The sequence below is a fragment of the Pecten maximus genome, chromosome 14 (genome assembly GCF_902652985.1).
Source record: "Pecten maximus chromosome 14, xPecMax1.1, whole genome shotgun sequence".
NCBI lineage: Eukaryota > Metazoa > Mollusca > Bivalvia > Pectinida > Pectinidae > Pecten > Pecten maximus.
The window spans coordinates 13330758-13474936 of NC_047028.1; the positions used below are offsets into that span (position 1 = coordinate 13330758).

General features: G+C 36.4%; 3 protein-coding genes across 8 annotated transcripts; all 3 read right to left on the reverse strand.

The window, feature by feature from the left end:
• Positions 1–21261: 21261 nt before the first annotated feature.
• Positions 21262–90795, reverse strand: LOC117342180 (metalloreductase STEAP4-like). 4 transcript variants are annotated; one of them, XM_033904211.1, is made up of 2 exons: positions 90597–90795; positions 21262–23365 (listed from the first exon to the last, which is right to left on the reverse strand). In XM_033904211.1, exons 1-2 carry the CDS (start codon positions 90692–90694, stop codon positions 21853–21855), a joined length of 1611 nt encoding a protein of 536 aa, XP_033760102.1. In that variant the 5' UTR covers positions 90695–90795; the 3' UTR covers positions 21262–21852. The 4 variants fall into 4 exon arrangements, with proteins under 4 accessions (XP_033760102.1, XP_033760105.1, XP_033760103.1 ...); XM_033904214.1 differs by lacking the exon at positions 90597–90795 and adding an exon at positions 60790–60848; XM_033904212.1 differs by lacking the exon at positions 90597–90795 and adding an exon at positions 55015–55189.
• A 19822-nt stretch (positions 90796–110617) lies between these two features.
• LOC117342338 (GRB10-interacting GYF protein 2-like) lies at positions 110618–124897 on the reverse strand. 2 transcript variants are annotated; one of them, XM_033904477.1, is made up of 6 exons: positions 124656–124897; positions 120008–120189; positions 119396–119641; positions 118980–119107; positions 117580–117649; positions 110618–116936 (listed from the first exon to the last, which is right to left on the reverse strand). In XM_033904477.1, exons 1-6 carry the CDS (start codon positions 124810–124812, stop codon positions 116760–116762), a joined length of 960 nt encoding a protein of 319 aa, XP_033760368.1. In that variant the 5' UTR covers positions 124813–124897; the 3' UTR covers positions 110618–116759. The 2 variants fall into 2 exon arrangements, with proteins under 2 accessions (XP_033760368.1, XP_033760369.1); XM_033904478.1 differs by lacking the exon at positions 124656–124897 and adding an exon at positions 121296–122518.
• Positions 124898–126375: 1478 nt separating this feature from the next.
• On the reverse strand, positions 126376–134218 carry LOC117342782. 2 transcript variants are annotated; one of them, XM_033905040.1, is made up of 5 exons: positions 134111–134218; positions 130266–131219; positions 129686–130051; positions 128334–128382; positions 126376–127313 (listed from the first exon to the last, which is right to left on the reverse strand). In XM_033905040.1, exons 1-5 carry the CDS (start codon positions 134124–134126, stop codon positions 126728–126730), a joined length of 1971 nt encoding a protein of 656 aa, XP_033760931.1. In that variant the 5' UTR covers positions 134127–134218; the 3' UTR covers positions 126376–126727. The 2 variants fall into 2 exon arrangements, with proteins under 2 accessions (XP_033760931.1, XP_033760932.1); XM_033905041.1 differs by having other exon boundaries at positions 134089–134214.
• Positions 134219–144179: the final 9961 nt, after the last annotated feature.

Sequence of the window (144179 nt, forward strand, 5' to 3'; positions counted from 1 at the left end):
TACATGCTGTTTTGCAAATTTAAGACAGTGAATGCGCCTCTGAACATATTTAGTTCAAAGTTACTCAATAACACCACATCCCACCCGATTAGATTCCGGTAATCAACAGTGAAGGCTAAAGGTCAACGGTAAAAGGTCGCACTTCACCAATTATAAAAATGTATTGGATTATTCATGACACCCACACCATTCATTTAGCATTTATTCTTTTCTCAGTACTTTTTTAATGTAGTGGTCCGTATCATCTTAATACAACAGTTGTCCTAGTCGTAAAAGTAGAGGATTACACGTACCACGTGAAGAAATAAAGCCAAGCTACATAATCAAAGCTTGCCTCGCCGCATGACGGCCTACGTAGTGAACCAATAGACTCCGCCAATTCAGAAAAGAAATAATCAACAGTAACACGAAATAAGGCTATATATAGTAAGTTGATACATAACACTAACAATCTCATCAGGACTAATCGTCAGTGGTCCTAAAGATGAAAGGAGGCAAATCAATTGGTGGGGGTCAAGTGTTCCATGACAAATCTAGATTTACAGGATTATAAGGAGTTGCTAATGAAGAAATCTTTTTTTATAAATTGTAACTTTAGCGTATTGTGATTTTTCCATCACCGGGTAATTGATTATAAAACTCGTATCACTTGTATACCTATTCGGAATAAGTTTCGAATACAGTCGAGGTTCAGTCGTTCATCAGCAGTGTCGGATACGTGATACAGGAACTGTTATTTTACTTCACTTATGGCAAAAAAGAAAAATTCTAACTGTTCAAACTGTATATGTTCATTTCAAAGATTAAATACCTGAACAAAAGCTGATATAGAATCAAGTACTGACATGCATAGCTTTTCTCATCAAATCAAGTGCAATACTTTATTGCCAATACATGTGTAACCCTTACGGCGCAAACACTGTGGTACAATAGTATGTATTACCACTATTCCTGCAGCAAACATAAATATAAATTCCAGTCACTATCTTTGACAATAGATAGTCATCATCAGTCGGGTACAATCTGATGCTTACATTCTATAGCAGTTACAATCTCGACCACAACCAAATTGTTGAGATAAATTTACATTGTATTATCACTAGAAATAGAGAAACGGAGTAACGAAGAGCATACCTGATTATTCCGCCTTTCCTCTGACTGTCCTGCCAGCAAATGGGTTGACGGCTGGGTAGAGTCTAAAGGACGACGACTCGTTGACCAGAACTAAGCTGGCACTTCTGAAATTGATTTCCGAAATGAAATAATCTGTAGCGATGACTAACCTGTGCAGATCAATAGACAGTTTTATTATTTCTGTCCATTTGGTTTAATGTATTATTGTTAAACGTCCTACCAAAGCTTAGGTCATTTAAGGACGACCTCACATGCTTGCGTATGCATGCCAGTTTGAGTAAGATTATGTGTTTTGGAGACTGCGGTATATTCGTTTTAAGTATCCTTCTAGAAGTCTGAAACTTTTTTAATGCTACGTCACTGAAACATACCGCCAAAGACACCCATCAGGATAGTCCGCCTGTTCACATTATACTGACATCGGGCGAACAAGTCGTCCCACTTCTAAAAGTAGGAGTAGCAAGTAAAAAAAATTAAAGACTCTGGTAAGTCTCGGTCAGGGAACAGAACCCAAAGTCTTCTTCACAGGGGTGAACGCTCAACTTTAGGTCAAATTTGAGGCATTGTCAAGAAAGTTGCTAAGAAAGAAGGGATCCTAGTCCTATTAAGAAAATCTTGAATACTAACGCAATTTCCAAAACTTACGGCTGAAATTTTACTTTATTATATACTCTTTGTGAAGGTTAGGAGGAATATGTTCGTTCTTTTAACAGATAGCTAATTCAAAGATAACATTGATGAAAATATTCATCGTAACAAGGGCCGAAAGTAAACCGCTGTTAGATACATAGAACTTTCGGATGAATACCTGGTATCCAGATATGCGCACATTGTAATGTACAATTAATTATCAGTGTCTTCAGACGTAAGGTGAGGTGTATTTTTTATCTATATTTTACTAAGTTACATGTACGTTGCATTCGGATATATAATACCAAGGATGATGTATTACAATGGAAAATATGATTATTCTAATCTTGAAATCGAAATTCTACGATAAACGTTCGATAGTCTTTAATATTTCTTTAAAAGTCCGTATGTCGCCAGTACCTTGTTGATGTATAGCATTATGTATACCACACCTGTGTCGTTATATGCATATTTACGCGTTGTAACTTTAATTGGCAAATATAAAACGCATTAAATGAGTGAAAATATGATGATTGTCAGCCTATATCTACTCGTACTGACGGCAATCGTTTATCATTCAAAATGATCACTTCGTCGAACATATATGTCAAAAAGAAATTATCATAATTAGATTGATTCATACTTAGTACACCGTACAGTATACTTATGTTATTGCAGCAAAGAAATCATGCCATTTTACAATTCGAATGAATTACGAAAATTCATGTAGTGCTCTAAAAGTTTAATATTATGATAACAACGCTAGGGGGGAAATCCTCTGAAACAATAACTTAGTGTTCATTTCCTCCTTAACGTCAAGAAAAACACGACACCTGCTTCATTGAACAGAATCAATACCTTACGATTCGCCCGGGAAAAAGGTTAGTATACTGCAATCTAGACAAAAATAGACAAAAAGTAGGCAAAAAGGTCACCAAACACGCATTTCGAAATCTCATGACATCATTGTTGAACCGAAACAGTATATTGAGCTTAAATGGCAGTCCGAAGGAACGGAGCATGTTACTAATTGTGTTTAAGTCTACAAACGAAATTATACCAAATAATGTTGATGTTTGATTACTTCTAGATGCATCTAACTACAAACATCTTTACTTCTGAATAAGAAGAAACCACTGTCCTTTTTAGAACATATCTACAGCTATTCTCAATGGTGAGGCTATCTAAGAAATGTATACTCTGCAGTTGAAAATAGCAACACTATAGGGTACATTGTGTGAATGGGTTACCAAAGCTACACCACAAGAGATTGTAGAAAAGGCACAATATATTAACACCTCTCCATAAATCACACTACCGAAAAAAAAAGTAGTCATGTATAGAATAAAACAAGACGTATAAAGGTTTTACATCTGGGCACAGAAGTCACACTTAAGTCTTTAAGATTGATGTATTTTCTCTAGATGCCACTAGTATATATTTACCTTCGCCCTCGAAAATAGAAAATTCTTTTGACTGGTTTTGCATTTCAGGCGTTCATTTGAACCTTGGTATAAAATTGTCCGTCAGCGGCAGATGAAAACATTGTACTTGTTTTATTTGTACAATGTATTTAGGTATTTGTGTTATATCTTACTGTGGCCAATAGAATATTTTTAATTGTTATCAACCAGGACTGTTTTTACGTGTCCATGTGTTGTTGATAACTTAAATTTGATGAAACTTTGTATGTAGCCATATATCGAGATTTCGGAAGAGTTCGAAAATGGAAATTATTCGATAGTAACTTTTAAGGATTGAACTGCTTTCATTTGGAAGTTATGGGCTGATGAGTGCCAACTGGACAAAGGCAAATTTAATGAAGCGCGCTACTGACCGCCTCTTAGAAAAAAGCTCAATATTTGTAGAGGAAAATGTTTGCTGAAAGGCCTTTCCAACAATTGGAAAAATACAGTTAGTCACTACAAAAAACAAAGCAAAACAAATGTTATGGGCGTTAAAGTGTTTACCATTTTATAGCATAACTAATCAAATATCTTGTGAACCCCTTAGTTTTTATTCATATTTAAACCACGGTATATCATACACGTACAGACTTTATCATCATTTTTTTTAACGCATATTATTATACTGCATTCTGATTCATCTTTTTTTTCATTCGTAGCGAGAACATCAATTAATTGATATAAACAATTTAAAACATAGAACGTGAAAAAACCGGTAACTTTATGACGAGTGACGCGTGGGTATCGTCGCTTTCTTATTAGAAACATGTAAGCGTCACACTTACTTTGAGTACAAAAGACACCAAGCCGATTGTGCTTATCAGAAAAAAGGTAATATACAGCAGGTTGGTAATCAAGACGAAGTTATGATTGGTTGTCTACGTTGCTAAGCAAGATATACGGGTTCATTGTCGAATCGGCTGTTTATTGCACTTTTGAAATCATGCGACCTAAATGAGTGTTCTAATCTCTCCAGTCATGGAGAAGACGAAACCAAAAGCAGGATAGGAAACCCGTATCCCCGCATAGCAAGCTATATTACTTTGAAAACCGGTGAAGAGTATGCCAAATAGGATATTTTATTTTGTTTTGAAATTTCAATATTTAAAAGGAACAATGTTCAAATTGTCATCAAATAGAAAATAATTATGGATTTTCCCAATACTTAAACAAAACAAAAAACATGTATACTGAAGTTTTCATTTTAAGATATATTGCAAATCTGACCAGAACAGGCGAAAGGGATTTTTGCTTTTTTGGCTAAATGGTTCCTAAATTCGTTTCAAGAAGATGTTTCTTAATAAATTGTTCATTTTAACACTGACGTCGTCTTGATCTTCGGACAGTCTTCGGTTTTGTTACTTACATCCGGTAAACAAAATTGTGAGCCGATATGTCAGATTGCCACTCGTCTTTATAGTTCACTATCATTTCCTTTCTTTTTCTCATTCTTTGTTTCCTTCTACTGTACTTCCCTTTTATCACCAGGCTAATCATCAAGTGGATTGAGACCGAGTTCAAATACAAGATGTATAATCATCATCGCTAGGCAATCATTTGTTTCTTTTCAAGGTATTCATCCTTGGAGAACTTACATTTGTTCTTAAAGCTTTCAAATCATCGTTTCCTGGTTTGTTATGCTTTCTAAAGGTACTAGCCTTATCTTTCAATATATCCAATGCATAATCAAGGCTAGTAACTCCGTCGTCTTGATTGTTTCGTTTAATGTAACACGGGTTCAAACATAGCGAAGTTTGACAAAGGATTTTCAATCAGCGATTACGATGGGCAAGGGCGAGCAACATGGTAATGTATTTATATGAACTATTATTCAAGTTCAGACACATGCAAGATTCATCTTCAAAAGATGAAGTGTTGACATGTATTTTTAAAGCTACCTGCTTGAGACTGTTACTTGTTTGCCAAGTGAGTGGTCAGATGTTTCCTGAAGCCTAGCGACAGTTCTTCCTCACGATGTATCTATGAATCATATACAGTAAAAAAAAAATGAAACCATTCCCGGCGATACGTCTTGATCGTAATTGACAGACGACGCTTGTACCTGGGCGGCTAATGAAATTGCGTCTTACATACGGGTTGGGAGTCAATGTAATTACATGGACGTAGCACGATTTTCCAACCCATTGTCCATATACAATATTAACCGTACGTATGGTAAAGTTCCTCAACCAAATTAAAAATTAGACTTGTGATTACACTTCAATATAATCTAAATAAAATTCCTTTTATTGCAGTATCACAGAGGGGCGGAAATAATAAGTCTAATTTTAATTTTAATGTAAAAAGAATGGCAGCGCCAAGTTCCTAGTCGCCTTGTGCTATGTATTTTGTCAAAAACAAAGGACGGCAATTTATGGGCAAGGCAAGTGCTTGGATAGTTTTAGTTTTTAGTTTCGTTAGAAAAGGTCCATAACTCATTGTCTCCGCTAGGTAGTAGTGGAAGGAAGTATGAATACCGTGATGTAAAACACCTTGCAAAATGGAGAAAGTTTATAATGGCAATAATAGATAAATAAGGAGAAATATAATAGGGAGAATAGTAACAGGGAGAATGATAATAGGGAACAATAGCATCTATGTGGCTATACAGTCCGAAATCACACGAGCAGAGAGAAATCATGGAAAAACAACACAATTTGATTGTTCGAATTACTTGTGGAAAAAAGGTTGTGGTAAAAAATGTTTACCAATTCTTCTCGCCCTTAATGTTTCTGACAATTCTGGAGCAAGTGTAAGTTTCTGATCTGTTACTACGGTGGAAGATTACTTCTCAGACATCCTATGGCACAATTTCGGTTAATTATGTGATTTTTTTTCCCGCTGTTCCAAGGAAAAAACATTTAAGAATATATATTACTAAAATTGGACCGCTGACACTCTCTCGGGGTACCAAGGGTCCGATTATGTTGTTGTTCCCTCTTGAACTTGTGTACTTGAACCTCTGAACTTGAACTTGTGAACTTTAACAGTTGAGCTTGTGAACTTGAACCTGTGTCATCGAACGTTAACTTTGTTTTAGGGATGGCAATATACTAAATAGTCGTGAAAAAATCGCCAAATAATAGAATACTAATAATTGATAATTATTTCATTGAATTTATACTTTACAGTTGTTTTATCGTCTTGTCTTCGACAATAGGGAAAATTGTGATAGGGAAAGTGCAAAAGAGAGGATAATGATAGGAAGAATAATAGTACCGAGAACAACAATAGGGAGAATAACAATAAGGAGAAAATAATAGGGAAAATTATAATGGGGAATAACCATAGGGAGGATGATGGTAAGGAGAATAATAATAAGGAGAATAACAATAGGGAAGGTGATAATAGGGAGAATGATAATAAGGAAAATATAATGTGATAATGATAATAGGGATAATTACAATAGGGAGAATAGCAAAAGAGATTTTTAATGAAGATAATCATGATAGGGAGAACTATGATAAGGATATAATAAGGAGAATTATGATACAAGAAAATAACAATGGGAAGAATAATAACAGATAAAATGATATGGATAGAATGACAATGGTGATAATAACAATAGGGAGAATGTTAACATAAGGTGAACAATAAAAGCGAGAATGAAAATAGACCTGGAAAATAAATTGTAATATGGAATGTAATATCAGCGACAATATTAAGGAGAATAAAAATACAAAGAGATCGGGACTGAGTCTAGCAAGTAGCAGGAAGAGCCGATCTATTGTATTGTCTGTCTGACCAGCGCATTTATTCGCTTTGTCGAACGGGTAAGGAAAACAAACATCCAAAGAAACGTTTTGGTATTTTGTAACTCAAAATATACATATTTAAACAAATAAAAACATCATTATCAAACTGCCAAAACAACCTGCCTTTAATATCGGCATTCTATTTTTATTTTTACTTGATGACATGTAACAGAAATACAATAGTGTTATGTAGGAAAATGGGTAGACCTCCTGTCAAAGCCGACAACATGCTGTGAATGTGTATAAAAGGTGACTGCGTTGACAAATATTAGCTAACGCGCATAAACTGTCTTAGGTTATTGTTACATGACACCTCTATAATTAATGCAAATTTGACAATTATTAGCTAACACGTATAAACTATCTCAGGTTATTGTTAAATAAAACACATATAATTAACACAGATGTCTCTTTTATGGTCACGAATACAAATTTGCATTCAAACATCACTTACGTGTCAGATACAAAAACACAAGCTTCCATTATCCGACATGTTTTTATTGACCCGGTAGCCGCAGAAATGAATTTTATTCCCCTTATTTTACCTTTTTAAAACAAGAAAGAATAGAAGGAGCGCTTACATTATCTCTCTGAACATTACACTTGGTTAGTCGTCACAAAGAACCATCCATAAAGGTCGTTTAGGAATAGTATTTACTGCCCTCGCCTGTTTTTAGGCAGACCGTGACATTTTTAGTTGTCGTTGTAGCTCTCATGATCCAGAATTCTAACAGCATGGAACAGACTTGACTCTTCTTATCTTATGGCATTATGAGATGGCTGTTACGATTGACCCATTATACAAGGTATCATCACTAAAAGAACGAAAAGTGCTGATATGATGCTAAGCATAATCTGTTCTCCGGTTAACATCTCCATTATCCTGTTTTCTCTCCTCAACGTGTTAAAAGGCCCAGATAGGACGTAAAAGCTGTACCCGATGTTCCCACTGCATGATTAGTCAGAGGCGACTAAATTCCTTTCGTACCATTCCTGATACTACTAAAGAACCTTTATTGACCTTATTGTTATAATAGGATGTTTGTAAACCAAACTAAACCAATCTACATTCCATACAAAGTATTCGAATATTCTAAATGTCTTGTTCAGATATTGAGTAAATGTGTTTCGTCTTGGTGAATTACTTATAAAGGTTTTTAATTTCGTTCTAGTTATGGTCAAAGTCATACTGCTATTTTCACACCCTTTATTTAATCAAGACTTTTTTATATATTCATTAGACGATATATAGTTAAGCTCTAAAATAAACCCGATACATCAATAGGAGCTCCCTTTATGTTCTTTCCCACGAATTGTTTTGTATTGTTTTATGGTATAGATTACAAAAACGATAACAAATACAATGTCCTATTGTCGTAAGATTCTCAGCTGACATAAAATCCACAACACGTACATTTTCAGTTAACATCTCAACTTAGATATACACAGCCTCTTTAATCACAATGATTCTTAATTCCAAGGATACTGTAGTGGACATACTACTTGTAAACTGCTGTACAATAATTATTCGAATCCATAAGATGACGGAATATTCCATTTACCTGCAATATCACTAAAGAACATTCGTCAAAATTATGTATCGTTTTATATTTAAGAGTTCATTTTTCAATTCCCTTCAAATAGTTCATATAACGGCGACTCTAGAGTTAAAGACCATGTGGCAACAGCACGTGCTGTTGGTGACATACCTTCATCATACTAACAACCAAATATGGCACCATTTTCACCGGAATCCCTTTTTGCAATCATTCTTGCCGAATAATGCAAATTTCGTTATCGCAAAATATGTTCAACATTATCAACTGAATTATGCAAAATCATCTTTTTTACTGTTACTTGACATGGTTTTAACCTCTAGATACATATAACTACAACAATGCATTCCGAGCAAATATCTTCGTTGCCTATAGGAGACGAAATTAAAAGTAAATTGTGTTTTCCCATAGTTCATCATCAAACCTCTCTGCGTTATAGCGAGGACATGGAACGAAACAAAGCTGAAATCCGTATCAAATCCAAAACTGTACGTTGCACCTCACAAGTCATTGGACGAAAATTACAACCCACAAATTAACATCGTCCCTGCGTCCATCCATCCATCCATACACTTTGTTCTCTGGTTCGTTTGAAACTTTGTATATTTTCACTGATGAACATTTTACATTTTGTTATGTTATGACAGGATGCAAAATTGGTTAAAATTAAACATGGAGTCAAATGTCAAGGTTACATTTTGCATACTGATGAACATGTTTTGAATCATTATGAAACAAACTTCATCGGAATCACCTGACGAAAGGTCACGGTCACTGTGTCGAAGGTATAGGACATTTGGTTCTAAAGGACAATGGGGATCTCTGGCGATGACTCTGGCTTGTAGTGAGGAGATATTTAGGATTAAAATAAAACAAATCAAATCTAACAAACGAATTTTATACTGGTATTGCCATTCCCGTTAGCCCAGTTCATAAGGAGGTGGATATGATGTAAAAACAAATACTCACTTCCTGACCTGTCCTTGTATTATGATTTCTAATTCACGACAAGCTTATATTTCATATGCAAGCCCTGATCTAGAAAGCAAAATGGTTGACAGTGGAAGTTTAGCTTTGCTTGTTTTGAATTCACAGCAAGTTCTTCACAAATATCTCTCTTAGATTTCATATTATATTCTCCTTGCTATCAGATCATTGAAGTAGAGAAAAGATCGTACATAGAACAAATCACGAGCATTCAATAATGGATCCTCTTGGATCTCGTGTTTGTAATGAATTAAAAAATAGCTGACAAATATTTACTTTTTCACAAATACATGTATAGTATATATGTTTGATATACTAGGCCTTCTTTAAGAGATAACCCGTCATAACATTTTTAATGAAGTATTCAATGATTGTCTAAATTGTGTTTTTTATGAATGCCTTTTCCTGCCCTGCTGACTTTTATTAAAAAAACTAAGATATCACAAAATTAAAGTTAAAGCAATACTCTCATCAAAGGCATCAAATTCGAAAATATTAAAAATTAAAACGTAACCATGCTTCCCAAATAGTTTCAAATCCATTTCGACACGATTCGTCGCGTAGACGTCATTTATGACTGTGATGTCCCCTAGTGGGAAATGACATCAGTTTCCTGTTATTCTACTCTAACAATCTCTATGACAACAGGATTTCGCCATAATGATGGTTAAAATTGAAAACTAATCATATCATAATGTGCTTAACGTGAGCTGAAACTCCCACTCTGAGTGTTTGTGTTATACAGCTATAACAATAGTCATGTACGGTGATGCTATGATTGTCACTAACGAAACGTGTGAAAATTATATTCAACTATAACTCACCGGTTTAGTAACACTTAATACTCCTATATGTAAATCAGAAACGTCGAGAGTGACTCTTAGGCAGTCCATTTTATTTTGATAAAAAGCTAAAGCCAAGACAAGCAATATATAGATGTTTGTATATTCACGAACATTGTTTACTACGTAACTTGCACAAGGGAATTATCTTTCATTCCGTAACAAGAGAGGTATCAACACAACAACACACAAATTATAACTCCGATTAGACCACATACCGGAATATCAAAGTAAATCAAATTAAAGTAAATTAGATTAAATTGAACCGCATTTACAATTTTATGTCACCAGTCAAAATTACTCGCACTTGTCTACCTAAATAATAAAAAGATCATTTGAAAAAATATCTTAAGTATATTAAAACTGTACAAAATCGATGTCAGTTACATTATCACCATAGTCGGGGGTATCATCAGGGATCACCGTGTCGCATTGCACAATGATAAGTATTTGGCAACGCCGGTGTATTTGACAGTCAGGGAGCAAATATGAAACGATTTTCAAGCCAGCTGTCGACCATTTCTTACACATTACCTCCCAGACTTCATTATGTTACCGACATGATATCAACTAAACGGGGAATGTTTTTATTACATTAATTCAGAATATTGCATATATTTCGTTCTATCTTTGAAGCTCATCTCTGAACGAGATATCTTTCCTCTTCTTTTCATAATACCTATACGACACAACAGATTGTTGGTGAGCAGTGAGTCCCGATTACCATATACTGAGTCTGGTGCAGTGAATACAGAATCCTGTAACAGAAAATTATCATAAAATATCATTTAATAATATTCTAGCTTACAGCATGTGCACGTTTTTTTATTTGAAAAAATCGCTAATACCAAAACTGATCCATCTTCAGCGAATGTTGGTATTTTATGATTGCTGTTATAAGCGCCATTTCGGTATCGCAGAGAAGAGGGGGAAAAAAAGAAAAAAAAGAAAGAATGAAATGAAATGTAACTAATTAAACAATGACGACTCGAGTGTATTGTATACATGTTTTACGTCAGAAGGGAGACAACCTAAACAACATGTGTATTTAACAATCAATCAATTCATGGAGCCACGCACACTTGTCATTAATCTTCTCGTCAGTAAAGGATACCCGCCTAAGACTGTCCAGTTTTTTTACAAAACAGACAGTTTAAGAATTATATCTTACTTACAAACCACTATGTTTTAAGGTGCTTCAGTACACTTGTGCCGAGTAAGATTTGAAAAAAGACCAATATCAAAGTTTGTGCTGGCGTACTATGGGGAGTAAGTGCCATGATGCACCTTAATATTGACAGTCAAAACATATGTTGCTTAGATAAAATAAAGAAAAGTTGTGTCACACAAATGAACTTTGAGTGTTTTTGATGATCAAGCGCATGCATTTAAGTTGTGTGGAATATGCAAAGTAGAATGTAATCTCTTGTCCGACAGTGAAAGTGTGTTCATAATACATATTTTTACAGTACATTTTGATCACCAGCTATAATTATTCAAATGAATAGAATTTAAATATTGCGATTGCGATTTATAGGAGAATAAAATGTACTAAACCACAATTAAAAAAGTAATGATAAAGCAAGATTTCAACACCACATCAATAGATGACATCCCGACTGTCTTTTAACATTTAACAAACAATTAAATTATATAAAGTATATTATAATTCTTTGAGTATACAAGCAAGGATACTTCCATATGTCACTGACTCTAACTTGGTCGACAGAACTGTTAGATAAGTTATCGCGTTATCTATCTAGTCTATGGATGTTGTGGTATGTTCGTATCAAGAGAATATATAAAGTGAAAGAACAGGGGGAAATCACATCCCTGCCGAGTGCCCGACAGGAATCGAACCCGGGATTGCGGCGTGATCAGCCACGGTTCTACCTCAAGAAAAACCAAGAAGAATTAAATCCAGTAAATGTCATTTTATTAAATGACGAATGATAAAGCAGGCATGGCAACCACAATGTCAGCCATTTTGCATCAATATATTTACAACATAAACAATATTTTGATTATATATATGTAGCAGTTGGTTATTTTGTTTTACTGTAATAAATGTATTATTGTATATGAATTGCCAAAGTGGCATATATATTAAAAGATGGTGTGAGTATTGTATGTGTGAATTTTTATTGTCATTTTAGATATTAGGTATACTTAATGTGCATCAGGTCTGGTTTGTAAAAGTTTTGTATTCCCGCGTCTTGTGCTTACATTTACGTAATGTTCAGTTTCCCGCGTCTTGTACATGTACATGTACCTTGTGTTGCCCGTGTATGTCATGTATATGTTGTCACGTGACTGAGTGTACCCGACCTGTAGGACCGCGCCACCCGTGGACTATCACATCAGCGACACACGGGTGAGGACGTATATACATGCACGGCTTGACTGTTGACTATCTGCCAGATTATTGTTAAAGGATAAAAACGCTTGTGTGCTCGTAATTCATCATACTTTGTCTACTAGTCCCGTAATATTATCGGGAGAGGAACCCCTGTCCAAGGGATAGGGGTTTTTACCTGGAGAATAAAGTGTAAACCAAAGTATGGCTTTTTGGATTCTCTATAACCCGTGGCAGGCATGAGCACCCTGTTACATATATAGCCAAAAAGGTGGAGCACAAAAATACGACAGCACAAAACCACAGAAATGAATTGAATAAAGGGTGCAATGGTGGGATAACGAAATTCCGAGCTGAAGATTTCACCTTGTATTTTTTTCTGTTTTGACATGAGATATGAATCCGACCATCTGATTGGCTGTTAGCATTGTTCCGATTTTTCGGTTGTACTTGGTTCACCTTCTTAGCATTGTTCGGATCTTCCGGGTGTACTTGGTTCACCTTCTACCGCGTGACTGTTACTTTTGGCTCCACATTTCTAAGCATACCGTATTTTCGTTTATACACAAAACAAATATTTCTATCTATAACATAAATGTATTTATTGGAATAAAGTGTATTTATGTTATACATCTTCATGAAGACAAACAGGTCACGACATGAGCTATGTTTTTATATATATATATATATATATATATATCAAGAACAACCAAGAAGAATTAAATCTAGTAAATGCCATTTTATTAAATGACAGACATGGCAATCACAATGTCAGCCATGTTGCATAAACATATTTACAACATAAACAATATTTTGATTATATATATAGCCAAACAGATGGAACACAAAAATACACCACTATATATGACAGCCAATTATTACTTTTTATTGGGATACTCCACTTTCATTGATTAGTTCTGCAAAATGTACCTCCTTCCACAATTTTCTGACTCTGTTTTTTAACTCAACACACATCGTTGATAATCAGGTGTATAATTGGAGTGATCTCTATATCATTTACTTTTAGAATAGTTTCCTTCCTTAGTTCCATCAGGGCTGCGCCCCGTAGTGAGTTACCGTGTTGCTTCTTCATTGGTTAATTTCTACATATGGTGCCATACGTATTGCTAACTTCAGACTCAGAAAACAACAAAAATCACGAAGCGATGGATTTCAGGGTCAAGAGTAAGTATATACCGTTTGGTCGACAAGCAAACGAAGGAGATCGATATACAGTGGAACTTCGTTAACTCGAACTCGGATAACTCGAATACCCCGCTTAACTCGAAGTACCTCGCCGGTCCCGGCCGAATTCTCTCTTTATCTTAATAAAAAAAAACTCGGAAAATTCGAATTCGGATAACTCGAAAAACTCAGATAATACGAAGTAAAAATTTGGCCCCAACAATAAAAATCCTACTTGAAATGTTCGAATAACTCGAAGTATAATTTTCGTCGATCGGTGGCAAACGCCGACATTTTTTAAGAGCTAAATTCCGTTTGTAATACTGAACATATCGGCACTACTAACCTACATGCTATTATAAGTGTTTCATAAATTCATAAAAGAAATTGTCAGTTGAATCTTATAACAACAAGTCTTGGTGATAAAAAGTACTGCTTTACTTACATCAGGTAATTTCCCAAGGCGGTCGTCGATATCAGTACACACAATAGTCAACAACTCATCTACCCCTTCGCTCAAGCGGAACTAATCTCTGACACACCGGTAGATCTACCCGGCTGATGTTTTTACAGGTGTAGAAATGACACAGTCACCGGCGCCTATTAAATCTTTAAACTGCTGAAACAATAGCGTAATTACTGCCGAGGTGTTCAGAGTACAACTGTAACGGTCAGTGCTGTCTATTAAATCGGATAAAACGCCAACTCAGTTACAGTAACATTTTATACGCACATGCGCAGCCCAACTTCCGGTGCTAAGACACATGGAAATGGCGTGGTTATCAATAAAAAGTAAGTAGGCCGATAAAACAGTATTTTATATATGTCCAATAAAAGGTAATGGTTCTGTTACGTTTTGTATGCAATCTGTGTTAAACTTAAACGGTTATTTGTTTTGACATTATTAACTTGTTATTTTGTCGAATTACGTTTTATCGTTTACCTTTTGCAAACATGACTTGCACATCAGATCGTTATTGAAGTGACTAAGTGAAAGAAACTTTATCGTGACTGTATATCGGCAAAACTACACCAAATTACAAGTGACATAACGAAACATTACATATATATTAACATGTATTGACCAGTCTTCACACTAAACTGATGAGCGACAGAGCGAAGTTATAATGATTATATAATGTTGACAAATATTGACCAAACTTTTCACCAAAAATGATAACTCGCTTAATTCGAACACTCGGATAACTCGAAGTTTTTTCGTGGTCCCGTCGACTTCGAGTTAACGAAGTTCCACTGTATTCGCTTTAGTCCGATGTGCTTATGACTATGACACTAGTGACGCTTATAACCTTAGCTGAAGTAACCATCTCAATGATGATATAGCATGCGCAATAAAGATGCGCACACGTTCGAGTATGAATTCCAACTCAAGATGAGAAGAGAGCCAGTCTAAATGTATTGATGACGAGACTGGTCACCCCTTCTGGAATTATAAGGTCTTTGAGTGTCAGACTACCCTGTTGCGACACTAGAAGGACTGGCGTCAACCCTTTGATGACAACAAATACAAATTGTATGTAGAAGCTATATTGCTGGATAAGTTGAAGGCCTTCAACTACCTTCCAAATTGACTGCTGGTGGATTAAAATGTTCATCGGACACACGAAGCGATGGATTTCAGAGTCAAGAGTATATACCGTTTGGTCGACAATCAAACGATGCGCACACTTGGCACTTGATCTTGGCAGTAGTTACTCCAGCACCAGACTCAAGCAGATTAGCCTAATGCTGGTGATTGGGAGCTGCCGAGAGAGGGAGTACCGAGAGGTCAATTGTTAGCCTACTGTTTTGTAACAATTTTATTAATGATATCCCTTTCTATATTGAAAATTATAAATTGTACAATTATACATATCACAATGCCACTTCTTTTGCAGGTAATTATAGTGTCGATCTTTCGAATACACCTTAAAAAAGAGAGTCAGAACTTGATTAATTGGTTTATGTGTAACTGGATCCAGGATATCCCCTAAAATAAATAAATTAAGTTATTCCATTCTTTAACATTGGCCACCACCAAATTAAATGTGAAAGTTCTGTTAAATTATTTGGTGTCTGTATTGGCTCTGATCTGATTTTTGATTTACACATATTAAACATCTGTAGTAAAAACTTTTTTTTTTTTTTTTTTATTTGTTTTTTTTTTTTTCAAACAAACATTTTATTCACTCAGATTTATAGCAATACACATTACAATATTTGACCTCTCACAAGAGGGCTCTCACTCGTCATACTTCATTCACACACTAATTTAATTTACTAGTTTCCATATTGTGTACTGTACCTTATATATCTATTGACTAGGCCTAAAAAAAAATAAAAGTAAAAAATATATTACACGGTTTTTGTGGGTTTTTGTGGGGTTTTTTTGTTTTTGTTTTTTTTTTTTTTTTTTTTTTTAAACTATTTCTTAATCTCTAATGTGTTCAAATTTTAACTTCTGTCCACTAGTATGGCAGTACTGCAGTATGAAGAACACTAGGAAACTAAGGGAGATAGAAGAAAGAGTAGTCAGATTTATAGTCCTTCAAATATTATTGTAATAAGAAATAAATGTCTTCATGTTAAACGTCTACTATCCATGACAATGGGAGATTTTACGATTTTAACCAATATTAGTCCAAAACATCTTAGATTTTGTGAATTTCAAAATATCATTTCACAATTTCAGGCGAGACCTCATAGCTACTGTGTTACAGATAAAAAAACTACGCAGGAATAGCAGGAACTTTATTCGATTCGAGGCGGACAAGATGAAGAATAGTTTACCAGGCTGAACTCCTGTGTTCAGGTAGCTGTTAAACACCAGGGATGGCTCGATATGCAGCTGTAACATGTGTCGTAACTAATAAGCATTGGTACCAGCGAATACTATTCGTTTCTGTCTCACTTTTTCTAGTCCAGGTTCTTTCAGTTGTTGCTGTAGTTGTAGTTAACACTACGGGGTTTTTTTTTTTGTCTTTTGTGTTGGTAAAACTTTTATGCCGCAAATGCCTATTATTATAGCTCATAAATGTTATGTTGTTGCTTTAGAAATGAAATATTAGCATGCATTCTGTCAATTCATTGCCTTATAAAAGAAATGCAATTGGTCAGAGTTTGTCAAAGTTTCTAGCCCTACTAATTGAGTCAATCAGACGCTTGTTTGTAAAATGTCTATATAAATCAATCCATGATATCTTAACGTGTAATAATATGGTTAAAACGGAACCTGATTCTCCGGTACCTAAGTCTAAAAATATATCGAACGAAGTGATTAACTGTGGGAAGTGGTAATTGTAAATCGTTTGGAGAGACAAGGTCAATTAATGATTGTATATCAACAAACATTTGAACAAAAACCTGACCGATGTGATAATTTTCCTCAATTCATATGTACAGCTGTATCCTCTTCGTCTGTATTTTCAATGCATAATAACAATAAGACTATTTTGATGAACAAGTGTAATTTTTCCGTATTGTGAGAAATGTTTATTTTTGCATTCTTGTGCATGTATATATCTACAGTTTGTACAAGTGATGTTGTAGAAAAGGGATGTTTATCTATGATGTTTAATGTTGATTTCATTATCTGATAATGATAATCTATAATGAAGTAGTTAAATGACAAAAAAACCTTATGTTAGTTCTAAGAACTTGTCATGTGAACTATTTCATATTGATTAAAATAATAAATTACAGAAATTAACACCATCTTCTATATTTTCCATTTTTTTTTTCAAACAAGGTGATGCTATAGAATGTTTTTGCCGAAAAATTCTATCATACGTAATGGTATATCGAATAAACGATTTTTTCATCCATTTTTATTAGTTTAAGTCCATTTTGTAATTTGACAGGGCCAATTAGAACCCTTCGTTGTTCTACTTCTTTCAATAAATTTGACAGTTTTTTGCCACAACCCTTATATACGTGGGGACCATACAATTCACAATGACGTTGACCTAAGGCCATATAAGATTTCTGAAAAAAAGGACGATGACGACAAGAGTGGGTTACGATAAGTCACTTAAGACATATGCCATAAAAACATATTGATAAGGTGTAGAACAGAGAGGTTGCAAGTCAAATGGACCTATTGTTCTGATCTGGACCCTAATTTTGTAATTTCGTGAATCATATTCGGTATACTTGATACACAATAATCAGATATATCTCTGTGATTTCCATGCTTTTATTTTCACCATTTAACCATTTAGTTATAGGTCAGGAACTTCTCGTCTTCGGTCTAGACTTGACAAACTTTGAACACTTGTACAACTTAAAATAGAGGACTGTCCTTGTTAATCTTGCAGTTATTAGTTGTTATGGTCATATTGTTATCTATAATTGACCTAGAATAATCATACATTGATACATCACGAAGACAGCGCCCTCATTTTCCTATCTTTAAGTTTTTGTTGTTCCTTATCAGGGGTTATAACTTTATCAGTTCTTGACCTAGAGTTATCACACTTTGAACATATAAATCAGTGACCTCCGTTTCTTTTGAAGGTCATGTCTGCACTTCTACATGTCAAGGATTGTTGTATACTAGTTATATCAGTGCTATCTTTGTCCTTATTTCGGATTTTACTACCTTTTATTTCTTTTTCATAAAAATCTAGACCTTATTCATTTTACAACAATTGCGAAATAAGTTATATATGTATTAACTTATATTAATCAGTTTTGTAAGCCCGGATGAAAGCGCGTTAGGGATCTTACTGTGGGAGGAAGCCGGAGTAAACGGGGGAAACCCAACGTGGTTGGGCAGGTAGCCTCACGCCTGATAGGGAAATTGAACCTTAACGCCTAGGTGAAAGGCAAGTGCGTTACCACTGTGCCACCAGACCAGCCATCTATTATACAAAATTGTATAATGTAAATTTGTAATGATTCATATCAATAGATGCCCTGTTATTTAAATCACTTGGTACAATGGAAACGTAAATCCTATCACATTGCTTAAACCGAATAGCTTAATTATACTCCCGCAACGAAGTAAGGGGGGTATACTGGAATCAGGTTGTCTGTCCGTCCGTCCGTCTGTCCGTAGACGCATTTTGTCCGGACAACTCCTCCTAAACCGATAGGCCAATTCCAATGAAACTTCACACAGATATTAATGATCATGTGTAGATGTGTATGCCACTTTCTTTTTTTTCAAAATTATGCTTGTTATGGAAAGTGGTCACTATAAACAGGTTTTCTGATAAGAACCATACCTTTAAGTTTGTCCGGACAACTCCTCCTAAACCGAAGGGCTAATTTCAATGAAACTTCACACAAATATAGAGGACCATGGGTAGATGTGCATGCCGCTTTATTTTTCACAAAATTATGGTTGCTATGGCAACTGGTCACTATAAACAGGTTTTCTGATAAGAACCATAACTTTATGCTTGTCCGGACAACTCCTCCTAAACCGAAGGGCCAATTTCAATGAAACTTCACACAAATATAGAGGACCATGGGTAGATGTGCATGCCACTTTCTTTTTCTCAAAATTATGGTTGTTATGGCAACTGGTCACTATATTACTGGGTTATCTTAGTTAGCCTCTAATTAACAGTTCCAATTCACCAGTGACTCGTGCAGATTGCGGGGGTATTAGTGAGCCATCCTGGCGACAGTTCTAGTTTGATATGGATTTCTGATTAAAATCAAGACCAACCGTTACTATGGTCTTGGATTTATAGCCAAATATCTCAAGGATTAGATCTGAATATTATGTGTTTTGCGATAAATGTATCTGTCACTGTTCTGCTTAATATGTATACACTATGTGCAGATAATATTCTCCTTGGACAATGTAACCATCACTTGATATCTTCAATCTTTTTTTCTCTCCTCACTGCAGATGTTCTCCGCTTTCTTAGTTTGTTTTTTATACTCTAAGTGTCTCCTTGACACACTTTCCCATATGACCCTGGCTGTTGCGAAGACATTAAAACCCTTTAAAACAAATATAAATATCTTGAGGAATGGTGTAATACAGACTGACATCCCCTCTCCTGTCGGGCTGGATTTGGTATGTTATACGACGTGCTATACAAACAGGCATTTATTGTCGCCTTATGGTTTTGTTCAAGAAGTCCATTCAATCTATTTTTAGTATCCCTTTTTCCAAAGTAATGCGTCGTTATTTTGACGCTCAATGGTTTCAAGCTATTGCTTACGATTTCAGTTCGAAGTGTTGTAATTCTGTGCTAAGGATCGGCGTGTGTCCATTCTTGTCGAAGATGTGTATCTTCCCTGGTTATCACTTTGTTAACGTGACATTATTGAGGCTGTATTATATATATTTGTTCTTCTAGAATTATTCTCTTATGTTTTCAATTGTCTCCAAATAAAAGGTTCAGTACTTCTTTTTCTTTCCTTTTTTCTTTGATCATCAGTTTTGCATTCGGATTATGTTTGTTTTGTTTTGTTTTCTTTACAGAAGTACCTATTTCTTCTACCTGAAACAGATATGTTGATTTGCTGTTTACGAGGTCACCTATCATCTTTAAGTAAACTGATTAATTGATTAGACAGGATATGGGTTTAGTATTGTTTAACATCTTAGCAACACCTTAGGTCATTTGAGAACGGTCTAGCGTGTGTGCGAGATGCATGCTTGTTGTGTGTGTGAATAAATACATTGTATGTGAGAGGTAACAATTTGTGCCTATATCAATCCAATGCCTGCTCCCTTGTGAAATAAGCCTGTTTATATAGAGCAACCATCAATAAGCAATAGGAGGTATTTCTTATTTCAAAATATCTGTAAAATCTATTTGTAAGTCTTTTTAGTATCTTGTATTTATCAAGACAGCGGAGACGTGACTGGGGAGAAAAAGCTGGAACTTTCGGTGATGAAATCGTTTGTATATTTTTACCGGGGACATATACGATATATATATAAAATACAGATGTTAAATAAATCTCCTCCTGTTCGAGGACCAAAAGAATTATTTTAAACCCAAACAAAATGATGTCAGTGCGTTAATTTATCTCGTGCTTGCAATGAAAGGCTAAGGAGGCTTGTCTGTAATCTAATCTATTTTGACTGCACCATTTTATCAATAAAATTGTTGATTTCGTTTGTTTGTTTGTTTGGATTTAACGGCCCATCGACGGCTGTGGTCATTTAGGGTCATGGCGATTCATTTACTTATTATCAACAAACATGTGGGTGGCGAAGACAAATTGAGATTAAAATGCTCATTTTGTAAAGCATTTGTATTGTATTATTAGATCATTATGATAAAAAAGGGTTAAATAATAAGAAAGATAATGAATAGATAAAGTGGATTGCAATATATAACATCAAAGGGAAAACTTGTTGAAAGGAATGAACAACAATTTATTTCTTGTAAGCACTTTACTGGTATTAATAAAAACAATGCAGCACTGAAAACAGAACAATTATCAAACAAAGATAAATAAATATACAAACTCTAGAGACCATTCATATTGCTGTATCCTTCACTAAAGTTCTTTAAACTGAAGTGTAAGTTTTCACACCGTCGACGTGTTCTCGTGTCAGTTTTCACACTGTCGACGTGTTCTCGTGTCAGTTTTCACACCGTCGACGTGTTCTCGTGTCAGTTTTCACACTGTCGACGTGTTCTCGTGTCAGTTTTCACACCGTCGACGTGTTCTCGTGTCAGTTTTCACACTGTCGACGTGTTCTCGTGTCAGTTTTCACACCGTCGACGTGTTCTCGTGTCAGTTTTCACATTGTCGACGTGTTCTCGTGTCAAGTTTTCACACTGTCGACGTGTTCTCGTGTCAGTTTTCACACCGTCGACGTGTTCTCGTGTCAGTTTTCACACCGTCGACGTGTTCTCGTGTCAGTTTTCATACCGTCGACGTGTTCTCGTGTCAGTTTTTACACCGTCGACGTATTCTCATGTTAGTTTTCACACCGTCGACGTGTTCTCGTGTCAGTTGTCACACTGTCGACGTGTTCTCGCATACACAGCCTTGTCTTTCCTCAATGGAAATCATGACTTCGTTCGAATCCTGATCACACCCGTTGTGTCGTGGTACGATAATATACCCGGGTGTAAAGGATTTTCTGGTCTTTTGAGCGCATTCTGCTCTACAATCGGCTGGACATCGCTCCCATCCACGGCGTATTTTCTTAACATAACAACCGATACACGGTAGAGAAAGCACCAGTTTACAAAGGAGTGTCAGAAATGGTAAAATAGAACTTAGAAATGTGATTGATCGAATCATGACCATTGGTCCTTTAGCCCAACCAGGTGCTCCCATTACAACCACGTGAACAAGCGAAAAGAACAAGGTGAAGTGTCCGAGTTTTGATTGAACGAATCTCCACTCCCGCCAATTGAGTGTGTCAGTCACGGATGGTATGGTGGATATGGCGATGATACACATGGAGATAAAGGCGAGGATGCCTGCGAGACAGGCCGCTTCTCCCTTCCATACCATCCACGTCTTGAGAGGCACAGTGACGTCATGGGTGAGATTACCCGGAATCGTAATGGATGTTGATTCATACCACGAACTCAGGTATGTCGGGCTCATGATGAGAACAGACATGATCACGTGTACGACTACCAAGGTGAAGGCCACTAGTCCCAACTGTTTGCGCGTTTTGAGCCAACGGTCAAGCCATGCCGGGAAACGGATGTGTTTAGTTCCGTAATATATCTGGAAAAATGAGGCAACGGAACTAGGGAGATATGCACATGATATCAGGGTTATTGCAGTCATACACAGCGGTTTGTTGAGCACTTTCACAAATATTTGATCCCATCGGTATGCAGTTTTCTCGACAAAGTAAATGAAAATTATATATAAAAGCCATATGTTGAAAACGCCAATGGCAAACGCGATAGGCCCTCTCCAGGCTGGTAAAAGCTTCAGTGGGAATGCTTCGATCTTTCTCGATGATTGGAGGAGTCCCATGTCAACAGGTGCAAAGCCCATATCACGGGCAATCACCGATACTCTTTCCCGTGATTCATTACTGTCGCTGGCGATGAACACTTGCCGGCTACCACCACTGCTGTCAATCTCCATGGCGTAGGCGGAAATGACGTTAAACCCTTTAACCACAATGGCGGCAGGTATAAGCTTGCTTAGATACTCCGCGTTGCTATCGGTTTTACTTGGGTGGTCTCTGTTTGAAACGTCTATGAGAATTTTGCCACGTAAGTTCTCGGAGTGAGCCGACAGGCAATCTTTGTAGTTTGCGGCGTGAACTGCCACGAAGATAATGGCGTTACGCTTCAGACAGTCCTCAATGGATGTGATATTGACGTTACACATACACTCGTCAACGAAGGCCAGCGTCCGATCGTCCGGCTTCCGGCTCCCAATGATGACATTGTACCCAGCATAGTATAAGCGATTTGCCAACGCACGCGCGAAGTTGCCGGTTCCAATAATACCGACGTTCCGTGCGACTGTCTGCTTCGTCATGATGTTAGGCCTGTAAACATAAAACAGTGAATTATATTAATTTAATAGTAGTAACTTCACACAGATCTTTTACATAACAATGTATTTGATCATTAAGTCCACTTAAACAGGTCTTGTATCAACATATTGTAGACACATATTGTCTTTACAAAAAAATCTGAAAAAGTCAGAAAATAGTAATAATTTAAAGCTTAGAATGTCAACACATGACTAACAGTTCGAAAGGGGAATATCTAAAAATATTGATAGAAATACCAGACTGTGTGTCATATGTAATAATTGTGATAAAGAAGACGAGTATCGTTTTGTAATGAAGTGTCCGTTTTATGCAAATATTGGCTTAAAATTTGTCTGATTGTATTTAAAATACAACTCCTTAACGTTGAAAACACCTAATAATTAAATAACCTTTGAAAATATGTATATGATGTTAGCATGTGAGAGGAGAAAGGACAATATTGGGTAAGATAGATTTTGTGGCACACGGAGGATAGTATAAACATAATGATCATGACACTCTCCAGTATATGTATTATGTGTGTATTTTGTAGGTAGTAACATTTATAAACGTAATGTGATACTGTATGTAGGTGCTTTGCCGAGCAGGTAGCTTAGCAAAATAAATGTCAAAAACAAGTCCATGGATAGGCATGATACATACAATAAATTGGTTAAGTCACTTCCGCTCCATTACATCAGTCAAGTGATTTATATACTTAAATATGAACCTCAAGTGTCACGTGCACATATCCCAATTTAACGTGAATAGACCGGTTCGCCTGTTGTGACGTGCCCTGGTATCTAGTGCCATGCCTGCTAACCTGTCCAGGTACAGCACTAGATACGGAATAATTACATACACTCAGACAGTATTGCGTAACAGATAACACCGGTTTTCTTTTCTATATTTAGAATGTACCAACACATTGCTTAACGACGTGTGAAGTACCCGGCCGGAGATTATTAAGAGAAGGAAAGGGTCGCAGATTTCGGAAAAAAACATTGTACAGGTATATAACCAAACTACATCAGATTAATGTAAAGTGCAACTACTAAAAAATAGTGCACATGTATTTTAATCAAGTTATTATCATAATTTAAACTTCCTATCCGGTCATCTTAATTACATTTTAGGTGAGATATGTCTGTTTATGAGTGCATTCAATCACCACCCATTAAATCTTTAATACATTTGTCGTACAGGAAAGTTCAAATCCATTAAAGTTTTGGACATATATTTATTTTCAGAAAACATCACAAATAACATTTACGAATAAAACCTCATACTGCTCCCCGTCACAACCTTGATAATGTATTAATCAATTATCACGTTAGTATTTGTAGTATGTCGCGTAAAACTGGCCTAATACCGTGAGATGTATGTAGTCAACAGGAACTGTATAAAGAGGTCGTCATGTCAGTTCTAAAGCTAGGTCCCCGCCAGAGATAAGGACGTACATACCATGTGCTTTAGAGATGAAGAAATGCGTAAGTCAAGTGTAAACTGATTTGGTTGACATTTGATCTCCCACTTCTACGTGTTTTTACACAACTGCATGTCGACGATAAATGTCTCGCCAAACCGATCAGGAGATCGGCCTTCAACGCTCAGACACACCTAACAGGAAGTAACTTTAAAATTTTGTTTGCTTTACACAAATAATTGTATTTTTGTTGTATTTTTTCTTGAAAAAGAAAATGGAGCGTATAAGCAATTTCACTGCATTAAACACAAACCTATATAGCGGATGTGTTTAAAGAAAATGCCCACAGCTGGTTATGGGTTAGATATTAAGTTGACCATACCGCGATAACCACCTGGGGGATAAGACCACTAGAGGGGCTAACGGCCGCATATATCACAGGATAAAGTCCAGTTTTTATGAAGCACTTTTTCCTGTGTAGTATAACAACACTGTAATCTGTTTATGTCACAAGACTTTGACACAAAATCAACAAGCGTCATTTCACTGCATGAACATTTTTAAAATGTAGTTCAATATGATAAGCAGACATCATTGGTATATCTCATATCTTAAAAACATCTCATATCTTAAAAACCGCGAGTATCTGGCCGTATTCCGGTTTCCGAGTGGTTAAGCACAAGTACTGGCAATAAAGAATTACGTCAAAACAAAGGATGCTTCCTGTTTAAAAGGCAGACCAATTGAATTAAACGTATTTTTACCTTCCCTTTCTTAAATGTTTACCAATACTAATCTGTCGTACATGAGTAACCAATACTAATCTGTCGTACATGAGTAACTCTAGGAGTGGAGAAACCGGTAACAATGACTGATTGGATATGTATTGTTTAAAGCTGGTCAAACATATTCATCATTTATGATACCAGGATATATATAAATTATTGTGCCCATGTGTTCTAAAAATCAACAATAAGTATCCGTTTGTAAGATGTGTGACTTATAAAACATTGTGTTGCTATAGATTACGGTTCCGACACTTTGATTTACAAAGCTTATTGGTGTTTCGGACATCTCGGACACAAATTGGCTATATAACCCTGGGGCACTGGTCACTTACGCTCTTAATGTACTTATATATCCATTCATACATTGATGTATCTATACCTATTGATATTATAGTGTCAACCATTACATAAACTTGACAAGAGTATAGAAAATGGCAAGAAGTCAACACGTCAGCAGGGTCCATCACCGTGTAATGACATGAAGCTATTGACGTGTAATTTATAAAACAATCCAAAACATTTCTTTGTTTAAAATGTACTTTGAAGCAGTTTATAAAAGATGCAATACTTCCATTTTAGTTATACTGGTACTGTATACCTGTATTTGTAAGCAGATAATAACTTGTTCATCTTAGACACGAATAAATCCTTATTATTTTAATATAAAATATATATCAAACTTCAACATCAGCTGTTTTAACCAGAAACATTTGCGTACAGGAACCCATCTAAAATCTAGCTGACGTCTCCGAGATATCACTATAACACTAAGATTTCCGACAGAAAACAAAGCAATTCTTACACAGTATCCTAAGATAAATGGAAAAAACAGAGATCCACAGACTTCTGTCGGTATTAAACTGTGTAATACCAAACCCCAAATGATCGACTTATTTGTGTTATGGTAATAGAGTATCGATATAAATGTCAAACAATCATACAAATCATTTTAAGGCATGTAGATAACCACATCAATATCACTAGGCCTACCTGACTCTCCCGATTCTGGACATTCTGTCTGCCGTGGACACACTAATAGTTCAATGTCTATAGATGTTGTATATATATATAGGATGGAACCTGATTCGCCACTTAAATCACACGTACGCAGACCCGGATTTACTTGCTATTTTACTTGGTACACCGTCTCTGCCACGTGATAATTTTTAGATATTGTTTTTTATATGTATTATTTTTGGTGACAGTGACAAGGGACACGTTGCATGCTTTCACACGTTACGATGAACAAATTAATTAAATGTACTTTATTTCTAATCACACGATATGGACAGCAATGGAATTATCTGTTGTAAAGTCGGTATACACTACTACCATCGCGCGTCTCATTGTAAGTAAGGTGTTGGATACATGAGCTAAATATCGAACAGTTAACTTTAAACGGTAGGCCGACGACGGGATCCAAAGTGTTAATGTCGCTTTTATTTTCACAGAAAAGTAAAAAAAAAAAGGGGGGGGATTGAACTTCAAAGAAATATTTTGAAAAACACAAAAAATATTCAAAATTCTTTATTTAAAACGTCCACGAAATAAAGAAATTAAAAACAAAACCGTTTGGCTGTTTGCTACTGATACACGATACATGACAACTGATATATGATACATGACAACTGATACATGATACATGACAACTGATACACGATACATGACTACTGATATATGATACATGACTACTGATACATGATACACGACTACTGATACATGATACACGACAACTGATACATGATACACGACAACTGATACATGATACACGACAACTGATACATGTTACATGACAACTGATACATGATACATGACAACTGATACATGATACATGACAACTGATACATGATACACGACAACTGATACATGATACACTTCCTCCTGTATTTTACAATAACACATGTTATTATGTCAGAAAATTTGATACCAGTTTGAATTCTGTCAATCACTGACATGTTAGTTACATACATGAATGATGGAAAATGCATGTAACCAACGATAAAATCACAAGTAAAATGGCTAGGGTGTCTTTCGGTATTGACAAAGTAGTTTGTCATACAAACCAACAATAACAGGAAGTCAGGAAAAGGATGTAACAGGACCACTCATGGACCCTTTAGGGAACCAGGTGTAACAGGACCTCTCATGGACCCTTTAGGGAACCAGGTGTAACAGGACCTCTCATGGACCCTATAGGGAACCAGGTGTAACAGGACCTCTCATGGACCCTTTAGGGAACCAGGTGTAACAGGACCACTTATGGACCCTTTAGGGAACCAGGTGTAACAGGACCACTTATGAACCATTTAGGGAACCAGGTGTAACAGGACCTCTCATGGACCCTATAGGGAACCAGGTGTAACAGGACCACTCATGGACCCTTTAGGGAACCAGGTGTAACTTCTGATACATGATACACGACTTCTGATACATGATACATGACAACTAATACATGATACATGACAACTGATACATGATACATGACAACTGATACATGATACATGACAACTGATACATGATACATGACTACTGATATATGATACATGACTACTGATACATGATACATGACTACTGATACATGATACATGACAACTGATACATGTTACACGACTACTGATACATGATACATGACAACTGATACATGATACACGACAACTGATACATGATACACGACTACTGATACATAATACATGACAACTGATACATGTTACATGACAACTGATACATGATACATGGCAACTGATACATGATACATGACAACTGATACATGATACATGCCTACTGATACATGACAACTGATACATGATACATGACAACTGATACATGATACATGACTACCGATACATGACAACTGATACATGATACATGACTACTGATACATGATACATGACAACTGATACATGATACATGACAACTGATACATGATACATGACAACTGATACATGATACATGACAACTGATACACGACTACTGATACATGACAACTGATACATGATACATGACTACTGATACATGATACACGACAACTGATACATGTTACACGACTACTGATACATGATACATGACAACTGATACATGATACATGACAACTGATACATGATACATGACAACTGATACATGATACACGACTACTGATACATGACAACTGAAACATGATACATGACTACTGATACATGATACATGACAACTGATACATGATACATGACTACTGATACATGATACATGACAACTGATACATGATACACGACAACTGATACATGATACACGACTACTGATACATGTTACACGACTACTGATACATGATACATGACAACTGATACATGATACATGACAACTGATACATGTTACATGACAACTGATACATGATACATGACAACTGATACATGATACATGACAACTGATACATGACACATGATACATGACTACTGATACATGACAACTGATACATGATACATGACAACTGATACATGATACATGACTACTGATACATGATACACGACTACTGATACATGTTACATGACAACTGATACATGATACATGACAACTGATACATGATACATGCCTACTGATACATGATACATGACAACTGATACATGATACACGACTACTGATACATGATACATGACAACTGATACATGTTACACGACTGATACATGACAACTGATACATGATACATGACTACTGATACATGATACATGACAACTGATACCTGATACATGACTACTGATATATGATACATGACTTCTGATTACTACTAATTGTAAAGGAATACAGGTCGACGATTACTGAACGAGATTAATGTACAGATAAGGTACAATTAACTTACGTTATTTGACCAATGTTACTTAGATTTGTCTCGGTTGGACGAGTTCGAATAGAAAACATATCGACTGTATTAATTCCTACGATTGTTTTTTTTTTTTTTTTTTACAACAAGAGAAAGAAAGTAAGAATAAGTATTAAACTACTTTCCGATTCGGACAAATATAGCATACACAACATTAAAGGAATCGGACAAATATAACATACACAACATTAATGGAAAATAGCAAGATCCGCGCTGACAATATATTGCTTAAAACTTAAGAACAAAAAAAAATTGTAAGAAAACAATTGCGATAAACATGTATGATGTATGACACAATTACACGTTTTGACATTGTTGTCGTGTATTTATCATTGTTGAGTCACGTGAAAAATGACCACTTTCCCAGGAGAGAATACTTCCTCCTGTATTTTACAATAACACATGTTATTATGTCAGAAAATTTGATACCAGTTTGAATTCTGTCAATCACTGACATGTTAGTTACATACATGAATGATGGAAAATGCATGTAACCAACGATAAAATCACAAGTAAAATGGCTAGGGTGTCTTTCGGTATTGACAAAGTAGTTTGTCATACAAACCAACAATAACAGGAAGTCAGGAAAAGGATGTAACAGGACCACTCATGGACCCTTTAGGGAACCAGGTGTAACAGGACCTCTCATGGACCCTTTAGGGAACCAGGTGTAACAGGACCTCTCATGGACCCTATAGGGAACCAGGTGTAACAGGACCTCTCATGGACCCTTTAGGGAACCAGGTGTAACAGGACCACTTATGGACCCTTTAGGGAACCAGGTGTAACAGGACCACTTATGAACCATTTAGGGAACCAGGTGTAACAGGACCTCTCATGGACCCTATAGGGAACCAGGTGTAACAGGACCACTCATGGACCCTTTAGGGAACCAGGTGTAACAGGACCTCTCATGGACCCTTTAGGGAACCAGGTGTAACAGGACCTCTCATGGACCCTATAGGGAACCAGGTGTAACAGGACCTCTCATGGACCCTTTAGGGAACCAGGTGTAACAGGACCTCTCATGGACCCTATCGGGAACCAGGTGTAACAGGACCTCTCATGGACCCTTTAGGGAACCAGGTGTAACAGGACCTCTCATGGACCCTATAGGGAACCAGGTGTAACAGGACCTCTCATGGACCCTATAGGGAACCAGGTGTAACAGGACCTCTCATGGACCCTTTAGGGAACCAGGTGTAACAGGACCTCTCATGGACCCTTTAGGGAACCAGGTGTAACAGGACCACTCATGGACCCTTTAGGGAACCAGGTGTAACAGGACCTCTCATGGACCCTTTAGGGAACCAGGTGTAACAGGACCACTTATGAACCATTTAGGGAACTAGGTGTAACAGGACCTCTCATGGACCCTTTAGGGAACCAGGTGTAACAGGACCACTCATGGACCCTTTAGGGAACCAGGTGTAACAGGACCTCTCATGGACCCTTTAGGGAACCAGGTGTAACAGGACCACTCATGGACCCTTTAGGGAACCGGGTGTAACAGGACCTCTCATGGACCCTTTAGGGAACCAGGTGTAACAGGACCTCTCATGGACCCTTTAGGGAACCAGGTGTAACAGGACCACTTATGGACCCTTTAGGGAACCAGGTGTAACAGGACCACTTATGGACCCTTTAGGGAACCAGGTGTAACAGGACCACTTATGAACCATTTAGGGAACCAGGTGTAACAGGACCTCTCATGGACCCTTTAGGGAACCAGGTGTAACAGGACCACTTATGAACCATTTAGGGAACCAGGTGTAACAGGACCACTCATGGACCCTTTAGGGAACCAGGTGTAACAGGACCTCTCATGGACCCTTTAGGGAACCAGGTGTAACAGGACCTCTCATGGACCCTTTAGGGAACCAGGTGTAACAGGACCACTCATGGACCCTTTAGGGAACCAGGTGTAACAGGACCTCTCATGGACCCTTTAGGGAACCAGGTGTAACAGGACCACTCATGGACCCTTTAGGGAACCAGGTGTAACAGGACCTCTCATGGACCGTTTAGGGAACCAGGTGTAACAGGACCTCTCATGGACCCTTTAGGGAACCAGGTGTAACAGGACCACTCATGGACCCTTTAGGGAACCAGGATGTAACAGGACCTCTCATGGACCGTTTAGGGAACCAGGTGTAACAGGACCTCTCATGGACCCTTTAGGGAACCAGGTGTAACAGGACCTCTCATGGACCCTTTAGGGAACCAGGTGTAACAGGACCTCTCATGGACCCTTTAGGGAACCAGGTGTAACAGGACCTCTCATGGACCCTTTAGGGAACCAGGTGTAGGACTCTCCGATTGTGTAATCAAGGTCACAGCAACATAGTCCTAATTGTGGATGGATTTACATCGCACCATGATCCAGTTTCCTCAATATTCGTTAACTTAAGGGATTTCTTAACTTTAAACAAGGCAAAGCATTACAGAATTTAAGAGGATTCCTTAAATAAGATATTCCCTCATATTGCTCTCCTTCAGTTAAGAATCATAGATGGAACCGGGACGTGATGGCGACAGTGGTCGTTGTAGATTGAAGAGCCGCTGGTAGAAAACCCTGATTGCACGTTTATGTAGTGAGCTATCAAAATACAAGCATGTATTAGTCCCCTGACCGAGACATACCAGAGGCTATAATCAATATCGTTCCTACTCCAGCTACACGCCCAGCATATTGGGAGTGGGACGACTGGTTTGCCCGGTGTCAGTATAATTTGACTGGGTGGGGTGTCCTACTGGGTGTCTTCGGCAGTATGCTTCAGTGAGGTAGCGCTATAAATCGGCATTAGTTCCGCACTATCACAAGGAGACAGAACACGATCAAACGACAGTCTCTAAACACATACATACACGTGTACCACACTCATGCATCTCACACACAGGGGAGACCGTCCTTAAATGACCTTAGCTGTTGATAAGACGTTAAACAATACATAGCCAATCTACTTTACACCAACAATAATGTAAACGAACTGATCTGGGCTACTAGTATCTAGAGATTTCCAAAGTCGAATAAAAAGAATGATTTCCCTCACCGGAAAAGCCAATACTTCAAGTCGATTTGTATATACTTTTTTTTTTTTTTTTTGTTACGATACAATGTAAACTGTAACATACGTGATGTAATACAACTATATTTACAACGTAGAAAACAATAATTACAAACTGAATGAACGCTGTAATAGACAATACCATGTACTATATATATATATATATATTTGTATGTATGTACCATAAACATATTTGTCAATGGTATGATTGTGTAGAAGAACAAATGTACTTAGATCCTGACCAAATTTGAGTTCGTACACCGTTCTGTATCAGTAGTCCATGTACAACCAAATTGTAGTTTTCACAATTTTGAAAGACTTTTGGCACTTTATTAGACGAAACAGTGAGATGGCAGTGGGGCCTGTTATCCCTACACAGCTCACTGGAGGCGTGACATTTGGTAATTGACCCTAAATGTCCCTGTGTCTACAAGCGATACAGGGTCCTTTACTATGGTCTCGGCATGGCGGAGACGAAGCTGACATTTCAGATCTGCTATTGGAGATAGTTTACATAAAATCACCCAGTACCCACACAGACTCCCTCCGAAATAGTTAGGAGATACAATGGATTAATTGTAAAGGAATACATGTCGATGATTACTGAAGGAGATTAATGTATTAGGTACGATCAACTTATGTTATTTACCCAATCGCCAGGACGGTTTTGTACCAGTTACAAAGCGTTCAGATCATTAAATTTCATCTGGAATTGATGATCCATAAACTTTAATCATCAACAGTAAACATTATAAATTTCCTTCTCCGAGAGTTTTTTTTTTATTTACCGAATACTCATATAAGTGTTTGCATGTCGGTACTGACAAAATATATGTTTTATCATAGTTTACTTTAGACAGCAGTGACCTGCTAAACACCACTTCATACCGGAATACTCCTTCTCGTGATCGGCAGATACTTTGTGTTATAAGCTTTTAAAGATTTTGAAGAGTCTATTTGTGCATCGCATGTCATTAACGAAACTCACATGGATACATATCTCGGTGTTAAATTAAGGAGTCGCCTGTTTACAGCTCATTGATATGCCGACCAAAGTAACAGCAATTTATTTGTTTACTTTCTCTAATGTGTTTGGTAACTGTATCCGATTTTTATCATTTTCCCGATCTGTCTTGTTTTTGCAAATTCATATTTTCTTACATCAGAGTTTTCTCGGTCGGTAATGTTTTGTTTAATTCTTTATTTATCCTACGTCAGAGTTTTCTCGGTCGGTAATGTCTTGTTTAATTCTTTATTTATCCTACGTCAGAGTTTTCTCGATCAGTGACGTTTTGTTTAATTCTTTATTTATCCTACGTCAGAGTTTTCTCAATCGGAAAAGTTTTGTTTAATTCTATATTTAACCTATGTCAGAGTTTTCTCGGTCGGTAATGTTTTGTTTAATTCTATATTTAACCTATGTCAGAGTTTTCTCGGTCGGTAATGTTTTGTTTAATTCTATATTTAACCTATGTCAGAGTTTTCTCGGTCGGTAATGTTTTGTTTAATTCTATATTTAACCTATGTCAGAGTTTTCTCGGTCGGTAATGTTTTGTTTAATTCTATATTTACACTATGTCAAAGTTTTATCGATCGGTAATGTTTTGTTTAATTTATTGTTTATCCTACGTCCGAGTTTTCTTGATCGGTAATGTCTTATATAATAATTTCAAATACATACGTGAGAATTTTCATAGAAGACGAAGAAAACCAACAAAGAATACCGAAACCATAAAACAAAACTCAAAACTGACTAAACGATGTCATACTAAAAGAAATAGCACTGCGAGCACTCCTACTTTCAGTTACTTCCTAACATCGTCTGTTTGTATCCTTCTGTGCCCCGTAAGCAGAAGACATCAGAGAAACTATCACAATTTGAAAATAGGATCCCACTATTAGTGCATCTGACGACAACGACCCTTTTCTTTTCCTGTTTCAACTGGCTCGCCCGTAAGCGTTGTCAGTATAATGTGCCCGAATGGTTCGGCCTGCTTGTGAACATTTTTCGCCGGTCATAAATAGTTGTTTAGTCTTTTCAATAAATATGAAGGACAGTATCCGTCATGAAAACGATAAAACTTTAATTATGGTATGCTGTTAATGTATGTCCTATGGAGGACCACCGATTATCAATGTTTTTTTCCTGCGTATATCTGATGTTTATTGTGTTCCCTTACACTGACTAGTTTCTAACAATCAATGTATTTGTCAACACTTGGTGTCGTTTCGGACGATTAAGGTGTCCATCAACTCTACTAGGAAGTTTTACCTGTAGATACCCGGTGTCTTCCCACTCAGCCAACATATCCTATTTTAACATTGGAGGTAGGAACAATAGAGAACAATAGGCACTAATTACAGGTAAGTTATAGCCTGTTTTGGAGAAGTAATTGATTCTCAGGTTACCTGTGTTACCTGTATTACCTGTGCTACATGCTGTTAACGGTTTGTAGATAATGTATACTAAATATATATATCACAAATACGTAATAATAATAATAATAAATTAGTTTATTAAAGTGTCACGCATTGATCAACATAAAATACATTATACAATAAAATATACATAGTACAATGATCAACACCCAGCCAGTATGGTTGACTTATGAGACATAAAACAGTAAAAAAATTATCACATATGTTATAATAAAAGTGTATCACCTAAAAGTCAATATATATATAGCTTAATGTACACAGACTACGGTATAGTATGGTCAAGAAAAATATGTACATATATAAAAGTATCACAAAACTGAGGCTGAACTATTGTACGAATACATGAATGAGTGAAATTTCAATTATGACCCCTACAACTGTTGAAAGTTCAAATGTTCAAATTTCAGTAAGTGGAAGTAACGAGATCACGCATATTTAATTAACTCAATTATTACCGTATTTATTCTAGAACACATATGCTTATTTAAAGTTATTATTAAGTTATATATCCTTGACAATATCAAGAGAGGATATGAGCGAAAGTGATGAGGCAACCCAAACCTACAATCGCTCACTATCTACCCTACATATATTCAAATAATCAATTAAATACTTTTCGCCTATTGAAGAAGGATGAAATGTTACTTGCTACAGTTGGCTGGAGATCATCGTTTAACATAATACTTATGAATTTATTTTTATTGTTCATATCATGAAAACCGTCAATATGCTGAGCACATTTGAGAAAAAGAGTGTGTCTTAAATCAGAGAAAAGTTCACATTCTACTAAGAAGTGTTCCTCGTCTTCAATTTTTTGCAGAGTACAAAATTTACATTGTCTATCTGCCAGGGGTATGGGCGGCCTGGCGTACCGACCTGTCTCAACGGCCAATGGTAGCGATCCCGCGCTAAAAAGAGCTAAGTTACGTCTATGGATTCTGGGTATGTCAAGTCTGACGTACCGCTCAGTTTTAACATCGTTTTTAAAAGTTCTGTATGTACGAAGTTTGTTACCGTTAGCATTGTTCCTATCGTCATATAGGGCATTATACCATTCAAGCTTGTCGTTATTGGCTAGGTTGGTAGAAAATGCACCTCTATTTTTTTTTGAAACAATAATTCAATTAGTTAGAATTAGTTGCATTTTATAGCATAGTAATCAGATCTAATTGAAAGGGGAAAACTGATTGAAAGTACACTGTATATCATTGTTACCTGTATATGATGTATTTTTAATTATATAAGATTTTTCCATTATTTCATTTTTAAAGTGTTGTGTAATATCATTATATATATAAGTAATAAATTATCACTATATGTGTTCTGTTATTAATACGTACATATAAATGTATATTTTTAAAGGTATTCTTAAACATTTTCTTCACTTTTATTGTTAGTCACCTTTGAGTCCCATGTACACATATACTGAAACAGACTATACCTGCATTTTCCACAGGTAAACTCAGGTTATGTTTATATAACAAAAACAACATGTTGGCTGAGTGGGAATGAACCAGATACCCACACCGTACATGTACATCGCGCGTCAGCACCCGTCTGGCGCCAAACGTAGACGGAAAGTTCACGTGCGATATCAAATTGTAATTATAGCTGCATTTAAGAATATTTTGCTTGAACTTAGTGTAGTTTTTTTTATAAAATGAATTAAGAATGCATTACAATAAAAGTATTGCTATAATATATAATATTTATTGTATACATAATATGGCTTCTGTTCTGTACCAATTCTAAAGAACCTGGGAAAATTATGACTAATTTAAGTTCAAGTTCTTTACAATTTCGAGTCTTCCGGCTCACCACTACTGCACAAAACATATAAAATAAACATTCTTATAACATTGATAATATCAAAATCAAAATGAATAAATACGTGACAGAAATAATACACTCCGGGAGCATAACTTTTTTTTTCATTACCCGCTTTGATATATTTGGCCAAATAACGGGAATAAACAGGAGAGTCTGAGTCTCCACTACCTGGAAAAGCCACACCTTCCAGTCGAATGAAATTGAAAGCCGTAATTATGCAGCTCAATATCAAGTGAAGAAACGTGTAAAGCATGTCCGATTACGTCTGTACCAGGAAGTGAACCACTCGTAACCTCCATCACAGCAGTGTGATGTGCAGTGATGTGCAGTGATGTGACCATGTCCCCGTCGTTTTACAGCTAGATTGTACATTTTAATCGTAAAGAGCCAAACTGAAGGGATATTTTTAGCTATTGCACTGATTGGACGGTCTAGTCTATCTAAATAACAGCACTTCCTGTTTTACTTGATACTTAAGGATTTGTTCCCCTTGAAAATATTTTTGCATTTATATTTTTCCTAGATTACCCCAGATTTAAATTATCATGAAATTTGGGGAGACGTTTGTAGTATAAGCAATCAAATAAAGATATTATTTCTCGAATTAAATTCCTATTCGCAGTAAATACACCTCCGAGTATTGAAGGCTGACGGGATGCAAACGATCACGTGATAGTCTGTAATGTATAAAATCGAAACGAACATGGCAAATAACGAGTGATTAGTCTGAGTTTCCAATGACCCTGAAAATAGAATAAGACAATTCCACGGATGTATCCAATCACTTTTACCGAGTGCATGGCAATAACCTATCAATATACCATTATTTCAAGAGTATATGAAAAAATATCAGCATCACATCACCATTAATGAGTGAACGACAAACTATCGGTATCCTATCACCATTAATGAGTGTACGACAAACTATCGGTACCCTATCACCATTAATGGGTGTACGACAAACTATCAGCATCATATCACCATTAATGAGTGTACGACAAACTATTGGTACCCTATCACCATTAATGGGTGTACGACAAACTATCAGCATCATATCACCATTAATGAGTGTACGACAAACTATCAGCATCATATCACCATTAATCAGTGTACGACAAACTATCAGCATCATATCACCATTAATGAGTGTACAACAAACTATCGGTATCCTACACCATTAATTAGTGTACGACAAACTATCGGTATCCTATCACCATTAATGGGTGTACGACAAACTATCGGTATCCTATCACCATTAATGAGTGTACGACAAACTATCGGTATCCTATCACCATTAATGAGTGTACGACAAACTATCGGTATCATATCACCATTAATTAGTGTACGACAAACTTTCGGTATCCTATCACCATTAATTAGTGTACGACAAACTATCGGTATCATATCACCATTAATGAGTGTACGACAAACTATCGGTATCATATCACCATTAATTAGTGTACGACAAACTATCGGTATCCTATCACCATTAATGGGTGTACGACAAACTATCGGTATCCTATCACCATTAATTAGTGTACGACAAACTATCGGTATCCTATCACCATTAATGGGTGTACGACAAACTATCGGTATCCTAACACCATTAATGAGTGTACGACAAACTATCGGTATCCTATCACCATTAATGAGTGTACGACAAACTATCGGTATCATGTCACCATTAATTAGTGTACGACAAACTTTCGGTATCCTATCACCATTAATTAGTGTACGACAAACTATCGGTATCATATCACCATTAATGAGTGTACGACAAACTATCGGTATCATATCACCATTAATTAGTGTACGACAAACTTTCGGTATCCTATCACCATTAATCAGTGTACGACAAACTATCGGTATCCTATCACCATTAATCAGTGTACGACAAACTATCGGTATCCTATCACCATTAATGAGTGTATGACAAACTATCGGTATCCTATCACCATTAATTAGTGTACGACAAACTATCGGTATCCTATCACCATTAATTAGTGTACGACAAACAATCGGTATAATATCACCATTAATGAGTGTACGACAAACTATCAGTATCCTATCACCATTAATGAGTGTACGACAAACTATCGGTATCCTATCACCATTAATTAGTGTACGACAAACTATCGGTATCCTATCACTATTAATGAGTGTATGACAAACTATCGGTATCCTATCACCATTAATTAGTGTACGACAAACTATCGGTACCCTATCACCATTAATGAGTGTACGACAAACTATCGGTATCCTATCACCATTAAGGAGTGTACGACAAACTATCGGTATCATATCACCATTAATGGGTGTACCACAAACTATCGGTATCCTACACCATTAATTAGTGTACGACAAACTATCGGTATCCTACACCATTAATGAGTGTATGACAAACTATCGGTACCCTATCACCATTAATGGGTGTACGACAAACTATCAGCATCATATCACCATTAATGAGTGTACGACAAACTATCGGTACCCTATCACCATTAATGGGTGTACGACAAACTATCGGTATCATATCACCATTAATTAGTGTACGACAAACTTTCGGTATCCTATCACCATTAATTAGTGTACGACAAACTATCGGTATCATATCACCATTAATGAGTGTACGACAAACTATCGGTATCATATCACCATTAATTAGTGTACGACAAACTATCGGTATCCTATCACCATTAATGGGTGTACGACAAACTATCGGTATCCTATCACCATTAATTAGTGTACGACAAACTATCGGTATCCTATCACCATTAATGGGTGTACGACAAACTATCGGTATCCTATCACCATTAATGAGTGTACGACAAACTATCGGTATCCTATCACCATTAATGAGTGTACGACAAACTATCGGTATCATGTCACCATTAATTAGTGTACGACAAACTTTCGGTATCCTATCACCATTAATTAGTGTACGACAAACTATCGGTATCCTATCACCATTAATGAGTGTACGACAAACTATCGGTATCCTATCACCATTAATTAGTGTACGACAAACTATCGGTATCCTATCACTATTAATGAGTGTATGACAAACTATCGGTATCCTATCACCATTAATTAGTGTACGACAAACTATCGGTACCCTATCACCATTAATGAGTGTACGACAAACTATCGGTATCCTATCACCATTAAGGAGTGTACGACAAACTATCGGTACCCTATCACCATTAATGAGTGTACGACAAACTATCGGTATCCTATCACCATTAAGGAGTGTACGACAAACTATCGGTATCATATCACCATTAATGGGTGTACCACAAACTATCGGTATCCTACACCATTAATTAGTGTACGACAAACTATCGGTATCCTACACCATTAATGAGTGTATGACAAACTATCGGTACCCTATCACCATTAATGGGTGTACGACAAACTATCAGCATCATATCACCATTAATGAGTGTACGACAAACTATCGGTACCCTATCACCATTAATGGGTGTACGACAAACTATCGGTATCATATCACCATTAATTAGTGTACGACAAACTTTCGGTATCCTATCACCATTAATTAGTGTACGACAAACTATCGGTATCATATCACCATTAATGAGTGTACGACAAACTATCGGTATCATATCACCATTAATTAGTGTACGACAAACTATCGGTATCCTATCACCATTAATGAGTGTACGACAAACTATCGGTATCCTATCACCATTAATTAGTGTACGACAAACTATCGGTATCCTATCACCATTAATGGGTGTACGACAAACTATCGGTATCCTATCACCATTAATGAGTGTACGACAAACTATCGGTATCCTATCACCATTAATGAGTGTACGACAAACTATCGGTATCATGTCACCATTAATTAGTGTACGACAAACTTTCGGTATCCTATCACCATTAATTAGTGTACGACAAACTATCGGTATCATATCACCATTAATGAGTGTACGACAAACTATCGGTATCATATCACCATTAATTAGTGTACGACAAACTTTCGGTATCCTATCACCATTAATCAGTGTACGACAAACTATCGGTATCCTATCACCATTAATCAGTGTACGACAAACTATCGGTATCCTATCACCATTAATGAGTGTATGACAAACTATCGGTATCCTATCACCATTAATTAGTGTACGACAAACTATCGGTATCCTATCACCATTAATTAGTGTACGACAAACTATCGGTATAATATCACCATTAATGAGTGTACGACAAACTATCAGTATCCTATCACCATTAATGAGTGTACGACAAACTATCGGTATCCTATCACCATTAATTAGTGTACGACAAACTATCGGTATCCTATCACTATTAATGAGTGTATGACAAACTATCGGTATCCTATCACCATTAATTAGTGTACGACAAACTATCGGTACCCTATCACCATTAATGAGTGTACGACAAACTATCGGTATCCTATCACCATTAAGGAGTGTACGACAAACTATCGGTATCATATCACCATTAATGGGTGTACCACAAACTATCGGTATCCTACACCATTAATTAGTGTACGACAAACTATCGGTATCCTACACCATTAATGAGTGTATGACAAACTATCGGTACCCTATCACCATTAATGGGTGTACGACAAACTATCAGCATCATATCACCATTAATGAGTGTACGACAAACTATCGGTACCCTATCACCATTAATGGGTGTACGACAAACTATCAGCATCATATCACCATTAATGAGTGTACGACAAACTATCAGCATCATATCACCATTAATCAGTGTACGACAAACTATCAGCATCATATCACTATTAATGAGTGTACGACAAACTATCGGTATCCTATCACCATTAATTAGTGTACGACAAACTATCGGTATCCTATCACCATTAATGAGTGTACGACAAACTATCGGTATCATATCACCATTAATTAGCGTACGACAAACTTTCGGTATCCTGTCACCATTAATTAGTGTACGACAAACTATCGGTATCATATCACCATTAATGAGTGTACGACAAACTATCGGTATCATATCACCATTAATTAGTGTACGACAACCTTTCGGTATCCTATCACCATTAATCAGTGTACGACAAACTATCGGTATCCTATCACCATTAATCAGTGTACGACAAACTATCGGTATCATATCACCATTAATTAGTGTATGACAAACTATCGGTATCCTATCACCATTAATGAGTGTACGACAAACTATCGGTATCCTATCACCATTAATTAGTGTACGACAAACTATCGGTATCCTATCACCATTAATGAGTGTACGACAAACTATCGGTATCATATCACCATTAATTAGCGTACGACAAACTTTCGGTATCCTGTCACCATTAATTAGTGTACGACAAACTATCGGTATCATATCACCATTAATGAGTGTACGACAAACTATCGGTATCATATCACCATTAATTAGTGTACGACAACCTTTCGGTATCCTATCACCATTAATCAGTGTACGACAAACTATCGGTATCCTATCACCATTAATCAGTGTACGACAAACTATCGGTATCATATCACCATTAATTAGTGTATGACAAACTATCGGTATCCTATCACCATTAATGAGTGTACGACAAACTATCGGTATGCTATCACCATTAATGAGTGTACGACAAACTATCAGTATCCTATCACCATTAATGAGTGTACGACAAACTATCGGTATCCTATCACAATTAATTAGTGTACGACAAACTATCGGTATCATATCACCATTAATTAGTGTACGACAAACTATCGGTATCCTATCACTATTAATGAGTGTACGACAAACTATCGGTATCCTATCAACATTAATGAGTGTACGACAAACTATCGGTATCCTATCACCATTAATTAGTGTACGACAAACTATCGGTATCCTATCACTATTAATGAGTGTACGACAAACTATCGGTATCCTATCAACATTAATCAGTGTACGACAAACTATCGGTATCCTATCACCATTAATGAGTGTACGACAAACTATCGGTATCCTATCACCATTAATGAGTGTACGACAAACTATCGGTATCCTATCACCATTAATGAGTGTACGACAAACTATCGGTATCCTATCACCATTAATGAGTGTACGACAAACTATCGGTATCCTATCACCATTAATGAGTGTACGACAAACTATCGGTATCCTATCAACATTAATGAGTGTACGACAAACTATCGGTATCATATCACCATTAATTAATGTACGACAAACTATCGGTATCATATCACCATTAATTAGTGTACGACAAACTATCGGTATCATATCACCATTAATGGGTGTACGAGAAACTATCAGCTTCATATCACCATTAATGAGTGTACGACAAACTATCCGTATCCTATCACCATTAATGAGTGTACGACAAACTATCGGTAGCCTACACCATTAATGGGTGTACGACAAACTATCGGTATCCTATCACCATTAATTAGTGTACGACAAACTATCGGTATCCTACACCATTAATGAGTGTACGACAAACTATCGGTATCCTATCACCATTAATGAGTGTACGACAAACTATCGGTATCCTATCACCATTAATGGGTGTACGACAAATTATCGGTATCATATCACCATTAATGAGTGTACGACAAACTATCGGTATTATATCACCATTAATGAGTGTACGACAAACTATCGGTATCCTATCACCATTAATCAGTGTACGACAAACTATCAGCATCATATCACCATTAATGAGTGTACGACAAACTATCGGTATCATATCACCATTAATTAGTGTACGACAAACTATCGGTATCCTATCACCATTAATTAGTGTACGACAAACTATCAGTATCCTATCACCATTAATTAGTGTACGACAAACTATCGGTATCCTATCACCATTAATGAGTGTACGACAAACTATCGGTATCATATCATCATTAATTAGTGTACGACAAACTTTCGGTATCCTATCACCATTAATTAGTGTACGACAAACTATCGGTATCATATCACCATTAATGAGTGTACGACAAACTATCGGTATCCTATCACCATTAATGAGTGTACGACAAACTATCGGTATCCTATCACCATTAATTAGTGTACGACACACTATAGGTATCCCATCACCATTAATGAGTGTACGACAAACTTTCGGTATCCTATCACCATTAATTAGTGTACGACAAACTATCGGTATCATATCACCATTAATTAGTGCATGAAAAACTATCGGTATCATATTACCATTTAGTACTTGACCAAATTATCCAATACCTCAGTGGCTAAACCGTTTGGCAAAATCTGAAATATCACATTGGTCATCCTTTCCAAGGCAAAAATTGAAACACAAACATAAATAAGTAGAATAATAATAACAGCATCTCAATGGGCGACAAAATTATTATAATATTTTAGCACCGATTTTGGTTTTGATTATTTCGTTTTGATAGAAAGGTCAACAGAGGATTTATTGAAATCTTATTGCAAGCGGACTTCCTTTTGCGCTCAAATATAGTCTCGAGTCGTGATTATCATTCATGAATGAACTCATACATTACAAACCGAGTCTGCTTCAAACGAAAGGTACACGATGGTGATATAGTATATACATTAGATACAGTACCGGGGTACACAATGGTGATATGTACATTAGATACAGTACCGGGGGTACACAGTGGTGATCTGTACATTAGATACAGTACCGGGGGTACACGATGGTGATACAGTATGTACATTAGATACAGTACCGGGGTACACGATGGTGATACAGTATGTACATTAGATACAGTACCGAGGTACACATGGGTGATCTGTACATTAGATACAGTACCGAGGTACACATGGGTGATCTGTACATTAGATACAGTACCGGGGTACACAGTGGTGATTTGTACATTGGATACAGTACCGGGGGTACACAATGGTGATATGTACATCAGATACAGTACCGGGGATACACAATGGTGATATGTACATTAGATACAGTACCGGGGGTACACAATGGTGATATGTACATTAGATACAGTACCGGGGGTACACAATGGTGATATGTACATTAGATACAGTACCGGGGGTACATAATTGTGATCTGTACATTAGATACAGTACCGGGGGTACACAGTGGTGATATGTACATTATATACAGTACCGGGGTACACAATGGTGATATGTACATTAGATACAGTACCGGGGGTACACAATGGTGATATGTACATTAGATACAGTACCGGGGTACACAATGGTATTGGGGGTACACAATTGTGATCTGTACATTAGATACAGTACCGGGGGTACACAATGGTGATATATACATTAGATACAGTACCGGGGGTACACAATGGTGATATGTACATTATATACGGTACCAGGGGTACACAATGGTGATATATACATTAGATACAGTACCGGGGGTACACCATGGTGTTATAAGTTAAGTTAAGTTTATTTCCAGATCAGGATTGATTGATCCTCTATACTGGACTCAACATACAATACACAATGATATAATAATAAGGTATGTACAAATCATAATAAATAGTTAGTATTCAGTTCCGTTAAATGTTATTTAAAAGTTTATATTGATATATCGGCTCTGTAATTATAAATGATGTCTTGGTTTTCCCAGAATTTATCAAGTCTATTCTTAAAACAGTTTGTGTTAGTGGCAGATATCACGGTTTCCGGCAGAGAATTCGAGATCCTTGCTGATCTCACAGTGACATAGTTTCTTTTGAGAGAAGATATTGCTCTTTGTGGAAAAAGTTTTTAGAATTTCCTCTAACACTGCCCTTCTCCGACATGTTGGAGCACAATTTTATGAGGGTACAGCATTCTTGGTCGTACACTCCACTGATCATTTTGTATATTTCGATCATGTCTCCCCTCACGCGCCTGTATGATAACGTAGGTAATTTAAGTTTTTTTTATCTTTCTTCATACGTTGAATTATGTAATCCAGGTAGGCATCGCGTGTCTCATCTCTGTACGTTTTCAATTAGATCGATATGTTTGTATTTATAAGGAAGCCATACTGCACTCGCGACGAAGTCAAGCTGAGATCTGACTAAAGATTTATATAATGGTATAAATAATTTCATGTCCATAAACTGGAAAGTTCTTCTTAGCATACCAAACACTGAGTTAGCTTTTTTAACTTTTTCACTTATATGGTTTTCAAAACTTAATTCTGGCTCAACGGTTACTCCTTTATCTTTCTCCTTAGATGTTGTTATGTACATTAAATACAGTACCGGGGGTACACAGTGGTGATATGTACATTAGATACAGTACCAGGGGTACACAGTGGTAATATATACATTAGATACAGTACCAGGGGTACACAGTGGTGATATATACATTAGATACAGTACCGGGGGTACACAATGGTGATATGTACATTAGATACAGTACCGGGGTACACAGTGGTGATATATACATTAGATACAGTACCAGGGGTACACAGTGGTGATATATACATTAGATCCAGTACCGGGGGTACACAATGGTGATATGTACATTAGATACAGTACCGGGGTACACAGTGGTGATATATACATTAGATACAGTACCGGGGTACACAATGGTGATATGTACATTAGATACAGTACCGGGGGTACACAATGGTGATATGTACATTAGATACAGTACCGGGGGTACACAATGGTGATATGTACATTATATACAGTACCGGGGTACACAATGGTGATCTGTACATTAGATACAGTACCGGGGGTACACAATGGTGATATGTACATTAGATACAGAACCGGGGGTACACAATGGTGATATGTACATTAGATACAGTACCGGGGGTACACAATGGTGATATGTACATTATATACAGTACCGGGGGTACACAATGGTGATATGTACATTAGATACAGTACCGGGGTACACAATGGTGATCTGTACATTAGATAAAGTACCGGGAGTACACAATGGTGATATGTACATTAGATACAGTACCGGGGTACACAATGGTGATATGTACATTAGATATAGTAGCGGGGTACACAATGGTGATCTGTACATTATGTACAGTACCGGGGGTACACAATGGTGATATGTACATGTAGATACAGTACCGGGGTACACAATGGTGATATATACATTAGATACAGTACCGGGAGTACACAATGGTGATATGTACATTAGATACAGTACCGGGGGTACACAATGGTGATATGTACATTAGATACAGTACCGGGGGTACACAATGGTGATATGTACATTAGATACAGAACCGGGGGTACACAATGGTGAACTGTACATTAGATACAGTACCAGGGGTGCACAATGGTGATATGTACATTAGATACAGTACAGGGGGTACACTATGGTGATATGTACATTAGATACAGTACCGGGGGTACACAATGGTGAACTGTACATTAGATACAGTACCGGGGGTACACAATGGTGATCTGTACATTAGATACAGTACCGGGGGTACACAGTGGTGATATGTACATTAGATACAGTACCGGGGGTACACAGTGGTGATATGTACATTAGATACAGTACCGGGGGTACACAGTGGTGATATGTACATTAGATACAGTACCGGGGGTACACAATGGTGATATGTACATTAGATACAGTACCGGGGGTACATAATGGCGATATATACATTAGATACAGTACCGAGGTACACATGGGTGTTATGTACATTATATACAGTACCAGGGGTGCACAATGGTGATATGTACATTAGATACAGTACCGGGGGTACACAGTGGTGATATATACATTAGATACTGTACCGGGGTACACAATGGTGATCTGTACATTAGATACAGTACCGGGGGTACACAATGGTGATATGTACATTAGATACTGTACCGGGGTACACAATGGTGATCTGTACATTATATACAGTACCGGGGTACACAATGATGATATATACATTAGATACAGTACCGGGGGTGCACAATGGTGATATGTACATTAGATACAGTACCGGGGGTACACAATGGTGAACTGTACATTAGATACAGTACCGGGGTACACAGTGGTGAACTGTACATTAGATACAGTACCGGGGGTACACAATGGTGATATGTACATTAGATACAGTACCGGGGGTACACAATGGTGATATATACATTAGATACAGTATCGGGGGTACACAATGGTGATATGTACATTAGATACAGTATCGGGGGTACACAATGGTGATATGTACATTAGATACAGTGCCGGGGGTACACAATGGTGATATGTACATTAGATACAGTACCGGGGGTACACAATGGTGATATGTACATTAGATACAGTACCGGGGTACACAATGGTGATCTGTACATTAGATACAGTACCGGGGGTACACAGTGGTGATATATACATTAGATACAGTACCGGGGGTACACAATGGTGATATGTACATTAGATACAGAACCGGGGGTACACAATGGTGATATGTACATTAGATACAGTACCGGGGGTACACAATGGTGATATGTACATTATATACAGTACCGGGGGTACACAATGGTGATCTGTACATTAGATACAGTACCGGGGGTACACAATGGTGATATGTACATTAGATACAGTACCGGGGTACACAATGGTGATCTGTACATTAGATACAGTACCGGGGGTACACAGTGGTGTTATGTACATTAGATACAGTACCGGGGGTACACAATGGTGATATGTACATTATATACAGTACCGGGGGTACACAATGGTGATCTGTACATTAGATACAGTACCGGGGGTACACAATGGTGATATGTACATTAGATACTGTACCGGGGTACACAATGGTGATCTGTACATTATATACAGTACCGGGGTACACAATGATGATATATACATTAGATACAGTACCGGGGGTGCACAATGGTGATATGTACATTAGATACAGTACCGGGGGTACACAATGGTGAACTGTACATTAGATACAGTACCGGGGTACACAGTGGTGAACTGTACATTAGATACAGTACCGGGGGTACACAATGGTGATATGTACATTAGATACAGTACCGGGGGTACACAATGGTGATATATACATAAGATACAGTATCGGGGGTACACAATGGTGATATGTACATTAGATACAGTATCGGGGGTACACAATGGTGATATGTACATTAGATACAGTGCCGGGGGTACACAATGGTGATATGTACATTAGATACAGTACCGGGGGTACACAATGGTGATATGTACATTAGATACAGTACCGGGGTACACAATGGTGATCTGTACATTAGATACAGTACCGGGGGTACACAGTGGTGATATATACATTAGATACAGTACCGGGGGTACACAATGGTGATATGTACATTAGATACAGAACCGGGGGTACACAATGGTGATATGTACATTAGATACAGTACCGGGGGTACACAATGGTGATATGTACATTATATACAGTACCGGGGGTACACAATGGTGATCTGTACATTAGATACAGTACCGGGGGTACACAATGGTGATATGTACATTAGATACAGTACCGGGGTACACAATGGTGATCTGTACATTAGATACAGTACCGGGGGTACACAGTGGTGTTATGTACATTAGATACAGTACCGGGGGTACACAATGGTGATATGTACATTATATACAGTACCGGGGGTACACAATGGTGATCTGTACATTAGATACAGTACCGGGGGTACACTATGGTGATATGTACATTAGATACAGTACCGGGAGTACACAATGGTGATATGTACATTGGATACAGTACCGGGGGTACACTATGGTGATATGTACATTAGATACAGTACCGGGGGTTACACAATTGTGATATGTACATTATATACAGTACCGGGGGTACACAATGGTGAACTGTATATTAGATACAGTACCGGGGGTACACAATGGTGAACTGTACATTAGATACAGTACCAGGGGTACATAATGGTGATATGTACATTAGATACAGTACCGGGGGTACACAATGGTGATCTGTACATTAGATACAGTACCGGGGGTACATAATGGTGATATGTACATTAGATACAGTACCGGGGGTACACAATGGTGATATGTACATTATATACAGTACCGGGGGTACACAATGGTGAACTGTATATTAGATACAGTACCGGGGGTACACAATGGTGATCTGTACATTAGATACAGTACCGGGGGTACACAATGGTGATATGTACATTAGATACAGTACCGGGGGTACACAATGGTGATATGTACATTAGATACAGTACCGGGGGTACACAATGGTGATATATACATTAGATACAGTACCGGGGGTACACAATGGTGAACTGTACATTAGATACAGTACCGGGGGTACACAATGGTGATATATACATTAGATACAGTACCGGGAGTACACAATGGTGATATGTACATTAGATACAGTACCGGGGGTACACAATGGTGATCTGTACATTAGATACAGTACCGGGAGTACACAATGATGAACTGTATATTAGATACAGTACCGGGGGTACACAGTGGTGATATATACATTAGATACAGTACCAGGGGTGCACAATGGTGATATGTATATTACATACAGTACCGGGGGTACACAATGGTGATATGTACATTAGATACAGTACCGGGGGTACACAATGGTGATATGTACATTAGATACAGTACCGGGGGTACACAATGGTGATATGTACATTAGATACAGTACCGGGGGTACACAATGGTGATATATACATTAGATACAGTACCGGGAGTACACAATGGTGATATGTACATTAGATACAGTACCGGGGGTACACAATGGTGAACTGTACATTAGATACAGTACCGGGGGTACACAATGGTGATATGTACATTATATACAGTACCGGGGGTACACAATTGTGATCTGTACATTAGATACAGTACCGGGGGTACACAGTGGTGATATATACATTAGATACAGTACCGGGAGTACACAATGGTGATATGTACATTAGATACAGTACCGGGGGTACACAATGGTGAACTGTACATTAGATACAGTACCGGGGGTACACAGTGGTGATATGTACATTAGATACAGTACCGGGGGTACACTATGGTGATATGTACATTAGATACAGTACCGGGGGTACACTATGGTGATATGTATATTAGATACAGTACCGGGGGTACACAATGGTGATATGTACATTAGATACAGTACCGGGGGTACACAATGGTGATATGTACATTAGATACAGTACCGGGGGTACACAATGGTGATATGTATATTAGATACAGTACCGGGGGTACACAATGGTGATATGTACATTAGATACAGTACCGGGGGTACACAATGGTGATATGTACATTAGATACAGTACCGGGGGTACACAATGGTGATATGTACATTAGATACAGTACCGGGGGTACACAGTGGTGATATGTATATTAGATACAGTACCGGGGGTACACAATGGTGATATGTACATTAGATACAGTACCGGGGGTACACAATGGTGATATGTACATTAGATACAGTACCGGGGGTACACAGTGGTGATATGTATATTAGATACAGTACCGGGGGTACACAGTGGTGATCTGTACATTAGATACAGTACCGAAGGTACACAGTGGTGATATGTACATTAGATACAGTACCGGCGGTACAAAAGAAGGATCTGCATATTGTAGACGTATTGTGCCCTTCCCCGGACGTCAGTCACTACCTTATCAACATACCTGAATTATACCGAGAGATGACACCTGTATAAAACATAGCAGCCACCAACAGAAATGACAGTTAAATTTACCGATTTGAAAGCTTACCATACAAAACCAATACACGTGAAGGTGATTGGATTCACGTGATGTAACACCGCTCCCTGTCCCCACCTGTCCTGTCAGGTGACCCGCCCCTCAGCGATTGAGTCCTTATTACACACTATTGACACACCTGATGTGTCTGACGTTTGTACAGCCTTGTTAAATGTCACCACCCTAGAGTATACACTAGATTTCTATGTATAAACATTACAATTGGTTCAACCTACACTATAAAAGTCACGATTGTAATGGAGGCAAACAATATCACAGTATACGCGGACGGTCTGCTTTCGTTCATAGTGACATGCAACAATTTCACTTACCACACTATAATAAGTAAAGGTGGCCAACGAAATCCCAGAGAAACCTAAAACCAGTATACTATAACTCAGGTAACATTTTTACCTGCCCTTGTGTTGTCGTTTATCGATAATCGAATCATTCGGTTCTAACATTGTATTCTTGATATAAAACAAATCCCATTATTTCAAAGGTCAAGTGACCAGGATCCCAGAGTGCCTGGGGGTTCTGGTAATTTCTCAAGCACAAACATTTGATCAAGCTATAATCAAAGTACCCACCTGAGACAAACTCCCAATCAAAGTACCCACCTGAGACTAACTCCCAATCAGAGTACACATCTGGGACAAACTCCTAATCAAAGTACACATCTGGGACAAACTCCCAATCAGATTACACATCTGGGACAAACTCCTAATCAGAGTACACATCTGGGACAACCTCCTAATCAAAGTACCCACCTGGGACAAACTCCTTATCAAAGTACCCACCTGGGACAAACTCCTAATCAAAGTACCCACCTGGGACAAACTCCTAATCAGAGTACACACCTGGGACAAACTCCCAATCAGAGTACACACCTGGGACAAACTCCTAATCAGAGTACTCATCTGGGACAAACTCCCAATCAGAGTACACATCTGGGACAAACTCCTAATGACAGTACATATCTGGGACAAACTCCCAATCAGAGTACACATCTGGGACAAACTCCTAATTAAAGTACCCACCTGGGACAAACTCCTAATCAAAGTACATATCTGGGACAAACTCCCAATCAGAGTATTCACCTGGGGCAAACTCCCAATCAGAGTTCCCATCTGGGACAAACTCCTAATCAGAGTACACATCTGGGACAAACTCCTAATCACAGTTCCCATCTGGGACAAACTCCTAATTAAAGTACACACCTGGGACAAACTTCTAATGAAAGTACCCACCTGGGACAAACTCCTAATCAGAGTACACATCTGGGACAAACTCCCAATTAGAGTACACATCTGGGACAAACTTCTAATTAAAGTACCCACCTGGGACAAACTCCTAATCAGAGTACACATCTGGGACAAACTCCCAATCAGAGTACCCACCTGGGACAAACTCCTAATCAGAGTACACATCTGGGACAAACTCCCAATCAGAGTACACATCTGGGACATTAAGTACCCACCTTGGACAAACTCCTTATCAAAGTACCCACCTGGGACAAACTCCCAATCAAAGTACACATCTGGGACAAACTCCCAATCAAAGTACATATCTGGGACTAAAACCAAATGAAGTTTCCACTATCCAACCCCTGTCAAAGTACATTCTAAATACATGTAGAACGACACCCCAATACAAGTCATTATCTTAGAAGAAAAACATACACAGATCTTCCCAAACCAATAAATCCATGTCAATCAATCAAATGCCGAGCGATGCTTCCCGACCGACATGTCAGATTGTATAAAGGGGGCACCGTCTCTAGGCGTTACTATGATAGCTGAGTATATGCTTTATTTATAACTGAGGCTTCCCTCGCTAAAAGAGTGCCGCGAAAGCTGAGCCCTGTAACTTCAGGTGAAGGTCAGATGTGTGTGGTTCGAAGCTCCCTAACCGTGTCGATTTGTATTTCTCATGAAGCTGAAAAACGGGCCGATCTGTGCTGTCGCGGTTGTATCATTGTACAAGACACTATATATCTTAATAGCTCTGGATAGCATGCAACGGCGGCTTCACTTATGTTGTTCGGTGAGATATAGTCTCCATGAACTAATACAAAGAGACCCCGCCTCAAAATGACTCTGGCTGTTGATGAGGCAATAAATCCAGCAAAACAAACCAGCGATTAAGTTACAAATCAGTACAAAATAAAAGACTTGCTCAAGCCCGGATATTCAGTATGGTTGGGAGGGGTGGTGTGGGTGAGTAGGGACGATGGTGTTTGAAAATTAGAGATTTAAGAGTTAATTTGAAAATGAACAGAGAGGAAGCGAGCACTTCTTGTTAAATGTCACTGATTGACATGTCTGTCATAATATACATAAGTAATAACCCGACAGACCAGTGCTACATAACAGTACATTAACTATACAACGACTTGTCAATCACACTTCATGTAAATCTTCCGACTCATTAGCGATTTTACTTTCCAGGTGTGTTACTCAGGAAAACGTGTCATCAAGACAGAAAGAAAACCGCTTTGATTTACATATATATGACAGTGGTGATTCTAAAATGGCATCTACTAGACAGTTCAGAGTAACACGCCTCACAGTGAATGATTGTCTACAGATTGAAAGAATATTGACTTGTTTCTGAAGGGATACGTTTACGGGGACAACAGATGGCGAGTGATAGGGCCAGCTTTCTTAACGATTGGACGGTCATATTAATAAATATTGCACTTCTGTTCAACATGAATACAGCATGAATACAATTTGTCAGACGAAGAGAATGACGTCATAAGCATGGGGATATTTATGGAGATATTCGTGTGTGCATTATCAAATTACGACTGCATTTGTCAATTTTGCATACAAAACATTTCCCGACAATCATGATAACTTAATGATCGATACGGGTGGTCGGGTGACACATTGAAGTAACACACTTGGCTATCACCTAGGCGGCCGGGGCTTCATTCCCCGATAGGGCGTGTAAAGATATTGGCGTCACCTGCACGACCACGTGGGGTTTTCTCCGGGTGGTTAGACCCTTCGCGCGCTTCCATCCGAGCCAACACTGGTGATTAACACAAGTTAACATTAACATAAGTTGGTATATACATAAATCGTTTCGAAATAGCTGTAATATTAATACAGTTTTTAAACTATATGTGTTATCTGGGTCAACCTGCAAAATGTTGATGGGCATATTACAAGTCCTAAAATAACACCTGAACTGGTGTATAATGTATGTATAATATTTAACGAATGTTTAATGTGTGGTGCTTAATGTTTCATGTATAATATATAATGTATTATGTTAAACGTATAATGTATATATTTAATGTAAAGCGTTTAATGTATAGTTATAATGGAGAACGAGTGGCTAATGATGACAAATGAAATGAAGTATAATGTTTAATGCATAGTGTGTAATGTTACACGTAGGTCGTAACACAGTTCCGATGATGGAGGCTGTGTGTTGGGGTTGAAATTGTGATTTAACTTCACTATCTCGGATTCGTCTGTGATTATATGTAAAGAGAATACATGTTTAACGTGAAAACCAGTTAGAAGCCGTACGTGTTGAGTTAAAACCACGTGTCTGTGTTTATACATACATACCAGTTGTTACAAGACATAGGTCCTTGGCACGTATTTCCCGAACATGAAGTGCAATTTAGTTGTCCAGTTGCCATGGTCATCACTTGGAACCAACTAACACTACACTGTGATGTCCACTTCGATCTGACCGGTCACCATTCGACTGCACCTATCAGCCATTTCGTGTGAATGGTTTAGCGGACATGTCTATGACGTCAGACCTATACACAGACAGTGCCCTTTAGGCCTCTCGCTTTTTATCGCTTACTTAACTCGCCTATTATTTACGTATTTCTGTGTGGGCCTACTGATTTACGCGAACTCTTCAGTAATTAGATTGGTAGTTTTCACCTTTTTAAATCACAACTGTATACATATTTTTAGTTCATTTGTACATGTATATATATGTATATATTATGGCCCAATAAAAGTACTGGAATCTAACAAACAGGCCATCGCTGGATGTGTATTACTAGAAAAAGATGATTGGTCGTGTAGTAATAACGACAATACAGACAAGTAAATTGTCGAATTTTCCAGGCAAAAATTACAAACGATCACATATAGACATAGAACATGGAACATTTAAACATGTTTAGTAGACAACGAACAATATCATTATGATTGTGTTAATGATCCCTCCGGTTTATAATTCATTCGCCGAAGACCTATCGTAGTTAATTAGAAAACATCTTAGTCTTAGCCTAATAGAGGGTTTAAAAGGTAATACCGCAAGTTAAAACGATGTGTCAGCGCGTGCTATGAAGCAATTTGTTTGTCTCCGCAGTAGGTTAAACTGTTATCTCGGGATAAGGGACTCTGTGTACGTGTATAACAAAGCATGAATATTTCAAGTATCCACTTCGACCTGTAAAAATGGGCCATTTATTAGCCATCTGCCCTTGTTATCTCCGCTCCTCCCCTTGGCCTCCTGTGATACTACTGTATCAACCCCTCTGGTTATGTTTCAATTTAGCCAGTGTTTATTATGATAGGGCATCTTACCAATACCTAATATAACACTAACTACACATTATATTATATACATTAGATAACAGTTCCGTCGGTACACGATAACTGATATGTACTTTATAGAACTTGATAACGACCAACTTTAGATACAGTTCCGTCAATACACGATAACTTATATGTAATTTATAGAACTTTATAAAAAATCAATCAACTCGTAGGCCCTAAATTTTGTACGAGTTACTTCCCCTTTTTTAACACCGTTAAAAAGGCTGTGTATGGGTATATTCTGTCGAATCCCTGCCGGGGGATGGATAGTGACATCCATCTATTTAATTGCAGCCTAATTTATAGTTTTTTTTTCATTATGATTTTATAAATTTCGTCTGATAATGATTTGTTCGTGATTTACATTGATCACGAGTATGACCGGTACATAACACTAAGACAGTGCATGTTTTAACTCGTATTTTTGTGACTGATTGTTGTATGAGTTCATTATCATATTACCTTTTTCAATTAATCTAATTCTATTTGCATAAACTGTGTTTACATAAATTATATATCATTGTACACTCAGTCGAAATATTGTATGGGATATTGTTATACAGTGTATTACATGTTTGCGACATTTAACTTCTTGATTCAGAAATTATTATTTCGACGAAAGTTGCCTCCCCTAAGGCACGCGATTGTCCAAGTAATCATATTAAAAAATGTGGAATTCCTGCTTTGTTTAAATTATACGTATAATGATCACGAATGCTGGCCCGGTTTGATACAGCAGAGTACATCGGCGACGTAGATATCAAATTAATACATAATCAAAATTACTTGTGCAGTGGAACTTCGTTAACTCGAACTCGGAAAACTCGAATACCCCGCTTAACTCGAAGTACTTCGTCAGTCCCTGCCAAATTCTCTCTTTATCATAGTAAAAAAAACTCGGAAAACTCGAATTCGGAAAACTCGAAAAACTCGGATAATACGAAGTGAAAATTTGGTCCCAACAATAAAAATCCTACTTAAAATGATCGAATAACTCGAAGTATCATTTTTGTGTCCCAACGATCGGTGGTAAACGCCGACATTTTTTCAACATCGAAATTCCGTTTGTATCGGCATTACAATTCTACCGATTATAATACGCGATTATAAGTGTTTCATAAATTCATGAAAGAAATTATCGGTGGAATCTTATAACAACAACTGTCGGTGATAAACGGTACTGTTTTACTTACATCAGGTAATTTCCTAAGGCGGTCGCCGATAATAGTTTAGTTTAGTTTATTCAACTTGAAGCCTTACGGCTCATAAGTATAACATAGAAGCATCAACATACACATATATACAATACGTAACTAATTGTTATAGAGGATGAACAAAACAGTAGGCGTAACTGGTGAAAAGCATCCGAAAACATTGATTTTAACAACAAAAACACAATCAGAGTATTCAGGGGGGTGGACAAAACAATAAACATAACTGGAGACAAGTACCTTAAGTCATTAATAAAAAGTAAATAATACAGTTTGTAAGAGTAGATAGATAGTAGTTACCAAACAATAGGTATAACTAATATAAGTATATAGGATTTTTCAAATGCAAATATATACTTCGTGAGAATAATTACATGATGAACAAACAATATATATAAATAGATATAAATAGAGATAAGTAACTAACATCGTTAATACAACACTAAATACAAAGTGTACATAATTTAGATGAATAGTTAGGGTATGAACAAAAAATAGGTATAGCTGGAGATAAACACGTACAAACGATATTGATCTATACTAAAGGTTGGAATCCCGACCGTAGTAACCAGCTTGACTGTAAATATTTTCCAAGATTACATAACTCTTTTTTATTGTAAACAGAAAGCAATTGGACAAGTTTAAAAGAAGACGGGTGATTCCAATAATATTTTTTAATGAATCTTTTTCGAATATCAACATATAGTGGACAAATAAGGATGAAATGGAATTCGTATAGTACACATGATAGTCAACAACTCAACTACCCGCTCGCTGAAGCGGAACTAATCTCTAACACACCGGTAGATCTACTCGGCTAATGTTTTTACAGGTGTAGAAATGAAACAGGCACCGGTGCCTATTAAATCTGTGAACTGCTGAAACAATAGCGTAATTACTGCCGAGGTATTCAGAGTACGACTGTAACGGTCAGTGCGGTCTATTAAATCGGATAAAACGACAACTCAGTTACAGTAACATTGTATACGCACATGCGCAGTACCAACTTCCTGTGCTAATTAATACACATGGAAATGGCGTGGTTGTCGGTAAAACGTAAGTTGGACTATCAAACACTGTTTCATATGTCCAATATAAGGTAATGGTTCTGTTACGTTTTACATACAATCTGTGTTAAATTTAAACGGTTATTTGATATAACATTAATAAATTGTTATTCGGTTGAATTCCATTTTATCGTTATTCCTTTTGCAAACATGACATGAACACCATATCGTTATTGAACTTGAAGTGACTAAGTGAAAGAAACTTTATCGAGACTGTATATCGGCAAAACTACACCAAACTACAAGTGACAGAACGAAATATTACATACACATTTACATGTATTGACCAGTCTTTACACTGAACTGATGAGTGACAGAGCGGAGTTATAATGATTATATAATGTTGACAAATATTGACCAAACGTTGCACCAAAAATGACAACTCGCTTAATTCGAACACTCGGATAACTCGAAGTTTTCTTGTGGTCCCGTCGACTTCGAGTTAACGAAGTTCCACTGTAAATGTAACCGTCAGAGGGACTTGAACCCACACATACTTCTATATATGATACACATATTGGGACCGTTAACGTTGGGTGGAGATTTTTTGCAAAGTTCCCGTAAACTGAGCTCATCCTCACCGCGTTTACCCTTATTTGTAACATATTAATCCTTTATACGCAGGTCCGGTTAGGGACATCCTCCATTCTATAAATTTAAGTGATATGTTGCAACGTGCTGACGCATGACAAATACGTCATATTGATTGGAAGAATTCACAAAATGAATATTTAAATATAAGCAAACTGTGATAGTATCAAGGTGGAAGAAAATCCAATCGGTTTTAAAATATAAACATAAAGAAAAAATGTATGCCTTTGAATTTAAAAAAAATTACATGATTTATATACAGTTTTTTCCCGTGTGTCATATAAAACAACAAACAAAAGGCCAGTGGGAAATTCAATGGTTTCTTTGAAAGAGAATTGTAAACAGGATACCTGCATCCTTCAGGCAGGGAAGGCGTATAGTGAATTATCTACATAAGATCACCAGTCTGTATCAGATAAAGCCGGAACTCCATTTCTCGTTTCATTGCGTTGATTATTCAGGTGCGTCCCGCTCAGCCACTAATTCATGACGCATTAAACACATTATCATAGAATTATCAATGGAGGTTCGAGGGTATCGGGACGTCTTATCATATTGGAATTCACCCAGAAGCATGTAAACACGAAACATATAAGCTACATGTATAATTATGTTTGTTTTAAAAACAAAATATCCATTCAGAGCGTTTACTCTTCATTCCGTGTTATGTCCATACATGTTTGAATGGTGACAAACAACCGGGTAAGACTGAACAAGGAAATGCATTAAAAAAACAAAGAACCTTTAAGTGTCGTTAAGTAAAAATATAATTTACAATTATTGCGAAATAAGATAATGTATATATAAACTTATAGCGCACAGAGAGTTCGAGCGAAAACTACGTGGTCGGACAGATGGACTGGCCCCCTGTATAAAGAATACTAAAATTAGAAATAAAACTGAACCTTATTATTTTGGTCTTTAGGATATAACGGATTCTAAGTTTCTATAAGTAGGAGGAGATAATCTGGTATTAGAATTGAGCTGAGAATCCTCATCTTCGCTAGCCAAGGCTTCTTATTGCGTTACACTACAGAAGCCTTGGCTAGCGAAGATGAGTGTAACGCATTCAGAAGCCTTGACTAGCGAAGATGAGTGTAACGCATTCAGAAGCCTTGACTAGCGAAGATGAGGATTCCCCTGTAGTGTAACTGTTACGACAAAGGATGTTTTGTGTCGTTTCCGGGTCCCGCTTCGAAGGGAGAACAAGGTTAGTGTCTGGTCAAAATTAGTGTTGAATATTACAAATGTATATTCACAGTAAGTAGATAATTGTTGTGTTATTTGTACATTGAAGGACTGTCATATGCAGCTTTTCAACCTAAAGGAGTCATGGAAATATATTAATTAGTTTAGACAAATGGTTTTCTTGTCGACTGTTTTAAAAAAAAATACATCATTATTTATTGAATTTACCCAACATAACATCAGTTAATGCCTTTAAATTCATAAATACTCAACGTATAAATCATGTTCACATTATCAAACTTTCCATTGGCAGTAAGTACCTAATAATATGGAATTGTGGTTTTTAATATTGTGGTTTTTAATATTGTGGTTGCACTGGTTTCGTTTATCGCGTGTGTAAGATTTTAACAAAACCGTTGCGATAACAAACCTCACCAGTCGAACTCAACCAGCTATTTCAGGCTCTTTGGTGCCACAATACATATGCATCATATATCGATGGAAAGAGAAAAAACATGACCTTTTGAATGATACTATATATTGTCTGATTCTCAAGGATTTCATGTGTTCAATTTAGGAGAAAAACAAAACATGATAAATTATTCTCGTGAGCTATGTTAAACGGAATCTAACCCATTTCCCCTTAATCTATTGGATTATCGCAGTGGTTTATAAATCCTTGTGGAAGTTCTAACTGACGCCAATTTTGACTTGACACTCACCTTGATTTTCCTTCGAAGCGAGAACCGGAAACGACGCAAAACATCCATTGCCGTAACAGTTACACTACAGTGGATTTTTGACAAAAAATAGGGGCTGGTGGTCAGTCTGTTAGGCCGAAGACCCCATACCTTTTCACGTCCGATAATTGAATCGACCCCTGATCGCTTAGTGTGTTACCAGCGTGCCAACCGCCCTCCCAATAGGAAGATTTTTGTAAATGACACAGACTTGAACTAGAGATCTAATCAAGTGCGGGAGGTGTACCATCATTGGTATACTTCATTTCAGTGCTAAAATTATCGTGAACGCATTAAACTGACTCTGGGTTTGAAAAAGACCGAAAAAAAAATAATGAAGTTCATTAGAATTTTTAATGTGCATGCAGCTACATTTGTTTACGTGACATCGATACGCCTGATAGTGATATAAACATTTTGAAAGTAACAGATCCTAATCTCTACTGTACTACACACAAGGGTTGGGCGCCGACTTACACCACAAAAATAACTGTCAATTAGCCTCTCGGGTATGACTACATATCCTTGACAAGGGAAGTAACTCACCGGAACGTGAACCGATCTATTTTCTGTCAGAGTTCATTTTCTCCAATCAATAGCGTCGGATTTTAATCATGCGTGACTCGTTTCAAAGATGTCTGAAAAAATGCTAAGTAGACATTTAATGGTCCGTACAATGTACGATTATCAACCAAAGCTCTGATGGGCACAGCTTTATTCGCATGGCCAGTAGTAAAAACGGCTTCACAGATCCGTCACAAATATAAAGACCTGTAATCCTGCCTTAAGATGGGGCAGTCACAGCTATTGTTATGCAAGAAGTCCGAGGTTAAAGTCACGGTTCACGGGAGAGGGCCCTCTCGGCCGCCATTTTTCATATTCTTAGACATGATACGCTCTCGCTGATTGGTCAGACATTTTTCTCGGACACTTTTTAGACTTTACCATGATTTACAAACACAAGAGAAATGAAAACAAAACTCTGAACAGTGAAAATGTAAATAGACGATCATATTGACAACTGAGCAGCAAAATGCACTTAATTTGGCTAAAAGTGGCCATAATTGCTTCATTGGTTGTCAAGCAGACACTGGCAAATAATTCCTTGTGACCAAGATCTTAGACAAACTGACTTTGCTAGGTAAAAAATGTGTGTAACTTGCACGACAGGTCTCGCATGTACGCACTTCCAAGTAGATGTAAATCCGCAACTGTGCATACATGGTCCGATATACAGGATTGACGATATGATTCGCGCGAAATCGCTGGTTTGATCAAACACAATGTAAAATTCCAACACGTTTATGAGAACATTTTTATCTACGGACGTCCTTATAGTGGACGAGGTTGTCCGTCCTTATAGTGGACGAGGTTTCCATGTTGAGGGTGACCTCAAAAGATGGCCTCGGGGTGATAAACTTCGGCGCCAATTCTTGTCCCTCCCGGCCATAAATAAATAAATTCATTGCAAGTAAATCAAGTGAAGAAGAAGCTGACTTTCAGTGTTGTCACAGAGAAAGGTAAATATGTCAATGTTATCAAAATGTAATAGCCACAGTAACCATGGTCTTTGGTAAATTGACCATATGGTAAATAGTCTATTTTTTTTAAAGTGATCTACTCGGTAAATAAGTCACGATAAAACTTTCAGTGTTAAGATACAATCATATTAATTACATCTAAGGACAATAAATGTAACAATATACTCAAATGTAAGTATATATATAAGTAGGTCTGATTTTCATATCCGTCCAGCAGTTGTTCACTAACAGATATAGGATAAATGACATGTATAGATTACACTTGATATATCTTACTTGGATACATACTACCTTAAGCAGGTATCAAACCCTGTAACCATCCAGGTACATTCCATTATTCTAAGAGCGAATGAACTTAATCTTGGGATGGGTCTCATCAATATCAGTTTTCTTATTTCTATTTAAATGAACACTGGTTTTCAAATATGAATGGCTATACACTTGCTGCTGGGTTTGACTTTGCAGTATTTGATTTTACAGATTGTCCAGGGATAATACTATTAATTGATTTGGGGTACAGAACAGCATTGGGGTTTGTGTTTGCACCATTGTAGGCGGAGCGCTGTTGATTGAACCCGTTTTCTATGATGTCAGGGTTGATCAGTGCAGGGGTGATGTGTAAAAGTTTAGCACAAATCTCAGCAAATGCAGTTATACATGAGGAAATATCCTCTAAGCACTGTGGTGACATTATACATCTTTCCTTTTCTTTGTTTGACAGATATTTATATTTTTTGATGTAATTCTTCCATTCCATGAACCAGCCTTGTATCTGTCTCGACCTATCTCGACCTAGTGTCATCAGTTGAAGTAATAGGTCTTGTGTCACGGCCTAAATGTGTTTTGTATCAACTGAATTGTAAGTTACAGCACCCTTAGCCCCTAACGCACTTTAGTTTAGCTGAAAAAGATGAAGCATGTCTTTATTCAGCACTTCTTCAGCTAAATGATTCCTCATCATGGATTGCTGTGAAGGGAAGTTGTGCTCATTTGTCAAATGCCTATTAATCTGTAATGCATTTTGCCTACCCCAGTTGTAGCAATCGAACAATATTTGCCACCGATGATATCACCACTTGGTAGAGTTAGATTTCTCGTGGATCTCTTGCTTAGACCGCTTTTTATATATAGTAGTACGGACCTTCTTTATGCGATGGGAGTAGCCCATCATGAAAGTAAGCGTTTCACTCAAGTCACGTGGATTTGCAACATTCATCATGGTGCTGCTTGAAACCTAAATTAATATGTAGGAAAGTACGATTGCAGGATGACCTATCCATTCATGTAAAAACTACTTTGAAGCCATATCTCTGAAGAGTGTTAACTGATTCCCAAAACAGGGTGTTTAATTCTGAAGCCTGAATTTGGTTGAATAGAAAATGGGCAAAAGGAAATCTGAATCCTGTCAGATCTAGAAACTGCAAGACATGGTTACTTAAATGTTTTTCGGTTTTGCCTGTAGTTAGCGTTTTACACGTTCCTTTCCTCACAAATGTCAACGAAACCAACTAACTCAACAACATCACCATTTTTAAGAATTTGTAAATCCTCTTGGATTGCCATTTCATCAATGATGACTCCACCAACTCATCCTTCTTTGGAAATTTCTAGTCGCATGACCTCCTTAAACATCCACTTGGATATGTCCTTCTGAAAACCTACTTTTTGTTGAACTGAATTTGTAAACAACACAGGCAGCGAAGGTGATGGAAGTGTCATGAGCTGGCTGGAGCGTAGTGATAGATATCCATGTGGTGTACGATTGTAAAGTTGTAAACAAAATGAGATGATTAACTTGCTCCCCCTCCTCCCTCTGGGATCTTTGCCTGCATTCTTTGCTTGATCAAGTAGAGGATCCAACATCTCATCAGTTGCATTTGGAATAAGTGATTTGAAGTCATCCTTTGATACTTTATCTCTTTTTACTGCGTCAGTTGTGGATGAAATATTCTTGTCACCACTGTTACTATGACCAGATATCATCTCTGTACATGTTCTACTACGGACGATGACAGGAATGGCAACACTCTTGAGCATAGTAGTGATCTAATTAGGGGATAGTACGTTGTTTTTCGTGGCTATACTGGCGATTAGAACATGAAATTTGGTTTTAACTCGAGACCGATAGGTCGAGAGTTTAAACCAAATTTCATGTTGTACTATTCCCATTCTAACACGTTTACTATCGCATATATTTAGATACATTGTTTTACATCGCTACAAGTACGCTCTTAAGTACTCTGTGACCTCCGCTAGTGACGTGTCTTACTGTGGCGGATTGACCAATCAGAAAGAAGCTTTCAAAGTCGGTCAATTGGCCACGCCCATACTGGCGAGAGTTCGATCTGTATGTTGACGAAGCGGTGTATTTGGATTGTTGTAAAAGTCCTGTTACCGAAGATTAAACGATTTATTTGGATTCACTCTGCAGTATGCATAACGACATGTCCGTTTTGATAAAGTCAGTGTTGATGTGTTTTTACAGGCTCAACCGTTATGTGAAGTTGTGTGCACTTGTTCCATTTCATTTCGGAATTTACTTGGCTAGATGCCTACACACGGACGAAATGAACGTTTCAATCAATAAATGACGATAAGAATGATGTTAACGGTTTTTGTTAAATTTATTCAGTTAATTCATTCTTTTCGATTTCTTCACTTTCGATTCCAATCTCATGGGTCATCAATCATAAATGGTGCAGAGTGTTGAATTTCGCTACGAGTCGAACTTGACGCCATATTGTTTTGATTAGAAAAGGGGCATGGCTTAACACGATAGATCATGGTTCTATCGCAGATTTGAACATAGTCCGTAACCAATCAAAACACGCGTTGCAAACGAATCGTGTTAGAATGTGTCTTGTTGTCACAGTGTTATTGACATTCCCTTCATCGATCCATTTTTCTACAGTGTGATATCCACTACATACAACAGATTGGTTCACTGTTATAGCCTCTTTACTAGTTCAACTATTTTGCCTACAATATTTACACTTTCTTCGTCACATTTGAAGTAGTCGTCTATCCGCAAAGCCTCCAAGTCATTACATTTATTAGCTATCTCCTATTTCCAGTGTCCATGTTTCATAAAGGTTACTTTTTTCAAGACGTCCTGGCCATCGGAAAGGAGGGGGTGTTAAGAAGACATATTAATTCATCATTTGTCATTCGATTGGTAACAGTAAATGTACTCGGAAGCTTTGCTTTAACATTGGGATATGTGGATAAAACATATTTAGAAAATATGTGTTTTTCTAAATTTTCTTTGTCTCCATCAACAGTTTCAGTAAGTTCAAACTTGAAATGTTCATATAGCTCATCGATTTCAAGTTCAGCCCCATTTAAAGCTTGGCCTTGGGTTCGTGTTAGTAACCTGACAAAATGATACAATTTGTGTGAAATTTTACAAATCAGTAATTTCCTATGATACAATTAGTGTGAACTTTTTAGAAAACACTATATTACTATTCAGTTTCTTGGCTAAAGTTCATATTTTGTCTATTTTCTTTACATGAAATCAACGTTTAAATGGAGCAGATTTTGAATAAAGTATATATTAAATGTATACATTTTCATTAATAATTATATATATAAGTATATATAAGACTTATTATGATTGTTTGCTTGTTTAAACCTGCTTGGAGTATACTTTCTATACTAATTGATACTTGAACTTATCAACTGGGACTTCTTATATAGATCTAAGAAAATGTTTGCTATGCAGTAGTATCTCATTTCAACAACTGACATTTAAACTTTATGCTTGCAGGAAGCATTAGTATTTCACCTAGATTACGTGATGTGCATGTTTCAAAAGTTGCTTACACTGACCTTCATTATGATATTTGACCTATGTGAACGATAATATTTGATAATTGCTACATTACTTCAAATCCGGTAGGGGGCTAATTAAAAATAGTTTTTTATTATCAACTATCATTTATTGCATTCTATTCCACAGGTTTCCACAGCAAGCAGAAAAAAATCAAGACACATTTACACCTGGTGACGTTAGGGAAATTAAAACCCTGTGTTCCGTAGGTGAAACAAAAGTACAAGAAGAACAGCAGACTGATGATGCTGAAAACGAATTTGATGAAGAGTTCAGTGAGATTATTGCTTGCCATACTGAAGATGATTTCAGTGATTCCTGTGTATTTCCTCCAGGATTTTCTGTGAGTGAAGTCTTGGAGGGCTTGATAACCGAGAAAGTGTTAACTCCAGTAAGGCAGAAACAAATGATGTAATAACGCTTCTCTTGAGTAAGGACTATATATCTAGAGTAAACATATTCTGCTTCAAGGAATTTTCTATATTAAGAGAGCTTTTGGAATATTGCATCTCAGCACCTGAACCTGTAAAACCCAGCAAGCTATCTAAATTTTACACAAAATGCCACGAACATCAAACATCTACAGAAATGAGGTGTAAGATGTTCATTGATTAATCAAATCATGTTTCTTCAGCAATTTCAGGTCATATATGCTACAATGTGAATGTGGCAATTAGAAAGAAGAACAAGAAAAACTCTTTAAGGTTCTCGGGACAGGGACAAGCCAACGATACTTAACACCCAGCAGCAGAGGAAATCAGGTATGTTGCCGGATACTGTGTGGCTAACGTGAGATACAAGTACGTCAAATTAGAGTTCTCTAATTGCTACAAGACATCAAATGAGGCACAAACAAAGTATGAGGAAGCATGCAGTGTGATCAAAATTCTTGGCCAAATGAGACAGAGTGAACAGAGTGTGGAAGAAACATCATTGTACCCTGTCACTCTTTTGGAAACTGCACACAAACAAAATATTGGGGCTTGTTGAATGATGATGTGTAGTCATTTTTATCCAGGTATGTGAAAAAATATTTAGAACTGCAGGTAGAAAAATAAATCTAAATACATGGTAATCAACTTTGCCAATACGGCTCTTCCGTTTTGTTAGACTCAAAAGAACTGTACGGAGCATTTATCAGATGTGTTTCAACCACCGGAATGCAGGATTTAACATCAGATTCATCTATCAGCAGTCTGTTGGATGATAAGGTGAGCATTGTCGTTATAACACACCTAGTTTACAATGAACTGATCAAACAAATCTTCTGATAATGTCAAGGGGATGACACACACAAAACAGATTCAAGAGAAATCGGAAAAAAATGCAAACATCACCAAAACTTGATTACGACGTTGTGATGAAAGACAAATCAGAAAAAAATCTGTGTCCCATAGTCTCCTAAATGATACTGAAGGACAAACATTTCTCACAGTTATGACAAAGAGCCAGTTGGTTAGTCTCGCCAAAGCATACAGTGCTGTACTTCCCTAAAAGGACTCAAAAGTAAAACTAATACAGAAACTGAGTGATAAAATTCTGACAGAAAATCACATGTTATTCACTGATTTGTTTACAAATTAACAAGAAAATGATATGGAAATTGAGTCTTAACCAAGCCATACTAGTCTCATTACAGAACCTGAACAGCAACCTGCACTGGGAGAGGAACCTGCACCGCCATTGGAACCAACATTAGAACCTGCACCAGAATAGCAGCTTGAACAAGAACCAGAACCGGAACATAAACCTAGTGAGGTGGAGATCAACGTAAATTTTGTATGACTGTAAGAGTTAATGATGATGTTGTGAGGGATATGACCACTGATTCTATAGAAGATGTGCAGGACTTTCAAATGTCCTCAAATAGAAAACTCTCTGTGACATTTTTGTTGTATTTTGTAAGAGACTTAGAATTCATAGAGATTTTGTTTACATTGCTTGATGATTCAAATAATAATGACAGACTTATATGCAAAGATGCTGTTGCTCCAGCAGCTAATGGTGATGAACAATAAAATAGTTTTGATTATGACGAGGATGATTAATGAAAGGTAATATTAAAATTTCATTGAAATAACAGTCTACAGTAGTCATTGTTTTTTTTAAATGCATGCCAGTTAAAACGACTGAAAAAATCAAAACAGTTCTTTATTGAAAATAAGTTTTATGCTTGGGTTTGTTTTTTGTTTTGTTTGTTTGGTGGTTTTGTTGGGGGTTTTTTTTGTTGTTGAAATAATTGGTAGGATATTTTTTTCATTGTTCATAAGTCTACCTGGTATTTACTTTATATTAGTTTTCATTTCAATTAGAAATCTCGGGATATTAATATTTTCTACACTTGGTCTTATTTCAACATTGATTATAGAAATAAATTATTTCAAAGTGACGATTTACATTCTACAATCAATGTAGATCTATCGTAGACAACCTGTGTACATCTGTTTCCCTCTCAAAAAAATAGGCTCGAAAATATACCTATTTGGAGTTTTGTTTTCATTCCTTTCATGTCTGTAAACCATGGTTAAGTCTAGAAAGTTTCCGAGAAAATCTCTAACCAATCAGCAAGGGTGTATCATGTCTAATCAGAATATGAACAAGAGGCCCATGGGGCCTGTATCGCTCACCTGGTTGGATTAGACCAAATGTCGAAATAATGTTCATATTCAATTTGTTTTATTTGTAAAACTCTAACAATGCTATATATGGTTATAGTGTGGGAATCCGAACTGCTTTAAAGATTAATGAAATCCAGATTCTCTAAGGTCTGAAAGAACTCAAGAATTGTTTATAGAACATGCATTCATCACTTTATGACTATATATAGCTAGTAGCGATTTAAAAGAATTACCTCTATTTCCCCTATTGGGCCCAGCCCCTTTGGTCCTTCGGGGGTCAGAGTCACCATTTATGCAAAATCTGTTCCCCTGTTTCTGACCAAATTGGGTTCAAATCCATTCATAACTTTATGACTAGTAGCGATTCAAATTAATTACCTCTATTTCCCCCACTGGGCCCCGCCCTTTTGGCCCCTTTAGGATCAGTCACCATTTATGCACAATCTGTTCCCCTTCCCCCAAGGATGTTTCGGACCATATTGCGTTCAAATCCATTCATAACTTAATAACTAGTAGCGATTTAAAGGAATTGCCTCTATTTCACCTATTGGGCCCCGTCCCTTTGGCCCCTCGGGGGTCAGAGTCACCGTTTATGCAAAATCTGTTCCCCTTCCCCCAAGGATGTTTCGGACCAAATTGGGTTCAAATCCATTCATAACTTTATGACTAGTAGAGATTCAAAGGAATTACCTCTACTTCCCCCACTGGGCCCCGCCCTTTTGGCCCCTTTAGGGTCAGAGTCACCGTTTATGCAAAATCTGTTCCCCTTCCCCCAATGATATTTCTGATCAAATTGGATTCAAATCCATTCATAACTTTATGACTAGTAGCAATTTAAAGGAATTACCTCTATTTCCCCCATTGGGCCCCGCCCCTTTGGCCCCTCAGGGGTCAGAGTCACCATTTATGCAAAATCTGTTCCCCTTCACCCAAGGACTGTCTTCTGACCAAATTGGGTTCTCAATCACATTCATAACTTTATGACTCGTGCCGATTTTTAGAGGAGGATATTACCTCTATTTCCCCCATTGGGCCCCGCCCCCTTTGGCCCCTTTAGGGTCATGAGGTCACCATTTATGCAAATCTGTTCCCCTCTCCCCACAAGGATGTTTCTGACCAAATTGGGTTCTAAATACATGGTAATCAACTTTGCCAATACGGCTCTTCCGTTTTGTTAGACTCAAAAGAACTGTACGGAGCATTTATCAGATGTGTTTCAACCACCGGAATGCAGGATTTAACATCAGATTCATCTATCAGCAGTCTGTTGGATGATAAGGTGAGCATTGTCGTTATAACACACCTAGTTTACAATGAACTGATCAAACAAATCTTCTGATAATGTCAAGGGGATGACACACACAAAACAGATTCGAGAGAAATCGGAAAAAAATGCAAACATCACCAAAACTTGATTACGACGTTGTGATGAAAGACAAATCAGAAAAAAATCTGTGTCCCATAGTCTCCTAAATGATACTGAAGGACAAACATTTCTCACAGTTATGACAAAGAGCCAGTTGGTTAGTCTCGCCAAAGCATACAGTGCTGTACTTCCCTAAAAGGACTCAAAAGTAAAACTAATACAGAAACTGAGTGATACAATTCTGACAGAAAATCCATGCTATTCACTGATTTGTTTACAAATTAACAAGAAAATGATATGGAAATTGAGTCTTGACCAAGCCATACTAGTCTCATTACAGAACCTGAACAGCAACCTGCACTGGGAGAGGAACCTGCACCGCCATTGGAACCAACATTAGAACCTGCACCAGAATAGCAGCTTGAACAAGAACCAGAACCGGAACATAAACCTAGTGAGGTGGAGATCAACGTAAATTTTGTATGACTGTAAGAGTTAATGATGATGTTGTGAGGGATATGACCACTGGTTCTATAGAAGATGTGCAGGACTTTCAAATGTCCTCAAATAGAAAACTCTCTGTGACATTTTTGTTGTATTTTGTAAGAGACTTAGAATTCATAGAGATTTTGTTTACATTGCTTGATGATTCAAATAATAATGACAGACTTATATGCAAAGATGCTGTTGCTCCAGCAGCTAATGGTGATGAACAATAAAATAGTTTTGATTATGACGAGGATGATTAATGAAAGGTAATATTAAAATTTCATTGAAATAACAGTCTACAGTAGTCATTGAACGGTGACTTTTTCCTCGGACTACTTGCATGACAATAGCTGTTAACGTCCCATTTTTTGTGACGGATCTGTGAAGCCGTTTTTTTCTACAAGCCATGCGAATAAAGCTGTGCCAATCAAAGCGGTGGCACATAATCGTACGGACCATTAAATGTATACTTAGCACTTTTCAGGCAAAAATTCTAGGCATCCTAATTCACAATTGTGGACTTTCAGTACCATGTGTTTCATCTTTAAAACGATCCGTGCATGATTCAAACCCGATGGTACTCTGACAGAAAGTAGGTCAGTTTTCACGTTCCGGTGAGTTCATTCCCTTGTCAAGGATATGTAGTCGTGGGACGGGTCATACATGCGAGAGGCTGATTTTTTTTATCTGACAATTATTTTTGTGTGACGTAAGTCCGCGCCTACCCCCTGTGATACCACAGGCCTAACTTGTTTGTAATGCGCAACCGACTTCCTGTATCAAATGTCCGACGAAGTGAGGCTGTGGGGAATGAAGTATGTCATATTTCATTATTTACGTTATCTGCTCACATAATTTTATATATAGACAAATGCTATTGGTCAAGACCAAATATCATTAAGTTTACGAACTAAGGAATATGATTAATGTAAAAAAAACTAATAAAATTGTGTATTTTTATCAGATTAATTGATAACATGATCTGTCCTCCTTGATAAGAAAGGAAATGTTTTGTTGTGAAACAGTGCCGTGTATCAACTACGAACACTACTTTAATTGTATATATTATATTGTAAAGTATGTGAAAAGAGAATAAAATGAATTTGAATTTGAATATATAAACAGTACCATTCATCACAGTACAACTACGATAATAAAGAAATTAAAATATTTACATTCGAATCAACAACACATATTGCATATGTTACATTGTGCTAATAATTCGATATGTAACATAGCAACACAACTCACGAAGAAAGACATTGTTATGACTCGTGCCCTGACCGGGCCTCGAACTCAGGATCTACAGCACCTGATCGCCCAGCCAGCTTGAACCACTACACACTATCCACGCTCTTAAACAGAGCGTTTCAAAGGCGCAGTGATGGTTGGTCCGATACCCTGACATGACCATAGTGACACATCGTCTATTAGTTTATATGAATATCTGGATCACAATGGGTGTACATACATGGATACAAATTGTACGAAAATAACATACATTCAACACAGTACAGCTATAACAGGAATTTCAAATATATACACAGTATATAAACAAAATGTGTATCATGAGTTCCTGTCCCCACATACCCAATAAAACTCTTCCATGAGTTCCTGTCCCCACATACCCAATAAGACTCTTCCATGAGTTCCTGTCCCCACATACCCAATAAGACTCTTCCATGAGTTCCTGTCCCCACATACCCAATAAGACTCTTCCATGAGTTCCTGTCCCCACATACCCAATAAGACTCTTCCATGAGTTCCTGTCCCCACATACCCAATAAGACTCTTCCATGAGTTCCTGTCCCCACATACCCAATAAGACTCTTCCATGAGTTCCTGTCCCCACATACCCAATAAGACTCTTCCATGAGTTCCTGTCCCCACATACCCAATAAGACTCTTCCATGAGTTCCTGTCCCCACATACCCAATAAGACTCTTCCATGAGTTCCTGTCCCCACATACCCAATAAGACTCTTCCATGAGTTCCTGTCCCCACATACCCAATAAGACTCTTCCATAAGTATAACCTGTATTTAACCTCTTAATGCAACTCAGGTTGCGATCAGTACAGGATTTTGACGTGGTGTTGATAACATGTACAATCTATATCATATCACATGTAGTCTAATAGTCCACAACAGATATTTAAAGCGAGTGTATGAACGTACATGTATCACTTGATCAGTGATCGATTGAATAAACAGAGCTTTTTTTTTCTTCAAACGTAAAATATGGTAATATAGGATTATACACATAACGAATTTTAAATTCAAATTAAGACAGTAATTAAAATTTTGATTAACAGGTGTATAGGAGACATGTGACAGGTAGTTATGTAAAACACATGTTTAAAAGTAATTAATGAATATATGAAAAGGTATACGTTTATCAATGACTTTGTTCATACCCATTAAACTGGTGATAGATATGGCGCTACGTCAACAGAGACCATTTGAATGAGGTATTACACACTGTAGATGGACCTTAAACCGCGTAATATTGAATTCATTAAACAAGATCATTAACATTATTTGAAGCAATCCGTTGAAGAAGGTAATTAATTAAACATGACATGAAAATGTCTGGGCGTTTGATTATATTCATCATTATATATACCGGTAACTCTAGAAATAGTCAGATATACACGGTCGATTTCACTACGCTTATCACGGTCGATTTCACTACGCTACGCTTATCACGGTCGATATCACTACGCTACGCTTATCACGGTCGATATCACTACGCTACGCTTATCACGGTCGATTGCACTACGCTACGCTTATCACGGTCGATTGCACTACGCTACGCTTATCACGGTCGATTTCACTATACTACGCTTATCACTGTCGATATCACTACGCTACGCTTATCACGGCCGATTTCACTACCCTACGCTTATCACGGTCTATTTCACTACGCTTATCACGGTCGATTTCAGTACGATTCGCCTATCACGGTCGATTACACTACGCTTATCACGGTCGATTTCACTACGCTACGCTTATCACGGTCGATTTCAGTACGCTTCGCCTATCACGGTCGATTACACTACGCTTATCACGGTCGATTTCACTACGCTACGCTTATCACGGTCGATTTCAGTACGCTTCGCCTATCACGGTCGATTACACTACGCTTATCACGGTCGATTACACTACGCTTATCACGGTCGATTTCACTACGCTACGCTTATCACGGTCGATTTCAGTACGCTTCGCCTATCACGGTCGATTTCACTACGCTACGCTTATGACGTCGATTTCACTACGCTACGCTTATCACGGTCGATTTCACTACGCTACGCTTATCACAGTCGATTTCACTACGCTTATCACGGTCGATTTCAGTACGCTTCGCCTATCACGGTCGATTTCACTACGCTTATCACGTTCGATTTCACTACGCTTATCACGGCCGATTGCACTACGCTACGCTTATCACGGTCGATTGCACTACGCTACGCTTATCACGGTCGATTTCACTATACTACGCTTATCACGGTCGATATCACTACGCTACGCTTATCACGGCCGATTTCACTACCCTACGCTTATCACGGTCTATTTCACTACGCTTATCACGGTCGATTTCAGTACGCTTCGCCTATCACGGTCGATTACACTACGCTTATCACGGCCGGTTTCACTACGCTACGCTTATCACGGTCGATTTCAGTACGCTTCGCCTATCACGGTCGATTACACTACGCTTATCACGGTCGATTACACTACGCTTATCACGGTCGATTTCACTACGCTACGCTTATCACGGTCGATTTCAGTACGCTTCGCCTATCACGGTCGATTTCACTACGCAACGCTTATCACGTAGATTTCACTACGCTACGCTTATCACGGTCGATATCACTACGCTACGCTTATCACGGTCGATTTCACTACGCTTATCACAGTCGATATCACTACGCTTATCACGGTCGATTTCAGTACGCTTCGCCTATCACGGTCGATTTCACTACGCTGATCACGTTCGATTTCACTACGCTTATCACGGGCGATTTCACTACGCTAAGCTTATCGGTATCGTACTATCACAAGGGTGAATAGGATATGTCGTTATCGTTACCAAAACCACTTCCACTTTGTTCTCATTTGTCCATTATTTGTTGATATTCAAATAAGGCTCATTATAGGTATTACAGGAACGTCCCTCTTCATTCAAACTTATTCAACTGCTATATGTACGTAATCAAAAAGAGCTTTGTACTCTTGGGAAGAATTTTCAATCATTTTTGGATAATACGGTTGAGATTCCATTCTTTGGTATAGAAAAATATCATATTTGTACATGTATGTGTTTATCTCAGTTATACCTTCTATTTGGCCCATCCCCTAATCATTCTTACAAATAATTTATTTAATGCTTCCATGTCTCCTGTTATACGTACCTATTGCGTTGTCACTGACCCCTGTTATAAATTGTAGATATGTTGTTGAAATGAATGTTTCTGTATTCCTATCACCAGTTACGTCTGTTGTTTTTGTCAATCTCTGAACATTTAAATATCATATATATTATACGTTGTTGAAATTAATGTTTCTTTGTACTTATAAGCCGTAAGGCATCAAGCTGAATAAAACTATTGAACTACACTGTCGATTTCAATGCGCCACATTTCTAACGGTCGATTTCACTACGCTTAACACGGTCGATTTCACTACGCTACGAAACACTTATCACGGTCGATTTTGATTTCACTACGCCATGCTACGCTTATCACGGTTGATAAAACTACGCTACACTAATCATGGTTGATTGAACTATGCTACGCTAGTTATTTAGACCGATTGCACTACGCTTCACTACAGTCATCATGGTTGATTACACTTCGCTACGCTTCACTAATGACGGTTGATTACTGTTTGCTACGCTATACTTATCACGGTTGATTACACTTCGCTTAGCTACACTTATCACGGTCGATTGCACTACGCTACGCTACACTTATCACGGCCGATTGCACTACGCTACGCTACACTTATCACGGTCGATTGCACTACGCTACGCTACACTTATCCCGGTCGATTGCACTTCGCTACGCTTATCACGGTCGATTGCACTACGCTACGCTACACTTATCACGGCCGATTGCACAACGCTACGCTACACTTATCACGGTCGATTGCACTACGCTACACTTATCACGGTTGATTGCACTACGCTACACTTATCACGGTTGATTGCACTACGCTACACTACACGTATCACGGTTGATTGCACTACGCTACACTACACGTATCACGGTTGATTGCATTACGCTACGCTACACATATCACGGTTGATTGCACTACGCTACACTACACGTATCACGGTTGAGTGTACTAGGCTTCTCTACACAAGACCGTGATTATCCAACGTTGGGAATAATCTTACATAGAATGCAAATATAATTATGTATTTCTAAAGTTCGTATATTTTTTTTATCTTCAATACCAAATGCTCAAATTCCATTGATCAAGATTTTTTTTCCAATACCTCTAAAAAAGGGTCAAGTCCACTTGATAATGGTTGGAGGAGTCGATGACAAAAGCGCCACCTAGCGGAACTACCTTTTCATCAATGGAAATCATGTTTACTATAAGTGGTATAGTTTACGGTTCACTGTCCTTCGATGTTGCGAACTGCAATATCGTTAAATATTAGAATACATTTCATAAAGAATATTCCTACCAATGCTTAAATGCACTACCACGACATAGCGTGACGTCATGTTTTGACGACGTCATAATTTTATTTTTATCGAAAGTTGATATACTGTAGCACTCCTGTATGATCTCTGTTGGATTTACACATCAAAACGGCACAGGAAGTCGTCGAAAGGATAAATGTATGTCCTAATTTCAATACAGAATAAATAAATTCAGTGTATGTTGTTAAGAGGCGATGAGCTCCAATGTTGTATGTTTCGTGGGTGACAGTTACCGGTATTATTGAATGTCCTATCAAAACAAAAAGGTCTAAGATGGATTTTAGAATAAATAGATATGCTTTATCCATTTCGTCTGTTGATCATGGGAACTGACTTAAAGTGGACTCCTAGCAAAATCAGGAATTTTCTTCCGCGTCTTCCGCATGTGGGACATTTAAGAGTCCAGATTAATATCCTATCTCGCAAAACTGTCACTTTTATGCTATTATTTCATTCTTGAATTTTCTCCATTTTTGTGTATTTTAGTGTCAGCTTGACACTCTTTCTTCTTTGACCCCATTAAGTGAAAAATCCATTTCGATAAGTACACCAGGCACAGCCGGTTCTGCGTACCAATCGTCAGCACGAACCTCTGAACATCGTCACATGTGTGGTGTCACAAGATTGTATACATGTGGTGCATACAGTGCACTGACAGATCTGTCGTGATTTTTACATCATATGACGTAATTATTTATCACGTCTCCACCTTCAAAATATTTTAATTATGCAGTCATTAACCCGAGCACATAAAAACGAATCTCGTTTACATATATCTGTCAATATGATTTCCGCATGATGATATACACAATAGTCCTGAATATATACATGGAATACACAATTAGATACTATAGTAAGCTGTGCCACTATTGTACAGAGCGAACAAACTCTGCTCACTCAACAGATAATTTTATTTTGGTTTCATTTGCTTCAAGATGAAACATCAAAATGGAATTTGTGCGCATATACATTTTCACAACAGAAAAAGGCAAAGGACATCGTTCAAGTCCAAATACTAATATTAAATCCAAAAATAGTTCCACGCATCTATTTAAACCGCAAACGCTTTTCCAACTTGTAACAACAAAGAACAACAGTTCGTTCATACATCTGTATCATTCATCAATCATCATGGAATATCGGCACGTGTTTATGATGGCATTAATATTTCTATATTGATAAGAAGAACTTATTTGACCAATATGAAAATATTTTACTGACAATAAATACAATATAACAAGCGTTTAATTGTGAATTACAGTTTTTAGTTAAACTATAAACTGATCTATTAGTAAAAAGCGACACTGCGGAATACGTACTATATGACGTAATTATACATATGATAATTATATAACGTAATCAAATATATGATAATATATCCAATTCTACTGTAGACTCGTTATGCTAACCTACAGTATAGGAATGTGAATTAAATAGAATTTCTTTGTACTTTATTGCATCCATCCAAATGAATGAAGGCAACAGTTCATTTAACGCTCACGTGACACTAAACCATTCCCTAAAGAGGTATAGTTAGACTGATGAGTACGGTTGTGTTCAGTGTAGGTGTAATGTATACTGTGGTCTGACGGCTGGCGTGTTCACGACACAAAAAGACAAGTCTGAATTATACATAAGCGTTTGTAAACGTTCTGTTAGTGTGACACGGTGGAATATTTTGGTTGAACAGTCAATGTTACCATGAGGATAACCATGTTTATTAACAGTCACTGCGAGGATAACCAAGTACATTAACAAGTTACCACGAAAATTACCATGTATTATAACAGTGTCAATGAGGACAACCATGTACATCAAAAATTACCATGATGATAACCATGTACAATAACAGTTCCCATGAGGATAACCTTGTACATGTACGTTAATCAGTTACCATGAGGATAACCTTGTACATGTACGTTAATCAGTTACCATGAGGATAACCATGTACGTTAATCAGTTACCATGAGGATAACCTTGTGCATGTACGTTAATCAGTTACCATGAGGATAACCATGTACGTTAATCAGTTACCATGAGGATAACCTTGTACGTTAATCAGTTACCATGAGGATAACCTTGTACGTTAATCAGTTACCATGAGGATAACCATGTACATTAACCAGTTACCATGACGATAACTTGTACGTTAACTAGTTACCATGAAGACAACCTGGCACATTTACCAGTTACCATGAGAATAACCATGTACATCATCCAGTTACAATGACATTAACACTGTACATCAACCATTTACCATGACGATAACTATGAACATTAACGAGTTAACATGACGATTACCCGACACAATAACCAGCAACCATGACGATAACCACGTACATTAACGAGTTAACATGACGATAACCATGTACATTAACCAGTTATCATGACGATAATCATGTACATTAACCAGTTATCATGACGATAATCATGTACATTAACCAGTTACCAGGACGAGAGCCATGTACATTACCCAGTTATCATGACGATAACCATGTACATTACCCAGTTTCCATGACGATAACCATGTACATTAACCAGTTATCATGACGATTACCATGTACATTAACCAGTTACCATATCGATAACCATGTGCATTACCCAGTTTCCATGACGATAACCATGTACATTAACCAGTTACCATGACGATAACCATGTACATTAACCAGTTACCATGACGATTACCATGTACATTAACCAGTTGCCATGACGATAACCATGTACATTAACCAGTTATCATGACAATAACTTGATGTCTTTATTATAACATCATACAGTACAATAAGGACGGGCCAAACCGACTGAATCATTGATATTCGCTTTAGAAATAAATTCCACTGATAACATTACTTTATCGAATTGCTGAGCGTCAACCAGGGCGTGTCACGTACTATTTTAACACATTTTGATTGATATCTCACGGTGGGCATATAATGTTCTTCACATGAGCAATCACTCAACTCAATAATTACAGAAAAGAAATGAATAATATCCCCAGTTTAGTCGCCTCATGCGAATCATGTAATGGAGATCTCGGGTAGAATTCTACGTCCTACTTAATGGGACTAACTACCACGCGGACTAACTGAGTTATGTAGGGACCGTAAACTGACCATGTGTGTGACTATGTTCAAGATAATAGTGACTGACCGCCAGCACAAGTCGGACCCATATTCAGCAAGCGGAAGTAGTAAATGTAAAGTCCTACCGACATTTATGGTTTTAAATATTAGCTTGCTATTTTTGGACGGGAGTTGACCTCTGCCGTCTGTCTCGCGGGAATGTAGACAGGTGTAGACATCCATTATCGGCGGTTTATGTTTGGTTGTCGTCTACGAGACACACAATCAGACAAGACTATCATCCCCATCCCCACCCGTGACCCTCTTAATACATGCCTGTACCTACCATCGCCCTTTGGCATGTATACTGCACCGAGCTTCATTTCATATGCAACAGACGCCTTATATACTACCACTACCTGTCAGTGTCCCTTACACAAATACAATTGTACATAACATATACATCAGGCCTCCTTCCACAGATATAAGGTGCTCTTAGAACGTCATCTCAACAACACTCTTCTATGACCCCATTACATATGTAATTACTTCCTTCTCCACCCCTCTACAACAATCATTAACCACCTGTACATATCCCTTTGGCGTATACCTGTCTCCCGCTCTTTCCTCCACGTACACCTGTGTCCCCATCTCTCATCCACGTACACCTGTGTCCCCATCTCTCCTCCGCGTACACCTGTGTCCCCATCTCTCCTCCGCGTACACCTGTGTCCCCATCTCTCCTCTACGTACATCTGTGTCCCCATCTCTCCTCAACGTACACCTGCGTCCCCATCTCTCCTCTACTTACACCTGTGTCCCCATCTCTCATCCACGTACACCTGTCTCCCGCTCTTTCCTCCACGTACACCTGTGTCTCCATCTCTCATCCACGTACACCTGTGTCCCCATCTCTCATCCACGTACACCTGTGTCCCCGTCCCTCCTCCACGTACACATGTGTCCCCATCCCTCCTTCACGTACACCTGTGTCCCCACACCTCATTCATGAACACCTGTCTCCTCCCTCCTCCGCGCAGACATATGTCCCCACTCCTGACAACTGTCTTTTCCCTCAAAAATACAATGCTCAATCAAATAAGTTGTTTCAGATATGCTCTATGCCAATGACATATTAGTCTTTGCAAACGAGCTCATTAGAGTAATGTAAGAAAATTGATGATGCGAAGCCAAGGTGTCAAGTTGCAATTATATTTCCGTCTTAAAAATTACAGTACGAGGTGTTTAGTTCGGCACGTGCCTTCACTATTTCTCCTACGCTGTCTGTCAATAAATTAATTACTCTGACATAGCTAGTCAGTTCTGATGGATAACGGAGAATTAATGCTAGTTGTGGGAGACAGTAGAATGCTGTACTTACACTTCCGACATCCAGGTGCTGTCCAGGTAATAACTATTTAACGGAGTGAGTAACATTGCGCAGGGTTACTTTGACGGTTACAAATCACTTTTAAAACCGACAGATGGGTTATTAATCAATTAGAGATTGTTAATATATCTCCTTTTTGCACTCCATCGACCTTTGACCTCGAGGTCAAGGTTGAAATGATCCAATGATCGAGCACTGTATTTCGTCAGTGGGGTGATAAAGGTATACAGCAGCTTCCACTGAAGACATCGTTAACAGTTTAAGAGTTATCGCCGGATAAGATATCACTAGAAAAAAAAATCACTTTGACCTTGAAAATAAGGTCAAAGTGACTTTACGATAGCGTATTGCATATCGGCATTAGGTAATGCACGTATACTTCAAATTTCATCAATAGATATTCAAGGCTTCAACACATTTGTGTTAAAACCCGAAACGAGTACTACAATGTAGTATGTACAGAATAGAAGGATTGAGAACTTACGGCCCAAATGAAAATCGATCATATTTGACCTTTAACTTTGAGGTCAATGTCGCAATTATCCAACGACAGAGCACTGCACTTCGTCAGTCGGTGATTAAGGTATACATCCGATTTCATTAAAACCCTTTTTTTTTTCTTTAAAGGTTTCGCTCGGACAAGAATTATTGGGAAAAATAGCATTTATTTGATCTTTGACATGGAGGACAAGGCCACATGACCTAACGGCCAAATATATCATCACAGCACGTTTGTGTGACTTCAGTGATATCAGCACAGCACGTTAGTGTGACGTCATGGATATCAGTACAGCATGTTAGTGTTACATCAGTGATATCAGTACAGCACGTGTGTGTGACTTCAGTGATATCAGTACAGCACGTTAGTGTGACGTCATTGATACCAGTACAGCACGTTAGTGTGACTTCAGTGATATCAGTACAGCACGTTAGTGTGGCTTCAGTGATATCAGTACAGCACGTTAGTGTGACGTCATTGATACCAGTACAGCACGTTAGTGTGACGTCATTGATACCAGTACAGCACGTTAGTGTGACTTCAGTGATATCAGTACAGCACGTTAGTGTGACTCCAGTGATATCAGTACAACACGTTAGTGTGACTTCAATGATATCAGTACAGCACGTTAGTGTGACTTCAGTGATATCAGTACAGCACGTTAGTGTGACGTCATTGTTATCAGTACAGCACGTTATAGTGTGACTTCAGTGATATCAGTACAGCACGTTAGTGTGACTTCAGTGATATCAGTACAGCACGTTAGTGTGACGTCATTGATACGAGTACAGCACGTAAGTGTGACTTCAGTGATATCAGTACAGCACGTTAGTGTGACTTCAGTGATATCAGTACAGCACGTTAGTGTGACGTCAGTGATATCAGTATAGCACGTTAGTGTGACTTCAGTGATATCAGTACAGCACGTTAGTGTGACTTCAGTGATATCAGTACAGCACGTTAGTGTGACTTCAGTGATATCAACACAGCACATTAGTTTGACGTCATTGATACCAGTACAGCACGTTGGTGTGACGCCATTGATACCAGTACAGCACGTTGCTTGTGAGGTCAGTGATATCAGTACAGCACGTTAGTGTGACGTCATTGATACCAGTACAGCACGTTGGTGTGACGTCATTGATACCAGTACAGCACGTTAGTGTGACTTCAGTGATATCAGTACAGCACGTTAGTATGACGTCATTGATATCAGTATAGCACGTTAGTGTGACTTCAATGATATCAGTACAGCACGTTAGTGTGACTTCATTGATATCAGTACAGCATGTTAGTGTTACTTAAGTGATATCAGTACAGCACGTGTGTGTGACTTCAGTGATATCAGTACAGCACGTTAGTGTGACTTCAGTGATATCAGTACAGCACGTTAGTGTGGCTTCAGTGATATCAGTACAGCACGTTAGTGTGACTTCAATGATATCAGTACAGCACGTTAGTGTGACTTCAATGATATCAGTACAGCACGTTAGTGTAAATTCAGTGATATCAGTACAGCACGTTCGTGTGACGTCATTGATATCAGTACAACACGTTAGTGTGACTTCAATGATATCAGTACAGCACGTTAGTGTGACGTCATTGATATCAGTACAGCACGTTATTGTGACGTCATTGTTATCAGTATAGCACGTTAGTGTGACGTCATTGTTATCAGTATAGCACGTTAGTGTGACTTCAGTGATATCAGTACAGCACGTTATAGTGTGACTTCAGTGATATCAGTACAACACGTAAGTGTGACGTCATTGTTATCAGTACAGCACGTTAGTGTGACTTCAGTGATATCAGTACAACACGTTAGTGTGACGTCATTGATACCAGTACAGCACGTTAGTGTGACATCATTGATACCAGTACAGCACGTTAGTGTGACGTCATTGATACCAGTACAGCACGTTGCATGTGATGTCAGTGATATCATTACATGTCGTTAGTATGACGTCATTAATATTAGTATAACACGTCACATGTGTGGCGTCAGTGATAGAACAACGTCACGTGACATCAGTGATTAAGTACGTACTAGATTTACAATTCATGCAAAGTTCGGAAGAAATATTTCACTTTCAGTAATACTTGAATCGGTACGTGCAGTTCGTTAATTTAATCACTAATCAGAACATTGCGACACTTAGACAAAAATAAATGTCTCGATTTATTTCCAGCCTCCATTTGGATTTCGGTGGTCTCTCTTTGGTTACCATGGTGTAAGTATCACGTGATCAGACGGATTGCTTTCGGTACCGAGGCCAGATTTCTGGGAGATAATACTTCAACATGACCATAAAGTACAATCCTGACTACGCAGACCTCTAACGGAACATACAGTATATATGTATACAAGCCAGTATACACATTGAGTAATGTGTTTATTATACATGTTATGGAATAGTACATTTATGTATATAACTCATTACGATATATATGTATACAAGCCAGTATACACATTGAGTAATGTGTTTATTATACATATTATGGAATAGTACATGTATGTATATAACTCATTACGATATATATGTATACAAGCCAGTATACACATTGAGTAATGTGTTTATTATACATATTATGGAATAGTACATGTATGTATATAACTCACTACGATATTTAATGACATGCTCTTGTCACATTTTTATTACAATTACGAAAATAAAAATGTCTGTTAGCTATTTTAATTGAATAAACATTCATGCCGCTAGTTGAAATGTAGCCGTATTTACAAGTACACCGTTTATGGTCCTGTGGTATTTGGACCGAGTAAACAGCCATTTACCACTGTGACGACTGTGGTCATTTGTACACTGTACTAGTCGCCATATTGTATAACACGCATTTTTTGATTTACGATTTGATCAAACATCATTCTCCCTCAAACTATCGATACAGTGTGCCGATATACTGATGTTTTTTTGTTTTTGTTTTTTTTAATTTGAGAAATCATCAATTAACTTGTATATATCAGTTATTTTCGGTTCATCGTTGAGGCATTAAAATACTCGTGAAAATTATTTTCAGATCAGTTTTGAAATGATGTGTAAAACAGTCTGTTTCCTTTGTCGTGTCTTGACACACATTTCTCACGTACTTTACAGGATTATCCCGTTGTCTTCCACTCTGCCTTGATGGCGTGACGGCGGAATGTCCTACACGCGCGAGGGGTGGTCTTACCAGAGGCCGTGAATTTGACGGTCAATATCACTCCAAGCGTAAGCGATTTCTGTCCCTTCCTCAAGTTTGGGTGATTTTTTTCTCTCATCATACTTTTCCATCAATGCATCGACCACTCGTTTGCATATACATATGTATATATATTACCGCAAATTGCAATGCATCGTAATATTGACGTGACATGATTGAATTGTCAACGTGACGTCATTATATTGTTACCAACACAAACCATCAAAGTTTGATGCTATATGTAACTGTCTAACAAGGATCTGTTCCGTGGACAGGGATATCTCAACCCTAGTGTAAAAGTTTGGCCAGCAAAACATCGCGGAACATTACCATGTTTGATTATTTTTCTCGTATACTTGCAAGCAAATGTTAGTTTTTATGATAGTTTTCCATCACACCATCTGCAATGATCGTTGGAATGTGCGTCAACATTAATGACGTCATCATTTAAGACATGGTTACTCAACGTAAAATGATGACGTTACGATATTGTGAGCAGCGTCATATGGCGCGTGTCAGCTGTCTTTACATTTAGCGGTTGTATCAATTATACTTTATAGGGATCAAAAGAGGGAACATAACACCTTTCTGTCAGATCTAACTTGAATTTTTTCTAGAAGTCTAATATAGGCTTAGCCTGTTGCCTGATTATTTTGACAATGCATGCATAAATAATTGTATGTATTACATATGTACTGTTTATATAATATTTTGAAATTAACATGGTAACTTCAACCGTAAGAGAATTATAATAATCAGTTATCCCCCTTGGAAGTGAGTTAGGGGGATCTCAGCCTTCTAAGTAAGAGTAAAATTCTTAAGAACTTCGCCTCTCGGGTTGAGACCTCAAGTCTCAGCCCAAAGGAGAGACAGATTCCATTAATCACACCTTAGGATTGACACGGCAGATCCCCAACAATAAACATATGTGTCTCCATAGCAACCACAAACATCTCTCGGAGAACCCTGCGTGTCACGTATGTCCACATCAGTGACAAAACACAATATCTCAAAAGTACCCCAAGTGATATACCTTTGTGTCCATAGCGACCACAAACAATATCAAGTATGTCCATAGCGACCACAAACACTATCACAAGAGTATCTAACACAATACATATGTGTGTCCATAGCGACCACAAACAATATGTCGGGTCCTTAGTGACTACAAACAATATCTCCTGAGTATCTAACACAATACATATGTATGTCCATAGCGACCACAAGGTCCTTAGTGACTACAAACAATATCTCCTGAGTATCTAACACAATACATATGTATGTCCATAGCGACCACAAGGTCCTTAGTGACTACAAACAATATCTCAAGAGTATCCAACACGATACAGTGTACATATATGTTTGTCCATAGCGACCACGAATACTATCTCACGAGTATCTAGCATAATACATATGTATGTCCACAACGACCATAATCAACATTTGAAGAGTATCCAAAGGGATACCTAAGTGTGTCCAAAGCAACCACCAAAAACATCATATGTACAAATGTACGTATTCATAGCAACCACTGAAACTTGGCAGAATTCCCAAACCACGGTCCAAAAATACAGGTGTAGATACTGAAATATATTTATATGGACTGTGGACTGGGAGTTCGTCCTGAGTCCATGTGATAGAAACCACGAACAACATTTCACTCTTACAGCATGTCTGAGAGGGGATAGTTTTTTTGAAGTAACCAGACACTTTTATTCCTTAAACTACAGTATTAATGGCCAATTATTATCTAGTAGACACCATTAACTACAAACCTTCTAACGATAATGAGGTACACGTGCCTTCTAAGGTATTACAATACATCGCGGCTACATTCAAATCGATGAAGGATATTATGAAGATCCACGTCAGATTTAAACAGGGTTTTTTCATATACTTTTTTAGTTTTCTGTGATCCATTCTGGGGACAAATTAAAGGTTCATGCATAAAAAAACTCGCAAATTTAAGAGCCGGACTTAGAGAGGGGGGTCTTATGTGAATAGTTGCGACAGGCTGAGGAATGATCCGAGTGGGGAGATGGCATATACATATAGGTGTAGTGTTGACAGGCTGGGAGAGGGAATTACACATGTGTAGTGTTGACAGGCTGGGAGAGGGAATTACACATGTGTAGTGTTGACAGACTGAGAGAGGGAATTATACATGTGTAGTGGTGACAGACTGGGAGAGGGAATTACACATGTGTAGTCGTGACAGACTGGGAGAGGGAATTACACATGTGTAGTGGTGACAGATTGGGAGAGGGAATTACACATGTGTAGTGTTGACAGACTGAGAGAGGGAATTACACATGTGTAGTGCTGACAGATTGGGAGAGGGAATTACACATGTGTAGTGTTGACAGGCTGAGAGAGGGAATTACACATGTGTAGTGTTGACAGGCTGAGAGAGGGAATTACACATGTGTAGTGCTGACAGATTGGGAGAGGGAATTACACATGTGAAGTGGTGACAGACTGGGAGAGGGAATTACACATGTGTAGTGTTGACAGACTGAGAGAGGGAATTACACACGTGTAGTGCTGACAGATTGGGAGAGGGAATTACACATGTGTAGTGTTGACAGATTGGGAGAGGGAATTACACATGTGTATTGGTGACAGATTTGGAGAGGGAATTGTACATGTGTAGTGTTGACAGGCTGAGAGAGGGAATTATACATGTGTAGTGGTGACAGATTGGGAGAGGGAATTATACATGTGTAGTGTTGACAGGCTGAGAGAGGGAATTATGCATGTGTAGTGGTGAAAGACTGGGAGAGGGAATTACACATGTGTAGTGTTGACAGGCTGAGAGAGGGAATTATACATGTGTAGTGGTGACAGATTGTGAGAGGGAATTATACATGTGTAGTGGTGACAGATTGGGAGAGAGAATTACACATGTGTAGTGCTGACAGATTGGGAGAGGGAATTATACATGTGTAGTGGTGACAGATTGGGAGAGGGAATTACACATGTGTAGTGTTGACAGATTGGGAGAGGGAATTACACATGTGTAGTGGTGACAGATTGGGAGAGGGAATTATACATGTGTAGTGGTGACAGACTGGGAGAGGGAATTACATATGTGTAGTGCTGACAGATTGGGAGAGGGAATTACACATGTGTAGTGCTGACAGATTGGGAGAGGGAATTACACATATGTAGTGCTGACAGATTGGGAGAGGGAATTATACATGTGTAGTGGTGACAGACTGGGAGAGGGAATTACACATGTGTAGTGGTGACAGATTGGGAGAGGGAATTATACATGTGTAGTGGTGACAGATTGGGAGAGGGAATTACACATGTGTAGTGGTGACAGATTGGGAGAGGGAATTACACATGTGTAGTGCTGACAGATTGGGAGAGGGAATTATACATGTGTAGTGGTGACAGATTGGGAGAGGGAATTATACATGTGTAGTGTTGACAGACTGGGAGAGGGAATTATACATGTGTAGTGGTGACAGATTGGGAGAGGGAATTACACATGTGTAGTGTTGACAGACTGGGAGAGGGAATTATACATGTGTAGTGGTGACAGGCTGGGAGAGGGAATTATACATGTGTAGTGGTGACAGACTGAGAGAGGGAATTACACATGTGTAGTGTTGACAGGCTGAGAGAGGGAATTACACATGTGTAGTGTTGACAGGCTGAGAGAGGGAATTACACATGTGTAGTGTTGACAGGCTGAGAGAGGGAATTATACATGTGTAGTGGTGACAGACTGAGATAGGGAATTACACATGTGTAGTGTGACAGACTGGGAGAGGGAATTACAGATGTGTAGTGGTGACAGACTGAGAGAGGGAATTACACATGTGTAGTGTTGACAGGCTGGGAGAGGGAATTACACGTGTAGTGTTGACAGACTGGGAGAGGGAATTACACAAGTGTAGTGTTGACAGACTGAGAGAGGGAATTATACATGTGTAGTGCTGACACACTGAGAGAGGGAATTACACATGTGTAGTGTTGACAGGCTGAGAGAGGGAATTACACATGTGTAGTGTTGACAGGCTGAGAGAGGGAATTATACATGTGTAGTGGTGACAGACTGAGAGAGGGAATTACACATGTGTAGTGTGACAGACTGGGAGAGGGAATTACAGATGTGTAGTGGTGACAGACTGAGAGAGGGAATTACACATGTGTAGTGTTGACAGGCTGGGAGAGGGAATTACACGTGTAGTGTTGACAAACTGGGAGAGGGAATTACACAAGTGTAGTGTTGACAGACTGAGAGAGGGAATTATACATGTGTAGTGCTGACACACTGAGAGAGGGAATTACACATGTGTAGTGTTGACAGACTGGGAGAGGGAATTACACATGTGTAGTGTTGACAGGCTGAGAGAGGGAATTATACATGTGTAGTGTTGACAGGCTGAGAGAGGGAATTACACATGTGTAGTGGTGACAGATTGGGAGAGGGAATTATAAATATGTAGTGTTGACAGGCTGGGAGAGGGAATTATACATGTGTAGTGTTGACAGGCTGGGAGAGGGAATTATACATGTGTAGTGTTGACAGGCTGAGAGAGGGAATTATACATGTGTAGTGTTGACAGACTGGGAGAGGGAATTACACATGTGTAGTGGTGACAGATTGGGAGAGGGAATTATAAATGTGTAGTGTTGACAGGCTGGGAGAGGGAATTATACATGTGTAGTGGTGACAGACTGGGCGAGGGAATTACACATGTGTAGTGTTGACAGGCTGCGAGAGGGAATTATACATGTGTAGTGTTGACAGACTGGGAGAGGGAATTATACATGTGTAGTGGTGACAGACTGGGAGAGGGAATTACACATGTGTAGTGTTGACAGGCTGCGAGAGGGAATTATACATGTGTAGTGTTGACAGACTGGGAGAGGGAATTATACATGTGTAGTGCTGACAGACTGGGAGAGGGAATTATACATGTGTAGTGTTGACAGATTGGGAGAGGGAATGACACATGTGTAATGCTGACAGATTGGGAGAGGGAATTATACATGTGTAGTGGTGACAGACTGGGAGAGGGAATTACACATGTGTAGTGGTGACAGATTGGGAGAGAGAATTACACATGTGTAGTGCTGACAGATTGGGAGAGGGAATTATACATGTGTAGTGGTGACAGATTGGGAGAGGGAATTACACATGTGTAGTGGTGACAGATTGTGAGAGGGAATTATACATGTGTAGTGGTGACAGACTGGGAGAGGGAATTACACATGTGTAGTGGTGACAGATTGGGAGAGGGAATTACACATGTGTAGTGTTGACAGACTGGGAGAGGGAATTACACATGTGTAGTGCTGACAGATTGGGAGAGGTAATTACACATGTGTAGTGCTGACAGATTGGGAGAGGGAATTATACATGTGTAGTGTTGACAGACTGGGAGAGGGAATTACACATGTGTAGTGGTGACAGACTGGGAGAGGGAATTACACGTGTGTAGTGGGGACAGACTGGGAGAGGGAACTATGCTTGTGTAGTGGTAACAGATTAAGACTGGGAATTACACATGTGTAGTGGTGACATACTTGGGGAATGTCCGAGTTGGAAGAGGCTATCTACGCTCACCGAGGGTTAACGTTACCATCTGTATAATTCTCTTCAGGAAATGGAGTAGGTGAATCTTAATTCTTGGCTATCGAAAACTATGGGAGGGATATTTACATATATACATATATGATATATATATATAATAGTTAGCTATGACAGACCTCTTACATAAGCGGGTCCATTTGTGGAATCATCTGTCATAACCATGTATAGAACTGTGCGGCACCAAAACTTATCCTAAATATTAACATGTGTATACAGTAACGTTTGACCGATATATGACGAAATGGCAGCAAATTCTCAACGAAGCAGGATATAGATGACCGTATACTGTACATATGTGTGTTGTGGACAGGATGTGTAGCAAAAATTTACAAACACCACCAGACATCATTAAATCGTAACATGTCATATGACAAAAAAAATGTGCTCATCTTATCGCTGTGATACGATAAAAAGACTACCGTACCGGGGCTAGATCGAGAGGCTTAAATTCACGAATCAATGTCTCACCTGTCAAAAATCCTGCTGTGTCTTCTTTTGTTTTTACCTGTTGTCACGTGCGCACGTCCAAGCAGTTGGTACTTATTAGTTCCGTGTGACCTGCCCATGATCGAATGATGAGAAATGATAAGTCCGACACAGGTAACTTGTGTTAGGTGATTCCCAGCCTCGCGTACGTATTCATTGGCCTATACCACTTTATCTGTAGGCTATACGAAAATCCGTAACGATTAAGAAACATTCCTCAGGTTCTTGTTGCCAGCCAATAGCGTGAATTATATTGAGCATCCCTGTCGCCCCAAGGTAAAGCCGGAGGACAGTCGTCGTACACTGTATAAACGTGTAGTTGCTACATGTTTCATATCGTGTAAACGTCCAAATAAGGTTTTAATAAAATGATCTAAGGATACAACAGGTTTACAAAACTTTAAACGAAGGTGTTTACATACAGACTGCGGTTTAAATGACTATTGTTAGAATTCAAGACGTAATAAATTATCATTTAACGCTCCGAAAGTCTATTGTTATGCCGAACGTTCATCAGTAATAGAATACCGATGGCCAAATATTTACTATACATTAAGTACTCCGAACGTTCAACAAGTACAAATCATTCTGTGCTCCGAACGTCCAACAAATACTTTTTATTTTCGTACTCCGATTGTTCAACAATTATTATTCATTTACTACTCCGAACGTCCAAAAACTATCCATGTAGTCTCCGAACGTCCATTCATTACTATTCGTTAAGCACTCCAAAACAATCCATCAAATACTACTCATTTAGTACTCCGAACGTCCATCAATTATTATTCATTTAGTACTCCGAACGTTCATCAATTAATTAATTTAGTACTCCGAACGTTCATCAATTAATTCATTTAGTACTCCGAACGTCCATCAATTATTGTTCTTTAGGTACTCTGAACGTTCATCATTCATTATTAATTCAGTACTCCGAACGTTCATCAATTAATTAATTTAGTACTCCGAACGTTCATCAAACACTATTCATTTAGTACTCCAAATATCCATCAATTATTATTCATTTAGTACTCCGAACGTTCATCAATTATTATTCATTTATTTCTCCGAACGTCCATCAATTATTATTCATTTATTTCTCCGAACGTTCATCAATTATTTTTCATTAGGTACTCCAAATGTTCATCAATTATTACTCATTATTATTAGTTTAGTACTCCAAACTTTTTATCAATTATTATTCATTTAGTTCTTCGAACGTTCAACAATTACTACGCATTTAGTACTTCGAACATTCATAAATTATTATTCATTTAATATTCCGAACGTTCGTCAATTATTATTCATTTAGTAAATTTATTCAGTACTCCGAACGTCCATCAATTACCTTTTATTTAGTACTCTGAAGGTCCATCAATTACTCATCATTTAGTACTTCAAACGTCCATCAATTACTTTTCAAGAAGGCGGGGTTACATATATAAGGTAGCTGGATAGTAGACTGGAAATAATGTTTTTGATCTTATTGAACTAGTATTTTACTGATATTTAACGGATTAAACATAAAATCTGAAATATAACCCGAAAAATATGTTTTTTTTTTTGTGTTTTCAATCTATGTATATAAGTTACGCAATGTTTGGTTTGTGTTTGGTTTTTATGTTTTGGATGTATGTATATAAATCCAGTGACATTTTGGTGAATAATTGGTTTATGCGTTGTGGATAATGATACTTGATAATAAAAAATGACATTGACTGGGTCAATCAGCTATATATTAGATGGCATATGTGGTGTTATATTTAAGCACATAAAAATAACACTTTTCAAGAAATGAACCTACATCAAAACATTTAAGATGAACAAAAATAAAAACCAAAAAAAAAAAAAAAAAAAACACATTTAACAAAGTTTGAGTTTTCATGATTACTTAACAAAGTAAAATATTCACCTCTCATATGCCATCAGCAACACGGCCTTTCCAAGGTCACTAAAAAGATGGTGTCCAGGAATGCACACTTACTATTTTAGAAATTATAAGTGTCGTCCTAATCCAAAAAAATCCAGTTAGGTGTGATGGTAGCTTTTGGTAGTTGACGTATTGGCTCTTTGAGTACCTTTAATATTTGTGTTAATATTTTTTTTAATACTATGTATGTATATTTCGGATAGTTAATCGAACTGGCAAACTTGAGACACCTGAATTCGTAGCAGTGGACCTGAACGGGCTCAAAACTATAAAGTTTTTTAAATCATCCATTCTAAATGTGCGATATTTTAAGATAGTATCGCAGAATATATATAAATAGTATTTTTTATTGATATACACTAATTTTGATTTTAATTTTTGGAGCTCGATAGCTTGGGCGGTATATGAAAGCGACAGACATGACTGAATGGCTGATTGATGTTATTTTTACGAGAGGTAATATTACATTATAACATCACAAAGTGTAGTAAAAAAAAAAATATTAAAAAAATAAATTTTAAAATTTGTGCCATATGAAATGTTCCTATACTTACTGAGGAGGACTTTTATGGTTAAGGGAACAATATTCTATAATATATTACTTAGTTAAAGTTCGATAACATCATCAGAACGTACGTCCCCCAAATGACGGGCGCAGACATGCTACTTGGTTTATTAATTTGTTTGCTGGGTATACCAGCTGGGCATCAGTGAACAGTGAACCAGTCTGTGTCATTTTGAGGTTGGGTCTCCTTAATGTACTTGGTGATTACCTCATTGAGCAACACACGGGAGGCCCGTCACATACCATCCAGACCAATGAGGGTCAAGTGTCTCGCCCATGGATACAACCAAGACAACACATACTGGTCCGTTTCTCAGCTTCCCGAGAAACACTGTGAGCACAATACAAATTATGCGATATGAAGTTGAAGTTCTCGTTGGTTTACCTTGAAGTTCCATTGGTATCATCCCAGTTCTCGTTTGTTTATCTTATAGTTCCGTTGTCATCATCCCAGTTCTCATTGTTTTACCTTATAGTTCCGTTGTCATCATCACAGTTCTCGTTGGTTTACTTTAAGTTCCGTTGATACTATCCCAGTTCTCGTTTGTTTACTTCTAGTTCCATTGATACTATTCCAGTTCTCGTTGGTTTACCTTCTAGTTCCGTTGATACCATCCCAGTTCTCGTTTGTTTACTTCTAGTTCCGTTGTTACCATCCCAGTTCTCGTTGGTTTACTTTAAGTTCCGTTGATACTATCCCAGTTCTCGTTTGTTTACTTCTAGTTCCATTGATACTATTCCAGTTCTCATTGGTTTACCTTCTAGTGGCGTTGATACTATCCCAGTTCTCGTTTGTTTACTTCTAGTTCCGTTGATACCATCCCAGTTCTCGTTGGTTTACTTCTAGTTCCATTGATACTATTCCAGTTCTCGTTGGTTTACCTTCTAGTTCCGTTGATACAATCCCAGTTCTCGTTGGTTTACTTCTAGTTCCGTTGTTACCATCCCAGTTCTCGTTGGTTTACTTTAAGTTCCGTTGATACTATCCCAGTTCTGGTTTGTTTACTTCTAGTTCCATTGATACTATTCCAGTTCTCATTGGTTTACCTTCTAGTGGCGTTGATACTATCCCAGTTCTCGTTTGTTTACTTCTAGTTCCGTTGATACCATCCCAGTTCTCGTTGGTTAACCTTCTAGTTCCGTTGTCATCATCACAGTTCTCGTTGGTTTACTTGTTGTTCCGTTTATACCATCCCAGGTCTCGTTGGTTTACCTCAAGTTCCGTTGATTCCAGCTCAGCTCTCGTTGGTTTACCTCTAGTTCCATTATTACCACACCAGTTCTCGTTGGTTTACCTTCTAGTTCCGTTGACACCATCCCAGTTCTCGTTGGTTTACCTTCTAGTTCCGTTGACACCATCCCAGTTCTTGTTGATACGCCTGGTATTTCCTTGAGATTCCTTTGGCATAGCCCCAGTTCATGTTTTGGAACGTGGCATTACCAGGGCTAGACCTAGATTTTCAGGGTTGGTGTTGCCGATCATGCAGAAGAGGCATGCCATTCCGGAGATCATGGTATTTTTGTCTTTTACTTGTTCAGTTTATATGTTGTCCATGTTTTATCAATTTTCAGTTAAAATGTCTGGGTTCTCTGTTTCTTTCTTGTTCATTGTATAAAAGAATTTTAAATTGGTTGTCAATGAAGGTAATAAATTGTACCGAAACATCACACTTAAAATGCAATGCTTCACAGTATTCGCACTATTCCTCCAGTCGTTGTAAGTCTTCCGCGAATTGTGAGATCGTCCTTTATTTTGTTGTCATCACTGGTTGTGATATAATAGTATATTTTCTCGACATTGAGACATGGACTGGTGCCTTTTGCATATATACCCTTCACCACTGCCTCAAGTTCCCAGTGTGGTTAGGTGGTGTTATTCTTACAGTGTCTTCGGTATAACATTGTCTCTTGCAGATTTTCTGTCTCGTTTACGATTGGCCGACGTCAGGAGGTAGACAGATTTTCTTTATTGTGTTCAGATGTCCGACGTAAGGAGGTAGACAGATTTTCTTTGTTGTGTTCAGATGTCCGACGTAGGGAGGTAGACAGATTTTCTTTATTGTGTTCAGTTGTCCGACGTAAGGAGGTAGACAGATTTTCTTTATTGTGTTCAGATGTCCGACATCAGGAGGTAGACAGATTTTCTTTATTGTGTTCAGATGTCCGACGTAAGGAGGTAGACAGATTTTCTTTATTGTGTTCAGATGTCCGACATCAGGAGGTAGACAGATTTTCTTTATTGTGTTCAGATGTCCGACGTCAGGAGGTAGAAAGATTTTCTATATTGTGTTCAGATGTCCGACGTCAGGAGGTACGCTGCCTACATTTGTATATTCGGGAGGATCATTGACCGATCACACCACCATTCCTTCCTCAAACCTTCTTTGAGGTGTTGCAGACCTGTTGAGTACCTCTTTAGCCCTGGTTAGCAAAATAATATATACCAAGGCTTGGTCTGTGTTTAAAGAGTTTACTTTAACTCAGAGTTTCCGTCCTTGTATCCCGCTAGTCTCACATTCCCACAATGCTGTATTCATTGCAAAATTAGCAGTTTGCTTCAAAGACTATTTCGATATATCTGTCAGCTGTGGCTTTTGTACATAGACTGTTAAAAAATTCAGATCCCACAAATTCTTTTTCGTGTGAAAGTTGGTTACTGGTGCTTATCGCTTAGCAATTTCTTAGCAAAATTCTTTTTTGGAATGGTTGTTGATATCTCCGCAACATACAGCAAAGGATCCTGTTTAGTTTGTTTTATGTCATGCTATGTTTTATTTGCCTGAAGTGCTTTCGCAAGGATCTGGGAGATAACAGATACATAAAAATCTTTGAAAAAAAGTAAATTCAATTTCATAATGTCACTGTCCAAACAGTTGAGCGGGATCAACAGGTTTGAGTGATATTTTCCTATTCTAAACATGATTTTAACCAGATTCGTTATACCATTACTTTTGGGTACGTAAAGTATCGGGGAAGAGAAAACGGTCCATTGTTTGTGCTGTTGAATAAGGAACCCAGTCAGTTTCCTGGAGGTTTTTTTTATAGAAATTTACATAAATATTTGTCCGTTTTGCAGTTTAGATTGTAACACGTACTAAATGACAGTTTTCAGATAGGTGCGGCATCTTTGGAAGCCAAACAGGGCCTGTTTTATGCTCAAAGACGAGTGAGTTGGCGCTGGAAGTCAAGAACTTTAAGAAGCTTCAGTGCGATGGCTGCTTTGCTTGAGCCGACCACCAAAGCAATGTTTGGGGTACAACATGTTGGTTTCTATGTTGCGTGCTGTTTATATACATATTGCCACTTAGCATTACTACCAATCCACCCATAACTCGATATAACGTTACATTCCGATGTTGGGACTTTCATCATTTTTCCGACATTTTTGGTTTCGTGTCGATTTTTGATAATCCCATCGTGTGCAATCGGCAGTCCTTTGAATTACCAGAATACAGAGTCGGGCGTAACTTGACCATGCACTGTTTCTTTTCTAATGGACACAGTGGAAAACAGAGGGACAATATTGATTGTATGATCTTCATTTGTTATACTCATTGTTGGACTTGTTAGTTTGCTTGAGGCGATCAACTTGTTCTTTTATGAGACACATGTAAATATATTTTTGTTAAACCACGAGATGTTGTGGTCTTGATTTATAATTTGCTTTATTTGTTATTTCTTAAATGCTTAGTATAACAATTGCCATGTTTTGTATTTGGACGGTAGATATGTGGCTTCCATTCGTGTGATGTAATATTGAGGGTGCTAGTGCCTAGTCTTAAGTGGGGAAGTCATCGTATGTTTACGTAGAAGTGTTAGTGTGGCGATGTTAGACAACCCAACTAAGGCTAGAGGATATTGGATACATTTTACTCGTGTAGTAGTTGTTTCTATTGTTTATAGAAGGCGAATACAGTATGTTAAATTTATCGCTATTTCCATTGTTTATTATTTTGGAGTAATGGTTATGACTCGTGTGTATGATACATTTTCATTGCCATCATTTTGGTGGTCATTTTCATTCATATCTGTTGTCCTGAGCTTTTTGTAATGAGTGTAGAGTATAATGTCAGCTACCAATATAAAACTTATGTAAGTCTATTCACAGTAACGTCTGCTGTTGTTTTTTCTCTTTTGTTATCCCGATCTCGCAGGAAGCAGGAGTTTCCCGTCATAATAGCGTGGTAACACGTCATTCTGTCAAGGAAATAAACAGATAGCTGTACATGATCACGTTTTCTGCGTTCTCGGAATCGACATATTCGCTGAATAGCTTAATCGACTGGTACAAATCTACTTGACATCTGCTACATGTATCTGTGAAGACAAGATTTTAAGTTAAAATCGACAACCTTTTCTTTGTATAGCTATTTACACTTTTTTTTAGCGATTTAAACTTACGCTTAACTGGCAACACATTCTAACAACGAGTCTAAGCTATGTAAAAATAGGCGGTTTGTTAAATTTGAAAAAAAATCATACACTGTGTTCAGTTTACGTATGTCAAGCTGAACTGCCAGATTAATTATCAATTCTGGTAACTTTTTGTTTGCTGTTTGTTTGGGTTTGACCTGCCATCGACGGCTCTGGTCACTTAGGACCATGATGATTCATTTACTACCTTATTATTAACAAACATGCTGGCGGCAAAACAAAATAAGCTAAAATAATCATTTGTAAAAGCATTCGCATTAATAGTTAGTTCATCTCAATAACAAAGAATTTAAGATAAAAAAAAGAGATAGATGTTGTGGACTGTGTGATATCAATAACGGCAAAGGGAATCTAGTAGGTGAAGGAATGCATGTTTTTGTACAAATGAGTAGAATTCCAAAGCCAAAAAAATGTAGAAGTCCAAAGCATCGTGTGTCGGAACTATATATTGCTTTATATTTGCGGTTTGGCCACCATGATTTCGCGGGTAATCCCCTCCATTTTGTCCTACAGTTTGCTGATTCGTATTGGTCACAAAGAGTTACTAGAGTCAATTATTAGTCATCGGACTCAGACTTCCGTCTACAAATGTAAGCAAGAGACGTGCTGTCCAGAATGTATACTCTAATCATCGGGTCACGTCACTATTGTATCGTTTAAACTTGATTAATCGAGAAAAAGTATATTTATGTGGATTTTAACAGCATATTTGTTGAATGCTAATGTGATATTCTTAAAGTATGGGATTTTATAGTCAAGTTGGCGTTTTGGGATGTAAATTCTGATAAAAGCAAGTAGAGAAACATTAGTTTGAAAATTGACGGTACTCGACCGCCCTAGAATGTGTGTCTTCCTTTGGCACAGGTTACGAGTCTGAGGGTGAACAGACATGTCAAGTTTTAACGATACGATACTGACGTGGCCCGGTAATCTAATCTAAAAAGCCAACGCCCACAGCAAAATGAAAAATGAATGAATAAAAGCAATACTCGGCTGAAATGAATGAAAATCCGGGTAATAACTAGAGGACATCCGCTTTGGAAAGACACCATTTGTTGATTTGCTGATATTAATGACAATCTGCAAAAAAGAGATAACCAATGTTTTACCAATATTTTTACCGTTGTACTTTTTCCATGTCTTTCTCCTTTAGCCGTTGTATGTATATGCGCTAGATATTTCTATAGAAAGCATGTTTTTGGCTATTGCAGAATCAAAGCACAACGAAACAAAAAAAAAAAATAATAATAAATAAATAAACAGAACTCAAAGGACACACAGTAAAACAGTATTTCCCTAGCTGAGGTTATATTGGATAAAACGGGCGGTTACGAATCGAAGCAAATGTGTTTAAAAGGCCGAATGCGTAATATGCTAATGTTGTCTATTTATTTATTTTTTTTATTTTTAAAGACATTTTAATACATACATGTAAATACATAAGAATCACACACACAAACACACATCGATTCCAATATGTATGGTTTGCCATCATCATAATCATAATTTCATCCTCACTGTCCTCATAACCTATATTCTTCATCATCATAATCTCATCATCCTACTTAAACATTAAAATCATCATCATAAAAATAATCATCATCATAGTATCATCATACTCATCACCATCATAATCATCATAGTCATCATAGTCATCATCATCATCATTATCATCATATAACCATCATAATCTTATCATCATCAGTCATCATCATAATAAATCGTCATCCTAATCACATCATGATATCATCATCATCATAATCTTATCATCCTCATCATCATAAATTTCTTCATCATAATCTTAACATCATCATAGTCATCATCATCATCATCATCATCATCATCATCATCATCATCATCATATACTCATCATATAATAATAATCATCATTATACTCATCATCATCATCATCATCAATTTAATTACAAGGATGAATACATACAAACTATACATACTCCTATACATGTATACATATTCTGATAAGCATACATCCATCCCACACACACATACATATTCAGTTTCCTGGTAGCCTGATCAATCCTGTCGAGGGCTCAGCTTCTGTGTTGGTCATATCAACTCTTGCCACATCAACTGAGTCCTCGGCACCATTGACCAGGCTCCGTACTGATTGCACTATTTATATATAGCATATACACACAAAACATACATACACATTCAAAACAATATCATACGTATACCCACATTTAGAGAGAGAGAGAGAGAGAGAGAGAGAGAGAGAGTAATTATTAAATTTATCTGAATGGTGAGTTAAATTTAAAAATAGATTATTTCTTTCTTTTTTTAGAAAATAGAAGCATCAGATGGCATTTGTCAGGGACTGGTGGAGGACTCTGAGATTAACTCAATTTACTCAGGACTGTTCAATGATATAATTGTTGTTATAATGATATATGTATATAAATAGTAAAGCAAATACCAATATTAGAATAAAGTTACACAGACGGAAATTAACATTTTCATGTACTTTTTGATGTCATATATTATATACATGCATGTACAATAGTAAGCATGTCATTGTAAAATTTGTATTAATTTTCCCACTTCTTCCAATCATTCTTAAATTTTTCTTTAGCTCCCTCCCCTTTAATGTTAGTGATGTATTTCTGTACTTTATAGTGATCAAGTATAGAATAAATCAATGCTTTGATGTTAAGAGACTTATGCAGACATCTAGTTCTGTAAATATATTGCTTCATTAGTAGAATTATTTGATTGTCAATTTTGTATAATGCTGGGTTACAAGTATTAATCTTGCCAAAAAGTATTGTTTGTTTGTTTAAAGTAAAAGGAATAAAAAGAGCTTCCAATAACAATTCTAAACTTTGTAAACGATTTTGAACTTGATCACATTCCCAAAATAAATGTTGTCTATTTATGATTGGGATACCCAAGTACCTTGTCATAGATTAAAATTCAGGAAAATTGATGAACCCGGGTAAGATTTTACTAACAACTCAAGGAAATACACCGATGTCGTCAACAGATAAGGGAACAGCATTAATAATCCTCCCGTTAGGGCCAAAAAGCGAGATTGTCGTTGGTTTGATGCCGCTTTATATCCTATTAACACAAACTGTCATTAAAGGCCGGTGTTCACGAATGATGGGGCCACTATAGGGGACTCTGTGTATAGTGCCCTTCACCCATCCGAACCACAGGCATTATGGTTCTCTGGGTTGGAGTGTTTGTATGGGGAGGGGCAATCATGTACTGAAGTGTGTCTCCGTCACGGGAACGAATTCGCACACAGTGGCGACCGCTCAATTAAAGGCCAGGGCACAAAACCCATGGCCTTCCACACAATGGCGAGTACTCAACTGAAATCCAGGGGACAGAACTTATAATTAATCTTCCACACAGTGGCGAGCACTAAATTAAAGGCAATGGGACAGAACTTATAATTAATCTTCCACACAGTGGCGAGCACTAAATTAAAGGCAATGGGACAGAACTTATAATTAATCTTCCACACAGTGGCGACCGCTTAATTAAAGGTCAGGGCACAAAACCCATGACCTTCCACACAATGGCGAGCGCTCAACTACAGGCCAGGGGACATAACTCTTCATTAATTTTCCACACAATGGCGAGCACTCTACTAAAGGCCAGGGGACAGAACTTATCATTAATCTTCCTCACAGTGGGGACCACTCAATTAAAGGTCAGGGCACAAAACCCATGACCTTCCACACAATGGCGAGCGCTCAACTAAAGGCCAGGGGACAGAACTTATCATTTATTTTCCACAAAGTGGCGAGCGCTCAACTAAAGGCCAGGGGACAGAACTTACCATCAATCTTCCACACAGTGGCGAGCACTCAACTACAGGCCAGGGGACAGAACTTATCATTAATCGTCCACACAGTGGCGAGCACTCGCCTAAAGGCCAGGGGACAAAACTTATCATTAATCGTATGGCAAGCCGTTTGGGTTTTTACCTATTAAATACAGATATCTGTATTCAAAATAAAGATATCATTATTAATATAAAAATTAAAGATATCGTTAATTCAAATAGAGATATCTTTAATTTAAATAGAGATATCTTTAATTGAATTAGAGATATCTGTATTTGAATTAGAGATATCTCTATTTAAAATACAGATATCTCTAATTAAACACGAAATAGAGATATATCTAATTCAACTACAGATATCTCTAATTCAATTAAAGATATCTTTATTTCAATTAGAGATATCTGCATTTCATTGTAAATAAAGATATCTGTATTTAAAATAAAGATATCTTTAATTCAAATACAGATATCTCTAATTAAAATACAGATATCTCTAATTCAATTAAAGATATCTCTATTTCAAATACAGATATCTCTATTCCAAATACAGATATCTCTAATTGTTGTAGAAATACAGATATCTTTATTTTAAATACAGATATCTCTATTTGAATTAAAGATATCTTTATTTGACATGAAATAGAGATATCTGTATTTAACCATCAAATAGGAAAAACAACTGCTCCCTTGATTCTCCCTTTTCTGCATGACGGAAGTAAAGCAGGAAAGCTCTATCTTGCAGCCGTGCGGAGGGCACACGGAACTTCCGCTTTGTGGGAGGCACATCATAGGTGGCCAGCTTTTGAGTTTCGTATCATCAGTATGAGAAATAACTCAAAAAGAAAATGTTTAATTTTAATTACTGAAAGCAAAAAAAAAAAAAAAAAATAATAATAATAATAAGATTTAAAATTATATTTATAAGGAAATTTTGAAAGAAAGCATCAAAATAACAACTTACAACCATGTTAGCTCCCGAGTCACACACCATGGCCTCGAATGATATATCTACGCTCGAAACTAACTTTATTGGTAAGGATGCATATCGTCTTAGTTCCATGACTACACGTATGACTTAAAACCTCCGTTCAGATTTGTTTTATCTGTAAACCAAGGGCTGTTTACCAAGCGACTACGATAATCACACCTGCCTTTGGCTTTGATGTTGCAGGTTTAAACCTCCTACTCGCGACTCTAGGTTATAACATTAGTCCGGGTCGACTGTTAGGTGTTATGCTCATCATTATAAAAATAAAACAAGATGATGTTTACTGCTATCATAAATAGTATCAAACTTGTCTGAAAGGTATACTGCTATCAAATATTTTACCTGAGTTTGATTATAAATACTAAAAAAATCATTGTCACATGTACATGTATTTACTCCTCTGAAGTGGTCTTTGTTACATAGGGTAGGTGAGTTTGCAAGATTGAAAGTTAAAATCTAAAAAGTATTTTTAAAATTCAAGTATAGGAGTACCTTTGTAAATATCGTATGGTTATCCATAGAAATTAATAAGTATAATTTTGTACCTGTTTTGAGATATATTTTTTTAAAATTATCTACTTATTCTCATTGTAAACAAACCAAACAGTTTGGTTTATTAGGAAGAGTTGGTATGCCTTTGTGAATACAAGAGTGTTCCATTTTCAAAAGAAACACAGGTAAAACCATATCTAATCTTGCAAACACCCTGGTGTTAACGTTTGTTCATACTATTTCAATAGCAAGTAATATTTACTGGAAGTCTGGTCACTGTACCTTAAACACACACACATTTATCAATTTATCAATCAGAAATAAGATTAAAAACCAGTAAAGCAGAAAGACTCACTATTCAATATATGTATGAATTTTTTTATTATTTTTTTAGTTGACTTCATAAACTCGACTGTTATACTGATAACCTATCTAGTATGGATGGGAGTATATGTGCAATCATGTAGTATGAATTGTAATAATAAGTTCTGGAAAGATGTATTTAAAAGTTGGGTTAGATTAAACAAGTCCTTTTCTATGCACCAAACTAAGTCAGAGTCAATTTTAAAAACTCCTTTGGTAGCAGTGTACAGTAAAAATGCCAAATTCTGAAAAATATGGCACATGCTTTAGATATGTAAACATTGCCAGTTAACCTTACATATAACCTCTAATAAAGTATATATATTTGAAATCTGTACAACATTTGCAATTTTAATAGAGCTCTAAAGGCTAAGTAAACTGATATTTTCTGTGATTTTTAGAGCTGTGAATACCATGGTAACAGCTTAAAAAATTCTCAAAAATTGCAAAATATTATGATATTTGACCCAAAATGGCACAATTCTCTACACAATTTTTTTTCTGAAACCTATTTAAAATTAAATATCTCTATCCCAAAGACAGAATTAATCTTGTTTGGACATATGTTGTAAATTAAGTTTTTCCGCTATCTTACCTTTTCTGTGGGCTTCCATTTTGCGCTGTAGGCGAAACTAAATTTCCTGTGTAAACACACGTTCGGAAAATCCGGATATTTAAAATCCGGAACCAATTTATTGATTTTTGTTTTAATAAATGTGAAGCCTGTATGTACTACTTCATACTGGATATACCAATTATAGTGTACATTTATTTTTTCATTTTTTATACATATCATAATACAGGAGTTATTTGCTTAACAAAAAAATTGCCCATGGCCAGGCTGTCTTACTGTGGTGTGCTACCTTTATGGTATAATAATGACATTCAAGTTGAAAATAACTATTTCTTTTATCAAATATGGTTTAATGCTGGTGAACATACTATAAATGACCCAGTTAAAAATTATGATAATTTGACGTTTTTTTTTCAATTGATGAGTTTCTTCATGAATTTCAAATTAATACCAACTATTTACAGTATCTTTGGTCACAGTTGTTTAGTGTTTCTTGCAGAAACAGGACTTCCATCCATTAGGACTATCTCATCCTTTCATACATCTTCTACTTGAAATGATCTTTAAAAGTAGAAAGGGATCTTACGACTTCTACAACAATATTATTAAACCAGCTCCAACCCCCTACTGGCATTTAGAAATGGAGTGATGTTTTTGACTTTGATGACCAGCAGTGGAAAAATATACTAATTTTTTTTTTAATATTACAAAAAGTTCTAAGCTTCAATGGTTTCAAGTAAGGATTATACACCACATTTTGGTAACAAACAGTTTTCTTTTCAATATCAATCTAATTCCTAGTCCTATAATTATGTACATGTATTGTACACTGTGTAATATGGAAAGGGAGACAATTGTTCACTGTTTATGGGAGTGTATAGAGGTACAGACTTTGTTAGAGAGATTGGAATCTCTTCTGTATATTCTTTTGCTTCCCCTCTGGGGGAAAGAAACACATTTATTTGGTATTGTTCATCCTAATGCCAATGTTGTAGATACTGAAATATTAATTCTTATCAAACATTATGTTTATAAGTCTAGATGTCTTCACAAATCTCTTAATTGAAGCGCTCTCCTTAATACGATTCAGGATCATTTCCATGTACAAAAATATATAATTTCTAGTAAAACTAGTCTGATGAAAACAAAATTTGAGACAAATTGGAAAAAATGGATGCCCTTTATAGAATTATAATATACTAACTATTCTTTTCCAAATGGCCTTGACAACACCTTACTCAATCTTAAATTTATTGTGTGTGTCCGTGTGTGTGAGGATATGCTTTTGTATCTGTGTGTGTGTTTATTGTGAAGTCAGTCTGCTATGTTTGTGATAATAGGTGTCAATGTACATGTACATGAGTTAGCTGTATGCAGAAAGTAAAAGAAGCATGTGCATGAGGAGGAATTTACCTGAATATTGCGTTTACACGCAAATCGCATTATGATACACTTCTACTTTCACTTTTCACATATAATGCCCAAGTTACGTAACTGCGGCGAATTAAGTTTTTCCATATACCAGGGCCATTCGGAACTCCTTGCCCGATTACTGTGCCTCCCGCAAAGCGGAAGTTCCGTGTCGCCTCCGCACGGCTGCAAGTGACGCAAAATGGCGGGAAATGCAGACCGTGTGCTGCTTTCAATGGTACTGCGTATAGCCGCAACAGTTCGCTCTATTTCCCGTAGAACAGTTGCCATGTTCTGTTCTTTAGAAATCCCCTCCAAATAGCAAGTTTATCGGTTTAGACCTACATCTCTCAAGCATGCATATGGGATCCGGATAGTCCAATTTAATTACAAGCGTTTCGTTAACACTGATCAGGATTAGGGAGTAATCATTATTTTCTTTGTGCTTCAATATTAATCTTCGCACTGAGCAAACACGTGTAAATACAGATATCTTTAATTCAAATAGAGATATCTGTATTTGAATTAGAGATATCTGTATTTAAAATGAAGACATCTCTATTTAAACAAAATTAAAGATATCTATTTAAAATAGGGATATCTTTAATTCAAATAGAGATATCTCTATTTTAAATAAAGATATCTTTAATTGGACAAGAATTAAAGATATCTGTATTTGAAATAAAGATATCTCAATTACAATTAAAGATATCTGTAATTCAAATAGAGATATCTGAATTTGAAATAGAGATATCTGTAATTTTAAAGAAGATATCTCTATTTGCTGTGTTTAATTTAGACATATCTTTATTTAAATAGAGATATCTTTATTTAAATTACAGATATCTCTAATTAAATAGAGATATCTTCATTTTAAATAGAGATATCTTTAATTAAATAGAGATATCTTCATTTCAATAGGTAAAAACCCAAACGGCTTGCCATATAATCGTCCACACAGTGGCGAGCACTAAACTAAAGGCCAGGGGACAGAACTTATCATAAAATTAAAGGTCAGGGCACAAAACCCATGACCTTCCACACAATGGTGAGCGCTCAACTAAAGGCCAGTGGACAACACTTATGATTAACCATTCATACAATGGCGAGCACCCAACTGAAGGTCAGGGGACAACACTTACATGTATAATTAATCGTCCACACAATGGCGAGCACTCGACTAAAGGCCAGGGGACAGTACTTATAATTAACCTTCCACATGACCATAACCACCTGGCCAACGCAGCCACTCGCGAACGCTGAACTAAATGCTAATATATTATTGTATTAAGCAGAACATTAAGAAAAAAAAGTTAAGAAAAAAGAAAAAAATAGATCCCAATTTCATTCGCCTCTTATGGATCAATAGGTCCAACTCTTACTCCCAACTTCAAAAGCTTGGCAAGTAAGGCGTCAGAAAGACGTTAACAAATCAACAGCTATGGATTATAGAGAATATAGGCTAAAATGTTTTAACTGTTACAACAGCTTTGTTTTGGTTTCTTCGTCTCCCCAGCCATGGACATAAATCACCTAACACCAGGGGAATTCTCCATCCGACCTGTAGCATAACCTTTTTTAACATGCAATATTTATCGCCAGTTTGTCTGTTTTGTTGACACCAACAAAAACGACAGAGACAAAATATTTGAGGACCTTTTATCGTTTCTCTTCTCCTTTATCTTTGTTCGAAAAAAAAAGTGGAATTATGGTAGGGATCCCTTTCATACACTGTCTGAAGACAAGTATATATAATTTAGTGAAACCTTTTTTTATATCCCTTTCCCTATTCTAAAACTATTTCTTCGATTTCCTGTTTTGCCATTTACAGATGCGAAGTTCCCAGTGCGGCGTTTAGACCCGTTATCTCTGTGGACATTGTCCTTAGCTTGGTACGGATTTACATGTTTAAAATACTCGACAAACAAAGTCAGTCATCGTCTACCAATACAGGTAACGACCTGAGTGGTGACTGTTCTATTGAATTTTACCGTCGATGTTAAAGCTTAGTGATAGTTCTATAAACTGAATCAATATACATGTAGTTAGCAAATGGTTGTGTTTGCCAAAAAAAAAACCCTGTCTTATGTCGCTGCTATATGTAGCTTCTCGTTTTAACGTTTTCAGATTTATGATAAAAACGTGTCACTTTTTAAGAGATGTCACATAATATCCTGGCAGTTTTACTTGGCCCTGTCTATTGTTAATAATAAGACGCACATTATTGTAATCGTTGTCCCATAAATAATACTGAGTTCAAAGTAAAGAGTTGGGATTACCACTGTATTTTTAAATCAAATTCGTACGAGTTGTCGCCCCTACCAATATATTAAATTGCCACGTTGCTCATTTCCTTGTTGCGGTTTCAGTAATTGATTTTATTATGTTTTTATCGTAATGAGGAGCTACGATACATTAAGTTTGACAGGGATGTATGATCATTGTTTGTCCGTATAGTTATTTTATCTCAACATTTTACGTTATAGCACACATTTTATGTAGGATGCATTATTGACTACTGCGTTCATAACCGGTAAATACTCATTAATTTTAGTGCTAGATCATGAACCAGTTAACATTTTTAGTACAATTTTCTGTTTTAAGAGATAGAAAAGACTCGCACCACCAATTTAAACATTTCGATCGTAATCAAATTTCTACTGCTGAAAAGTTTTGTGTTTATAATATTTTCAAGACGATCAAAATTGTAAGAATGAAATGCTATATTTACTCAGATCAAAAATGCTTCCTTTAGTCCGCATTCGTTTCTGAAACTACTAAAACGTATCTATAGGAGCTGACTGAAGATAATTGAGCCGTATTTGTCTCATATATAGGTAAATTCTAAGTTTATTCTGAAAAGTGTACTGGACAAAATGACCACACAGAATTTATAGTTTATAGGACAAAATGACCACACAGAATTGATAGTTTATTCGACAAAATGACCACACAGAATTTATAGTTCTATATTTACATTCCTAATGTGGTTTGCTGATATGAACATACCAAGGGAAAACAACAAACATATGACCATGAATACACTATGAAAACCGTATGAAAACATTGTCTCTCATGCAAATCACCTGATTAATCGGGTCATATTAATACGCCATCGACAGTAAGACAGGAAGAGTAGCTTCCCTTGGCTCGATAACGTTGGTACATAAAATAAATATGATTTGAATTGAATGATTGTATTTAATATTATTTTGACTTTAATACTTCTTTCTTTTTGTTTTATGGTGCATAGGCGGGATCTCCCGGCTGTTTGTATACATGACACATTTTTCTTTTTAATAAAATTTCTCGTTTTCTCGATATAAATTTTTTAAATCAAGGTTATGTAAATATATGAATTGAATAGATTTTTTTAATTTTCATTGCGGCTATGAATACCAGTAGCTAGCTACATATCCTCCGAGGCGCGCTGCGCACTCGTGAAAAATATCAAAATATTAGCCCCACTCTTGAAATATATTTGGTATTACTGAAGACACTGTTAGATATCCTCTATATATTGGAAAGTCCGACATCTGCGTATATTGGAGACATTATCTCTACATATTGGAAAGTCCGACATCTGCGTATATTGGAGACATTATCTCTACATATTGGAAAGTCCGACATCTGCGTATATTGGAGACATTATCTCTACATATTGGAAAGTCCGACATCTGCGTATATTGGAGACATTATCTCTACATATTGGAAAGTCCGACATCTCCGTATATTGGAGACATTATCTCTACATATTGGAAAGTCCGACATCTCCGTATATTGGAGACATTATCTCTACATATTGGAAAGTCCGACATCTCCGTATATTGGAGACATTATCTCTACATATTGGAAAGTCCGACATCTCCGTATATTGGAGACATTATCTCTATATATTGGAAAGTCCGACATCTCCATATATTGGAGACATTATCTCTATATATTGGAAAGTCCGACATCTCCGTATATTGGAGACATTATCTCTATATATTGAAAAGTCAGATATCTCCGTATATTGGAGACATTATCTCTATATATTGGAAAGTCCGACATCTCCGTATATTGGAGACATTATCTCTATATATTGGAAAGTCCGACATCTCCGTATATTGGAGACATTATCTCTACATATTGGAAAGTCCGACATCTCCATATATTGGAGACATTATCTCTACATATTGGAAAGTCAGACATCTCCGTATATTGGAGACATTATCTCTATATATTGGAAAGTCCGACATCTCCGTATATTGGAGACATTATCTCTACATATTGGAAAGTCCGACATCTCCGTATATTGGAGACATTATCTCTATATATTGGAAAGTCCGACATCTCCGTATATTGGAGACATTATCTCTATATATTGGAAAGTCCGACATCTCCTTATATTGGAGACATTATCTCTATATATTGGAAAGTCCGACATCTCCGTATATTGGAGACATTATCTCTATATATTGGAAAGTCCGACATCTCCGTATATTGGAGACATTATCTCTACATATTGGAAAGTCCGACATCTCCTTATATTGGAGACATTATCTCTACATATTGGAAAGTCCGACATCTCCGTATATTGGAGACATTATCTCTACATATTGGAAAGTCCGACATCTCCGTATATTGGAGACATTATCTCTACATATTGGAAAGTCCGACATCTCCGTATATTGGAGACATTATCTCTATATATTGGAAAGTCCGACATCTCCGTATATTGGAGACATTATCTCTATATATTGGAAAGTCCGACATCTCCGTATATTGGAGACATTATCTCTATATATTGGAAAGTCCGACATCTCCGTATATTGGAGACATTATCTCTATACATTGGAAAGTCAGCCATCTCCGTATATTGGAGACATTATCTCTATACATTGGAAAGTCTGACATCTCCGTATATTGGAGACATTATATCTATATATTGGAAAGTCCGACATCTCCGTATATTGGAGACATTATATCTATATATTGGAAAGTCCGACATCTCCTTATATTGGAGACATTATCTCTATATATTAGAAAGTACGACATCTCCATATATTGGAGACATTATTTCTATATATTCCGACATCTCCATATATTGGGAAGTCTGACATTATTATATATTGGAGAGTCCGACATCTCCGTATATTGGAAAGTCTGACAATATCTCTATAAATGTGATGTTTATATAAATACATTCAAATTTGATTGAAAGCATTATGGAGTGCATTATCCATCAACCAGAAATTTATTGGATCATCCTTTTCCCTCTCAGCGTGTTGGTACAAAATCTTGATGTCATTTATATCAGTGTGTTGGTACACAATCTTGATGTCATTTATATCAGCTTGTTGGTACACAATCTTGATGTCATTTTTATAAGTAAAATTGTCTATAAATACGCATATCTGATAATCTAAAATATCAGACACAAACACACAATAGAAATGCCATTATTTATTAATTATGACCAAGAATCAAGTACATGATGTATTCCTACTACACATAATGTAATCGTTATACAGGATATATTCTCATTCCACAATTATGTTATCGCGGGGTGCTTAAATCAGCCTGACAATTTTAGGGTGCAATTGTACATGTATTACAAAGACGTTTTGATGTGTATTATTTTGGAGTCTTCGATTTTAATTACAGTTTGTTTTGCTCTTAATCTAAGAAAATATAACAATGAATGATAATTCACAATGAATTCTAACCTCGGCTGGTAAATTTCGTTTGGAATGTAAACAAGAAATCACCGTGTAAAACAACTGAAATGTAAACAATATATTTCTGTGTTAAACAAATGGAATGTAAAATTATAAATTCTGTTTTAATCAATTTCAAATAATTTTTAACCCCACAATATCAATTCTTTGGATTATAAACAATACATTTCTGTGTTCAACAATTGGAATTTAAAAGAATACATTCTGTGTTAAATAATTTTAACCTGACAATATTTAAAAAAAAAAAACACTACTTTTGGATTATATTTTACGATTGCCAATATTTCCAATATTTTGAAGCTAAACAAGGCTATTTTGTAATTGACTAGAAACTAACATAAGCATCATACAAATAAATACCAGTTATCAATTTAAATATCTACTACAACATTACCATGACATACAACATGAGTTCATAACTCAGTAAGAACATCCTCCAAATTCCAGGAGTTACTTCCCTTTATGTAATACAAGGTAATTATTCAATATTTAACTCTTGGATCCTGTAGGAGAACTTCTGTACAACACTAACAATACCTGGAGCCAGATTCATCAATATTTCTTAAATAGGAAAGCATTACAGAATTCAAGGAAGGTTTTTAACCTAGATTTGTTCCTTAAATTCTGTCAATTTCAATATCATGGTTACTTAGATTTAAAACAGTTACCAAAAACTGTGTCTATTGAAAGATATTGGAATATCCATTTTACAGATATTACTATTTTCATTTCCAATTGCATATTAATTCAATGACTTATTGACCTTTTTACAAACATTAAGTTCAGAATTTAACAAAACATGAACAGATCAGACTTAACATCCCATCAACCTTCATCAAAATAAAATGAATATCCAGAACCCCCAGCAATACTTCAAACTGGAGAACCAACCACCAATATGTTATAAGGTAACCCTCCATCACCGAAACATCAACAGCCATGGCCCAAATATGAAACTGAACAGCTTGTGAAATGTACATTCTATAATATTGCTCATTTTAAATAATATAAATCGGATACATCACAGTAACTAACAAACACAGAATCTTAATTATAACAAGTCAGCATCAAAAATTGTTTCCACAGTTAATCCAACATCGCAGTATTACCAGTATTACCACTCCCCTCCACTTTGTAAATATTATAACACGCCATCTTCGTCTTTCAGTCTGCAAACTCGCAAAAGATATTCATGGATATAAATCACAAAAGCATGTGATTTCTATCACAGATTCACACTTTGTCAAACAATCTCTAAAATGTACCCATTACCATTGTGTCTACAAACTTGAACAACATTTAACAACCAAAATATGTGTATATCAGAAATAAAAACACCTCTTTTGTTTGATATTACTTATGTGCAGAGATGGTGATTTCTTTAAAGAATAATATATAAAAAAGAAAAAAAAAATACACAAATTTGCTGTCATTTTTTCCAAAAACGTTTCCATGCAGTTTCTTATATCTCCATAAACAAGATAAGTTAGTGTTAGTATGATTAGTACTCCTATAAGTTATAATTTTACTACAGTGTATGGCAACTGTACAAAGTTTACAGTTAAAAGTAGCAAGACATTGGCAATGTTGTTTTAGATCATCATACAATGTAGTTATGCAATAGATTTTTTTGTTTGTTAAGGAGCCCAGATAACATTTTATTCAATATTGCAGGATGGGCTATGTGAGTAAGAAAATCTGTCACAGGATATCATATGTGTCTATTGTGAGAATTTTTCCCCTTACAAATGTTAGATATATCTCACTTTATTTTTCAAATAGTGCTTACAAGTCCTGGAATGTCTTCTTTAAAAAAGCAGTATATTGGATTTAAGGGAAGATTTTTTCGCATCTTAACTTAAATAATGCATTCTTATTAAAAAAAACTCTTAAGGCAAGGAATATTCTTGGAATAAATTACAAAAGGAGTTATGACAGATATATTTGTCTACTACATAATGTAAGTCAAATCATTGGAAATATCACAATGAAAGTGTATTAAGAAGGAATGCAGCACATATGTTACACGATAATAAAGGTGAAAATCATTTCCCTCTTGAACTGATCACTTTGATAAAGAGAATTCACTGGTTCTGTTAAATTCATAATTCCTTTAATTTGGTAAGACAGATTAATCATAGGGCCCTGACAAGGAAACAAAATTTCTTTTTCTTTTTTATCATTCAGCTACCATCACAGGGACTTTTAAGGCTTTTTAAATATACCCGATACTGACACAATATAATATCTGTAAAAGTGCATAAATTGGCATGTGTGTCACTGTACATACAGTTAAACCTGCCTTAAAAGACCATCTTTATAAACACACATAACTGTCTATAAAACTGCTTATTTTGGTCCCTCAATGAAAACAAATTCAATGTATACTAACCTCTATACAAAGGTCATTTGTCGATAAAGGACATTTTTCTCCTTTTATCCGTCTTAAAGTTTATACACAGTTTTGTCAGTTAAATCTTATTGACATGCAATGTAACTAAAGTAACCAGCACCTTCAATGAACTAAATGAGGATTTAAAAATACAAAGTACCATATACTATTTAAAGTAATGATTCACAAATGTCATAAGATTCAACTGAAAATGAAACATATATAAATATGTAAGGCCTAAAACTAGACAGTTTTATTTGATATCACAGATAGATATAACTATTGTCATACCACAGGGTCTTGTCAAATTCCAAACCCACAGTCCATATATACATGTATACGCATCATATGATAAATGTAATACAGAGAGGATATCTAGAAGTGTCTTCAGTAATGCCAAATATATATCAAAATATTAGCCACATGCTATGAGTGAAATATATTTGGTATTACTGAAGACCCTGTTAGATATTCTGTTTATTACATTTTTATAGCAAAACATACCGTGTCAGCTTTTAAGTTTCACCCTTGTCGTTTGTAAACAGTGCTTTGATTGGTCAAACCAAACCAGAAAAATTAATATTTTTCACAAGTGAAAAATAGAATGAATGATTTTCAATATTTCACTGGTAAAATTGTAATAAATATGTATATGTGGACCACGGGTTGAGATTTGGTCAGGACTATTCCAGTAAAACATATATCCTGCAGGAGGAATCCAGATATAAAATTCTAACATATATCCTGCAGGAGGAATCCAGATATAAAATTCTAACATATATCCTGCAGGAGGAATCCAGATATAAAATTCTAACATATATCCTGCAGGAGGAATCCAGATATAAAATTCTAACATATATCCTGCAGGAGGAATCCAGATATAAAATTCTAACATATATCCTGCAGGAGGAATCCAGATATAAAATTCTAACATATATCCTGCAGGAGGAATCCAGATATAAAATTCTAACATATATCCTGCAGGAGGAATCCAGATATAAAATTCTAACATATATCCTGCAGGAGGAATCCAGATATAAAATTCTAACATATATCCTGCAGGAGGAATCCAGATATAAAATTCTAACATATATCCTGCAGGAGGAATCCAGATATAAAATTCTAACATATATCCTGCAGGAGGAATCCAGATATAAAATTCTAACATATATCCTGCAGGAGGAATCCAGATATAAAATTCTAACATATATCCTGCAGGAGGAATCCAGATATAAAATTCTAACATATATCCTGCAGGAGGAATCCAGATATAAAATTCTAACATATATCCTGCAGGAGGAATCCAGATATAAAATTCCAAGTATGGTGGGTTCTGTAGAAATTATAGCCTTTTATATAGTAATGTTTGAATTAAATCACTTCTAAGACAGGTCCCTGTATGACAAACCTAGAGTTCTCCTGTTGGGTGGACATTTTACTGAAATAGCCCATACATGTATATTTGAACCACATCTTGGAAATTGGCTACAGGACTGCTCCAGTAAAATATAGGACATTTTACTGAAATAGCCCATACATGTATATTTGAACCACATCTTGGAAATTGGCTACAGGACTGTTCCAGTAAAATATAAATCTAACAGGAGGTATCCAGAAAAAAAAAGAAATCCTATATACCGTGGCTTCTGGAGAAAATGCAACCTATTATGAAGTACTATCTAAATGAAATCAATTCGATGGGTGGCCCCTGTATGACAAACTTGGGAGTCCTGCCATTGGGTAGATATTTTACTGGTCCTTAAAACAGAAATAGTTCATATCCAAGTCCCTGTGTGTCATACCGGTACATGTATAGCTCAATACTATGAAATGTACAGTATATAAATGCTTCAATAACTACATAATATAAACTAATCCTTATTAAATCAGGACACTATGACCTGTACCAGTCAACATGACTGTCAAGTCATTTTATATTACCGGGGTAATAAGCATAATTTTTTTTACATACAATGTATATATATATATATATATCTTATAACAGATTCTATGGTTTATTACATTACAAATACTATAAATAAAATTGTCAGCAATTTCGTGTCATCTACAAGTTTAATGTTCATATTTTTTATATTCAATTGAAGCTTTTAAAATAAACAGACAGTTATGAAACAAACAAAAAACATATAATTCAGATAATACCATAAAGGTAAATTTTGCTATAAAACTGACCTGCTTGCTATCTAAAGCTAAATCCATAATTTCTCTTGATATTTTATTCTTTGGCTAAGAAGAAATACTATTAGTTGTGTATTTTTGTTTTATTTTAAAGCTATAGAAAACAAACAAAATTAATATACATTCTGTCAAAAAGCTTAAATAAAGATGCCTCCGAAGTACACAACTAAATAAATCATGTCCGGTACAGCTATACATTAGTTTAGGTAAAAAGATGCTTTTTAAGACATATGCAATAATTTGCTTCTAAATCAGTATTAAAAACACTTCCAAGCAACACATGTCCTTGTTATAATGACTAGTACACTTTCAAGATAAGCTAATAAACCTCAACACTAACTTCTATAGGTAAACCTAAGTACATATGGTCAGCACATATATATCATCCCAATTCAGCACTAGAATGTGATACAAATTTAAAGTATAGCACGTGTTGCATATTAAGTTTAAGTGTACAAAAATTTTGTACATTTAACATTTAAGATGAGTCACCTGGCTGTGTCTGACACAGTCAAAACTGTAAATGGAGATATCCATACAAGATAGCTGAAAAGTGTCATTTATGATCTTACAGGGACTTAGCACAAATTTCAAACACAACTCACAGTCAATATGTGTGTGTCGTTATTACCAGTTGATACTAGCAATACTTAAGTTTGGACCTTGTGCTGGTAATTTATATGGTAGTCCCTCTGACTTATCATGGAGTCACCTTTATACCAGCATTAATTTATACACACTTTTTCTATAAGGCCTTTATGCCAAGTTTAGATAATAAATGTGTAGAGAATACCATTTTCAGGCTCTTTGTAGACCAATGTCCCAGAAAATGTGTATCCTCATCCTCACATGTTTAATATATGGATTTATATTTATACATATCATAATTTCTGGAATTGCTCTGAAAATATATCTAAAATCATAAAATTAAACAAATGCATCAGTAATTATTACATTCTCCCAATAAATCCATGTTAATGGAGGCAGCACAGTGTACTGGAAAGGAAGTGTAATAGAATATCTATATGGCCCTGTAGTCAATCTTCCTCAAAATTTATGTGACTATATCCATCTTCTGTCTCCATCTGTCTTCCATCTTCATCTCTCTGTCTTGTCAGATCTTCATTTCATACGTGAAATTATTATCAGAATTGTCATTTCCTAGTGACATCCACATTCTCATTTCCAATATTTCCTGACTCACTCTCTCATGAGAACTGAGTAATGTCGTTATCACAGTAATAAATACAGAAATTATACACTACTGCCGAAATGTGTTATGTTTGGAGTTAAATAAATCCTCTATATGTTCATAAGAGACCTCACTGATCCGTTTATTTGCCAGCTGCATACCCGTGTATCGTAACTTTATAAGGTAGTCTGAGTGGAATTTCCCATCAGTGTAATTCATAAACCGACGATAGTCATCTTGAAGTCCCTGTAAATGTAGATATTAAAAATATGATTTTGGAGAAGAAATTAAATCAGCCTGTTTATAATCTAGCTGGTATTTATACAACCACATGATTGGCATAAGTTTTCATAAACAATATACATATATATACATGCATTATGGATGTATCCAAATTGGACTGAAGGAGATGGGCCACCTAATAAAAACTACAATCATTACATACTGTCTGATTTACATGTTTCATTTTCAGTAATAAGAAATATTGCAATGTGCAGCTGCAGGGGTACAACAGAGTGGTCATCCAACCAAGAGCTGACCACGTGACTTTGCCTAACTTCGGTACATAGATACGATATTACACTCAACCACATGGCAACAAAAGCTAGCTATTGGACTATATATGCAGCAAAAATGTCCATATCCATGAACCATCACAAATTTTCTTCCGATAAGCAATCAATATTGATGAAACTGAAGCTCGTTTTATAGGTTAACACTAGAACAAAGAAGACACAATAATGAAGTTTTTTTATCCATATGTATCTTATATAAATGACAAATTAATCTGTTCAATGATTTTCTAGAAACTGATAATTTTTTTAAGTTAACTTTATTAAGATTATGACTGCCTGTTGTTTCCTACATTACAATACTGCTGATATCTTACCCTGAAATCATTCTCTAGTCTGTTTTTATGGTCCAATTCCTTCAGATACTTCTTCTCCAGAACATCATACCTAGTGAAATATATAGTATTACATTCATTATTATAATCTGTTTCCTACTTTGTACATCATACAACCCATAAAGTATGACACACGAAGAGGTGCGTTTATTACTGCAGGACAATGAAAAGAACTGTTCAGAAAAAAGAATTATAAGAATAAATGAATTACAGTTTAGAAAATAAATGAAGTGTTGTGAATGAGAGCCCCTTGCAAGAGGACACTTATACGGATACTGAATCCAGGGTCCCAACCTTAGCGCAGTAGTCTATACATGTATGAATAATCTGGGAAATACAATTATTTGTACATTAAAACAAATATTGTTCACAATGTATTTTTTCTTTTATTGAAATGCAACCTGGGGGGGGGGGGGTCTATGTCTATGAGTCTATGATCAGGTGTGGGTTTTAATCATTGCTTAATGATGATTGATAAGTACAATCTACAATATACATGATATTTGTGTAGAACTGAAAATGTTGTTAATCTGACAATGAATAATGTATTGACTAGGATTAATGCTGGTTGATCAAAATAGATGAAACAGACAGAAATGAAATCTCTGTCAGTGTATCAAAGTAAAGTGTCTTCACTGGTCAAGTTTACCATGTAAGCACATGTGTAAGGTTCCTCAGTTCTGTACATGTGTGTGTGTGTTACAGAATCATTTACTTGACTTGGACCACAATTAAGGTTGCTGCTTTCACCGGATTAAATACAATAATCCTTCTTTATACGGGCAGTATACTTTAGTAGTAATCTCAATAGGGATCAATCAGATATCATGTAACACTTAAGCCTCAAGTGTATCTAGAAATGTAATCAGGTTTATGGTTGTGAGTAAATTCGGTTGACTAATTTTCCAATTATCAGCTCCCTCCCCTACTTCTCCCTATCCACTGGGTCCCACATAAATACAAAAAGAAAAAATCAATAACAGCATATAAAAGAAAAAAAAACATAATGTTTTTGACAGGACCAATTTGATTACAGTATCACACAGAGACCCAAACATGGCTTGACAAAAGTAAATATGCAAAATCTACCTGGGACAAAATATAAATATATATAATATAGCCTTTCCATCTAAATTGTCTTTAACTCAATTAGTTAAGTCTTATTACCAAGGGCCATAACTAGAGTAAATTTGTCATATAAAACTCCTTTAGTCACGACAGTGAATCAGGATAAAAACCAACACCTGGTGTAGGAAGAACAACACTTACAAATTGTATAAATATGAGGTTTCATGGACAGACAAGGCAATTCCTATGCACCATCCTATATTCCTGAGTTGTAAGATGAAACCGTCTCGTTTAAAAAAAAAAAGATTTCTTACTTTTGGTTCAAACGATCCACTTCATCTTGGTGAATTTTTGCCACTCGCATTGCTTCTTTCCTTGCCAAGTCTTCACATTCCCTTTTCGTTCTTGCTATTGTTTCCTGCTCTCTGATAAGGAATCTCTCCTGAAAATAAGAACATATCTTAAGATTATAACAGTGAAATTCTACTTTTAAATAATAACTAATGATGACAAAATTAAGTCCACTAAATAGTCAATGAAGCACAAAATGTTGGTCTGGTTCAAAGTCTGGAACCTACAAGATATCAAGTAAACTCCTAGATATAACTGAAGCACAAGTTTGGCTGATGTAGCATCTGTAATTCAAAACTGGACACTGATGCCAGGGATCTAGTATAAGCTCCCCTCAACTTTGGTGAGATGAGATAAAATAATGTCTGAGGCTGTTTACCTTCTGTTCCTTTAGTGCAGCAGCTATTGCACGTTCCTTCTCTAGTGTGAAGTCGAGTCGCAGTTTCCTGGTGAGTGCCTGACAAGCCTCCTGTATGGCTATCTCTTTCAGTCGCTCACATTCCTCCCATTGTTCTCTTAGGGCATTTTCCTTCTCCCCATCCAGTTGTTTTGTCAGCTCCCTCTGTCTCTCCGCCTCCGCGTCATCTCTTTGTTCCTCAATCCTCTTGGCAAGTCTTTCATAATACTACAACACAGAGTTAACTTCACAAATGTGCTGAACACTTGCATAATGGATATTAGATTTAATGATTGGTCAAAGTCCAGATCTTAAAAGATTTACCAAGTCCTAGTAACATGATTTAAAAAGTGGTATCCTGCCCTTTAACAAGTTCCATAGTTATTTTATTCCTACAAACTGAGCTATAACCAATTCAGGCAAAAGGTTGAGCAAAACATTGTTATTAAACCATGAACACTAGGTCACAGCAACCTTCTTTGATGTGACATAACTTTGACCTTACGATGACACGTGCTGTGTGCCTCCTTCAAAAATTTCAGGTATCTGCCTCCAGCTGGAACATATTTCCTGATATCTTAAATCAAATCTTACTTCTTTTTGTAGTTGGAGAGCTTTGCGTTTCTCCTCATCCTTAGAATTGCGCAACCTTTTTACGGCAGCACGGAGTTCTCTGGTGGCTCTTGCCTCGGCAGCATCAAGGGCCAACTGTAGTTCTCGCTCCCTTTCCTCCTTAGAGTTGTCTGCCCTGTTGTTTAGAAGGTAATCACCAAGTTCTGAAATAAACAAAAATATTTTGTTTAGTCTTGTTTGTTGGATTAAACATTATGCAATAAAGACCTGAATTGATAGCAACAAAAGCATTTAATTGACTAATTCAGTGGTAATAGTTGTTTTATGATTTGTATATCAAATGCAATATATAAGCATGCATTAGAGAAAAAAAAATCCTTTTTTTAGTATTATCCCAATAAAACAAAGAGTTTTTGAGGGCTTCCTTTTTATGGGCTTTAGTATACATTCATGTAGACTTGGATTTTACCATTGCAAATCAGAAGCAAAATATGTGTATATGTATATACTTAATGCATTTCCTAATACTAAATGTAGCATTGAGTGATTGCCTCTGCTCTGACATTATCTCTTTTACAAACTTACCCTTTGACCTCTCTCTCAGGTAATAACCACTGCATGGATGTCTGAACAAGGACGCTATCTAAATAACAGACTTACCCTTCCTCCCTTTTAGGACATGAGCACTGAGCGGATGTCTGAACACACACAAAATGGGATTTAGCAAACTTAACCTTCCTCAAGATGTTAGCACTGATGATCATGAGGGGTTGTCTCAACCTGGACAATATCTTAACAAAACTTACCCAAGGTTCCTCGCTCTCAAGATGTTAGCATAAGTAGTCTTCTGAACTAAGACAATATCTATATAACAAACTTACCCTTCCTCCCTCTCAGGTCATTAGCACTGACTGGTCGTCTGAACTTGGACAATATCTATATAACAAACTTACCTTTCTTCCCTCTCAGGACATTAGCACTGACTGGTCGTCTGAACTTGGACAATATCTATATAACAAACTTACCTTTCTTCCCTCTCAGGACATTAGCACTGACTGGTCATCTGAACTTGGACAATATCTATATAACAAACTTACCTTTCTTCCCTCTCAGGACATTAGCACTGACTGGTCATCTGAACTTGGACAATATCTATATAACACACTTACCTTTCTTCCCTCTCAGGATGTTGGCACCGAGTGGCCGTCTGAACTTTGACAATATCTATACAACTTACCTTTCTTCCCTCTCAGGATGTTAGCACTGACTGGTCGTCTGAACTTGGACAATATCTATATAACAAACTTACCTTTCTTCCCTCTCAGGATGTTAGCACTGACTGGTCGTCTAAACTTTGACAATACCCCGGACTGTCCATACAGTATGCAGTCAGTGCCAAGATCACCTGTATCTTTTGTACTGGTTCTCATTGTCAGCACAGGATATATAAGTTAAAATGTGGTTACACCTGGGACTTATGAAACAAATACCAACAACCTCACAACCAATACTTACACCAATGATACTGCCAGCTTTGTTAGGTAAACTCACTGATATTGCTGACCTCAAGGTATTCATGTTGTACAGTTGTCAAATAACAAATGTACCAAATCATAACACCAATAAATATGAAAAAAATAAAGTTAATGAATATAAAAAGTGTCTCTCCTAATCAGGTATTAGGTATAAATCATACTACACAGTGTATACATCTGCTGGTATGTATATCTCCGGAGGTTTTGATATGTCACTATACTGTCATGCTACTGATGAAGCTGACTAGACTTGTGTGATTTTACTTGTGTTGTGATGTTTTTCTACACCTCTCCATGACTTCAGGTACTGATAACATTCACAGTCACCAGCTGTGTATGCGGAGGTGCCACCGAAACCTATACACTACATTGAAAGTATTGTCAGATAGATGACTGAAAAACAATTATGAGGGGTACAATGGGGAAAAAGCTGTGAAAAGGCTAAGCATTACTGATTACTCATTTTTCTTTACATATTTTTGCCGGTAAAGATGGCAAATTCTTGCAATTTATAAGTTTCATATATACTAATCCTTTACTACATGTATACCAGAAATGCTTTTACTAATTATGGAGAATTTTTTTAAAACATTTTGAAAGTTAAAAATTTGTGAATGAAATGTTACATAATATACATGTATACTGTATTTGACCCTGTGTTAAAGTGCATCCCACCTTTTAGGGATGACTGTTTGAATTGGTTGAATGTGCTAAATAAAAATCTATCAAAAATGTTGCTTATTAATTTAAATAACTGAATGTAGATACATATTATACAAAAAATACAACTTTGGCCTGAGTCAAACACATTAACTTTGGCTATAGAACTATATACATTTTTGACCCTGAATCTTTGAACAGACAAACAATGAATTTCATTCATGTTTACTGTTTAGGTTAAAAGATAAATAAAATACAATACAATACACTAAATCCTAGTTTGCACAGTGAATGGAAATTATGTTAATTTTTTTTCCAATTTTCTTTTTGTATGATTACACACATTCAGCTGTCACTCTTTATTTATTTATATGTATATATGTAATTTTTCAATGATTTTCATTTTCAATTTGATTATTTCTGTAATTCATTCAATTCTAATTGGCAGGAAAAATATATTGACTTCACCTCGAATGGTGGGGTCAAATTATGAAAGTCTCTGACAATACAATCATTAGCCCCTGACAATTTCATATAAATTATATCTTTGTTGGAACATGTATTGTAGGTATCACATTGAGTGTTTAATGTACCCGATGTTATGACAGTGCATTGTTAGCTTATCATGTACTTGGTGTATATACTTTAATATAATTAAAATTAGAATAGAATATACAGGACAATAATTAAAATGCTATCAATATAAAATACTTAGTAATAATAGATTTTTTATATATTGATTGACCAACACCAAATTACCTAAATAAAACAACCATTAGGACATGTCTTACATTTCATTTATCAATATCTATATCTCATTACGTGTAACTAGATTTCTAAATATGAAATATGATATGCTTCAAGACTTTATTAAAACTTGAATGATTTCCAACATGTAATATAATATAAGTTTAATTTCAAACAAATATTTGTAACATGATCATGAATATCTACAAAGATTAAGATTTAATTGTTTAGAAATACATGTATTACAGAATTAAATATCATGCATATACATATACACAAGTACCAGACACATTTCTATAGCTGATATTACATTACTTGCAGCTAACTTATAGGGAAATGTATTGACAATGGTACTTTTTAGTGAAATAATCTTGCAACATGCTCATTTGAGTCGAAAAAAACCCAACTAACCTAAAGCATGTTTTCAATGCCTCATAGCATTACAGTACAGTATAATGTTTTTTTCAAATAGATCCAATAGGCCCAATATTATTACTTTTCGCGTAAAATAAATTATTTGCATAGAGTACAATAACAATTTAACGTAATCAGTACTAGAATAGAATTCCGGGTATTACGGAGGTCTACAACGTTCCAACAACATCATATTAAATACAGATCTACAACGTTCCTACAACATCATATTAACCCTTTCGCTGCCACGCCGAATTTCAAAGGTGCCAACGTCATCGTAATTATGACGTCGTCACTTGACGTCACACAAAGATCGCCCTTACGCTGGTGATGTTTGACGTCAGGAATCCTATCAGACGCAGATTTTCTACGTATTTTCAACGTCAATATTTCTGACGACGTTTCTCGGGCAATCATCACAAAATCGACTGTAGCTCTAGCATTTTAGCGTGCCAACCACATCTGAATGGCGTTTCAAATTGTTAAATTAAAAAAATCTGTACATACGTATATATCAAATGTATGATAGTGTTTTGTGTTGTCAGAAAAGAGCACTACAAAAAAGACATGATCATAAACAGGAATAGTTAAAAATGCGGTCTACTCATTTATGATTTAATATAGCCAAATCAGTAACCAAAGTATATCATACTTGAAGACAAAAACATCTAAATGTGTATGTACACTTACTTTACACAAAATATCGGATACTGCTCGATCACCTTTTTAGCAACCTGATGACCAATAGGCCAGGCCTAAGTAAACTCCAATATTTCGTTTCATAGCATACGATAGGCCTATTTCTTTGCTTTTTCTAGAAACCGATACTTTCAGGCAAAAAGCAATGTACCAATTCGATAATGATAATCTGTACCTAGCAAAACAACAATAATGATTACAGGGTGTAATGAAAAAATCAATTACAGTAAAATTAGCCGTTTTAATCAATTCTGTAGATCAAACGTATTTGTTCAATTCTGTAATACTTCATGTGGTTGACCAAGATTACATTTATATATTCGGTACAATTGTATTTAAACCGAAATACATCCAGTATTTACTCTCTCTCCGATACGATTGATCTTGGTTCTGATAACACGCGTGAACTTTAAAGGGACCGTTTCAACTTCACTTTAAACCCTTGATAAGATTTATACAATTTTATTGTTGAAAATCTCGACAGTTTATATATTCCAATCAGTTTACGTGTCAATACAATTCAAATGTAAGTAAGTAAATTAAATTACCCCTAACCGAGATTGAAAGCCTCTGTATCTTAGCTCTTATCGAGTGGGGTTTCAAGGGGCACTCACCAAAGATTTGCTGGTGCGCTACTCTCTTTGTTGATAGTGTAGTTTTGTTAAGCATACGTTCAATGGTTTCATGGGGGTTGACTGGCTTTTTAGACGTGGAAGGTCGTGACATTCTGATCCTGACTTGATCATTAAACAACACATCTGTTAGATCCATGTCAACTACACCTTCTTGGATTTTAACCGGAAGTTTACGGTTGCTTAGCTCTGACCGGTAAAGCAAAATTACGGAACGCACTTTGTTTTCAAAATATGAAAGAGTACGGAAAGAACACACATACGTTTATAATTAACAGTGCCCTTACTTTTTATTTGGCTAAACTCTTAATTAAATATATGAAAACACACAAATATATTCCATTTTAATCTCTGTTTTTCGTACTATAAAAATTACAACACGTTTTACGAAGATATCAAATTTTCATCATTAGTCTACTTGTATCCTACACATTTTACAGTGTTTTGAATCTGCTGTGACCAAAATATCCCGATTCATTAATATATTCATTGTATTTCACTGTATACATGCTTTTAACATATATTTCTCAATGACTGTTCCTCATTTCTTTTTCAAGTTACATGAAAAATAATCATGTAATTTTCATTTCAAGATTGGTGTGTAAATGTCAAAATGATGTCAAAATTTGATTTCAAGAAAATAATAGTTGATTTACGGTGGTAGTAAAAAACTAAAATTCAATATTTCAATGTACATGAGCATGAGTGCTAGTTTTAATCCATCATATAACACAAAAAGGATGGATTTTTTAAACCTATTTGAAATTGAATATATCTCTATCCCAAAATCTGTTTTGACATATGTTGTACATTAAGTTTTTCTGCAATCTTGCCTTGATCGGGAGACACTATTTTTTTTACTGTTGGCACAACTAAATTTCCTGTGTAAACACACTTTTGGAAATTCCAGAAATCTAAAATCCAGAACCAATCTATTCATTTTAGTTTTAACAAATGTAAAGCTTGTATGTTCTACTTCATAATATATATATGGATTATAATGTACATTTATTTTTCCATTTTTTTGTGCATATCATAATACCAGAGTTATTTGCTTAACAAAAATATCACCCATGGCCAGGCAGTCTCTGCTATAGCTACCTAAGCTACTACATGTAGCTTAATATGACTTAATGCTTTTCAATTTTTAATTCTTCATAAACTAGAAATATGGTCAAGCAACATGAATGCTCCCATTTCCCATTTCATTTTGACCCCCACAAATGACATAAAAAACTTTAATCTACAGTGCAGCAGTGGACAGACTGACTGATGGCCTAACAGAGTGACAGATGGAATTGGGTTAAAACAGTACTGTATACCCCTGACCAAGTCATGTGGAGCACAAAAATTTTAAGAGCAGTTTTAAAAATCTGACCCTGTAATACCAAATATGATCCTATGACATTTCATTTTATATTACTTGTATAATGTAAACATAAAGCTTTTTCAGAATTGAAAGATCATTATTATTATCAGTTTGACTCCAGAGAATGTCTTGCCAAATGTAATCACAACAATTTTGCAAGTTTAGTTTAATTCAAGGAAGGATGCCATCCAACTATTAAACTTTGATCTGCCAGAAAAAAAAAGTTGTTTAAAGAAAAAGGTGACAAAAGTCATTATATGACATTGTAGAGTAAGTTCACCTGGCCCTTAATGGCAGGTGAGCTACAAAAAAAATTTGACAAACACTTAAACATCTTTTTTAATATAGATTTATTTTATCATTATATATTTATTTCCTAATAATCACTTAAAATACATTTAATAATTGATACTCACAAACGTATGTAGTGTCATTTTTATATATGATAGTCACTATAACAAAACATACAATAAAGTTATCAAAATCCATAGGCAATGAACCACATAGTTTTACAGCAAATGTCGATGAACTATAGCGATTATATTGTCACTATTTTTGACACTGATATGAAATTCACAGACAACACATGGACATTATTTGTTTCCTTTAATCATTCTTTGAGATTAAAGTTTGAAATAGATTAATGGACATTTTATAGTGCTTTCACAAAAGATTATTGGAAATGTTATTGTTTTTTGACGATAGATTTCCATACACCTCCAACATGTTTCTTAGACATGTACACAGATTGGTTTTCTTTAGATTTACACAGTTCAGGCACTTGTGCCAAGTCCTTCAGATCTAAAAATGCCAAACTGGACATTGTGTTGGAGTCTGATGACTGTCCTACACTTTCTGTAACAGTAGACATTGCTTGCTCTTCATGAGCTTGTAGTATACTGATTTCACGTCCTATACATCGTTTCATATGTTCAGACATTCTTGGATCTATCTTTTTCTCTGACACATCAAATATTTCAAAGCTAGTTTTATTTGTATTCTTTTTTTCTTTCGTTTTTGATACAATAACATCCTTTTTCTTTTTTCCCTTTGTATTGGATGAATCACAACCTTTTTTCCTTTTTACTTTTGTTTTTGATACATAAACATGCTTCACATCTTTTTTTGACTTAAAACTTTTGTTTGCATTTTTGTCATGACTGAATTTTTCTTTGGTCTTGTTTCTTTTGACTGATTCTTTCACCGGCTTCTTGTTGTTTTGTGGGCAGGTGTTCTTATCTTTACTTGTACCACTGGATCGCCTTTTACACCTGGAAACAGTGAAAGTACACATTATATTTACACATATTATCTACATCTACACACATTATCTACATCTACACACATTATCTACATTTACACACATTATCTACATTTACACACATTATCTACATTTAAGTCTTTACAAGAAAAGTTGAAATCTTTCTTAGCATTCTACAGGCAAAATTGTGAATATATAATATATAATTAATTATATATATATAAGTATCTTGACATTTTATATATCAACAAGGTATCTTGTAAATAAATCGATAACATATATGGACTTTACAGCTTTCTGACAATAGAAATAGCCTTAACCTTTGCCACAAAATTGGTATGTAGAGGATTTTATATAATTTAGCTAATTATATTCAATATCAAACTGATTCTAATGGGTAATGATAATTGGCTTATCAAAGCTATCTCTTAGTATTATTTAGTGAAGTACAATCTCCAATGATGCATTTGTTACACATCTACTTTCTCTTTAAGTGTTAATTGTCCAAGGACACAATCACGACATCACAGACTGGCCCGTTTCTCAGTTTCCTTAGAAGCTATGTTCCAGACTTGAGAGCTGATATAATTAGTCTCAAATTGGTATCAAACATAAAATTATCAACATTAATTTCGAAAACAAGAAAATGTCTATAAGAAATCCCCTGATGTGAATTAGCATTCAAGTTTGACATTATCTTTATTTTCGTCTGTCATGTCACATTATGTTATGAATCAATGACATGACTCTTGAGAACCTCTGAGCATATTTGGTTCATTTAGACCATTACTTATCCTATCAAGTTTTACACATCATCATGTTCTGGTGTCCATTGGTCAAAGTCAAACCCTTCTGGTATGACCAATCCCCCCCCCCCCCCCCCCCCCCGGCCAAATCAATGTCATACCAAGATCCCCTTGACAGATTTGTTCATATTTACACCATATAGTATCATAACAACAATTTCTTTGCATTGGACTGGGGGCATTGTTATCTCCCAAGACATTTTCTTGTCTAAAAATAAACTTACCTATTTTGATCAAGACTGAGTGACCTCTTCCTTTTCTGGTTAAAATGACCTGTGATACAAAAATGTGTACAATGTCATATCCTCAAACAAAAATAATTACATTCATATTTCAATTTATAAAAATCTTTACATAACCTAACAGGCATGACAAATTTAGCTGTACTATGTATAAATGTAGTTTCGTTGTGCCATGTTATGAAAAGAGATCAGAGATATTTTACAGGGGTACTAATAAGGTTAATGGAGCAGGCATTGTAAGTAATGTGGATTAAATTTCCTCCCAAGATTATCAATTGTTGCTCCCGGACCATTTCATAAAACAATTTCTACCACAATACCCCGTGTTATTCAACTCTCAGACCATCAGTTAATCATTACAGCTGTTGATTAACAATCTGTTTATACCACACGTGGTATAAACTCTGTATGCATTTCGATTGGCTAACACGGTGAACTTTGACCCAAGCTGCAATTGTTATTGACGTCATCAATAATCTAATGACGTCACATCACCGGGTCTCGGACGTCACCGGTACACTTTATTTGCATACGCGAAATTATACTTGGCCACGTTTCCCTTTGATTCAAGCCGATATTATTGTGGTAGAAACAGGTCACACGACTTGTGATTGTTGGATATGGAATTTATTTCACACTCGTAAGTTATTTTTTAAAAGTTGCAAAAAACACTCGCTAAAGCTCGTGTCTTTTGTAACTTTTAAAAAATAACTTACTCGTGTGAAATAAATTCCATATCCAACAACCACTCGTTGTGTAACCTCTATATATATATGATCAATCATAAAGGCAGAGTATGAGGACTCGAGAGTTTTTTTATTTTATTGTTCTGCTAAATTTGATAAACAATCTTATACCATATCTTGTCACAAAGATACAAAGATTAAACCACATGGGTGTTTTTTACATTATGATAGACTGATAGTATTCTAGAAACCTGAAGAAAAGTGGGAGGGGGATGAGCTTTGATTGAATTTAAGTTCAATCTGATTGAAGGTTTAAATGAACAAAAACTTCAGTGACTTACCTTGGTTTAAAATACTTAAATATCAATAGTAGGGTCTAATATTTTTTCTATTAATACTACCATAGCTGTAAATATCAAGTCAATATATAGCAGATTCTTACCATATTACAAAACCTTGACCAAAGTATACATAAAGGTCATCAAAACAGAGGATAAAATGATGCAAACCGTCTTCAAACAATCTGTACATATATAGTAATACTGTTTTTTAAAAGTAGAGGATTCATTACAACACATGGTAGATATAGGTGAACGATGCAAGATTTGTTTTGTCCCATATCTAGATCTGACATCTGTATGTACTTACCAGGTTTGATGATGATTCCAGATTTACAACTCTCTCCACTGTCACTGTCTTCTCCCTCGTCCTGATTCTGGGAGGAGTTAGCTCCCTTTGCCTCACTTTGGGCGGCATCACAGAGGGCCTTGTTATGCAGTTTCAGACTTCCATTTGTCAGTGGGACAACTTCAGATGAATTAGACACTGAAGTCATAGAATTCAATGGCTCAGCCTTTTTTAACGATGAGAGGTTATGGGAAATTTGATTGACAGGGTCTTCCAAAACAGTCAATGCCGTAATCAGTGGACCTGGTGTTGTGGTCGTCTTCATTTCAGTGTCATTAGGATCTGTTATTGGAATTCCCAACTCGTCTCTCTCATGGCTCTGTAAACCTTTATGAATATATAGATACATCACTTTTAATCTAAAAAAATCGGTATACACAATTTAGGAAATACATGTATATATGTAATAAATAACACACCATGTACATTAATTTTGTAAGTACAAAAGGCAGGTTATATATATAAAGTCAAGAGATCATTAAAAAAAAGTTTGTTTACCTATTGTTTTATAAACTACCATTTCATTGTGAAATAAACTCACCAGTACATTCCACAGAGGTATCTTTAGTGTGTTTCCTAGCAGCAGGTCCTGATTCAGGACTATGTGAACATACTACAGGTTTCTTCTGATCGTGTGGCTCCGGTAAAGGTACCTGGATATTGGTCTGTTGTGGTAAGACTGAATGGCTAAACCAGGCCAAGTCCTTGTCATCTGGTCTTAATGCTTTATACTCACTTCCTCGAAATTCACATCTGCCATTCCTGTGACAATCAGTTTTCTTGACATTCGGATGTTCTGACCTTTGACACCAAGGATCAGGATAACGTTTAAGTATATGACTGAAAGTCGGTTCACTGAATCTACTGTTACTATACCACAGATTTTGCTGGCTGTAAGTACCTTTTTGTCTATAAGAACTATCATTTGATTCTATATTTGGTATGATGCCTCGTTCTGTACTCTCTGGGTAAAAGTCTACAGTCTCTTTTCTATACTGTCTACTCAGATGGCTGTGACCTGTCCCTGCTATCTCTGGTGCACACACTAAAGCAGTACTGTTTTGGGAATGTCCCTGTTCAGATAGAATATTGTTTACCTGAAATCTGGAAAGTTGTTGTTGTTTTTGGCACATTCCTTTACCTGTATTTTGATAAGACAAGTTTTCTTGATTAGAGACTTTCACGTCCTTGCCAGATCTACATACTTGGCCATGGAGGTTTGAAGTCGGACCTAGAATTTTCATATCTTGATGAGTGGTCCCACCATTTTGTATAGTTCTTGCACACTTTGGTAAATCACACTTCAGTGTAGAGTTACAGACTTGCCTTTTGTCATTGCTGTGACCTTGAACGTGACCTCTGTGATACAGACCTTGACCAGATGTGGGTGCAGAGGATGACTGTTGTTGTAAACAATGATCCAATGCTTTTTTGTATAGTTTGTTGACATACCAGTCAAGTATGTCAGCATTAGGAGGAGGCTTCTCCATGATTCCTGTAAGAAAAGAAATGACACTTTACGATAGATACGCATGCATATTGATACTAAATTCAAATCACTGTTGAAGATGTACTTATTGTTAAGTTAATATACTAAATTAATGAAATGATGAGTCTCTAGAATATGATTCCAAGTTAGATCATTAAAATGTAAAGTTATAAGTCATACATGACATGAGCTTAACAGGTAAATCTTCATGTCAGGTATAACAGCCTATCAGGTGAATATGCAACTCGCTGCAGGTCAGGTAAAAATTGTTCAGTTTTTGTCTGCGGAAAGTTACAGAAACATTAAATTGATTAATCATTTTCTTATTGATCTTCTCTGGGATACCCATATTGAACTTTGATAATTTGATTTAAAATACCCAAAGGAATTTGGAAAAATCTTCATGTTTCATTTGTCAAATAGTTAGCAAGGACCATTTGATTAAGGATTTTTCCTGGCAAAGAATGGGAGAAATCTCTTAAGTTGTCACTGAGGATCTAGATGGGGACGTCAAATGTCATCATTAGGTGAATGATATGTATCATGCATGGAGTGCAAGATTGTTAATATCTAAAAACAGTTAATGTGTACCTCTTGAGCATAAATTTTTTTTTTCTTTATACAGTTAATTAAATTAAACTTTATGAAGATAATTATAGAATATTCTTGGTAACTTGAAGAATACAATAATAGTATTACTATATATACAGCTATCATATACTCAGGGTTTTCAATAAAAATATTTGTAAAAGGCTACAAATGAATAGTAACAGGTAGACATGTATCTGAGGATTACGGTAATACGTTTTTAGACATTTTTAAAAAAGTGAATTAAGACATTTGAACCGGCCAAATCACCATTCTAACCGGTCAATTTGGCCGCCGACCGGTTCTAAATGAAAACACTGTATACTATGATACTGTGTAACAGGAAAGTAAGTTGTGTGCCTCCACTATATTAAGGATTAAAAGCTTGACCCTCAGCTTACTGGTCAGCTGCTCTACCAGCTGATTGAAAGGGAAATTCCTGTAGCATGAAGCTAAATGGCTACTGTACATGTATGTGTATCACTATACTGTATAATGTATATATACAGTAATAGGAAGGAGTAATGAAAAATACCCTGCCCGCACTGGGGCTCGAACTAGCAACCTCTCGCTCTCAAGGCAAACATCCTACCACTAGGCTAAAGGGAAATTCCCACTAGTCTGAGCTAGCAACGTGACCTTATACTCTCTACTTTTACACTACGTACTCCCTCCTTCACAAAGTCTCCGCCTGCCAAAGACAACCACAACTTAAGTCCTTTAGCTCCTAGCCTCTCAATCTCCAATAGCTTTCACCTGGAGTGGACAACGGCACCAAATTAAATCTGTACCGGGGTCCGGGAAGCTAAAGAAGTAATGAAGAATACCCTGCCTGCGCTGAGGCTCGAACTAGAGACCTCTTGCTCTCAACATCCTACCACTAGGCTAAAGAGAAATTCCCACTAGTCTGAGCTAGTAAGGTGAACTTATACTCTCTACTTTAATTCTACAATACACTATTTACAATTAAAACCTGCCACACTACGATTCCTCCTTTTCAAATGTGTTTGCCAGGATCTATGTCTCCATTATAGTCTCTCAGTCTCCTATAGCTTGCTCTTGGAGTTGTCAATGGCACCATTCATAACAGGAAAATGATCTAGTGCCTGCACTGGGGATCGAAACCCCAACCCTCATAATCAGGAGCTAGCCGAGACTGTACTACTATTTACACTACTTACAATCAAAACCTGCCACACTTCTCCTTCCCCTACAATTATGAAGTTAATAAAAGAACAAAAGTCAATGGGACTCAGACTTGGTACAGTCTAGATCTGGATAAAATACATTAAGGTCTGGACTCAAGGTACTCCAATAATATTAGAGGAATTAACACGACGGGAAACTTTTGACAGACTGATCATGTAACCAAATTTATCCTGCAACTGCCACCTCATTGTCGGATTACACCCACCATATATATATATATCTTTGCTGTACACGGCACTGACTGAAAACAGTTGTATTTTGGAATCTTAGCACGTGCGTCAATTCGACTGACCTACTTCAAAGTGAAACAACATTTAAAAGGCGAACATATTCTGTCATTTTGGACACTGGTTCACTTCAAAATGATTATTTTTGATGATTGTTTTTATGACTGTTTCAGGATAAATAGAATACATGGTCAGTGTCTTAAAATATAAGCTATATTGTTGGCTCGGGACTCGCCACTTTTGTCTTTAATTTTCTTTACCCTCGCCAAAATACAGCTTTATATTATAAGGCACTGACTATGTCTCTACTGTATATATCCACCAATGCAATGTAATCCATGGAACCTTTTAACAACGTTACAAGACCCTCATATATATACAGTAGCCAAGGAATGGAAATTAAATTTAAAAGCAAATGATAAATATATATATTCCCTTGATTTCGGCACAGACTCATATCTAAAAGTTATAGGTTCGTGTTTAAAAAGTCTGTACTTCTGACATATTACATAGCAGTATTAACATCGCGTAACATATATATTGGCAAGAGTTGTTTCCCTTTTACTGATGAATATCATGGGTGAAACAAATCGGAAACAAACACGAAAAAAATATGAAAGAACCGAAAACCAGCCCATGTAGTTACAGGTCTAATATCTCTAGTCATATATATAATGCAACTATTTGGGCTTAGTAATGATTTAAAACTGCCCAACGAATTTACTGTCTGCAGTCAGATTTTGACAACGGACGTAAAACGGTAAATCAGTTATTCGGCAGTTCTGTTCGACCCACACTTACAAAACCAGATGTTTGTCATACACATAAATGCCATCAAACTAAATGCTTACACGTTCAATCGTGCCATATTACCATTCAATGTTATCATGTAACAGACATATCACATTTCGTTTGTCTCGTTTGTTTACAGTTTGCACATCTTTTTTGAAGAATCCGCCATTTTCTCGGAAGTCGAGACTAAACTTTAAGAGGGGGCACGGTGATTATTTCCGGAATAGGACCAATGTCTTCAAGTGCGGATCGATCCAGATTATCTTTTTTTTTAAACTTCAAAATATGTACAATCTTGTTAAATAAGTTTCTTCATTATGAATGACAATTAAATGTAAAAACTGCCATATTAATACTGTACTGGTACTGTCACCTATTAGGAAATTGATGTCAATAGTATATTAAAGCTGCATTACGTATACCAGAGACATATATACAGATATATGTCTCTGCGTATACGTTCCTCTAGCCCGAGTTTTCTCTGGCCCTGTCAACATGTCTGGTGTAGGGGCCTTTCATTATAGGCTCCAGGGGTGTAGGGGTATAAAGGTATAATCAGTATTTTAATCAGATTGTGTTAAGATTGTAATATTTTTGTATTCACAGTATCAACAGTAGCAAGAAAATTACATAATATGATAATATGAATGAATTTGCCTAAAGATTATTCAAAAGTTGAGACTATTTAAATCAAAATGTAAAATATAAACAAGTTCACACCATTCCATCGTGTATAGGCCCCTACATTTTAAGGGTAGCACTGGAGATACACTAAATATTTATTTATATATTTTATCTATAACTTAAAAGGGAAAACATTAGTTAGACAGTCAGGAAATCGATCATATACACCCACACAGGTGTCCAGATAACTGTAAAGGTACCAGGTATTTTTTGTAGTTCATACCTGTATCAGGAGACTGAAGGTATAGAGTGAGTGTCTTATCTGACCACAGTATACAGACAGGCATACTGAAATATTTTTTATTTCATCTGATATCTACTGTATACCCTGTAAATAATATTACACAATACCTGTACATCACGTAAGTATTATATTGTTTTTGCTAGTCTTATACAGTAAATGGGTCAATTGAACTTCAAAATCATTTCAACTATAAGTACTTCCAGGGTATAATCAATACATGTACTTATTACCCAATTTATATTATTTATGATTAAATGCTTTGCTTTTACAATCCTTATAATCGAGTTTTCTTGAGGAGAATATGAAATACCAAGGAGGATACAAATATGATTCAATTTCAATTTCAATTTATGTATTTCATTCATGGGCACTTCATATTGTGCGCGACAACAGGTCAATATGAAATACAATAACACAATTATATGATTGACAGTAAAGCACACACCTTCATCTTCTACACTCCTCATACAACGATAGCCATCATAAAAGTGTAACAGGAGAGGAAACATGCAACGACCAGACCTCCGACCTCTAGACGGACGCTCTGACCATTTGAACCATTTGGCCATCGATGCAGGCCAGAGACGTGTCCGGGGAAGACTAGGAAATATCAGGACGGGTGGGGGATACAAATATGATAGCCTTCATAAAAGTATCTTATGAGATACACACATCCTTTTATATACATGTACACATCTACTTGTGTTTAGTTTATAAAAAAATATATCTTGGAAGAACAAATGAAAAAAAAACATCCTCCCTCATTCATATATAATATATATATTATATATATGCTTGTATTGTCCACTAGGGTGTACGTATGTATTTATACATTATCCAATCATGTGTATGTTTGTTTTAAGAATATGAAGTGAATACTTGACACCCTTGTTGAAGTCCGATACTTCCGCGTGTCACACGTATACATTAACTAGCTTTGTCATGGTAAGTGGTTAGTTATTGTAGATGCTTTGTAACGATTTGTTATCATTGCTATATAAAATTTAGATTATTTCAAACACTGTACCATTCGAATTCTAACAGTGTTAAACTGACAAACACAAATAATAAAAACTTTTTTTCTTCAAAATACCCCGATGATGGCTAGATCTAGTTTACAATGTGAAAAAAATGCCGTCTACAGTGTATATATTGGTAACATTTTAGATGACAAATGTTGAGTAATAAGAAATCTGGAATAGTATCGACATTTCTGCCAATAACATTGTCAACAATTTGATCGTATCGGGACGTACATCAAGATATTTCCTTGTATGAATGTTCTTTGATATGCTTAACGATTCGATCGGGTCATCATTCTTTGACGAGGCATGATCTGGATTTGTAGACATGGCGGATGTTAGATATTAAAGCAGAAGTCGCTTATGCCTCCGGAACACCAGGTCTAAGACTTTTAAATAGTCCGTGTTTTTCATATCTTACCTTTGCGGCGTTGATTTTGGTTTGAATTAGTTTTATTTACGTTTCGATATTCTGTTGTTTGTTGATTATAACATATTTACGTAGTTGTCTTTTTCATGCTCTAATGAAATAATAAATGCTACCTGTCATATATTTGCATTAATATAAGGTACAAGTCTTATTTTACACACAGTGTACATCATACAGCGTATCATGAATTCCCTCAAAGATCTGTATAACAGACATGGTGTTCCAACTAAGAGAACTACATGGTTGTCCCATAACTTACCAGGAGGACTTTATCTGCAATGGTTACAGACGTATCTGCTAGTTACGACCATGGACAGGTTTCATGGTCGATATCAGGGTCTCATTGGAAAGTACACAGTGTATTTACGATAATATCACAAGTCGGGCTTGTCAAATGTTTTTTATATACCGGTTCCGTTGTCACCTCCCTAGTTCTAATTTTGAGAATGTGACTTAACCCAGATCTGATCTAGATTCACATGGTGAATAGAAGACGCTTACCCTCTCGGAACACCTGATTATCCCCCTACTAGTATCTATTTTTGTTGTGTATTACTCTCGGTTTGTCGATTTTAAGTTAGAATTACTGTTTTGTTTAAATGCCAATATTCTCTATTGTTTACTGGAGTCTGAAGTTTAAAATTCAGGTTCCCTATGCTGTTTTACCTGTTGCTTTAGCATCATACGAGAAGTATTTTGTTTCCTATTTTTGCTTTTGACCTTATCATTGTGTGGTAATGCTGTGATAAAATGTCTACGATGGATGTGCTTATAACTATAGTCTCTTGATAAACTAAGAGGACGTTGACTCCATGATTTATTGAAGTGTATACCACTGTGTATATCATATGTACACATTATTACCTACAAATCATGATGTGTTTATTTTTTAAGATATACGCAACATGAAACGATACAATCCCACTGACTGTTGTTACCAAGCTACCGAACTCGTTACTATGGCGATAACACTCAATTAAAATGAAGAGTTTTATCTGAAAATGGCCGACCTCGATATCTGACCTCGCCTGCTTCATTAGTACACGCACGTGCCTGCTGGGTTGCTTCGGGTCGGAATTCAACAGGCGTCTATCTACTAAAGATAGATATGAAAACACAAGCGGAAGTGAACTGTTGGCCATAAAGGTGGGTTTGTTTACAGAAACGACCGGTACAGCCTCGCATTTGTTGTAATTTGGCTTGAATTGCTACCGGTCCCTTCGTTTGTAGATCTCTACGAGATCCAAATTGTAAGTCTCGTTTTTGTTTGTAATTTGAATATTCTAGAAAGAGGAGTCAGACTATAATTTGGCTGATAAGCCGATTCTGAGAACATATTATTTCTTGTTCATGAAGACAGTAATAAAACAATTAAATGATGGAGATAGAAAAAAAAAAACCAAAAAAAACAACGCAACAATTCGTCTCAAGTGCATGAGAAACAAAGGCAACGAACCTTCTCCAGAATAGTCAAACAAAGAAGTGTATACATATGTCAAACAAAAGACAAGTCAAGTTACTTCTTTTCATTCTGCAGATTCTGCATACACAAAAAATTGAAAACAAAAACAAAACAAAAAAAACTATTTTTAATATCGATGTAAGCTTTTATAGAAAACATCCCGAATAGAGACTATTTGGATAGACTTGGATAAGCTCCCTCTAACAAGTCCACATCCGCAGTAGAGTGCAGGCGGGTAAACTTTAACAATTTCCGCTTCCGTTAATGGGTTTCAGTGCTCATTGATGTCCCCAGAACGTAAAAGCTCCATCGAACCATTTTAGATTTATTGCACGCTTTTTTTTTCTTTAATTGGAATAATGTTTGTCATTCAATACGATATCTAAATGAGTGATATCTGAAACAACAGACGATACATTATCATAAACAACAGACAATACATTATCATAAACAACAGACAATACATTATCATAAACAACAGACAATACATTATCATAAACAACAGACAATACATTATCATACACAACAGACAATACATTATCATACACAACAGACAATACATTATCATAAACAACAGACAATACATTATCATCAACAACAGACGATACATTATCATAAACAACAGACGATACATTATCATAAATAACAGACGATACATTATCATACACAACAGACAATACATTATCATCAACAACAGATGATACATTATCATACACAACAGACGATACATTATCATAAACAACAGACGATACATTATCATACACAACAGACGATACATTATCATAAACAACAGACAATACATCATCATACACGACAGACAATACATTATCATAAACAACAGACAATACATTATCATAAACAACAGACAATACATTATCATCAACAACAGACGATACATTATCATACACAACAGACAATACATTATCATAAACAACAGACGATACATTATCATCAGCAACAGACGATACATTATCATCAACAGATGATACATTATCATACACAACAGACAATACATTATCATAAACAACAGACTATACATTATCATAAACAACAGACAATACATTATCATACACAACAGACAATACATTATCATACACAACAGACAATACAATATCATAAACAACAGACAATACATTATCATAAACAACAGACAATACATTATCATAAACAATAGACAATACATTATCATAAACATACAATACATTATCATAAACATGCAATAAAATATCATAAACAATATGCAATACACTATCATAAACAACACAATACATTATCATAAACAGCATGCAATACATTATCATAAATAACAGACGATACATTATCATAAACAACACAATACATTATCATAAACAACAGACGATACATTATCATAAACAACAGACAATACATTATCATACACAACAGACAATACATTATCATAAACAACAGACAATACATTATCATAAACAACAGACAATACATTATCATACACAACAGACAATACATTATCATACACAACAGACAATACATTATCATACACAACAGACGATACATTATCATACACAACAGACAATACATTATCATACACAACAGACGATACATTATCATAAACAACAGACAATACATTATCATAAACAACAGACGATACATTATCATACACAACAGACAATACATTATCATAAACAACAGACAATACATTATCATAAACAACAGACAATACATTATCATACACAACAGACAATACATTATCATACACAACAGACGATACATTATCATAAACAACAGACAATACATTATCATACACAACAGACAATACATTATCATAAACAACAGACGATACATTATCATACATAACAGACGATACATTATCATACACAACAGACAATACATTATCATAAACAACAGACGATACATTATCATACACAACAGACAATACATTATCATAAACAACAGACAATACATTATCATACACAACAGACAATACATTATCATACACAACAGACAATACATTATCATACACAACAGACGATACATTATCATACACAACAGACAATACATTATCATACACAACAGACGATACATTATCATAAACAACAGACAATACATTATCATAAACAACAGACGATACATTATCATAAACAACAGACGATACATTATCATACACAACAGACAATACATTATCATAAACAACAGACAATACATTATCATACACAACAGACAATACATTATCATACACAACAGACAATACATTATCATACACAACAGACAATACATTATCATAAACAACAGACAATACATTATCATACACAACAGACAATACATTATCATAAACAACAGACAATACATTATCATACACAACAGACAATACATTATCATACACAACAGACAATACATTATCATACACAACAGACGATACATTATCATACACAACAGACAATACATTATCATACACAACAGACGATACATTATCATACACAACAGACGATACATTATCATACACAACAGACAATACATTATCATAAACAACAGACAATACATTATCATAAACAACAGACGATACATTATCATACACAACAGACAATACATTATCATAAACAACAGACGATGCATTATCATACACAACAGACGATACATGATCATACACAACAGACGATACATTATCATAAACAACAGACAATACATTATCATACACAACAGACAATGCATTATCATAAACAACAGACGATACATTATCATAAACAACATACGATACATTATCATACACAACAGACAATACATTATCATAAACAACAGACAATACATTATCATACACAACAGACAATACATTATCATGCACAACAGACGATACATTATCATAAACAACAGACGATACATTATCATAAACAACAGACAATACATTATCATACACAACAGACAATGCATTATCATAAACAACAGACGATACATTATCATAAACAACATACGATACATTATCATACACAACAGACAATACATTATCATAAACAACAGACAATACATTATCATACACAACAGACAATACATTATCATACACAACAGACGATACATTATCATAAACAACAGACGATACATTTGTACATTATCATACTCAACAGACAATACATTATCATTAACAACAGACAATACATTATCATAAACAACAGACGATACATTATCATACACAACAGACAATACATTATCATAAACAACAGACGATACATTATAATCAACAACAGACGATACATTATCATAAACAACAGACAATACATTATCATACACAACAGACAATACATTATCATACACAACAGACGATACATTATCATACACAACAGACGATACATTATCATAAACAACAGACAATACATTATCATACACAACAGACAATACATTATCATAAACAACAGACAATACATTATCATACACAACAGACGATACATTATCATAAACAACAAATTTACTTTTTGACGCTGAATACAAAAATCGACACTTTCGACTTGACGATTCGCGAATAGTTAACATTTTAATTAGACTTGTAATATGTTTGCTTACCAAACAAATATCATCTGACTGAGCTGGAGTATTGGTAGTTTCGCGGCAACCATTGCACCGATACCACAGTTTTTAACTTCATTCAACAAGTCATTAATAAAAACTAGGTACGTTTCGGCTGAGATCGAGAGCCCCGCCTTGTAAGATACTTTTAGTACCTCGCTTCATTTTCTCTGGCGCGGGGGTTAAGCCATGAATATTTACAGAACTGCCTGTATATCTGTGTACATGATATAATTCAAAATGTATTTCATTATCTATCGTCAAATATGTGAAATGCGAAATGTTGACTCCGCAAATATCAGGACTCTTATGCGAAGTTATGAGGTATCAATGGTCAGCTTGTTCAAATCTCTGCCAATAATGGAATCATCGATTCACCAACATGCCAACGTCTATTGCTTCTGGTGACAGCATACAAATACGCGGTGTTTTTCTTTATAGCTACTCAGAAGACGCACACTTCAACATCAACATTTTTGATGTGCTTTTATTTTCGTTGATTTCGTGGGCAATGATAACCAACAAACCTGTATGATCACCAGACAGTATATGTATGGTTTGAAAACGCCTGGAGTTTGAGCCCGGTGATGAATATAAAATGTTACTGTGTTTAATAACGGAGTGCTACATTCTTAGACATACTTAGACAGTATGGATGCCAGGTGTTCGAAACTGTGTTGACTTATGACCCTTTTCTAAGGGCGATGATTCAAACGAAAGTATTGTCCTATTGAATGTAAAGAAAGTAATCTAAGGAGAAAGACGTCTTCTTAATCATTTCATGAATACCTGAGTAAATTGATAATGTGCAAGTGTCAGACACAGAGATAATAAATAATAACATATATTTATGATCTGGAAAACTTAGGTTATCCTGCTAAAAAAAGTGTCCTTCAAAACAATATCCATTTCTTATACAGACATCTTAACGGACACATTAAGCTAACATGCACAGAAAAGTCGCGCCGAGGCGTGTTTCATGGCGAGATCTGTAAGTAGGGCTCGACCCAGACGAAACCTATCGGGAGAATGTTTACATATTGGTGATGACTCCGTACGGAGGAACTTGCGGGTTATTGCACTGTGCTATATATAGTCTATATACAAGTATCTCGCACATATATATGTCCAAAGCGACATACTTGTACTTCAATGAAATGCTACAACACTACGGAGTGACATTTTATATAACGAAAATGTTCTCTCTACGTATTAGATGTTAAATACGTGAGGATCTGATTCGAAATGTTCTGATAATCATAGGTATATTTTGACCAGTTACTCACCAGCTGACTGTAAAAAGGATAACTTTGCTAAAATATCTCCAGTTATATGTTGCGGATCACATCCTCGCTTGATAATTATATATCGTTATACAAATACAGCCAGAATATGTTGATGTGAATAAAATGAATGTTTGTTCCTTAATAAGATTATTTTCGACATCATGATCTCATGGGAACATATTATATTTCCTTATGCGATATGAAGTCAGACCTGTTTGATGCTCGTTGATATGCCTGGTTGTCCACTGTCACCACTTTAGGTCTCCTTTTGAGGTGATATGACTAATAGTTTGACACTGAGTTGTCGTCGATGAACCAGAATATACTTACTCTTTGAATTTATCAACGGTCTCCATGTAAATCTATTTTTTGTTCGTTATTTTGTCCTTATATTATCATAGACTGTGGTATGGTTATCAACATCTCCTCCATCAACAGGCATACACACATACATATTCTAGGCAGTGATATGAGAATCAGCATCTCTTTAATCAACAGTGTGATCATCAGCATCTCTTTAATCAACAGTGTGATCATCAGCATCTCTTTAATCAACAGTGTGATCATCAGCATCTCCTCCATCAACCTAATTACACACATACATATCCTAGACTGTGCTGTGATGATCAGTATCTCTAGTAACCTATATATATGTGTGTGTATATTAAGCGTAATGGACATGTACTTTAGTAATTGTGTATTATGTCATACTATATCTCATTGTATTGTTTTGTAATGTTTCTCTGATGTGTTGAAAAACACAAGGAAATAAAGAATCTGAATCTGAATCTGAATCAACAGCGTGATGATCAGCATCTCTTTAATCAACAGACATACACACATACATATCCTAGACTGTGCTGTGATTATCAGCATCTCTTCCATCAACATAATTACACACATACTATCCTAGGCAGTGATGTGATGATCAGCATCTCTTCCATCAACATAATTACACACATACATATCCTAGGCAGTGATTTGATGACCAGCATCTCTTTAATCAACAGACATACACACATACATATTCTAGGCAGTGATATGATGATCAGCATCTCTTCCATCAACATAATTACAGACATAATATCCTAGGCAGTGATGTGATGATCATAATCTCTTCCATCAACATAATTACACACATACATATCCTAGGCAGTGATATGATGACCAGCATCATACATATCCTAGGCAGTGATGTGATGACCAGCATCTCCTACATCAATATACATACACACATACATATCCTAGGCAGTGATTTGATGATCAGCATCTCTTCCATCAACATAATTACAAACATAATATCCTAGGCAGTGATATGATGATCAGCATCTCTTCCATCAACATAATTACACACATACATATCCTAGACTGTGCTGTGATGATCAGCATCTCTTCCATCAACAAAATTACACACATACATATCCTAGGCAGTGATATGATGATCAACATCTCCTCTATCAGCAGACATACCCACATACATATCCTAGACATTGA

Coding starts and splice junctions, on each gene's coding strand:
- LOC117342782 (XM_033905040.1), bottom strand. Junction 130,052..130,265: donor TACCTCTGTGGAATGTACTG/GTGAGTTTATTT, acceptor ATATTCATAAAG/GTTTACAGAGCCATGAGAGA. Junction 128,383..129,685: donor TGGAATCATCATCAAACCTG/GTAAGTACATAC, acceptor TTTGTATCACAG/GTCATTTTAACCAGAAAAGG.
- LOC117342338 (XM_033904477.1), bottom strand. CDS start 124,812: ATGGATCTAACAGATGTGTTGTTTAATGATCAAGTCAGGATCAGAATG. Junction 119,642..120,007: donor CTCTCCAACTACAAAAAGAA/GTAAGATTTGAT, acceptor TCTGTGTTGTAG/TATTATGAAAGACTTGCCAA. Junction 116,937..117,579: donor GACTAGAGAATGATTTCAGG/GTAAGATATCAG, acceptor CTACATTTACAG/GGACTTCAAGATGACTATCG.
- LOC117342180 (XM_033904211.1), bottom strand. CDS start 90,694: ATGGGCAGGTCACACGGAACTAATAAGTACCAACTGCTTGGACGTGCG. Junction 23,366..90,596: donor CACAGCAGGATTTTTGACAG/GTGAGACATTGA, acceptor TTATGTTTACAG/GCCTAACATCATGACGAAGC.